The 144,179-nt window shown below is 45.9% G+C and overlaps 1 long non-coding RNA gene across 1 annotated transcript; it reads right to left on the reverse strand.

Annotated features, from left to right (window-relative positions):
* Window positions 1-8,288: 8,288 nt before the first annotated feature.
* On the reverse strand, window positions 8,289-90,666 carry LOC143818062 (uncharacterized). The gene is made up of 3 exons (XR_013224306.1): window positions 90,579-90,666; window positions 47,779-47,853; window positions 8,289-8,555 (listed from the first exon to the last, which is right to left on the reverse strand). It is a non-coding gene; the product is annotated as an uncharacterized LOC143818062 (long non-coding RNA).
* Between the last annotated feature and the right edge of the window lie 53,513 nt (window positions 90,667-144,179).

The raw sequence follows: 144,179 nt of genomic DNA on the forward strand, positions 1-144,179 counted from the left end.
CTATTCGGGCTGCGATCACCGAACAAATGAGCAAAACTCCTGTTTATTAGGTCAAATGATATTTTGTAATGGAACCACAGGGCAATGAAGAGCCAAGTCCTATGTCTAAAGGCGTATATAACTAAATACACCCATTCTTAGGGGAAACTTGAGAGCCTCAGACAAAGCCTCAGTGAAACGCACATTAGGTGCTTTTCCCCTAAAAATGGATATTACTACTTTTTATATGGCTGCATCTTGGGGTCTATTAACTGTTTAATATGACTATGTTTTACCCTTTAGCTGCTGAGTTAGCTATTATTCTATAGGCTTTACACTGTTTATATTCTTTGGGTTTCTGCATTTTTGCTGATTTCACCACTATTTCACATTTATTTATGATCATTATCACCCCTATGATATCTACATGGAATGACATATTGTCTGTTACTTTCCTATGGAGTTCTACCTAACTCGGTATCTTCATATTCTGCATTTTGCATAATTATTATGGCCATCTTTTTCTTGTATTTATTTTCCATGTCAGTGTTGCCTGATATTTTTAAGTATTGTGTCTTATTTAAGTTTTATTGGTATTTTCAATAAAGGATATTTTTTCTACTGGTTCTACAAAAAATTATCATTCTCTGCAGCACATCATCCTGTGTAAACAGGGCTCATGCTGCCGAGAACAAAAGCTGCCTCTGCAAAGTGAGTATTCTATTAATGATCATTTAGTGCCCCTGCGAAGTGCGGTATACCTGAAGAAATAGGCTACTTAGGTGCCCCAAATCAGCCAATGTGAGTGGACCTAAATTCTGTCCAAAAATTAGCCAGTTTTTGTAATGTTACAGTTTCTGTAATGTTACCCATCTTAATTGGCTTTAACTGTGAATGGCATATTGGGCTAGAACAAAGTAATTGCAAAATGTACATGTTGGGATCTTACATGAACTGGTTCACCTCTGGTTTTATCAAGGCTCATAGTCTAAATGTATGAAGGCCTGGGATCAGTGAGATTAATTGGCAAGCTCCTAGCTGGAATTATATTTTACTTTTGACTATCAGCACAGTGGGTTCTTGTACAAATTATTGAACTTGATGGAATTTTGTCTTTTTTTCTGTTTTTAACAGCTTGCTGCTGGGCATTTGTATCTTAGCTCATTAAGTACAGAACCGTCAACATGATTATAATTTAATTACGTGAATATAAATGTATATGTATTACATGATAGAAGGGTACAAAACTGATAGTGAGGATGACTGGAAAAAAGGATTCAGTGGTATAATAGTCATTTTAGTGTAGTGAATTATTTAGATATTATACTACATGTCAATAGATAGCTTTACTATACAGAGAAAAATATTGGGACACCTACATATTCCACCTCCAGGAGCTTTTCTGACCTCACATTCTACATCTACAGACATTAACTAGAACCGTATAAGTTTCTTCTCTTCCAGGAAGACTTTTTCTACAAGTCTTTGGTGGTGTCTATGGGACCTTCATCCAGACGAACATTTGGGAGGCTAGACTCCAATGTTAGGGAGAGGCTAGGCTCACATTCTCCGGTAGTGTTCATTCCAGAGTTGTCAGATGGAGTTCAGGTTCTTCCATTTCAAACTCCCTCAACCATGTCTGTATTGACCTTGTGCACTGGGAAGAGTCATGAAGACCAGAAAAGGGTCTTCTCCACAAAGATGAAATTTATAATAGTCCATTATGTTTTGCGCTGATGTATTAGAATTTCCCTTCCCTGAAAAACAAGCCCATAGCATTACCCTCCTCCATCAAACTGGACAGTAGACACAGTGTAGTCAGGTGTGTAATGTTCTCCTGACATTCACCAAATCCAGATTCATCCATAAGAGAAGTGCGGTCCGTCATTGCACAGAGCACGTCTCCTCCAGAGTCCAGTGGTGGCGTCATTACACCACTCCATCCGACGCTTGGCATTGTGCTTGGTGGTATAAGGCTTGAAGCAGCTGCTCGGCCACGAAGCTCCTGGCAGGGGGGGGGCACTGTTTGTGCTGATGTTGATGCCAGAAGAGGTTTGGATTCTGCAGTTATGGGGTCAGCAAACAATCAGTAACTTTTATGCAGTGTTACTGGGGCATATGTGATCTGACCAATGATTTCACAATCTTCCCACGTGAGGTGACCCTCATCCATTAACGAACTGCACTCCGGTAAAGTTCATACTATACACGACCTGCACTGAAGGATATATTCGCAGCGGAATTGCCGTATCTCTAGCCACTGAAAACATCTGAAGCATAGTTCGGAATAGCTGTAAAATCAGCTGAAACCAAAGTTTTCATAGTCAAATAAAGAATCTCCCACAGGCAGCTGTTAAGCAGGAAAACCAATATTGTAAGGATTTGCTAAGATTCTGCAGTTACTTAACACAGAAAGACAATTTCTTCAAGAAAATCCATCAAGTCAGCTTGAGCACTTCTCTGTTGAGCATTTGAATGAAGGGCTTATCAAAAGTGTGCCAGGAATGTATTGAGCAAGGTGAATGGGAATCTGTGCCAATAGCTTTTTTATGCATGTGTTTAAGGTGATGAAAGTCTTGAAGAAATGACTTACACTCAAAGTTGAAGAATAATCTATTTGAGGTCATTTTTTTAAAACATGTTCTTTCAATATTTCAGAGTCTATTCTAATTTTTTTTGTCTTGATCTCGAACTGTATTCAAATTGTCATATTTCAAGTCCGAAAGGAATTTGCCACTAATGTAAAGCTATCGGCAACTAGTTCGTAGCGGGGGATTTGTCTTCAAAAATTGAAATTATGTTCCATTCTTGGAGCTGGTTGACACCCATCTTGGGGTATCAGGTCTCTTTGTGATTACTAATTTGGTAGATTAATTCTTCCCATGAGAAGAGGAAATCAGATCAATCTAAAATGAACCTCGGTCCTAAAATAGGCTATTACAGGCCCATTGCAGCTACAAGAAAAGGTGGCCCCAAAATTTGGTTAACCCACAGATTTTAGGAAAACTGGTTTACAATCTAATGTGTTTGAGTGGCCAATCATCTAAAATGGTAGAAAATGTGTGCCAAAAGAAAGATAGGGAAGGTTGGTTTTAAACATGCCCAATCACTTTAATGTCAGGATAATCTGCAGATGTCAGCGGGACCAACCAATCATCTAATGTGTCTAACAGTTCCAACTATCTAATATGGTGGCAGATGTCGGGAAAAATAATAATCAGGAAGGTGGTTTTTAAAATACCTGATCCTTTTTACTAACAGATTTAAGCAGGGCCAGCCAACCATCTGATGTGTTTCGGGGACAACTATCTAATGTGTTGGCAAATATCTGGTAAAGAAATGTGTTGGTATGGTTGGTCTCTAACATCTTTCTGACTAACATTGTGTTTGAGGGGCCAGCCATTTAATGTGATAGCAGATGTCAGAAGAAAAAAGGTTGGGCAGGTGGTTTTCAACATGCCTGATCCTTTTGACTAACATCAGATTAACCCTCAGATTTCAGCATCTCTGGCAAAGCATCCAATGTGTTTTGCTGGTCTACCATTTAATGTAATAGCAAATATTAGAGAAAAGAAAGATCAGACAGGATTATTTTCAACATGCCTGATCCTCTTGTCTAACATTGGGTAAACTGGCAAATTTCAGGAGGACTAGACAACTGTCTTATGTGCTTGGTGGACAAAAATAAAAATGATACCTTGGAAAATGAAGATTGGCAGGTTGGTTCTCATCATGCCCAATCCTTTTCAGTGGAGATATGCTGCTACCAAAGGTATCTGGTGGTGACTTATCCCCTTGTCCATGTTGAAAATACTTTTTTGGCAAAGCCCACAAGAGTACTGGCAAAAAATGAAAACTACCCCAAAAGCTTATTGTATCTTCTATTTTTTAACCTGTTTATGTGCAATTATTAATTTCTCTTTTATGCGTAAACTTTGCTTTTGTATTGTCTATTGTGTGCTCAGCAGTAATATATATATATATATATATATATATATATATATATATATATATATATATATATATATATACATATACACTGATCAAAAAAATAAAAGGAACTCTTAAACAACAGAATATAGCTCCAAGTAAATCAAACTTCTGTGAAATCAAACTGTCCACTTAGGAAGCAACACTGTTTGACAATCAATTTCACATGCTGTTGTGCAAATGGAATAGACAACAGATGGAAATTATTGGCAATTATTAACACACACTCAATAAAGGAGTGGTTCTGTAGGTGGGGACCACAGACCACATCTCAGTACCAATGCTTTCTGGCTGATGTTTTGGTCACTTTTGAATGTTGATTATGCTTTCACACTCATGGTAGCATGAGAGGGACTCCACACAAGCAGCTCAGGTAGTGCAGCTCATCCAGGATGGCACATCAATTCGAGCTGTGGCAAGAAGGTTTGCTGTATCTGTCAGCGTAGTGTCCAAAGTCTGGAGGAGCTACCAGGAGACAGGCCAGTACCCCAACAGATGTGGAGGGTGCCATAGGAGGGCAACAACCCAGCAGCAGGACCACTACCTCAGCCTTTGTGCAAGGAGGAACAGGAGAAGCACTGCCAGAGCCCTGCAAAATGACCTCCAGCAGGCCTCAAATGTGCATGAGTCTGCACAAACTGTTAGAAACTGACTCCATGAGGATGGTTTGAGTGCCCGGCATCCACAGATGGGGTTGTGCTCACAGCCCAAAACACCGTGCAGGACACTTGGCATTTTCCACAGAACACCAGGATTGGCAAATTCACCACTGGCGCCCTGTGCTCTTCACAGATGAAAGCAGGTTCACACTGAGCACATGTGACAGACGTGACAGAGTCTGGAGATGCCGTGGAGAGCGATCTGCTGCCTGCAACATCCTTCAGTATGACCGGTTTGGCAGTGGGTCAGTAATGGTGTGGGGTGGCATTTCTTTGGAGGGCCGCACAGCCCTCCATGTGCTTGCCAGAGGTAGCCTGACTGCCATTAGGTACCGAGATGATATCAGACCTCTTGTGAGACCATATGCTGGTGGGGTTGGCCCTGGCTTCCTCCTAATGCAGGACAATGTCAGACCTCATGTGGCTGGAGTGTGTCAGCAGTTCCTGCAATATGAAGGCATTGAATCTATGGACTGGCCCGCCTATTCCCCAGGCCTGAATCCAATTGAACACATCTGGGACATCATGTCTCGCTCCATCCACCAACATTACATTGCACCACAAACTTCCAGGAGTTGGCGGATGCTTTAGTCCAGGTCTGGGAGGAGATCCCTCAGGAGACCATCCGTTGCCTCATCAGGGGCATACCCATGCATTGTAGGGAGGTCATACAGGCAAGTGGAGGCCACATACACTACTGAGCATCATTTCCTCGTCTTGAGGCATTTCCACTGAAGTTGGATCAGCCTGTAACTTCATTTTCCACTCTGATTTTGAGCTTCATCATTACAACTCTAGACCTCCGTGGGTTATTAGTTGTGATTTACATTGATAATTTTTAGATTTTATTGTTCTCTACACATTCCACTATGTAATGAATAAAGATTTACAACTGGAATATTTCATTCAGTGATATCTAGGATGTGCGATTTTAGTGTTCCCTTTATTTTTTTGAGCAGTGTATATATAACCCCTTCTCCTGTACAGTACAATGGAATTAATGGTGCTATATAAATAAATAATAATAATAATATTATATAACAAATGTCTTCCAAAACCACGGCTGGCTTTTGGAACAAATATTATGCTTACGTTCTATTTTCTTAGGCATTTTAATTGTTATCTTTGCGAGAATGAAAGTAGAGCATAAAGTAAATAGTCTTGGAGAAGTTTGAGTATCAGGTGTATCTAATTTATTCTTACTTTAGGCTTTTTTTGTTCTTTTAGATCAGACTTCTGCTGCCAGTGGCTCTCAAGCTGTTGTTGAAGTACAATTCTCAGCATGGGTGTTATAATTCCAGAGCAGCAGGAGTGGCATACAATACATTCATGCTTAATGTTTTGGCCATGCTAGCAAAATTGGAGAAAAAAAATTGTCATAAAAAAAGTCAAAGAACCAATGAATTTTTATATTGTACTGTGAAATACAATCCAGTTTTTGCCTGGATTCATTTGTATAAACTTTAGGCCCTAGAGATAATCTGGAGAAGCTTCACACAACCACTTATCGATTGGCTCCACAATCAGCTCCATATGGGTTTGTCTGCTCTTGGATCTTTCAGGACCATTGTCTAATACACTGAACCTATCAGGGCTATAATTTTTACCATTCCAGGTCAAAGTTGCCAATATTCCTGTGGATGTTTAAGCACCCTCCCAAACTTACACCATCCATACCCAGAATTGCCCCTATTCCTCTTGGTAATATCTTAGGTGAAGTTTTGGCTTTGCAGTACCGTGAAATCATGGACCTTTATCAAGCATGCCATCTATAAATGTTTAGAAAAATTGTTAGAAATGTGGTTAAAAACTTAAACTAGAGGTGGTGTAAGAGCCATTTTAATTCAGACATAGACTTTCCCTCCTAGGGGAGTCCTTCATCGGCTAACACATGTGCAGCAAAATGGAAATGACCTTTTAGAGGGTAGTGGCCTATATAAAATGTCATGATGAAATTTATTCAGCTCTACTATTTCAATATCAGACTTCTTAAACTATTTTCAGACCCCAGACCAGACCCTGTAAAAATATTCAGACTCCACAACATCTCAATTAATTTTAGACTCCTAACATGTCCGGATCCCAAGATCGTTTTCATTGAATCTGGACCTTTGTGTGCTGGTGTAGAGCCCCATCTCCACAGCTCACACAAAAAAATCTGGCAAGAAAATCCTCCATATGCCTCTTTAGTAAATCAGGGACCTATAGATGCACAAGTGGACCTCTTAGAGAACCCTTTTGAGACCCCATACAAAATGCATGCCATGTATATGACCTCTAGATGAAATACTTGAAAAGATGAGATAGAAGTCAACGCTCATCGCAACTTTTGATGGCAATTGTATCTGAGTCTCGTATCTTTGTGCAATTCAAAGCAGCTAGCGGGTACCAAAATTAACTTGTGCTCATCCCTGCCGAGAACGATAAGATCGTGGCTAAGGAATGAGATTTAACAATTCATAAAATATCGCTTCACTCCGTATTTTCCTCTAGGAGTAAAAAAAAAATAGTGCTGTGGGATTTTGTGAGAACTCGTCAGATTTTCTCAACTCTCTCTGAATCCTTTCTGTGTTTGATGTACCTCGGGGCCTTCTGAGTGCACTATTTTTCCATCACATACGAATCAATACCACCCGACACACTTGGGCTTTTAGTCTAAAATAGAATTCATTCAATACTGTTTTTATGCTTCCATAAACGTGATAGGAAGAAAATGATCTGACTAATCCTTTACTGGAAAATAAAAGTGGAAAGTCTCTTCTCTACAGGTGCCTCAGAGTTGAAACCATCGAAACGCATCAATAATATTAAAGGCTGATAGTAATCGTTACCAAGAACCTGTCTCTTCGGCGTTCATTGATGTCATCCAACACGTTTGATATTTTCTATTGCTATTGAAGGGGAACCAATTAAAGGTAATTGATGGCTTTATAACCCCCCCAGCGTACGTCAAACATAACAATAAACATATCAAGTAGGAATCAGCTAAAATGCCACTTAGATTGCAGAACTGTTCCAACAAGGGGATAGAAATTGGGATAATAAAGCTGCTTTCTTCCAAAAACAGCACCATTCTTGTGGCTGGATTTGGTATTGGAACATTTACTTGTGTTGAAATACCAAACATATCATTTGTGAACAAGTGTGGGGCTATTTTCTTATCTTAATCCAAGTTTTTTCCCTAAATATTTGTCCATTTATGGCGGATACAGTAATAATATCTCCGGACCGGATGATATATAAATATCCCGTTTCAAGGAAATGTCCCCTTTTGGAATTTTTTTTACTATAAACTCAGTTAGTATTAAATATAAAATTATTAAAAAAAAAAAAATCTCACTTTACTCACCCACCCTGGGTCCAAAAGTGAGTCTCCACCACTGCTCCTGGTGTTCATTGTTAGCTGCAACGTTGACGTGACATTGACAGCGCTGCAGATTGTTACTGAGCTCAGCAGCTCTGTTGATGTAGACAGCGTGAGTGTATCAAGGACACGGGTGAGTAAAGCACTTTTTTTTTTTTTACAATTTCCTGAAACAAAAGCCCCCCCCCCAAAAAAAAAAAAAAAAAACACAGTAGCCAATGTAAAAATTACAAGATTTCTGTTTTATATCTTTAATACAGATTGTTATATGCAGAAAAAAACTAATATGGCCAAAATATATAAAACATACTTTAAACACAAAAACCTGATTTAAGCAATAGGTCATTTTTTTTAATGATTGTTTCGCTTTAAAGACAGATAGAAAAAGCTAGAAAACACCGCAAACTGTAGGTTTGGAAATAATAGAGGTGCTTGGCTGGATCATTGGATGTGAACAAATGCCGCTTTCTGTAGTAGTGTCCACTGTGTTGCATTTGCAAACGAATCTATTACTAAAGTCAGGCCAATCCAAATATGAAGACATAAGCCACTATGTACTCGAGCTGAAATGATAATAAAAAACGAATAAAATATTAATACTGAAGCATGCATATTCACAATTTCAATATATTGTATTTCCATGTGTTTTTTTCCTGACTTCATATTATATTTGGTTCTCATTTATTGAGCGGTTATTTAAACCTTCTGAGGTTGTTGTTTTTTTTTCTCTCCCTGCAGCATTTATCCCTTATATTAAATGTTTTTTTTCCTGTTGTTGTTACTGTAATTGTCATGCATGATCCATTATCCTTTGTGACATTATCTCTACATGAAATAATTTGAATTTCAAAGTAATTTTGTACCAGTCAATCAATGTATAAAAGTATTTGCTTCAAATTACAATTTTCAGGCGTTTTGACAGATATTATTTTTTTTTTCCAAGATTTGATTGTCAGATTTTTATTCTTTATATACAACTATTCATGTACAACCAGCTAAGACACCCTAAAAATAGATGATTTCCCCTTATCAGTTTCCATTTGCGTTTGATAATTTATTATTATTTTTAGACATTTTGTACATATTTTTGAGTGATAGATTACATGGACTCCATTGCGGTTTCCTCTGAAGTTCTAAAACACTGCTTAACTCCAGCTTCATGGCATATTTAGAGACATAGACTTGAGCCATCGAAAATCTTCATCAATAAACACTTCCACTTTTTAGAGACCATATCCCTCCACACCAGCTCCCCACCTGGTCTCCTTCCCCCTGAATATGTGCATAAGTGCACAAGAAATTTACAGGAAGTACAGGTTTCAGGAATGTTTTGGAAGTACCATAATATTTGCCAACTATTCTGGAAGTTAGGAAAGTCCTCCCCTTTTTGGGAACTTAAGGTTAGCAGCCAGTTGACTGATGGCATAAAACCTAAGCAGGTTTCACTTATCTGGGTTTCATGGTCATTGTATGGCTGAGATGTCCCGATTGGACAAATGACTCCTGGCCTGAACTCAACCATCTCATTTATGCTTAGGGTATTGATTTCAGGTCAGTCCACCTGTGCCAGTCCAGTCTTTGCAAATCAGATGAGTAAATCCGGTCATAGAGATTGGTGTTGTGTATCCGCTTTTTGGGCTCCCCTGGTGGTTGCTGGTGGTACTGGTGACTTGTTTGCACTTTGCTTCTTCTGTTCACCTGCTTCCATCAGTGTTTGGGAGTTTCCTATTTAGCCTTGCTCTCCAGTCATTTCCTTGCCGGTCATCATTGTAACCAGAGCCTTCGGTTGCATGTTCCTGCTACTAGTCTGCTGATCAGCTAAGTGGACTTTGTCCTTTGTTTTGTACCTTTTGTCCAGTTTGCAGTTTTTGTGGTTCTCTGTGGCTGGAAGCTCTTGCGGGCTGGAATTGCCACTCCTGTGGCATGAGTTGACACAGGAGTCTTAAAGTAATTTCAGGATGGTTTTTGAAAGGGTTTTCAGTTGACCGTGAAGTCCTCTTTTGTATCCTTCTGCTATCTAGTAAGTGGACCTCTCTTTGCTAAATCTACTTTCATACTGTGTATGTCTTTTCCTCTTAATTCACCGTTATTACATGTGGGGGGCTGCTATCATCTTTTGGGGTATTTCCCTAGAGGTAAGCCAGGTCTGTTTCTTCCTCTACCAGGCGTAGTTAGTCCTCCGGCTGGCGCGTGGCATATAGGAAGCCGTAGGTATGCTCCCTGGCTACTGTTAGTTGTGTGGTAGATTTAGCTCACGGTCAACTCGAGTTTCCATCACCCGAGAGCTCGTTCGTTACTTATGTGTTTTTTACGTTCCCTTGCCATTGGGAACCATGACAGTATGACCGGCCCTCAAAGTGTTAATTGTTTGGGCTGAAGCAGGAGAAAAAGAAGTGTTTAAGGGAAATTTTTTTTTTTTTCTTTCCCTCAGAGTTTTGCTGCCTAGCCCTTAATTGCTGTCTAGCTGCTTCTTACCTCCTCTTAACCCTTGAATGGCTCTGACCTTAGCTGTTTAACATGGATGTCCAGAGTTTGGCTGCAGGTTTAAATAATCTTGCTACGAAGGTTCAAAATTTACAAGATTTTGTTATACATGCTCCTATTTCTGAACCTAAAATCCCTACACCAGAGGTGTTTTCCGGAGATAGATCTCGGTTTTTGAATTTCAAATATAATTGTAAATTATTCCTTTCTCTCAGACCTCACTCCTCAGGAGATCCTGTCCAGCAGGTTAAGATTGTAATCTCTTTGCTGCGAGGTGACCCTCAAAATTGGGCATTTTCATTGGCACCAGGGGATCCTGCGTTGCTCAATGTGGATGCGTTTTTCCTGGCTTTAGGGTTGCTTTATGAGGAACCTAATTTGGAGATTCAAGCTGAAAAAGCTTTGATAGCCCTATCTCAAGGGCAAGATGAAGCGGAGATATACTGCCAAAAATTTCGTAGGTGGTCTGTGCTTACTCAGTGGAATGAGTGCGCCTTAGCGGCAAATTTCAGAGAGGGCCTTTCTGATGCCGTTAAAGATGTTATGGTCGGGTTCCCTGCGCCTACAGGTCTGAATGAGTCCATGACAATGGCAATTCAGATTGATCGGCGTTTGCGGGAGCGCAAACCCGTGCACCATTTGGCGGTATCTTCTGAAGAGACGCCAGAGAAAATGCAATGTGACAGAGTTATGTCCAGAAGCGAGCGGCAGAATTATAGGCGTAAAAATGGGTTATGCTTCTATTGTGGTGATTCTGCTCATGTTATATCGGCATGCTCTAAGCGTACTAGGAAGGTTGACAAGTCCATTTCAATTGGCACTTTACAGTCCAAATTTATTTTGTCTGTAACCTTGATTTGTTCATTATCAGTTATTACCGTGGATGCCTATGTGGACTCGGGCGCCGCTCTGAGTCTTATGGACTGGTCCTTTGCCAGGCGCTGTGGGTTTGATTTAGAGCCTCTGGAAGTCCCTATACGTCTGAAGGGTATTGATTCTACACCTTTGGCTTGTAATAAACCACAGTTCTGGACGCAAGTGACTATGCGTATGACTCCAGACCATCAGGAGGTGATTCGCTTCCTTGTGTTGTACAATTTACATGATGTTTTGGTGCTTGGATTACCATGGTTACAGTCTCATAACCCAGTCCTTGACTGGAAGGCTATGTCTGTGTTAAGCTGGGGATGTCGGGGGGCTCATGGGGACACTCCTATGGTGTCCATTTCGTCATCTATTCCATCTGAGATTCCGGCATTTTTGTCTGATTATCGTGATATTTTTGAAGAGCCTAAGATTGGTTCACTCCCTCCTCACAGGGATTGTGATTGCGCCATAGATCTGATTCCTGGCAGTAAATTTCCAAAGGGTCGTTTGTTTAACCTATCTGTACCTGAACATGCTGCTATGCGCGAGTATATTAAGGAGTCCCTGGAAAAGGGACATATTCGTCCTTCTTCATCACCTTTAGGAGCCGGTTTTTTCTTTGTCTCTAAAAAGGATGGCTCTCTGAGGCCTTGTATTGATTATCGTCTCCTGAATAAAATTACAGTCAAATATCAGTATCCGTTGCCTTTGCTGACTGATTTGTTCGCTCGCATAAGGGGGGCTAAGTGGTTCTCTAAGATTGATCTTCGTGGGGCGTATAATTTGGTGCGAATTAAGCAGGGGGATGAGTGGAAGACCGCATTTAATACGCCTGAGGGCCATTTTGAGTATTTGGTAATGCCTTTCGGCCTTTCTAATGCACCTTCTGTCTTTCAGTCCTTAATGCATGATATTTTCCGGGAATATTTGGATAAATTTATGATTGTGTACTTGGATGATATTTTGATTTTTTCTGATGACTGGGAGTCTCATGTTCAGCAGGTCAGGAGGGTTTTTCAGGTTTTGCGGGAGAATTCTTTGTGTGTAAAGGGTTCAAAGTGTGTTTTTGGGGTTCAAAAAATTTCATTTTTGGGGTATATTTTTTCCCCTTCTTCTATTGAGATGGACCCTGTCAAGGTTCGGGCTATTTACGACTGGACGCAGCCTACTTCTCTGAAGAGTCTCCAGAAATTCTTGGGCTTTGCTAATTTTTATCGTCGATTTATAGCTGGTTTTTCTGGCGTTGCTAAACCTCTGACGGATTTGACTAAAAAGGGTGCTGATGTTGCCAATTGGTCCCCTGCTGCCGTGGAGGCCTTTCGGGAGCTTAAGCGCCGCTTTTTGTCTGCCCCTGTGTTGCACCAGCCTGATGTTTCTCTTCCCTTTCAGGTTGAGGTCGATGCTTCCGAGATCGGAGCGGGGGCGGTTTTGTCGCAGAAAAGTTCCGACTGCTCAGTGATGAGACCTTGTGCGTTCTTTTCGCGAAAATTTTCGGCCGCCGAGCGAAACTATGATGTTGGTAATCGGGAGCTTTTCTCCATGAAGTGGGCATTTGAGGAGTGGCGTCATTGGCTTGAGGGTGCCAGACATCAGGTGGTAGTTTTGACTGATCACAAGAATTTAATTTATTTGGAGTCTGCCAGGCGCCTGAATCCTAGACAGGCACGTTGGTCGTTGTTCTTTTCCCGGTTTAATTTTGTGGTCTCGTACTTACCGGGTTCTAGGAATGTGAAAGCAGATGCTCTTTCTAGGAGTTTTGAGCCTGACTCTCCTGGGAATTCTGAACCTGCTGGTGTCCTTAAGGATGGAGTGGTTTTGTCTGCTGTCTCTCCAGATTTGCGACGTGCTTTGCAAGAATTTCAGGCGGATAGACCTGATCGTTGTCCGTCTGGTAGACTGTTTGTTCCTGACGAGTGGACCACTAGAGTCATCTCGGAAGTTCATTCTTCTACTCTGGCAGGTCATCCGGGAATTTTTGGCACCAGAGATTTGGTGGCTAGATCCTTCTGGTGGCCTTCCCTGTCTCGAGATGTGCGTGTTTTTGTGCAGTCTTGCGATGTGTGTGCTCGGGCCAAGCCTTGTTGTTCTAGGGCTAGTGGGTTGTTGTTGCCCTTGCCTATTCCAAAGAGGCCTTGGACGCACATCTCTATGGACTTTATCTCGGATCTCCCTGTTTCTCAGAAGATGTCTGTCATCTGGGTGGTGTGTGACCGTTTTTCTAAAATGGTTCATTTGGTGCCATTGCCTAAGTTGCCTTCCTCATCTGAGTTGGTCCCTCTGTTTTTTCAAAATGTGGTTCGCTTGCATGGTATTCCGGAAAACATCGTTTCTGACAGGGGTACCCAGTTCGTGTCTAGATTTTGGCGGGCAGTCTGTGCCAGGTTGGGCATTGATTTGTCCTTTTCGTCTGCATTCCATCCTCAGACCAATGGCCAGACGGAGCGAACTAATCAAACTTTGGAGACTTATTTGAGGTGTTTTGTGTCTGCGGATCAGGATGATTGGGTTGCCTTTCTGCCGTTGGCGGAGTTTGCTCTTAATAATCGGGCTAGTTCTGCCACTTTGGTTTCTCCTTTCTTTTGCAATTCAGGGTTTCATCCGCGTTTTTCATCTGGTCAGGTTGAATCTTCGGATTGTCCTGGAGTGGATGCGGTGGTGGATCGGTTGCATCGGATTTGGGGACAAGTGGTGGATAATTTGGAATTGTCCCAGGAGAGGACTCAGCAGTTTGCTAACCGTCGTCGTCGTGTTGGTCCCCACCTTCGCGTTGGGGACTTGGTGTGGTTGTCTTCCCGTTTTGTCCCTATGAGAGTTTCTTCTCCCAAATTTAAGCCTCGGTTCATCGGTCCTTATAGGATTTTGGAGATTCTTAACCCTGTTTCCTTTCGTTTGGACCTCCCGGCATCTTTCGCTATCCATAATGTGTTCCATCGGTCGTTGTTGCGGAGATATGAGGTACCGGTGGTTCCTTCTACTGAACCTCCTGCTCCTGTGCTGGTGGAGGGTGAATTGGAGTACGTCGTGGAGAAGATCTTGGACTCCCGTATTTCCAGACGGAGACTTCAATATCTGGTTAAATGGAAAGGCTATGGTCAGGAAGATAATTCTTGGGTAACTGCCTCTGATGTTCATGCCTCGGATTTGGTTCGTGCCTTTCATAGGGCTCATCCAGATCGCCCTGGCGGTTCTTGTGAGGGTTCGGTGCCCCCTCCTTAAGGGGAGGGTACTGTTGTGTATCCGCTTTTTGGGCTCCCCTGGTGGTTGCTGGTGGTACTGGTGACTTGTTTGCACTTTGCTTCTTCTGTTCACCTGCTTCCATCAGTGTTTGGGAGTTTCCTATTTAGCCTTGCTCTCCAGTTATTTCCTTGCCGGTCATCATTGTAACCAGAGCCTTCGGTTGCATGTTCCTGCTACTAGTCTGCTGATCAGCTAAGTGGACTTTGTCCTTTGTTTTGTACCTTTTGTCCAGTTTGCAGTTTTTGTGGTTCTCTGTGGCTGGAAGCTCTTGCGGGCTGGAATTGCCACTCCTGTGGCATGAGTTGACACAGGAGTCTTAAAGTAATTTCAGGATGGTTTTTGAAAGGGTTTTCAGTTGACCGTGAAGTCCTCTTTTGTATCCTTCTGCTATCTAGTAAGTGGACCTCTCTTTGCTAAATCTACTTTCATACTGTGTATGTCTTTTCCTCTTAATTCACCGTTATTACATGTGGGGGGCTGCTATCATCTTTTGGGGTATTTCCCTAGAGGTAAGCCAGGTCTGTTTCTTCCTCTACCAGGCGTAGTTAGTCCTCCGGCTGGCGCGTGGCATATAGGAAGCCGTAGGTATGCTCCCTGGCTACTGTTAGTTGTGTGGTAGATTTAGCTCACGGTCAACTCGAGTTTCCATCACCCGAGAGCTCGTTCGTTACTTATGTGTTTTTTACGTTCCCTTGCCATTGGGAACCATGACAGATTGGGTAGTCAAGGGGTACTTGCCATAATACTAGGTGTAAACTGTATGTCTCATATACTGTATATATGAAGGGAAGGTTTTGGCAGTATCAGATTTGCTTACTATTCCGGCAGTCAGGAAAGTCCTCCAGGGGAGCTTAAGAAGGTTAGCACCTAGTTGACTGATGGCATAAATCTAAATCAAATTTTTTTTTTCTTCTTTTTGGATAAATCTAAGTAGGTTCCACACATTTGCGTTATGTTGCCCGTGTATAGACATGGGTCTCCTGACCCCAGCTCAACCACCTCATTTATGCAGCCAGGAAAGTCCTCCTCTTTCAGCCAGTTGACTGATGGCATAATGCCTATGCAGGTTTCACACATTCAATTTGCATGGTCAATATATGGGCTGGGATGTCCTGCCCGGACAAGGATCTCCTGACCCTGACTCAACCTCCATATTTATGTTTATAGTCTTGATTTCAGGGCAGCACACCTGTGGCCAGTCCAGCCTTTGCAAGTTAGGTGGGTGAAGCCGGTGTTAGAGATTGGATAGTCAAGGAGGACTTGCTATAGTACTACGCCTAAACTACATGCCTCATATACTGTACTGTGTGTATATATATATATACCGTATTTTACGCTTTGTAAGACGCTCTGGATTATAAGACGCACCCCAAATTTTGAGGAGAAAAATAGGAAAAAAATTTTTTTAATAAATTGGTGGGGCGTCTTATAATCCATGCATCTTATTACTTACCACTACCAGGGGTTGTGGCTGTGGTGGATCAGGGTCCCAGGGTCGTTGCTGGAGGCAGGAGTGGAGCATTGCTGCAGGCTGGGATGAGGGGGTCTGCAGGGGGCTTCTGTGCTGCAGGGGGGCTCCTGTGCTGCAGGCTGGGATGAGTAGTCTGCAGGGGGGCTCCTGTGCTGCAAGCTGGGATGAGGGGTCTGCAGGGGGCTCCTGTGTTGCAGGGCTGTGTCCGATGCTGCAGGGCTGTCTCCGGTGCTGCGGGGGGCTCTGGCGACATTTTGTGAAAGGCCAGAGCCCCCGGCAGTTCGTCCATGCATTCCTGTATGACTGACTCCAGGAAAATGGCCACCGGAATCTCGAGAGATGAGATCTCAGCGCTGAAATCTCATCTCCCGAGATTCCGGCGGCCATTTTCCCGGAGTCAGTCATACTGGAACTAACTCCGGGAAAATGGCCGCCGGAATCTCGAGAGATGAGATCTCAGCACTGAAATCTCATCTCCCGAGATTCCGGCGGCCATTTTCCTGGAATTAGTCATACTGGAACGCATGGACGAACTGCCGGGGGGCTCTGGTCTTTCACAAAATGTCGCCAGAGCCCCCCGCAGCACCGGAGCCTCCAGCATCACCCGGGGAAGCAGCGGACAACCCCAGCAGCGGCGGCGGACGACAGCGGCGGCGGGCGGTAGCGGCGGCGGACACCCCCCTGTAATGGTAAGCGGTATATCCGCTTTGTTAGACGCACCCACATTCCCCCCCCCCCAAATTTGGGGGAAATAAAGTGCGTCTTACAAAGCGTAAAATACGGTATATATATATATACACACACTAGTAAATCTTCTGCCAGGTAGTCCTCTGTATTCATGAGCTCTATGTAACCACACCCCCACCACTGATGGGCAGCTTTCTGCCTATCCACAGTGTACACAGAAATTAAATTAATTGATTGTATTTTTGTTGGGCCTCATGCCTTGGTGCTTGGGTGGGTGCAACTTAAAGACCCGAGTGCCGGCCAAGAATGCGCAGTTACAATATTGTCAACGAGAAACCAAGGATCGGGCATCAAAATAAATATTAGGATATCTTTATTGTGAACGCCATTGAGAAAAAAGCAGAGCAAATCCACAGACTACAAAAATTTATAAACACATCAACGTGCGCAAAATGACCAATCCAAGTCCCAAGTCATGGACAGAAAGGACAACCGACCCCATACTGACAATAAGAGCAGGAGGGCCCAGGAAAAATTCAATAATAGAAAAAAATACCCAATAAGTGCAAAAGACTCTGATATCAATGCAATAAAGGACGGAAAGAGAATTAGTAAAGCATTGCAGAAAATGGCCGGCAATACAGTGCCCTGAAAAAGTATTCACACCCCATGAACTTTTACACATTTATTCAAGTTACATCAACAAACGGAAATATTTTTTATTGGGAATTGATGTGATACCAACACAAAGTAACAAGTGTTTGTGAATAGTAAAGGAAATGATACACGGGTTCCTAAATAATGAAAAAATATAATCTCTAGTAACAGCAATATATGAGAAATAATATAACATGAAAGATAAAAGGAATAATTATTTTTTAAATATACATTAGTAATGGGAAGAGCTGGGATTTTATAGTATGTTGTGTTTTTTATGTATTCTTGGCATATTATTACGTCTCTGTGTATGTGGATAAAAAGAATGTATTCTGAAATTTTAAAAAACTGCACTAGAAGCCGCCATGAAGTTATGTGCCATTCCCCTGGACCCTAAACTGTCACCCATGATGCCCACATCTCAGTGTATAGGGCAGAGCATGGCCAGGAGCCGCTGCCTGGCAGGAGCCACCTGAGGGTTCCGTCACCTCTGACCTCTGGTCACCTGCACACGACCAACTGCCGTTTACTTTCAACTGTCGGCTGAAGTGATTGGACCGAGGTCTACAGGCGGGAAGAGATTACTGAGAATGGTGACTACTGGACGAAGAGAAGAGAGCGAGGAGAAGGGAGAGGAGAAGAGGAGCGAGGAGAAGAGGAGCGAGGAGAAGCAGAGCGAGGAGAAGGGGAGCGAGGAGAAGAGGAAGAGAGAAGAGGAGAGTGATGCCACTGATGGATTCAGGAAGAAGAGAAGAGAGGAGAAGAGAGAGATGAGGAAGAGAGAAGAGGTGAGTATTACCACTGCTGGTTTCAGGAAGAAGAGGAGAGAGGCCGAAGACAATGGATTGGAGGATGGAGAACCAACACCTGGATGCAGCAGAGACACCGGAACATCCAGCCCCTACGCCAGGATTGATATGATGACCAACTTTGCCTTCCATAAGGTCTTGGGTAGAGGCAGCTTTGGGAAAGTAAGCTTCATATTTTTTTTTATCAATCTATATTTGTCATTGTATCTCCATCTGTTATTTTCTGTAGATAGATATTCATTGACATCTTCTTCTATGGAATGGCTGACAAAATACACAGACGCTCCCATGACCCCATGATTATTTCACAAATTGGATCATCTCATCACCATAGTTAGGTTTAGTGCTGCTGTAAATGGGTATTCTGATTCATTGAAGAGCCGATCTCTGGGATTACATCTGTGGGGAGTTGGGGTGACAGTTTGTTTCCATGTACTGGTCCATATATGATGCTATCAGGATACAATATGTAACAACTCTGCTGGCATCACGGCATGGCCTCACATCTCTCACACTATCTTACCCACTGCTCCAGGCCATGATGTGGTTTCTGTTTTATGCCAGCTCCATGTTCTGTGTCTCTGCTCTCTGCATGCTTCATGGCTTTGTGTATAGGGGGGCGGCGCCTGAACTCTCTGGTTCTTATAGCAATCAGGTGCATCTGTCTAATCTGTTCCTGACCAATTACCAAGAGGCCTCCAGTATATAGTGCAGCTCCACCCAGTGTTCTGGGCCTGTGCAAAGTGTTTGCTCAGTTAGGGTCTAGCTGCTGAGTTTGCCAGGCCTTGCTCTATGTTACTCCCTCGCTAGAGGCTTTTCTCTGTATTTTTGCCTTGGTCTTGTTGTCCCCTCCAGGAGGCAGAATATCCTGGTCCCTGTATCTTTGTCCTTGTGTCTTGTTCCATTGCCTTGTCTGTACTTAGTCTTATCTCTGTCTCCTTGTCTGTGGCTTCCTTCCCTGCTGTGTCTTTCCTTGTGTTCTCAGTCTGCTTACACTCTGCACTCTTGCAGCTCTGCCTGCTCTGTACCTTTGTGGATTTTACCTCTGATCCGCACTCCTGCGGTTCTGCTCCGTTCTTCTCTGCTCCGCTCCTGTTGCTGTAAGAATCTCTTTCTGCAGCTCCCCTCCGCATTCCTTGCGGTTCTGCTCTGTTCATCTCTGCTCCGCTCCCGTTGCTGTAAGAATCTCTTTCTGCAGCTCCTCTCCGCATTCCTTGCGGTTCTGCTCCATTCTTCTCTGCTCCGCTCCCGTTGCTGTAAGAATCTCTTTCTGCAGCTCCTCTCCGCATTCCTTGCGGTTCTGCTCCGTTCATCTCTGTTCCGCTCCCGTTGCGGTAAGAATCTCTTGCTGCAGCTCTTCTCCACATTCCTTGTGGTTCTGCTCTGCTTTGCTTTTATTGCTCTTGCTGCTCTACCTGTTCCTTCATTCTCCCTTCCTTCTGGTTTATTTCCATACCTACATCTCCTGTGTGAACAGGTCCTACCTGTTCCTTCATATTTCATATCCTTTCCTGCACCACCTGTGTGAACAGGTCCCTACCTGTTCCTCCTAACTACATATCCGTTCCTGCACCTCTAGTGTGAACAGGTCCCTACCTGTTCCTTCTTACACAACAACCAGTCCTGTGTTCTCTGCCGTGCCTGCCAATCCAGTGTTCCTGCCAGTCCTACCGTTCCTGCCGTGCCTTCCAGTCCTGTGTTTCCTGCCATCCTAGCCAGTCCTGTGTTTCCTGCCGTCCCTGCCAGTCCTGTGTTCCTGCCAGCCCTGTGTTCTCTGCCGTGTCTCTGCCAGCCTTGTGTTCTCTGCCGTGTCTCTGCCAGCTCTGTGATCTCTGCTGTGTCTCTGCCAGCCCTGTCTCAGCCGTGCCAGCCTACTCGTCTGAGTTTCAGCCGTGCTCTTCTGCCAGTCCTGCCTGATGCCCGCACCAATCCTGGTATTCCTGTCTCCCAAGTGGGATCAGCAGCCACAGACAGACACCGCCCTGGAGTAGCACCTGGCAGCTGCCTGCTGCACAAGCCTGACCTCACCATCAGGGGCTCCAGTGAAAACCCAGGCAGCTGTCATAGTCACGCCCCTTCCAGGGTAGTCTGGTTTGTGGCACAGTGGGGCCACAAACCCCCCGAGATCACGCCTACCAGTCAGGGCGTGAGCGTGACAGCTGCCTGGGTTTTCACTGGAGCCCCTGATGGTGAAGTCAGGCTTGTGCAGCAGGCAGCTGCCAGGTGCTACTCCAGGGCGTTGTCTGGCTGTGGCTGCTGATCCCACTTGGGAGACAGGAAAACCAGGATTGGTGCAGGCATCAGGCAGGACTGGCAGAAGAGCACGGCTGAAACTCAGACGAGTAGGCTGGCACGGCTGAGACAGGGCTGGCAGAGACACAGCAGAGATCACAGGGCTGGCAGAGACACGGCAGAGAACACAAGGCTGGCAGAGACACGGCAGAGAACACAGGGCTGGCAGGAACACAGGACTGGCAGGGACGGCAGGAAACACAGGACTGGCTAGGACGGCAGGAAACACAGGACTGGAAGGCACGCCAGGAACGGTAGGACTGGCAGGAACACGGGATTGGCAGGAACACTGGATTGGCAGGCACGGCAGAGAACACAGGACTGGTTGATGTGGTGTAAGAAGGAACAGGTAGGGACCTGTTCACACAGGTGGTGCGGGAAAGGGTATGAAATATGAAGGAACAGGTAGGACCTGTTCACACAGGAGATGTAGGTATGGAAATAAACCAGAAGGAAGGGAGAATGAAGGAACAGGTAGAGCAGCAAGAGCAATAAAAGCAAAGCAGAGCAGAACCACAAGGAATGTGGAGAAGAGCTGCAGCAAGAGATTCTTACAGCAACGGGAGCAGAGCAGAGATGAACGGAGCAGAACCGCAAGGAATGCGGAGAGGAGCTGCAGAAAGAGATTCTTACAGCAACGGGAGCAGAGCAGAGAAGAATGGAGCAGAACCGCAAGGAATGCGGAGAGGAGCTGCAGAAAGAGATTCTTACAGCAACGGGAGCGGAGCAGAGATGAACGGAGCAGAATCGCAAGGAATGCGGAGGGGAGCTGCAGAAAGAGATTCTTACAGCAACAGGAGCGGAGCAGAGAAGAACGGAGCAGAACCACAGGAGTGCGGATCAGAGGTAAAAGCCACAAAGGTACAGAGCAGGCAGAGCTGCAAGAGTGCAGAGTGTAAGCAGACTGAGAACACAAGGAAAGACACAGCAGGGAAGGAAGCCACAGACAAGGAGACAGAGATAAGACTAAGTACAGACAAGGCAATGGAACAAGACACAAGGACAAAGACACAGGGACCAGGATATTCTGCCTCCTGGAGGGCGGACAACAAGACCAAGGCAAAAATACAGAGAAAAGCCTCTAGCGAGGGAGTAACATAGAGCAAGGCCTGGCAAACTCAGCAGCTAGACCCTAACTGAGCAAACACATTGCACAGGCCCAGAACACTGGGTGGAGCTGCACTATATACTGGAGGCCTCTTGGTAATTGGTCAGGAACAGATTAGACAGATGCACCTGATTGCTATAAGAACCAGAGAGTTCAGGCGCCGCCCCCCTATACACAAAGCCATGAAGCATGCAGAGAGCAGAGACACAGAACATGGAGCTGGCATAAAACAGAAACCACATCATGGCCTGGAGCAGTGGGTAAGATAGTGTGAGAGATGTGAGGCCATGCCGTGTTGCCAGCACAGTTGTTACACAATATATGCTTTGGCCTTTATGTTTTTAAATCAGCTGCACATTCATAGAAGACCAATACTGAACCCCAACCAGCTCCAAGTTCCATCGTGTTTGTCCTATTTATTCCCAGATGGTGATAATGGAATTATGGAAGGCCTCTCCATATAGCATTCATGGAGCAGACAATGCTTCAGGCTAATGGATAAGCATTGTTCTGCTATAAAGTCCAGGCAGACTCACAAACCTCTCAGGCCACCCGTTTCTTGTGCAGGAGATGAACCAGCTGTTTTCCACCTCCCATACACATTTTCCAACCATAGTCTATTCCTTTCTTCAGGTGGTCCTGACATCAGTCTCCAGCCGAAACATCTATATGGCTGTGAAGATGATCAAGAAAAAGGAGGTTAGTGAGAACATCATTATGAGAGAGCGGCGGATACTCCTGGCGGCCCGAGACTGCCCATTCCTAGGTCACCTGTATGCAGCACACCAGTCTCGGAAGCGCGCGTATTTCATCACGGAATATCTGTCCAGAGGCAGCCTCGAGGCTTTGATTGAGACATATGGCTCTCTGAACATCGACAAAGTAAGGTGAGAAAGAGGAAGATATACCAAAAAGTGAGTGGAGGGGTGGAAATAAAAGCTGAGGTTGGGATGGAGCTTGGAAAGGACTGGCAGGGAATGTGGCCCAGGCAGGAATGAGGTTCCAGCGATGACATTGATTCTACACTCTGTTCTCTCCATCAGATTCTACACAGCAGAGATTGTATGTGGCCTGCAGTTCCTCCACGGACACAACATCGTCCACCGGTAAGCAGAACTTTCCTCCTTCTCTCTGTCCCCTTTACGTGCTAGTAATATTGCCCCCAACTTCCCTGGGCTCCTGTCTCCCTATTCCACCTGATCTTGCAATGACCCATTTTCCATCTCCTGTATCACTCGGCAGTTTTCTTACTCTGATGTTTTTTTTAATTGCAGAGATATTAAGCCGGATAATATCATGTTGGATGCCAATGGCCACATCTGTATCATTGACCTTGGGCTTGCCCAAGATGGGGTCACCTCCTCCAATAACATCTCTGGAGTGACGGGCACTTTCCATTTCATGGCCCCAGAGGTGCTTAGCAAAAGAGGATATGGTACAGCAGTGGATTGGTGGAGCCTGGGGATTGTGGTGTCCGAGATGGCAACATGACACTCCCCATTTTACACCGGCTCTGTCAGCAAAATGGCTTACAGAGCTATTACCAAAGGAAAGCCTGAAATTCCATCTTGGCTTGATGCTGACATGCAAGTTGTTATCAAGAAGCTGCTGTGCAAAAAGCCTCAGAAGCGATTGGGTGTGTGCGGGAACATCCGAGGACATCCATTCTTTACCACCATTGGCTGGGAGGATCTGGAGGAAAGGAGAGCACAGCCGCCATTCATACCATTCAGGCCAGTTCTGGAGAAACATCTTATGCAGTGGCCAGAGGAAAAGAATGCCCTTAACCCCATGGCCGGCTTCAATTATGTGTCACCCAGCTGGGCCCGGTAAGATCATCCTTCTCGGAGGATAAATCCCATCAAATGTCCTTCTCAGCTTGTGGCCATTATCACCGTCCTTGTCTTCTCCCAGTGTTTCTACCAATGACTGTGTCTCTGTTATTCTTAGGTTGATGAGAAGATCTGGGCTGTGAAACCATCCAAGACCATCAGGTGAGTGGCCGCTGTACACACAGGACACCGATTATACCCATACATCATATCTGATGTTTCATAGGGGAATGGTTCATTATGATGACCATTCCTCTATGATAACAGAAGTGTAAGGATGTTGCTTTCCCTGCTCCTTATATGGAATCACTTAGTCAGACAGCTGGGTTGTTGGGGGGAAGACTTTCTGCCCTGGGCACAAGGGACCATGTGACTGCTGGAGACAGAGGAAGAGAGAGGGGTGTGGTCAGAAAAGAGCGGGAGAGCAGAGCATGTGAGACAGAGGGGACAGCGCTCCAGAGAGAGAGCAGGCTGCAGCGCCGCACTCCCCGAAAGAGTGCTCCCCGTGAGGGCACTGAGGCTGAGATACCAGCTGTAGTGAAGGCTGGATGTGAAAGTGTGGACTTGGAAGCCTCCGTAATCAGAGAAGACGTATCCCCTTACAGTGACCTGAGCGCGCAGCCCCGGTGACCGCAGTGACAAGCCAGGACCCCTGAGTGTGACAAGTAAACTGCTCAGTGTGTGTGTAGCATTGCTACTGCAGAAAGACTGCCAGGCTAATATACAGAGTCTGTGCAGCAGAGTGGCTGTGTTACTTCCTGCTTCCAGCTTCACTGGGAGAAAAGTCTGCAAAGACTTAACCCCGGAGTCTCCAGTTCCCACGAGACAGAGGAGAGACTTCAGGATCTCAAGCACTGCTGGTGACTGTACCCACTTGGAATAAGGACCCTCCAGTCAGGACCTCCCTGGACTGATAAGTTACAAAAACACTCATTAACCATTTCGATTCCGCTTAACTGTTTACTGTTTGCTTTATCTCTATTAACCCCCTGTTTACTCCCTGCGAGGAGAATCTTACTCCTGTTAATAAATTCCCCTCAACAGTTGGTCTGTCTGTTGTGGTGACAAACTCAACCCTGCACTCTATTACAGAAGATCCAGTAGATAGTTGTTGAAATGTCTTTCTTTTATGTCTTGAAGGATGAGCCCATGCCAACTGCCCAGAACTTTGTGCCTCCTGACCTGTACCTGATATCTCTGCTGCTGTTTGTCACCTCGGCTGCCCTAGAACATCATGTCTATCCATAACATCTTCATGTAGGACCACTGCCATTGTGTCGCTGCACCAGACAAACCTGGGCTGGTTCTTCACATCACTCCAGCCCGAAGATCTTCTGTGCCATCGGGAGCAGCCTGTGCTTACTGTCCATCTGGTGAGTTCAGGAATAATAGTCTAATATGGGCCATTGGGCCATTATCCCTGAACTCACCTCAGCACAGGCCAGGTAAGTATTTCACCCATAACCCATCACATCCACATCACCCACACTACATGATAGGTATAGGCCCACACTACATGATAGGTATAGGCCACACACATAGACATATAGCATGTAGTTAGAGATTTCGGCTTTTGATCCTGGGATTTAATCTGATCGCCATATTTGGGGTCAGGAAGGAATTTTTCCCCCTAATATGAGGACAATTGGCTCATTCCTCATGGGGGTTTTCGCCTTCCTCTGGATCTACACGGCCTTAAATAGGTTTAGTACAATATATTAATAAGTAGATTCCCACATAATTAGTCCAAAAAAGTAAAAAAAAAAAAAATCAGAAATAGTTTATTTTACACAAAACTAAAACATTCTAAATAACAATTAAGTAAAATATTTTTAAAAAAAGTCTCACTTCCACACTTTACAGATTAGGCTCGAGCCTTTGATCCTGGGATTTAATCTGATCGCCATATTTGGGGTCAGGAAGGAATTTTTCCTCCGTCACGAGAATAATTGGCCCATTTCTCACGTGGGGTTTTCGCCTTCCTCTGGATCAACACGGCCCATAGATAGGTTTAGAAATGAGAAAATATAAGTAGTTTCTTATGTTTATAACAAAAAAAAATAAAAAAATAAATATATAGAATTTCTTTTTGGGTTTAAAAAAAAAGTTAACATAAATATAAAAATAAATTAGTCCAAAAATATAAAATTTCTAAATAAAAAATTACACTTAGGCATGAAATATTAGCTATGAGCCCTTGATCCCGGGATTTATTCTGACCGCCATGTTTTATTTGGGGTCAGGAAGGAATTTTCCCCCCTGATATGAGGATAATTGGCCGATTCCTCACAGGGGGTTTTCGCCTTCCTCTGGATCAACCCGGCCAATAGATAGGTTTAGTAAAATAGAATACTGTATATACTCGAGTATAAGCCGAGATTTTCAGCCCAAATTTATACTCGAGTCACGGTCGGCGGCAGGGTCGGCGGGTGAGGGGGAGAGGGCGCTGAGGCATACTTACCTGCTTCCGGGGCTCCTGGCGCTGTCCCTGCAGTCCCACGGTCTGCGGGTGCCGCAGCTCTTCCCCTGTTCAGCGGTCACGTGGGACCGCTCATTAGAGAAATGAATATGGACTTCACTCCCATAGGGGTGGAGCCGCATATTCATTTCTCTAATGAGCAGTAACGGTGACCGCTGATAGAGGAAGAGGCTGCGGCACCGAAGACCAGCTGTCCGGGAGAAGGAGCGGGACGCCGGGAGCAGGTAAGTATTACATATTCACCTGTCCGCGTTCCACACGCCGGGCGCCGCTCCATCTTCCCGGCGTCTCTCCGCACTGACTGTGCAGGTCAGAGGGCGCGATGACGCATATAGTGTGCGCGCCGCCCTCTGCCTGATCAGTCAGTGCAGAGAGACGCCGGGACGGGACGCTGAGGAGCTGCAAGCAAGAGAGGTGAGTATGTCATTTTTTTTTTATTGCAGCAGCAGCAGCAGCAGCAATGGCACAGCTTTCTATGGTACATCTATGGGGCAATAATGAACGGTGCAGAGCACTATATGGCACAGCTATGGGGCAATAATGAACGGTGCAGAGCACTATATGGCACAGCTTTCTATGGTACAGTTATAGGGCAATAATGAACGGTGCACAGCACTATATGGCACAGCTTTCTATGGCACAGCTATGGGGCAATAATGAACGGTGCAGAGCACTATATGGCACAGCTATGGGGCAATAATGAACGGTGCAGAGCACTATATGGCACAGCTATGGGGCAATAATGAACGGTGCAGAGCACTATATGGCACAGCTTTCTATGGTACAGCTATGGGGCAATAATGAACGGTGCAGAGCACTATATGGCACAGCTATGGGGCAATAATGAACGGTGCAGAGCACTATATGGCACAGCTTTCTATGGTACAGCTATGGGGCAATAATGAACGGTGCAGAGCACTATATGGCACAGCTATGGGGCAATAATGAATGGTGCAGAGCACTATATGGCGCAGCTTTCTATGGTACAGCTATGGGGCAATAATGAACGGTGCAGAGCATCTATTTTTATTTTTTAAATTCACCGGTAGCTGCTGCATTTTCCACCCTAGGCTTATACTCGAGTCAATAAGTTTTCCCAGTTTTTTGTGGCAAAATTAGGGGGGTCGGCTTATACTCGGGTCGGCTTATACTCGAGTATATACGGTAAATAAGTAGTTTCTTATGTTTTTAATAAAAAAATATATAATTTATGTAAAATAATAATATAATATTTTTGATTTACAATAATTTATTTGACACAAATATAAATGTAAATTAGTCCAAAAATAGAAATTACTTTTATATTTTATATAATAAACATATATATAATAATAACAATATAATAATTTTAAATAATATATTTTTTTTAAATTAAACGTACATATACACATTAGCTATGAGCCCTTGATCCTGGGATTTATTCTGACCGCCATGTTTTATTTGGGGTCAGGAAAGAATTTTTCCCCCTGATATGAGGATAATTGGCCGGTTCCTTACAGGGGGTTTTCACCTTCCTCTGGATCAACCCGGCCCATATATAGGATTATTGTATTAGATTAAAAATTTACACATCTACATAATAATAAAATATATAATAATTTATAACCCCCGTCTATAAATAAAATTTATTTTTCCCCTACATTGTTGTTTTTATCCTTATTTCATCCGATGTCCATTTAGTGAATGTGGGTTTAGCCCCTGACTCTTATTCTCCAGCACTATGGACCTTGATGGGGTCGTCCAGTCTCATGTAAGGTTTCGCCATATGGGTCAGGGGTAAAGCCCCAATGTGCTGTGAATAAAGACCAAATTGATCCCTTCTACACAAACCTCCTGCAGTAAGTGAGTACCCAGCAGCAAATGCTGGAGGTCCCTACAGCATCTCCAAAGGAGAAATTAGGTACTACACATTGTCCTCTGTAATCACAGAAATCATGGAAGTGTTGGGTCCTCCAGAGCAGAGAATGCTGTTTATTGGTCGTCTGCATTCTGACTAATGGATGAGAATACAGAAGGGGTCCCTTCTGTTGCCTTAGATTCCCATAAATGACAGTTGCATATTGGGTTTTCTAAATTGGTCAAGAACTTTAAAAGTTCCTGTGAAACTTCAGCTGTAACTTCGTCCCGGCACTGACTGACAGCCGTCTCAGCAGTGCATCAGTACAGATACGACTGTCAGTCAGTGACAGGACGCGGATGCAGGGGCCGCCCACCATAGTCATCAGTAGGGCCCGGATCATGAGTACACTGCCCCGAATCTCTAGTTAGCTTTTTTTATTTGAATAAACTTTATAATCTGTACAGGCACACACGCGCAGGGTTTACCTGACACAGCCCCGGGTGGTGCGGCGGTGCGATCACCTTGTAACTCCTCCTCCTGATCCTCCTCATCGGTGCCAGCTACAGAAGAGGATTTATCTGTCCATGTGCAGAGCGACTGCACAGCACCGTGAGGAGGCAGAGTGTGGAAGTGAGCGGGTCTAATGCTGTAGGGGGACAACAAGGCAGCCGATCCTGAGGAGAGGGGACACAAGTAAAGCCCGCTCCTATCTGTGGATGCTGTTCACACATGAGCTTCCTTCCACTCCTTTAATGCCACTACCAGGCTAGCATTAGGGCAGTCTGTCATTCAGTGCCGAGGCATGGATACAGCCGCCGCTCTCTATACATAGTGGTGATTGAACTTGCGCCAAATAACGCCATATCAGCAGGTTAATAGTGTTATTCTACATGACAGTTTCCCTTTAACCCATGATGTAGTTTTGTCACTGGTCTCTTAGGGCTGTATGAAACCGACTCAGTAGCAGATGCCGGTTATGCTACAGAGCCAAAAACTGCCTGTAACTGAAGCAACCGGAGCTTGCTCCAATCGCTGAAAGTTTATCCATTTAAAGGCCTCTGTCAGTCACTGAATGGTGATTGCAGGGAGCCCACCTGGAGATACGTCATTTGCAACTGTATCAGCGTGCGCAGCAGGTCCAAAGCGGAGCAGCGCGATTACGTCATTGAGCCGCGACACACAGAGCATGAATTCTGGCGTGATGACATCACTACATTCGTCTGTTTGGGACCTGCCGCTGTCTGCTGCTCAACTGGTCGGGGTAAGTGTACGAGTAAATGATGTTTATTAGGGGAGGCTATCATGCATAGTGAGGGCTACTGTTGGGATCCGGTGACCTTGGAGCCGCATGAGACTTTCTCAGGAGTAGGTGGAACCTGTACTGACCGCAAACCCTAAACTGTCACCGCAAACTAGAAGTAGCCGTGGGGTGTACCTAACACATCCTAGACACCTCGACACAGCCGGAGGACTAAATACCCCTATAGATGGAAATGGGAATTCTATCTTGCCTCAGAGCAGAACCCCAAAGGATAGGCAGCCCCCCACAAATATTGACTGTGAGTATTAGAGGAAAGACACACGCAGGCAGAAATCAGGATTTAGCAAAAGAGGCCACACTAGCTAAATAGGAAAGGATAGGACAGAATACTAAGCGGTCAGTATTAAAACCCTAAAAAATATCCACAGCAGATAATACAAAAATTCCACCATCTAACTAAAGACATGGAATGTATATCTGCATCTCCTGAGAATCCAACTTGACTCAAATATCCAAACACAGTCTAAGCTGGACAAGAAAAAACATTCAATAGTACTGAATTGTAAAGCACACAGCATGTGTGCTGTAGAAACAAAACCAGACACTTATCTTTGCAGATTTGGCAGCAGGGCAGGAGGAACCAGACAGAGATGCAAAACCTCCAAGAACAATGGACAACTGGCAAGGGCTAATGAATCCTGCACACCTAAATATCCCAGTCAGAGCTGCATTCAGCAGGGACACCTGCCCAGGATTGCAACCCAGGGACAACTGCATTACTTCCAACAACCACCGGAGGGAACCCAAGAGCAGAATTCACAACAGGCTACTATCGGAGCTATCATAGAACGTGGGGGCTACTAAGGGGACAATGACAGTGTGGAGGCTACTGAGAGCATCATCATACAGTGTTGGGGCTACTGAGGGGACCGTGATACAGTGTTAGGGTTTTTAAGTTGGCCATGACACAGTGTAGAGGCTACTAAGGGGGTCATGATACTGTGTAGGGGTTACTAAGGAGCCCATGACACAGTGCGGGGCTACTAAGGGGGCAATGACATTGTGAGGGCTACTGAGGGGGTAATCATACAGTGTGGAGGCCACTGAGGGAGCCATGTCAGTGTGGGGGCTACTAACGGGGTCATGACTCTGTGTGGGGGCTACAAAGGGGGCAATATTACAGTTTTGGGGCTACTAAAGGGGCCATGATACAGAATGGGGGTTACTTAGGGGACCATGATACAGAGTAGGAGGTACTGAGGTTGTCATCATAGTGTGGGAGCTACTAGGGGATCATGACACAGTGTGAGGGCTACTCAGGGGCCATTACAGTATGAAAGCTACTAAAGGTCCATGATATAGTTTGGGGGCTACTAATGTTGCCATAAAACAATGTGGGGGCTACTGAGGGGGTTATTGTACAGTGTGAGGGCTACTGAGGGACCTTTATACAGTATGGGGACGTGTGTGATGGCCATCATACAGTTTGGGGGCTTCTAAGAGGTTAGCATTCCGTGTGGGGGCTACGATACAGTGCAGTGGTCATTATACTGTGTATAAGAGAGCATGATACTGTGTATAGAGGAGCTGTGTAGGGAAGGAGACTCGGGACATTATTTTCTGTAAAGTGGGCACTTATTGTTATAGGGGAACTCAGGTTACTGTGACTGCCAAAGGGGCACACAGGGCAATATTACTTTCTAGGGGGCAAAATATGGGCACTGTTTTCTAGGGCACTTGCACCCGGCATTACTATATTATAGAGGGGTGCTTTAGAATTTAGAGGGAACAGAGAACCGCACAGCAGGTGCAGTAATAGGGACACATACGGCAGCAGCGGCTCAGTACAGGGGTATCAGGTGCAGTAATAGGGACACATACGGCAGCAGCGGCTCAGTATTCGGGTGACAGTAAGATGAGGGGTTTGTGCAGGTGGGGGATAGATGGGGACAATGCTGAAAATGTGAGAAGTGAAATGTGTTTTTGTTGTAATCTCTGCAGCCGAGTCCTGGCTGGAAGAAGTCGTCATGTCGGTCTGGGCCAGATGGAAAAGACGGGAAAAGTGAACGATTCCATCAGAAAGAACGTCAGCGGTAAGTCATTATAACTGTGCTGTGATCTGTTATATGTTCTGTAGGGCTGGAATCTACCACTGACCATATGGCGGTAATATCAGTCTTGGTCTTTATATAAAGACTAGGTGAAGAGCCCGGCGTTGCCTGGGCATAGTAAATATCTGTGGTTAGTTATAGCACCTCACTTCTCTTATATTCCCATCACGCCTCTCATTTTCCCCCTCACACCTCTCGTTTTCCCCCTCACTCCTCTTATTTTCCTCCTCACTCCTCTCATTCCCCCCCTCACTCCTCTCATTCCCCCCTAACACTTGCCATTTCGACCTCACATCTGTCATTTTCAGATCACTCCACTATTTTCCCTCACTCCTCTCATTTTGCACTCACACCTTTTCATTTTCACCTCACACCCCTCATTTTCACCTCACAACTCTCATTTTCCCCTCAGTATATACATGTTTGTCATCTCCCTTATATATAGTATACACCTGTATGTCATCTCCTGTATATAGTATATACCTGTATGTCATCTCCCCTGTAAATAGTATATACCTGCTGTATGTCATCTCCTCCTGTATATTGTATATACCTATGTGTCATCTCCTGTATATAGTATATACCTGTATGTCATCTCTTCTGTATATACTATATACCTGTATGTCATCTCCTCCTATATATACTATATACCTGCATGTGATCTACTGTATATAGTATATACCTGTATGTCATCTCCTGTACATAGTATATACGTGTGTCATCTCCTCCTGTATATAGTATATACCTGTGTGTCATCTGCTCCTGTATATACTATATATCTGTGTGTCATCTCCTCCTGTATATAGTATATATGTGTGTCATCTCCCCTGTATATAGTATATACCTGTGTGTCATCTCCTCCTGTATATAGTATATACCTGTGTGTCATCTCCTCCTGTATATAGTATGTGTGTGTCATCTCCCCTGTATATAGTATATACCTGTATGTCATCTCCCCTGTAAATAGTATATACCTGCTGTATGTCATCTCCTCCTGTATATTGTATATACCTATGTGTCATCTCCTCCTGTATATAGTATATACCTGTATGTCATCTCTTCTGTATATACTATATACCTGTATGTCATCTCCTCCCATATATACTATATACCTGCATGTCATCTACTGTATATAGTATATACCTGTATGTCATCTCCTGTATATAGTATATACGTGTGTCATCTCCACCTGTATATAGTATATACCTGTGTGTCATCTGCTCATGTATATAGTATATACCTGTGTGTCATCTCCTGTATATAGTATATACATGTGTGTCATCTGCTCCTGCATATAGTATATATCTGTGTGTCATCTCCTCCTGTATATAGTATATATGTGTGTCATCTCCCCTGTATATAGTATATACCTGTGACTCATGTCCTCCTGTATATAGTATATACCTGTGTGTCATCTCCTCCTGTATATAGTATATACCATATGTCATCCCCTCCTGTATATAGTATATACCTGTGTGTCATCTCCCCTGTATATAGTATATATGTGTGTGTCATCTCCCCTGTATAATATAGTATATACCAGTGTGTCATCTCCTCCTGTATATAGTATATACCTGTGTGTCATCTCCCCTGTATATAGTATATACCTGTGTGTCATCTCCTCCTGTATATAGTATATACCGTATGTCATCTCCTCCTGTATATAGTATATACCTGTGTGTCATCTCCCTGTATATAGTATATATGTGTGTGTCATCTCCCCTGTATAATATAGTATATACCAGTGTGTCATCTCCTCCTGTATATAGTATATACCTGTGTGTCATCTCCCCTGTATATAGTATATACCTGTGTGTCATCTCCTCCTGTATATAGTATATACCGTATGTCATCTCCTCCTGTATATAGTATATACCTGTGTGTCATCTCCCCTGTACATAGTATATATCTGTATGTCATCTCCCCCTGTATTAGACCTCGTTCACACTTTATTTGCTCAGTATTTTTACCTCAGTATTTGTAAGCTAAATTGGCAGCTTGATAAATTCCCAGCCAACAGGAAGCCCTCCCCCGTGGCAGTATATATTAGCTCACACATACACATAATAGACAGGTCATGTGACTGACAGCTGCCATATTTCCTATATGGTACAGTTGTTGCTCTTGTAGTTTGCTTATTAATCATATTTTTATTTTTGAAGCATAATACCAGACTTGTGTGTGTTTTAGGGCGAGTTTCATGTGTCAAGTTGTGTGTGTTGAGTTGCATGTGGCGACATGCATGTAGCGACTTTTGTGAGATGAGTTTTGTGTGGCGACATGCGTGTAGCAACTTTTTGTGTGTCGAGTTGCATGTGACAGGTTAGTGTAGCAAGTTGTGTGCAGCAAGTTTTGCGCATGGCGAGTTTTGCGCATGGCGAGTTTTATGTGTGGTGCGTTTTGAGTATGTGCAAGTTTTGTGTGAGGCAACTTTTGCATGTGTTGCAACTTTTGTGCATGTGGCAATTTTTCCGTGTTTGCAAGTTTTGCGTGTGGCGAGTTTTCCATGAGGTGAGTTTTGCACGTGTGGCGAGATTTGCGTGAGCCTAGTTTTGCATGTGGCGAGTTTTGCAAGTGGCGAGTTTTGGGTGGCGACTTTTGTGTTTCGACTTTTATGTGGCGAGATTGGTGTATGTGTGGTGAAATGTGTGCTAAGGGTGATATATGTGTTCAAGCACGTGGTAGTGTGTGGTGCATTTTGTGTGTGTTCATATCCCCGTGTGTGGTGAGTATCCCATGTCGGGGCCCCACCTTAGCAACTGTACGGTATATACTCTTTGGCTCCATCGCTCTCACTCTTTAAGTCCCCCTTGTTCACATCTGGCAGCTGTCAATTCGCCTCCAACACTTTTCCTTTCACTTTTTCCCCATTATGTAGATAGGGGCAAAATTGTTTGGTGAATTGGAAAGCGCGGGGTTAAAATTTCGCCTCACAACATAGCCTATGACGCTCTCAGGGTCCAGACGTGCGACTGTGCAAAATTTTGTGGCTGTAGCTGCGACGGTGCAGATGCCAATCCCGGACATACACACACACATACACATACACATTCAGCTTTATATATATACTAGCTGAAGAGCCCGGCGTTGCCTGGGCATAGTAAATATCTATGGTTAGTTATAGCACCTCACTTCTCTTATTTTCCCATCACGCCTCTCATTTTCCCCCTCACATCTTTCATTTTCCCCCTCACATCTCTCATTTTCTCCCTCACACCTCTCATTTTCCCCCTCACTCCTCTTATTTTCCCCCTCACTCCTCTCATTCCCCCCTAACACTTGTCATTTCGACCTCACATCTGTCATTTTCCGATCACTCCACTATTTTCCCTCACTCCCCTCATTTTGCACTCACACCTTTTCATTTTCACCTCACACCTCTCATTTTCACCTCAGTATATACATGTTTGTCATCTCCCTTATATATAGTATACACCTGTATGTCATCTCCTGTATATAGTATATACCTGTATGTCATCTCCCCTGTATATAGTATATACCTGCTGTGTGTCATCTCCCCTGTATATAGTATATACCTGTATGTCATCTCCTCCTATATATAGTATATACCTGTATGTAATCTCCTCTTGTATATAGTATATACCTGTGTGTCATCTCACCTATATATAGTATATATCTGTGTGTCATATTCTCCTGTATATAGTATATACCTGTATGTCATCTCCTCCTATACATAGCATATACCTGTATGTCATCTCCTCCTGTATATACTATATACCTGTAGGTAATCTGCTCCTGTATATAGTATATACCTGTGTGTCATCTCCTCCTGTATATAGTATATACCTGTATGTCATCTCCTCCTGTATGTAGTATGTACCTGTATGTCATCTCTTCCTCTATATAGTATATACCTGTGTGTCATCTCTCCTGTATATAGTATATATCTGTGTGTCATCTCCTCCTGTATATAGTATATACCTGTGTGTCATCTCCCCTGTAAATAGTATATACCTGTGTGTCATCTCCTCCTGTATATAGTATATATCTGTATGTCATCTCCTCCTGTATTAGACCTCGTTCACATGTTATTTGGTCAGTATTTTTACCTCAGTATCTGTAAGCTAAATTGGCAGCCTGATAAATCCCCAGCCAGCAGTAAGCCCACCCCCTGGCAGTATATATTAGCTCACACATACACATAATAGACTGGTCATGTGACTGACAGCTGCCGGATTCCTATATGGTACATTTGTTGCTCTTGTAGTTTGTCTGCTTATTAATCAGGTTTTTATTTTTGAAGGATAATACCAGACTTGTGTGTGTTTTAGGGCAAGTTTCGTGTGTCAAGTTGTGTGTGTTGAGTTGCGTGTGGCGACATGCATGTAGCGACTTTTGTGAGATGAGTTTTGTGTGGCGACATGCGTGTAGCAACTTTTTGTGTGTCGAGTTGCATGTGACAGGTTAGTGTAGCAAGTTGTGTGCAGCAAGTTTTGCGCATGGCGAGTTTTGCGCGTGGCGAGTTTTATGTGTGGTGCCTTTTGAGTATGTGCAAGTTTTGTGTGAGACAACTTTTGCATGTGTTGCAACTTTTGTGCATGTGGCAATTTTTCCACGTGTGCAAATTTTGCGTGTGGCGAGTTTTCCATGAGGTGAGTTTTGCACGTGTGGCGAGTTTTGCATGTGGAGAGTTTTGCGCGTGGCGAGTTTTGAGCGGCGACTTTTGTGTTTCGACTTTTATGTGGCGAGGTTGGTGTATGTGTGGTGAAATGTGCGCTGAGGGTGGTATATGTGTTCGAGCACGTGGTAGTGTGTGGCGCATTTTGTGTGTGTGTTCATATCACCATGGTGGTGTGGTGATTATCCCATGTCGGGGCCCCACCTTAGCAACTGTACAGTATATACTCTTTGGTGCCATCGCTCTCATTCTTTAAGTCCCCCTTGTTCACATCTGGCAGCTGTTAATTTGCCTCCAACACTTTTCCTTTCATTTTTTCCCCATTATGTAGATAGGGGCAAAATTGTTTGGTGAATTGGAAAGCGTGGGGTTAAAATTTCACCTCACAACATAGCCTATGACGCTCTCGGGGTCCAGACGTGTGACTGTGCAAAATATTGTGGCTGTAGCTGCGACGGTTCAGATGCCAATCCCGGACATACACACATACACACATTCAGCTTTATATATTAGATTATATATGTATATAAAATCGAATAAGGAAATCTAACAAAATATCTCGCGTATCGGCTCTGCATATTCTCATAAAGGCTTCCCATAAGTCAATACCCACATTATCTCTACAGCACTTGAAAGCCAAGTACTACTTTTTGTAATAATCCCCAAACCATAAATTCCCCTTGATGCTCCATTAATAATGATCGAAGTAACCATAATAGGCTGTCATAAGGAATTTCAGTAATATATGACAAACAATTACTCATGGTTTTTGTCCTCCATTAACATATTGAGTCAGAGTTATTGTTGGCTCGTATTTCTGAAACATGTACATCTTTTCATGATTAACCCCATTGTAATCATATTAAGTGTCAGGTTTATAAACTGGGACAAATGCTTCATTTTCTGTTTAGATTTTATTTTAAAGCTGAAGCCTGTCAACCTGTCCGAATGGGTTGTTAGGAGCTGACAGATTGAAAGTCTCTCGGTGGATGAAATTGCATCTAATTAGAGAAGTTAAGCGGTGACAAATACATTTAAATTGTCAAGGAGTAGTGTTTTTCTTTTTTGCGTATGCAGCAAGATGCTTGTCAAGAATTTGTATTTTCAAGAGAAGGTTTGTTTAGTTCTGAAGTGGAAAACTGTGGGCCTTTACCGGAATTGAGAGTTAAACAAAAACATTTTCCGTATAATTTAAAAAAAAAAAAAAATCACGTATAAATTTTAATCTTGAGCCGTTTTATAGAGTAGAGATACTAAAAGGGAACCTGTCATATTGAAAATTCAAACTAATCTGGGGAGATTATGTTACAGAGCAGAAGGAGCTGAGCAGATTGATAAATAGTCTTGTGGTAAAAGAGTCAGCGGAACAAGTAATATACGCATTTAAAAAATTGATCATTCTAAGCTTTAGAGTCCAGTGGGTGGACTTTTTCTTGATAGGACCACCCACTGGACTCCCAGAATGAGCAATGAATTATATAGATACATTTCTAGCTCTACTGGATCTTTTCCCACTAAACAATATATCAATCTGCTCAGCTTCTCCTGCTCTGTAATTTGATAACTTTAACTTTTTTTTCAATCTGACATGTTTAATTAAAAAATAAGCGCTGATAAATTTAGTTGTGCAAATGCTATGGTTTTACCCCATATTTTACCCACCTACTTTAAAATCCACAGTATAAATTGACATCCAATGCAATTTGCAGCATAGGTCAATATACACTGCAGATTATCTTTGCACTGTGTGAATGAGATTATATGAAATCTCATCCACAAAACTACTACACTTTTTTCAAGAAATAGAACCACACCACTTGTCTGCAGTGTGCAAATACCCTTAAAATGAATTGGGCTGAGCTGCAATATCACACACTAAGGCCAGTTCACACCACCATATTTTCCTGACGAGTGCAATCCGACAAGACATCTGACCGAGCCTATCCTAGGAAAAAATAACTGCGTGTCTGAGTTTGATCTTATATTCGGACCACACTAGGCCATGCACGTCAATGAGTACATGAAAGTCATTGGACTGCACTCGGATGACATCTGAGTGCAGTCCGATTTCAGTGCACTGACAATGGAGAAGATGCAGAAATTTTGTTCTCCATCTTCTCCTCAGAGTGTACTATGGTTTTCTCATCTGAGAGAATTAGATCACAGTTCGCTCCCAGTGTTATTTGCATACCTGGACCAATTCTGTCGGATGAGAGAATCTACGGCTGTGTGACTGTAGCCTAAAAATAAGTCTAGTGTTGATGTTAGAAAAAAAAGGTGCCATGTTTTTGGAATTCTGGAAATCTCATGTGAGAAACCTTTTTTTGCCATGGCAAAAATGTACATTCCTGTAACCCTCCTCTAAGAGCGGATCCTAGAGGATTTATCCACACTAGAGGTTTGCACGGACTTACACTGAAATCAATGACCACCCTTTCTTTTGAATGATCATTTCCTTTACATTTTAGTAGCTGATCAATCAAGGGAGATCCTAAGAATTAGCCTATTTTTGAGGAACCATCATTGAAGGCATGGTAGTCCAAACAAGACAGTCTAATTATTTAGAATCTCAGACTCTTTTTTAACATTTTGCTTCTTTTGAAATACACTTTGTTATTCGCCTCTCCTGGAGAGCAAGTACAGCTATTTGCTTAATTCCCTTTTTCTCTGCTCTCAACTTTAGTCATGGCTTTGCTGGATCCATCTATTGTCCTCTTCTTCTCCACAGTTGGAGGTATGGGTTGATGGGGCAACCAACACCTGCCAATGATACCGCTAACAATACCTGGGGAAGCATGCCTGACATAGAATCAGAAGTCTATGCATTGCCTGCAGATTATGGTTCAAACATTTAGTTAGTTCCTTTGGGTTGTGATCTTGACTCCTGATTTTGGCCTGGCATTGTTTTTAGATATATCACTTCTGCTTTGCCCTTGGTGTGTCTCACCAACTACCTGTTGTTCTTACTCTCAAGCCCATCATACTTTTTAGTCATTAAATGGCTGTTGGCTGAACAATGTTTCAACTGATTGCTTGGCCTTCAGTCATCTCTGTATCTTCCATAAATAATAGACCTTGATCCTCCGAGTGCTCCTATATTCTTAATGTCCAGGAGAACAAAATGATCGTCAGTCCAAAATCAGACATGTTAGATCCTTAACTCCACCCAACAGTCAACTGTTGGCTGTACTCGTCGACATCGGTGGGTTGGGTTGACATCAGTCTGATATGTCTGGGGGCCCTTACTCCTTAGCCTTCGGCAATCTCCGGAGTGCATTTCTGTCTCATCCTCTGGTTTGTCGCCTTCTAAAACTCTCCTTGTGGTGACCTTGGACTCACTACGTCATCAGCACTACTCCCACCAACCACTGATTATTTGGGGGTCTATTTGGGAACCCTGACTTGGAAGGTTTATAGCTTCTAACCAGCTTTAAGATTGAAGAATGGGGAAGTTCCCTAGACTTTATATCCAGGACTAACCTGCACCAGCCAATTGTAGCTCAGATGCTCCCCATCTCCAGGAGAAACATAACACAAATAGTAAGTTAGGAACTAGAGAATTCATAAGTCTGAGACTGAATCTTTCCTCTCTTTCACACTCTCTATACTTTTTTTCTGTCCTTGATATTGATTTCCATTCATGTGTGTAGGAAAAATAACTTTTTTATGTGAACATATGAATTATCGTTATGAAAGCCAATAGATACAGTCCATTAAGAATCACACTGGAGCTTAGTGGTTAATGGACGTTCATTAAGATACAGTTGACAAGGAATATTTTAATATCTATCTATTCCTTATTCAGCGCATGACTCCAGCTATCACAGAGATTTATCACAGATGCTAATAAAATATATTGTACTCGTTAATTACTTAATAACGGTTATAGGCAGCACAAACTGGAAGTGACAGCACATAATTTGACCATAGTATTTCTTGCATGGTGGCGATCCTGATTGGGTTGTTTTTCCCTTATAAATTTATGTACGATATTATATTGCTGGAGCCAATTTTTTTCCCCAGTTCTAAATAGGAAATTCATTTTTACTGGTAAATGTGAATGTCTTTACCTGACAAGTTAAAGGGAACCTGTCAGAATCCCCAGCCTGGACTGCCACGAGTAGCACTCAGAGCCATATTCCTGCATTTTAAACATGCGTGTGATGTTCCAAGCACTTCAATATTACTGTTCATGATTTTCTAATTAGCCCAGACTAGTCCAGCGGGGCATCTATTTCCTCAGACTAGTCTAACCTCAGATGCTGTAATCATGCCCCCTCGATATAACTAACTTTTCTCTTACTGTCCCCATTACAGCTTTGAATTCAGTTTTCTACACTGAAGCTATGGTAGGTGACAGTGAAGAAGATGTCAATCATGCCTAGGGAACGTGGTTATGAGCCCAAACTAATTGGCGGGTATAGACACCCTGTTTCACTAGTTTTGGCTAATTAGAATATTACGATTGGTAATATAATAATTGTTTTCCCTATCTTATCAGCAGAGTTTTGGAAGATCACACACTTAATTATGATAGAGGAAGATGGACCTTAATGATACTCATTGTAGTTTAGTGTCTTGGAAGAAAATTGCATATTCCCTTTAAAAGGTCACTGTACTTTCAGACAAATAGATCTCATTTGATAGACAATGTGGTAACTAGACAATCTGCAAATCCCTTTATTAAAATATTATGTTGTCTTATTCTCTTAAAAATTTCACTAATGTGTTATATACTTCTGTGCAACTTACAATTCACTGCCTACTGTCAAGTGCAATCAATCTCGAGCAGTGTGGGGGCAGGGCTTTGTATTTTTATAGGAAGTGGGGGCAGGGTTTGCTTTCTACAGGAAGCGGATGTGGAATTTTTCTTCAGGAAGTGGATGTAGGTCTTTGTGTCTCTACAGGAAGTTAGAGTGGTTCTTTGCCTCTATATGAAGTGGGAGTGGATCCTTTTATCTATATAGGAAGTGGCTGAGTGTCTTTGTCTCTCTGCAGGAAGTGAGAGTAGGTCTTTGTCTCTCTGCAGGAAGTGAGAGTAGGTCTTTGTCTCTCTGCAGGAAGTGAGAGTAGGTCTTTGTCTCTACAGTAAGTGGGGATAGATATATATCTTACTGCAGGAAGGGTTGTCGGGTCTTTGTCTCACTACAGGAAGTGGAAGTAGGTCTTTACCTCTCTGTTAACAGAAAAACTCAAAAAAACACATACCACAAGATACAGCCTTCCCAAAACCCTGTCTGATGACAAATGCACATCTAGCAGGATGCAGCAGGCCTCCACTGATAAAGTCAAGGGGTGCAAACTACTGATAAAAACAGCCATCCCCACACCAGCCAGACATTGGAGGGGTTGGCTGCCTAGTAGAAAAAAATGCACATTGATATAGCTTGCATAGGACGCCAGTCACACAAGTAAGTGTGATGCAGAGTGTCTGGTTTGCAGCCTATTAATGAAGCCCTTGTATTAACAGGCAGGCTGCCCAGCACTATAGTATGCAGCACACAGGGATAGATGCCCCAATAAACCAAGCCAACAAAAAGAGGCCTGGCCACATCCTGCAAAAAAAAAAAGATATGTTAACAAGTGCAAAAAATTAATGCATATGATAAATACATTAAATGAAGTAATGGTTAATATTTTGGCCAAAATAGATAAGCTCGCAACCCACGTCACGTGTCCTCATTACTTGCGAATCCTACCACTAATATAAAAAACAGCTAACATAGAAAAAACTCAGAAAAACACATACCATAAGATACGGCCTTGCCAAAACCCTGTTTGATGACAAATGCACACCTAGCAGGATGCAGCAGGCCTCCACTGACAAAGTCAAAGGGCAGCACACTTTGTCTCTCTGCAGCAAGTGAAAGTGGGTCTTTGTCTCCTTACAGGAACTGGGAGTAGGTCTTTGTATCTCTACAGGAAGTTAGAGTAGGTCTTTGTCTCTATATAAGAAGTGGGAGAGTGTCTTATTCTAACTGCAGGAAGTGAGAGTGGGTCTTTCTCTCTCTGAATGAAGTGAGAGTGGTCCTTTGTCTCTCTGCAGGAAGTGAGTGTGAGTTTTTGTCTTTCTGCAGGAAGTGAGAGTGGGTCTTTGTCTCTACAATAAGTGGAGATAGATATTTATCTTACTGGGAAGTGTTGTCAGGTCTTTGTCTCTCTACAGGAAGTAGGAGTGGGCCTTTGTCTCACTTCAGGAAGTGGGAGTGGGCCTTTGTCTCTCTGCAGCAAGTGGGAGTGGGTGAGTGGGTCTTTGTCTCTCTACAGGAAGTAGGAGTGGGCCTTTGTCTCACTTCAGGAAGTGGGAGTGGGTCTTTGTCTCTTTACAGGAACTGGGAATGGGTCTTTGTTTCTGCAGAAAGTGAGAGTGGGTCTTTGTCTCTACAGTAAGTGGGGATGGATGTTTATCTTTCTGCAGGAAGTGTTGATGGGTTTTTGTCTCTCTACAGGAAGTGAGAGTGGGTCCTTGTATCTATATAGGAAGTGGGAGAGTGTCTTTGTTTCACTGCAGGAAGTGAGAGTGGGTCTACAGTAAGTGGGAGTGGGTCTTTTTCTCTACAGGAAGTGGCCTTTGTCTGTCTGCAGGAAGTGGGAGTGTGTTTTTGTCTCTCTGCAGGAAGTAGGAGTGGGCCTTTGTCTCTCTGCAGGATGTGGGAGTGGGTCTTTGTCTTTCTACAAGAACTGGGAATGGGTCTTTGTCTCTTTGCCGAGAGAGTGGGTCTTTGTCTCTGTTAGCACCTTGCCGGCTTCCAGGCATGTCAGTTCACTCACCCACACTGCAGTTTGTTCCTCTTCCTCTCATGCTCCACATGCTCCCAGCGGCACTTCCAGCCGGGTCCTCTGGCTACGTTCTAAGGGCTTAGGCATGTGCTCCTGCCCTCTTAAAGGGCCAGCATGTGCACTGGTTATTTCCTCCCCAGCCAATGGTTTTGAGGCATTATGCATATATTGCATCTTCTCCACTGATTAGGTGATTGAGCAACATTCCTGTTTCAATCTATGTTGTGTAGGGTCACATACCAGTGCAAATCCTGCCTGCTGTACTCCTAATACAAATCCTACCTGCTGTTCTCCAAGTACAATTCCAGCCTGCCGTACTCCAAGTACAAATCCCACTTGCTGCACTCAGAAGCAAATCCTGCTTGCTGCACTCAGAAGCTAATCCTGCTAGCTGCACTCAGAAGCTAATCCTGTTAGCTGCACTCAGATGCAAAACTCTGTCTCTGATACAAGCTCTGCCTGCTGCTCCATTCAGCCTGTCCTCTGGGTCCAGCTGCTGCATGACCATTGATCTGTCCTGGAGTGGCACCAGTGTTCATCAGGTGCCAAGTCTAACCACCATCAGAGGCGCTAATGAATAGTCAGGTGATCGCTTAGTCTTGCCCCTCCAGGCTCTATGTGGCCCGTGGCACAGTGGTTCCACAAACCACGATTGTGACAGTCTCTACAGTAAGGGGGGATGGATGTGTATCTTTCTGCAGGAAGTGTTGTCACATTTTTGATTCTCTACAGCAAGTAGGGGTGGGTCTTTGTCTTTGCAGGAAGTGGGAGTGGGTATTTGTATCTCTACGGGAAATAGGAGTGTGTCTTTGTTTATATGTAGGAAGTGGGAGTGGATCCTTTTCTGTCTACAGGAGGTTAGAATGGTTCTTTGTCTCTACAACAAGTGAGAGTAGGTCTTTGTCTCTACAGGAAGTGGGAGTGGGTCTTTGTCTCTCTGCACAAAGTGGGAGTGGGTCTTTGTATCTCTACAGAAAATTGGGGCGTGTCTTTGTTTCTCTGCAGGAAGTGGGAGTGGGTCTTTGTCTCTACAGGAAGTAGGAGTGGGCCTTTGTCTCTCTGCAGGAAGTGGGAGTGGGTCTTTGTTTCTCTACAGGAACTGGGAATGGGTCCTTGTCTCTCTGCAGAAAGTGAGAGTGGGTCTTTGTCTCTACAGTAAGTGGAGAAGTATGTTTATCTTTCCGCAGGAAGTGTCAGGTTTTTGCCTCTTTACAGGAAGTGAGAGTGGGTCTTTGTCTCTCCATATGAAGTGGGAGTGGGTCCTTGTATCTATATAGGAAGTGGGAGAGTGTCTTTGTCTCACTGCAGGAAGAGTGGGTCTTGTCTCTTTGCAGGAAGTAAGAGTGGGTCTTTGTTTCTCTGCAGGAAGTGTTGTCGGGCCTTTGTCTCACTGCAGGAGATGGGAGTGTGCCTTTGTCTCTCTACCAGAAGTAGGAGTGGGTCTTTGTCTCTCTACAGGAAGTAGGAGTGGGCCTTTGTCTCTCTGCAGGAAGTGGGAGTGAGCTTTTCTCTCTCTGCAGGAAGTCGGAGTGAGTCTTTGTCTCTCTACAGAAAATGGGAAGGGGTCTTTGTCTCTTCGCAGAAAGTGAAAGTGCGTCTTTTTTCTACAGTAAGTGGGGATGGATGTTTATCTTTCTGCAGGAAATGTCGTTTTTTTTTCTCTCTACGGGAAGTCAGAGTGGGTTTTTGTCTCTATATGAAGTGGGAGTGGGTCCTTGTATCTATATAGGAAGTGGGAGAATGTCTTTGTTTCTTCTATAAAGGAAGTGCTGTCAGGCCTTTGTCTCTCTGCAGGAAGTGAGAGTGGGGTTTTGTCTCTCTGTAGGACTCAGGTCCCTTCATCAGGCATAGACTAATAGAAATTCTGAAGAATCACATATTTATGCACAACACATAAATAATGCCATAGACAAGACGGGTGATGTGAGGACTCTCAATTCAAATATTTTTCTATCCACTGACTAACACAGTACCAAGATATATATATATATATATATATATATATATATATATATATATATATATATATATATATATATATATATATATTTATATATCTTTCCTGTAGACTTTATAGATTAAGTTATAGAGTTTTTAAATGAATATGATACAGATTATAATAAGCAATCTCTGATTTGGACAATCCCTTTTTAACAGAAGGTTCCTTTAACAATAGGCTGATCAATTGAAATCTGTATTAAACCCTGTTCAAAAATCTACATAAAAAAGTTCCATCTTGCTTACATCAAGCTTCCTATTCATTAGAAAGAGAATAAGCGCCACTAGTGCACAACTTGTGTTTTTAAGCTTATTTTTCAATGTGTGTAAAAAAAAAAAAGTCTCAGGGCAATTCTTTGGAGTGGGTATTTCCAAAAAACACTTGCTACACCTCATATTATAATCATAGATGTATAAAAAAAAATACTACAAAACAGTGTAAAAAAGGATGTTCCTAAAGAACTGCATGAAAACTAGGTCTTTTAGAGGTGCATCTTTGAGCCACAAAATGAGCATGTGTAAACCCACAGTCAAAAATGAAAATATAATCCACAGTCCTCTTATCTGCAGGGACACGTTCTGGCACACACGGCTTACCATGTAGCAGAATAAAATAAACTGTTAGTGATGCAAATATTTCGGCCCCTTGCAGACAGTAAATAATTTGTGGAAACCGCAGCTGACATTTTTTAATCAGAATAATCCTTATGGGAACGAGAGTGATTAAATGGAAGAGATCACATAAAAAGTCAGAAAAATACCACAGGTGAGCTGGGCCCTTTCATCGCATTCCAGCATTATCTTAATGGTAATTTTAGCTGGCGGTTTAATTAGTTCCAAGTCCTCCTTTTCATAAACTTTCCCCTTTTGTTTTTTTCTAACATAGATAAGAAACATATTGGTAATATGATGCAGGATTTTTCATGCTGTGAAAATATAGTAAAGATGATTATGTAAAAAAAAAAAATCAACTATAAGAGACCAAAGAAACTGCATAATAAAATCCAAGTTGTCACAAATGTATGGCCCCCAGTGTTGACCAATGCCCAATTGGCCCTTTTAAAGTGAAACTATCACCAGATTTTACAATACAAACTTTAAAACAGATCTCTCAGACTAGATGGTGCTGGTATACTTATTTTGAAAATCCATGCTAGAATGGCTGCATAAGCCTGATATTGAATTGATTCTTTTAGGAGTTCAGTTAGAAAGTGACAGAGCTCATGTGTCCGAGTGTATTTAGTCTGCACCCATCAAGCCTGAAAAACAGCTGCAGCTTGTACTGAGCAGTTTGAGATTTTAGCAGCAGAAAGGCAGAATGACTCTGAGTAGACAAGGAGGATAGGCCGGAAGATATTCTGCAGCAAGGAGGAGGATCACTGAGAATCACTCAAGGTCAACTGTGGATAAGAGCTTGTTTTTGTGTGGGACGAGTATTAGTTTTCAATGACATAACTCATTTTACCATTCTGTGTACTGGAAAACTTGGAAAAAAAACCCACAAATCCACAATAGTATTTTGGGGTTTGTTATACGTGTATTTTTTAAAAAAAATTATTTCTTTGTTTGAAAGGGTGAAAAAGGGGTTGATTTAAAAAAAATCTATGTTTTATTTTTTATTGTTTTATTTTGAATGGTGCGAATGGGGGTGATTTGAAGTTTTATATATTTTTTTATATTTTTAAAAACATTTTTTTTACTTTTTAACTTTTTACTTGCTTCAATAGTCTCCATGGAATACTAGAAGCTGCGATCATCCGATCACTAGTGCTACATAGAGCAGGGCTCATTTAATATAAGCGTCGACCAATGAGTGGCGCTCATAGGAATCTGGCAATGACAAACACAGGGGTCTCCTGCAGATCCCGGGTTGTCATGTCAACCCATCGGCGACCTGCAGTCATGTGACACGGGCGCCAATGGGCATGTTTAGTGACGCGCTTTCTGCGCATGCATGTTAAATGCCATTGTCAGAGATTGACAGAGGAATTTATCATGTTAACAGCCACGGGTGGATCGCGATTCCACCTGCAGCTGTTAGGGGCACATGACAGCTGATCAGATCACCTGTCATGTGCAGGAAAAGGTGCAGGCTCATTACCAAACAGGGAAAGGCGTCCAATGTCGGATCTATCCGTCATTGGATGTAAGGGGTTAATGGTTTCTGGAAAAATTGAAAATTTGTAAAATTCGACCACATATTATATGTACCCAATAGAATGGCAGTGTGACAACCTTCTTAATATTAAAGAATACCCCTCACTTGGCCCCAATAAAATAATTAAGCCTATACTCACCTCCAGTACCAGCGTAGTTCCCACAGTGTCAGCACTCGCTCTTCCAGGGGCACTCCCGCAATTGTTATGACACTTAGTCCCCGGTAGCCAATCACGCTGGCGTCACTGTCTCCACCTTCAGAAAAATCAAACATGAAGACTTGGAAGTCCGGGATCAGCTGCAGCCCGAACGTCCTCTTCATGAACGACATGTCCGAAGGTGGGGACAGTGACGCCAGCGCTAATTGGGTGCCAGAGTCACATGACACAACAACCGCACCAGAGACCCGGGGAGAACGAGTGCCAACACTGCACTAACTACATGAATACAGGAGGTGAGTATACGCTTTATTATTTTATTGGGGCCAAACCTTTTGCTTAAGAAGGGATTGTCCTAGTAGCGGACAACCACTTTAAAGTAACAATAATTTGTTTACTGTGAAGTTGTATATAGACATTCACTGAAGTTCTAAAGGTGACTGGAGTATAAGCCATGATGTAACAGCAGAATAGTGACGGCAGCTCTGGAGGTGACTGGAGGATAAGATATGATGTAACAGCAGAATAGTGAATGCAGCTCTGAAGGTGACTGGAGTATAAGACATAATGTAACAGCAGAATAGTGAATGCAACTCTGAAGGTGACTGGAGGATAAGATATGATGTAACAGCAGAATAGTGAGTGCAGCTCTGAAGGTGACTGGAGTCGGAGGTGTAGCTAGAGTTTTGGTTCAGAGGGTGGCAAAACTTCTGAGTGGGCCCCTAACCAGGTAATCTTGATTACAACTGGTTGATGCACCTAGTGAAGGAGAACCTCAGCAGATGACTGCAATGTTACTGAAGATAATCTCTATACAAAGACCAAAATGGATATTACCGCCATATGGTCAGTGGTAGATACCAGTCCTACAGAACATGTAAGAGATTACGGTACAGTTATACCGTAGATGGTGACTTACCGCTGATGGAATCGTTCATTTTTTCCGTTTTCCATCTGGCCCAGACCAACACAACTTCTCCCAGCCAGGACTCGTCTGCAGAGAATACAACAAAGACACATTTCACTTCTCATATTCCAGCCCCATCACCATCTATTTCCAACCTGCACAAACTCCTCATCCTACAGATACCCCAATACTGAGCCGCTGCTGCCGTATGTGTCCCTATTACTTCCCCTGATACCCCAATACTGAGCCGCTGCTGCCGTATGTAACCCTATTACTGCCCCTGATACCCCAATACTGAGCCGCTGCTGCCATATGTGTCCCTATTACTGCACCTGATACCCCAATACTGAGCCGCTGCTGCCGTATGTAACCCTATTACTGCCCCTGATACCCCAATACTGAGCCGCTGCTGCCATATGTGTCCCTATTACTGCACCTGATACCCCAATACTGAGCCGCTGCTGCCGTATGTGTCCCTATTACTGTCCCTGATACCCCAATACTGAGCCGCTGCTGCCGTATGTGTTCCTATTACTGCCCCTGATACCCCAATACTGAGCCGCTGCTGCCATATGTGTCCCTATTACTGCCCCTGATACCGCAATACTGAGCCGCTGCTGCCATATGTGTCCCTATTACTGCAACTGATACCCCAATATTGAGCCGCTGCTGCCATATATGTCCCTATTACTGCACCTGGTACCCCAAAACTGAGCTGCTGCTGCCGTATGTGTCCCTATTACTGCACCTGGTTCCCCAATACTGAGCCGCTGCTGCCATATGTGTCCCTATTACTGCCCCTGATACCCCAATACTGAGCCGCTGCTGCCGTATGTGTCCCTATTACTGTCCCTGATACCCCAATACTAAGCCGCTGCTGGTGTATGTGTCCCTATTACTGCCCCTGATACCCCAATACTGAGCCGCTGCTGCCGTATGTCCCTATTACTGCCCCTGATACCCCAATACTGAGCCGCTGCTGCCATATGTGTCCCTATTACTGCCACTGATACCCCAATACTGAGCCGCTGCTGCCATATGTGTCCCTATTACTGCAACTGATACCCCAATATTGAGCCGCTGCTGCCGTATATGTCCCTATTACTGCACCTGGTACCCCAAAACTGAGCTGCTGCTGCCATATGTGTCCCTATTATTGCACCTGGTACCCCAATACTGAGCCGCTGCTGCCGTATGTGTCCCTATTACTGCCCCTGATACCCCAATACTGAGCCGCTGCTGCCGTATGTGTCCGTATTACTGCACCTGATACCCTAATACTGAGCTGCTGCCGAATGTGACCCTATTACTGCCCCTGATACCCCAATACTGAGCCGCTGCTGCCGTACGTGTCCCTATTACTGCACCTGATACCCCAATACTGAGCCGCTGCTGCCGTATGTGTCCCTATTACTGCCCCTGATACCCCAATACTGAGCCGCTGCTGCCGTATGTGTCCCTATTACTGCACCTGATACCCCAATACTGAGCCGCTGCTGCCGTATGTGTCCCTATTACTGCCCCTGATACCCCAATACTGAGCCGCTGCTGCCGTATGTGTCCCTATTACTGCACCTGATACCCCAATACTGAGCAGCTGGTGCCGTTTGTGTCCCTATCACTGCCACTGATACCCCAATACTGAGCTGCTGCCGTATGTGTCCCTATTACTGCCCCTGATACGCCAATACTGAGCTATTGCTGCTGTATGTGTCCCTATTACTGCAACTGATACCCCAATGCTGCGCCGCTGCTGCTGTATGTGTCCCTATTACTGCACCTGATACCCCAATACTGAGCCGCTGCTGCCGTATGTGTCCCTATTACTGCACCTGATACCCCAATACTGAGCCTCTCCTGCCGTATGTGTCCCTATTACTGCACCTGATACCCCAATACTGATTCGCTGCTGGTGTATGTGTCCCTATTACTGCCCCTGATACCCCAATACTGATTCGCTGCTGCCGTATGTGTCCTTATTACTGCTCCTGATATCCCAATACTGAGACGCTGCTGCCGTATGTTTCCCTATTGCTGCCACTGATACCCCAATGCTGAGCCGCTGCTGCCGTATGTGTCCCTATTACTGCACCTGATACCCCAATACTGAGCCGCTGCTACCATATGTGTCCCTACTACTGCACCTGATACCCCAATACTGAGCCACTGCTGCCGTATGTGTCCCTATTACTGCTCCTGATACTCCAATACTGAGCCGCTGCTGCCGTATGTGTCCCTATTACTGCCCCTGATACCCCAATACTGAGCCGCTGCTGCACCCATAGCTCCCAACTGTCCCTCATTGTGCGGGACTGTCCCGGTTTTGAGCCTTTGCCCTGCTGTCCAGCACGGGACGCTCTGATTCCCGCAGACAGCAGGACCAACACGCCCCCTTGTGTTAAGCCATGCCCCGGGCCCTTACCCTTCCGTATGCTGCCTGCTTTCTGTGCACAGGACCTGTGATGAGGTCACAGGAGGGGAGGAGTCAGGGGTCACATGGTCCGGACCTCCGTGGATTGCAGGACTTGCCACATGGTGCTGCAGGATGAGGTAAGTAATGCTTTGTGTGGTGTCAGGAGGTGTACAGTGTGGATGTAGCAGAGCCATGTGTGTACGAGGTGTATGGAGCGGAGCCATGTGTGTATGAGGTGTATGGAGCAGAGCCGTGTGTGTGCGAGGTGTATGGAGCGGAGCTGTGTGTGTACGAGGTGTATGGAGCGGAGCTGTGTGTGTACGAGGTGTATGGAGCGGAGCCGTGTGTGTACGAGGTGTATGGAGCGGAGCTGTGTGTGTGCGAGGTGTATGGAGCGGAGCCGTGTGTGTATAAGGTGTATGGAGCGGAGCCGTGTGTGTATGAGGTGTATGGAGCGGAGCAGTGTGTGTATGAGGTGTATGGAGCGGAGCCGTGTGTGTACGAGGTGTACGGAGCTGAGCCGTGTGTGTATGAGGTGTATGGAGCGGAATCGTGTGTGTATGAGGTGTATGGAGCTAAATGTGTACGAGGTGTATGGAGCGGAGCTGAATGTGTACAAGGTGTACAGAGCAGAGCCGTGTGTATATGAGGTGTATGGAGCGGAGCCGTGTGTGTACGAGGTGTATGGAGCGGAGCCGTGTGTGTATGAGGTGTATGGAGCGGAGTCATGTGTGTATGAGGTGTATGGAGCTAAATGTGTACGAGGTGTATGGAGCGGAGCTGAATGTGTACGAGGTGTACGGAGTGGAGCTGAATGTGTACGAGGTGTACGGAGCAGAGCCGTGTGTGTACGAGTTGTATGGAGCGGAGCTGAATGTGTACGAGGTGTATGGAATGGAGCTGAATGTGTACGTGTTGTACGGAGCGGAGCCATGTGTGTATGAGGTGTACGGAGCAGAGCCATGTGTGTATGAGGTGTACAGAGCAGAGCCGTATGTGTATGATGTGTATGGAGCGGAGCTGAATGTGTACGAGGTGTATGGAGCAGAGCCGTGTGTGTATGAGGTGTATGGAGCGGAGCTGTGTGTGTATGAGGTGTACGGAGTGGAGCTAAATGTGTACAAGGTGTACGAGGTGTACGGAGCGGAGCCGCGTGTGTACAAGGTGTATGGAGCGGAGCGCGTGTGTACGGAGCGGAGCCGTGTGTGCAAAGTGTACGGAGTGCAGCCATGTGTGTAGGAGTAGCTATGTGTGGCCATTACACTGTGTTCCAAATTATTATGCAAATAATATTTCCTCATATTTTCTCTAAATTACATATCTGGATTGCAGTCATTGTTATTTTCCAGTCATCTACTATTCTAGTATAATTGCAATGTTTTGGAAAAAACTGCCTATGAAAACAGTATCTTTTTAAAAAAAATAAACACTCAAAATGCATGTTCCAAATTATTATGCACAGCAGAGTTTTCAACCTTTTTTTTTTATTTTGAACAAAAAAATGGTCAATTGTGAAGTTATAAGCATTATCAGCTTATTACAAAATGAAATCAAACAGTTTTCAAGTGAAAACTTTATTCTAGGTGATGTTACTTTTGCACATAGGACCCCTTGTTCGAAAGAAGCTTCTGAACTCTCTTGTCCATTGAATTTGTCAGTTTTTGGATGGTTTCTGCTTCAATTGTTTTGCATGTGGACAGAATACCCTCCCAGAGCTGTTGCTTAGATGTGAACTGCCTCCCGCCATCATAGACACTCCTTTTGATGATGCTCCAGAGGTTCTCAATGGGGTTGAGGTCAGGGGAAGATGGTGGCCACACCATAAGTTTGTCCTCTTTTATGCCCATAGCAGCCAGAGATGCACATGTGTTTTTTGCAGCATGAGACGGTGCATTATCATGCATGAAAATGATCTTGCTGCGGAAAGCACGGTTCTTCCTCTTGAACCATGGCAGGAAGTGTTGTTTTAGAAACTCCACATAGATTATGGAGTTCATCTTTACCCCTTCAGGGATCATAAAGGGGCCGACAATCTCTCTCCCCATGACTCCAGCCCAAAACATTACTCCACCTCCTCCTTGTTGGCGCCTTAGCCGTGTTTTCATGGGTTGTCCATCCTCCACTCCATCCATCTGGACCATCGAGCGTTGCACGGCACTCATCGGTGAACAAAACAGTTTGGAAGTCAGTCTTCATGTATCGTTTGGCCCACTGGAGCCGTTTCTGCTTGTTGCCGTGGATAGAGGTGGTCGACAGGATGGCTTATGCACAGCTGCAAACCACTGAAGGACCCTGCATCTTGTTGTTCTGGGGACGTTGGAGGCACCAGCAGCTTCAAAAACTTGTCTGCTGCTATGACAAGGCATTTTTGCAGCTGCTCTTTTAACCTTACGCAATTGCCTGTTGGAAAGAGTCCTCAGTTTTTGCTTATCAGCATGCACACGTGTGTGCTGGGAATCAGCTACATACTTCTTGATTGTGCGATGATCACGATGAAGTGTCTTGGCAATGTTGATTGTAGTCATGCCTTGACCTAAATACTCCACAATTTGTTGCTTCTCAGCAGCCGACACATCCTTTTTCTTTCCCATTTTGGCAAAAAATGTAGGCTGCTTAATAATGTGGAACAGCCTTCTTAAGTAGTTTTGCCTTTATTTGGACACACCTGCCAAACTAATTTGCACAGGTATCTGCAATTGCTTTCAGTGATATAAAGAGCCCTGACACACATCACCATCAATGAGTTTAAATGACAAACAAAAAAATTCTAACCTTATCACTAGGGTTGAGCGACTTTCATTTTTTTAAGATCGAGTAGGGTTTTGGGAAACCCGATTTTGTCCAGAGTCGAGTCGAGTGCAGTCGGCCGATTATCGCTAAAAGTCGGGGATCGACCGAAACACGAAACCCAATGCAAGTCAATGGGGAAGCATAGTCGGCAGTGAGTGGAGGCCAGGAAAACACCTACAGTGCCCATTTTAATGCCAAAAACATCCATTCTTGTTTCTGAAGCTTGCCAATCTTAATTAACTGTATAATAATAGTTGGGCATAGGGAATTGGGGGAAAGTTGTGGGGGGAGTAGGGCTGGCTCAAGTTTTTCGTGGGCCCAGGAAATGCGGACTACGTCACGGCGGTGTTGCAGGGAAAGGTAAGTATTTAAACGTTGCAAGTGCTGTGATCCTGAGCAAGCAGGGGGGGGCCCACTCGTTCGCATTGCCACTGGCACAGGGCCCCTCAAAGTACGGCGGTGTGTTTGCATGGCGGGGGCGCCTCCCACCAGCAGCGACACTTTTGCGTACTCTGAGGGGCCCTGTGCCAGTGACGTCGCCAACGAGTATGCCCCCCCACCTGATGAAGGAACCTGCACTTTCATCTGCACCTTCCTCTTTGTCCCTGTGTAAGGTGGTATAACATGCGGGAAGGGGAACCTTACTTTCAGCAGGGTCAGATTCTGGCTGTGTAGAGTACAAGGGGAATGTAGTGGTCTAGGTCAATGTACCAGCAGACTCATTTAGCAGTGGCTGGGCAATGGGCAGGATGAGGAGGAAACAGATATAGGGCCAAAGAATAAAGTAGGCTACATGCAGTTCAAAATTGGTAACAGGACTAAACAGGCGGCATTGCTTTGTTCAGTGGAGTAGCAAACCCAAGAGCAGCAGACACTGTTTCAAGGGCCTAACCACACTAGTAGGCCAAATGCAGTTTAATATCTGATAGTATAGGGCGAAAGCCAGAATGTGGAAGCTCAGCTTTGTTCAGTTGAGGACAACACCAGGGAGGGGCAGACACCTTTAGTAGGCTGGAAAAGCCTATTGCATTTTTTAAAATGGTAATTTGGAGCAGAAGGTTGAAGCTCAGCTTTATTTAGTTGAGGGCAACACCAGGGAGGGGCAGAAGCCGTTAGTAGGCCCTAACCACCATTTTTTTTTTTTAAACCACTTAATGAGAGCCGGAAGGTTGAAGCTCAGCTTTATTTAGTTGAGGACAACACCAGGCAGGGGCACACAGACAGACACCTTTAGTAGGCCGGAAAAGCCTATTGCATTTTTTAAAATGGTAATTTGGAGCAGAAGGTTGAAGCTCAGCTTTATTTAGTTGAGGGCAACACCAGGGAGGGGCAGAAGCCGTTAGTAGGCCCTAACCACCATTTTTTTTTTTTAAAACCACTTAATGAGAGCCGGAAGGTTGAAGCTCAGCTTTATTTAGTTGAGGACAACACCAGGCAGGGGCACACAGACAGACACCTTTAGTAGGCCGGAAAAGCCTATTGCATTTTTTAAAATGGTAATTTGGAGCAGAAGGTTGAAGCTCAGCTTTATTTAGTTGAGGGCAACACCAGGCAGGGGCACACAGACAGACACCTTTAGTAGGCCGGAAAAGCCTATTGCATTTTTTAAAATGGTAATTTGGAGCAGAAGGTTGAAGCTCAGCTTTATTTAGTTGAGGACAACACCAGGCAGGGGCACACAGACAGACACCTTTAGTAGGCCGGAAAAGCCTATTGCATTTTTTAAAATGGTAATTTGGAGCAGAAGGTTGAAGCTCAGCTTTATTTAGTTGAGGGCAACACCAGGGAGGGGCAGAAGCCGTTAGTAGGCCCTAACCACCATTTTTTTTTTTTAAAACCACTTAATGAGAGCCGGAAGGTTGAAGCTCAGCTTTATTTAGTTGAGGACAACACCAGGCAGGGGCACACAGACAGACACCTTTAGTAGGCCGGAAAAGTCTATTGCATTTTTTAAAATGGTAATTTGGAGCAGAAGGTTGAAGCTCAGCTTTATTTAGTTGAGGGCAACACCAGGGAGGGGCAGAAGCCGTTAGTAGGCCCTAACCACCATTTTTTTTTTTTAAAACCACTTAATGAGAGCCGGAAGGTTGAAGCTCAGCTTTATTTAGTTGAGGACAACACCAGGCAGGGGCACACAGACAGACACCTTTAGTAGGCCGGAAAAGCCTATTGCATTTTTTAAAATGGTAATTTGGAGCAGAAGGTTGAAGCTCAGCTTTATTTAGTTGAGGGCAACACCAGGCAGGGGCACACAGACAGACACCTTTAGTAGGCCGGAAAAGCCTATTGCATTTTTTAAAATGGTAATTTGGAGCAGAAGGTTGAAGCTCAGCTTTATTTAGTTGAGGGCAACACCAGGCAGGGGCACACAGACAGACACCTTTAGTAGGCCGGAAAAGCCTATTGCATTTTTTAAAATGGTAATTTGGAGCAGAAGGTTGAAGCTCAGCTTTATTTAGTTGAGGGCAACACCAGGGAGGGGCAGAAGCCGTTAGTAGGCCCTAACCACCATTTTTTTTTTTTAAAACCACTTAATGAGAGCCGGAAGGTTGAAGCTCAGCTTTATTTAGTTGAGGACAACACCAGGCAGGGGCACACAGACAGACACCTTTAGTAGGCCGGAAAAGCCTATTGCATTTTTTAAAATGGTAATTTGGAGCAGAAGGTTGAAGCTCAGCTTTATTTAGTTGAGGACAACACCAGGCAGGGGCACACAGACAGACACCTTTAGTAGGCCGGAAAAGCCTATTGCATTTTTTAAAATGGTAATTTGGAGCAGAAGGTTGAAGCTCAGCTTTATTTAGTTGAGGGCAACACCAGGCAGGGGCACACAGACAGACACCTTTAGTAGGCCGGAAAAGCCTATTGCATTTTTTAAAATGGTAATTTGGAGCAGAAGTTTGAAGCTCAGCTTTATTTAGTTGAGGACAACACCAGGCAGGGGCACACAGACAGACACCTTTAGTAGGCCGGAAAAGCCTATTGCATTTTTTAAAATGGTAATTTGGAGCAGAAGGTTGAAGCTCAGCTTTATTTAGTTGAGGGCAACACCAGGGAGGGGCAGAAGCCGTTAGTAGGCCCTAACCAAAGTTGAAGGCCAAATGCAGTTTAATTTCTGATACTATAGGCCGAAAGCCAGAAGGTGGAAGCTCCGATTTAGACAGTGGAGGACAATTTGAATTAGGGACTGCAGACAGACTTAGTAGGCTGTCCCCTGTGGACCATGCATCCACCACATCAACCCATTGCGCCGTAATGGACACGTAATCTTCCGTGGCCATGCCTACAGGTCCATGCGTCTGTTGTCAGGTGCACCTTTGTACTCACAGATTGCCAGAGTGCATGGACAATGCGGTCTTCTACATGCTGGTGGAGGGTTGGGATGGCTTTTCTCGCAAAAGAAGTGTCGACTGGTTAGCTTGTAGCGTGGTACAGCGTAGTCCATCATGGCCTTATTAATAGTAAATAAAATATATAACTAGGCTCTATGAACTTTTAAATAGGTTCCAGGGGTACACGGGCAGCATTGGTGTGGTCAGTGGAGGAGTATTGCAAGTAGGGGCTGCAGACAGGCTATCAAAGGCCTAAAATAACAAACAGTAGGCAGTCATGGCAGTTTTACATCGGTTACATGGATACACAGGCAGGCACTCCAGGCAGCATTGTGGTCAGTGGAGGAGTATTGCAAGTAGGGGCCGCAGACAGGCTATCAAAGGCCTAAAATAACAAACAGTAGGCAGTCATGGCAGTTTTACATCGGTTACATGGATACACAGGCAGGCACTCCAGGCAGCATTGTGGTCAGTGGAGGAGTATTGCAAGTAGGGGCCGCAGACAGGCTATCAAAGGCCTAAAATAACAAACAATAGGCTCATGGCAGTTTTACAGCGGTTACATGGATACACGGGCAGGCAGCTTGGTGGTCAGTGGAGGAGTATTTAAAGTAGGGACCGCAGACAGGCTATCAAAGGCCTAAAATAACAAACAATAGGCTCATGGCAGTTTTACAGCGGTTACATGGATACACGGGCAGGCAGCTTGGTGGTCAGTGGAGGAGTATTTAAAGTAGGGACCGCAGACAGGCTATCAAAGGCCTAAAATAACAAACAATAGGCTTATGGCAGTTTTACAGCGGTTACATGGATACACGGGCAGGCAGCTGGTGATGAGTGGAGGAGTATTTAAAGTAGGGACCGCAGACAGGCTATCAAAGGCCTAAAATAACAAACAATAGGCTTATGGCAGTTTTACAGCGGTTACATGGATACACGGGCAGGCAGCTGGTGATGAGTGGAGGAGTATTTAAAGTAGGGACCGCAGACAGGCTATCAAAGGCCTAAAATAAGAAAATGGGCTGGCTGTAGGCACTTTATAATTGGTTCCAGGGGTACACGGGCAGCAGTGGTCTGGCCAGTGGAGGACTAGTGGAAGGAGGGACCGCAGACAGGCTTCAAAGGCCTAACATAAAAAAACGGGCTGGCTGTAGGCACTTTATAATTGGTTCCAGGGGTACACGGGCAGCAGTGGTCTGGTCAGTGGAGGACTAGTGGAAGGAGGGACCGCAGACAGGCTTCAAAGGCCTAACATAAAAAAACGGGCTGGCTGTAGGCACTTTATAATTGGTTCCAGGGGTACACGGGCAGCAGTGGTCTGGTCAGTGGAGGACTAGTGGAAGGAGGGACCGCAGACAGGCTTCAAAGGCCTAACATAAAAAAACGGGCTGGCTGTAGGCACTTTATAATTGGTTCCAGGGGTACACGGGCAGCAGTGGTCTGGTCAGTGGAGGACTAGTGGAAGGAGGGACCGCAGACAGGCTTCAAAGGCCTAACATAAAAAAATGGGCTGGCTGTAGGCACTTTATAATTGGTTCCAGGGGTACACGGGCAGCAGTGGTCTGGTCAGTGGAGGACTAGTGGAAGGAGGGACCGCAGACAGGCTTCAAAGGCCTAACATAAAAAAATGGGCTGGCTGTAGGCACTTTATAATTGGTTCCAGGGGTACACGGGCAGCAGTGGTCTGGTCAGTGGAGGACTAGTGGAAGGAGGGACCGCAGACAGGCTTCAAAGGCCTAACATAAAAAAATGGGCTGGCGGTAGGCACTTTATTATTGGTTCCAGGGGTACACGGGCAGCAGTGGTCTGGTCAGTGGAGGCCTAGTGGAAGGAGGGACCGCAGACAGGCTTCAAAGGCCTAAAATAACAAACAATAGGCTTATGGCAGTTTTACAGCGGTTACATGGATACACGGGCAGGCAGCTGGTGATGAGTGGAAGAGTATTTAAAGTAGGGACCGCAGACAGGCTTTCAAAGGCCTAAAATAACAAACAATAGGCTCATGGCAGTTTTACAGCGGTTACATGGATACACGGGCAGGCAGCTTGGTGGTCAGTGGAGGAGTATTTAAAGTAGGGACCGCAGACAGGCTATCAAAGGCCTAAAATAACAAACAATAGGCTTATGGCAGTTTTACAGCGGTTACATGGATACACGGGCAGGCAGCTTGGTGGTGAGTGGAGGAGTATTTAAAGTAGGGACCGCAGACAGGCTATCAAAGGCCTAAAATAACAAACAATAGGCTCATGGCAGTTTTACAGCGGTTACATGGATACACGGGCAGGCAGCTTGGTGGTGAGTGGAGGAGTATTTAAAGTAGGGACCGCAGACAGGCTATCAAAGGCCTAAAATAACAAACAATAGGCTCATGGCAGTTTTACAGCGGTTACATGGATACACGGGCAGGCAGCTGGTGATGAGTGGAGGAGTATTTAAAGTAGGGACCGCAGACAGGCTATCAAAGGCCTAAAATAACAAACAATAGGCTTATGGCAGTTTTACAGCGGTTACATGGATACACGGGCAGGCAGCTTGGTGGTGAGTGGAGGAGTATTTAAAGTAGGGACCGCAGACAGGCTATCAAAGGCCTAAAATAACAAACAATAGGCTCATGGCAGTTTTACAGCGGTTACATGGATACACGGGCAGGCAGCTTGGTGGTGAGTGGAGGAGTATTTAAAGTAGGGACCGCAGACAGGCTATCAAAGGCCTAAAATAACAAACAATAGGCTCATGGCAGTTTTACAGCGGTTACATGGATACACGGGCAGGCAGCTGGTGATGAGTGGAGGAGTATTTAAAGTAGGGACCGCAGACAGGCTATCAAAGGCCTAAAATAACAAACAATAGGCTTATGGCAGTTTTACAGCGGTTACATGGATACACGGGCAGGCAGCTGGTGATGAGTGGAGGAGTATTTAAAGTAGGGACCGCAGACAGGCTATCAAAGGCCTAAAATAAGAAAATGGGCTGGCTGTAGGCACTTTATAATTGGTTCCAGGGGTACACGGGCAGCAGTGGTCTGGCCAGTGGAGGACTAGTGGAAGGAGGGACCGCAGACAGGCTTCAAAGGCCTAACATAAAAAAACGGGCTGGCTGTAGGCACTTTATAATTGGTTCCAGGGGTACACGGGCAGCAGTGGTCTGGTCAGTGGAGGACTAGTGGAAGGAGGGACCGCAGACAGGCTTCAAAGGCCTAACATAAAAAAACGGGCTGGCTGTAGGCACTTTATAATTGGTTCCAGGGGTACACGGGCAGCAGTGGTCTGGTCAGTGGAGGACTAGTGGAAGGAGGGACCGCAGACAGGCTTCAAAGGCCTAACATAAAAAAACGGGCTGGCTGTAGGCACTTTATAATTGGTTCCAGGGGTACACGGGCAGCAGTGGTCTGGTCAGTGGAGGACTAGTGGAAGGAGGGACCGCAGACAGGCTTCAAAGGCCTAACATAAAAAAATGGGCTGGCTGTAGGCACTTTATAATTGGTTCCAGGGGTACACGGGCAGCAGTGGTCTGGTCAGTGGAGGACTAGTGGAAGGAGGGACCGCAGACAGGCTTCAAAGGCCTAACATAAAAAAATGGGCTGGCTGTAGGCACTTTATAATTGGTTCCAGGGGTACACGGGCAGCAGTGGTCTGGTCAGTGGAGGACTAGTGGAAGGAGGGACCGCAGACAGGCTTCAAAGGCCTAACATAAAAAAATGGGCTGGCGGTAGGCACTTTATTATTGGTTCCAGGGGTACACGGGCAGCAGTGGTCTGGTCAGTGGAGGCCTAGTGGAAGGAGGGACCGCAGACAGGCTTCAAAGGCCTAAAATAACAAACAATAGGCTTATGGCAGTTTTACAGCGGTTACATGGATACACGGGCAGGCAGCTGGTGATGAGTGGAAGAGTATTTAAAGTAGGGACCGCAGACAGGCTTTCAAAGGCCTAAAATAACAAACAATAGGCTCATGGCAGTTTTACAGCGGTTACATGGATACACGGGCAGGCAGCTTGGTGGTCAGTGGAGGAGTATTTAAAGTAGGGACCGCAGACAGGCTATCAAAGGCCTAAAATAACAAACAATAGGCTTATGGCAGTTTTACAGCGGTTACATGGATACACGGGCAGGCAGCTTGGTGGTGAGTAGAGGAGTATTTAAAGTAGGGACCGCAGACAGGCTATCAAAGGCCTAAAATAACAAACAATAGGCTCATGGCAGTTTTACAGCGGTTACATGGATACACGGGCAGGCAGCTTGGTGGTGAGTGGAGGAGTATTTAAAGTAGGGACCGCAGACAGGCTATCAAAGGCCTAAAATAACAAACAATAGGCTCATGGCAGTTTTACAGCGGTTACATGGATACACGGGCAGGCAGCTGGTGATGAGTGGAGGAGTATTTAAAGTAGGGACCGCAGACAGGCTATCAAAGGCCTAAAATAACAAACAATAGGCTTATGGCAGTTTTACAGCGGTTACATGGATACACGGGCAGGCAGCTTGGTGGTCAGTGGAGGAGTATTTAAAGTAGGGACCGCAGACAGGCTATCAAAGGCCTAAAATAACAAACAATAGGCTCATGGCAGTTTTACATCGGTTACATGGATACACAGGCAGCTTGGTGGTGAGTGGAGGAGTATTTAAAGTAGGGACCGCAGACAGGCTATCAAAGGCCTAAAATAACAAACAATAGGCTTATGGCAGTTTTACAGCGGTTACATGGATACACGGGCAGGCAGCTTGGTGGTCAGTGGAGGAGTATTTAAAGTAGGGACCGCAGACAGGCTATCAAAGGCCTAAAATAACAAACAATAGGCTCATGGCAGTTTTACAGCGGTTACATGGATACACGGGCAGGCAGCTTGGTGGTGAGTGGAGGAGTATTTAAAGTAGGGACCGCAGACAGGCTATCAAAGGCCTAAAATAACAAACAATAGGCTCATGGCAGCTTTACAGCGGTTACATGGATACACGGGCAGGCAGCTTGGTGGTCAGTGGAGGAGTATTTAAAGTAGGGACCGCAGACAGGCTATCAAAGGCCTAAAATAACAAACAATAGGCTCATGGCAGTTTTACAGCGGTTACATGGATACACGGGCAGGCAGCTTGGTGGTGAGTGGAGGAGTATTTAAAGTAGGGACCGCAGACAGGCTATCAAAGGCCTAAAATAACAAACAATAGGCTCATGGCAGCTTTACAGCGGTTACATGGATACACAGGCAGCTTGGTGGTGAGTGGAGGAGTATTTAAAGTAGGGACCGCAGACAGGCTATCAAAGGCCTAAAATAACAAACAATAGGCTCATGGCAGCTTTACAGCGGTTACATGGATACACAGGCAGCTTGGTGGTGAGTGGAGGAGTAGTGCAAGGAGTGTCTGTCCCAGTACTCCCAAAATATAAATAGATGTTAATGTCTCGCAAAACAACCAAAACAAAAAAAAAGGTGGCATACTTAGGTACAGGGGTGGGCTCATCTACTGAGTTTCTGACATAGTAATTTGGCAGTAACTATTTAATGGTGCCAATATAGGACACAGACACAGACTACTTTAAGTTGCATCATAGATGTCTACAAATTTGTATTGTCAGTGCCAGACATTGAATGATGTCAGCGAATAGACTAAAGATTGGTGGAGCTGTGCGACATAATTTTGCACGTGGTAGAGCACATTTTGAGCTGGGGTAGGGGGGAACTCTCTTGAGGCCGGCGGGACCGCCCCAGGGCCCCTCATGTTACAACGGTGTGTCTGACGTTGGGTGCGCACCACCACCGCCAGAGACACTACATTGTACTATGAGGGACCCAGTAGCAATGCCGTCAACCAAAAGCGAGCACACCCACCTCTTCAGACAAACAGCAGTCTCACGGGTGCTTGCGCCAAGTCGCGATACCACGGCCCCGTGTGGGGAGTTTTGCCATTTAGGGAGGTGTAAACATGTCGTATGCTGTACAATCAGCTGCAGCAAATTAGACATTAGAAAAGTAATTCACAGGCAAGAGCTTTTCATAGGAAAGCTAGGTGTCGGCCGGGCAAGGTGGGGCAAAAGATTTCGAAATCCAGTTGTGGTTCATTTTAATGAATGTTAGATCGTCAACATTTTGGGTAGCCAGACGAGTCCTTTTTTCGGTTAATATTGAACCTGCAGCACTGAATACTCTTTCTGATAGGACACTTGCTGCCGGGCAAGCAAGCTCCTGCAATGCATATTCTGCCAATTCTGGCCCGGTGTCTAATTTGGAGGCCCAGTAATCAAATGGGAATGACGGTTGAGGGAGAACATCGATAAGGGATGAAAAATAGTTAGTAACCATACTGGACAAATGTTGTCTCCTGTCACTTTCAATTGATGCAGCAGTACCTGTCCTGTCTGCGGTCATAGCAAAATCACTCCACAACCTGGTCAGAAAACCCCTCTGTCCAACGCCACTTCTGATGTGTGCACCCCTAACACTCCTAGTCTGCTGCCCCCTGGAGCTCGTGTGAGAACGATCACGTGCGCTGTGTGCTGGGAATGCCTGAAGCAAACGGTCAACAAGAGTTGATTGTTTGGTTGCTAATATTAGTTCCAAGTTCTCATGTGGCATAATATTTTGCAATTTGCCTTTATAGCGTGGATCAAGGAGGCAGGCCAACCAGTAATCGTCATCGTTCATCATTTTCGTAATGCGTGTGTCCCTTTTTAGGATACGTAAGGCATAATCCGCCATGTGGGCCAAAGTTCCAGTTGTCAAATCTCCGGTTGTGATTGGTTGAGGGGCAGTTGCAGGCAAATCTACGTCACTTGTGTCCCTCAAAAAACCAGAACCCGGCCGTGACACGCAACCAATTTCCTGTGCCCCCGGGAAAGGTTCGGCATTAAAAATATACTCATCCCCATCATCCTCCTCGTCCTCCACCTCCTCTTCGCCCGCTACCTCGTCCTGTACACTGCCCTGACCAGACAATGGCTGACTGTCATCAAGGCTTTCCTCTTCCTCTGGTGCAGACGCCTGCTCCTTTATGTGCGTCAAACTTTGCATCAGCAGACGCATTAGGGGGATGCTCATGCTTATTACGGCGTTGTCTGCACTAACCATCCGTGTGCATTCCTCAAAACACTGAAGGACTTGACACATGTCTTGTATCTTAGACCACTGCACACCTGACAACTCCATGTCTGCCATCCTACTGCCTGCCCGTGTATCCTCCCACAAATAAATAACAGCACGCCTCTGTTCGCACAGTCTCTGAAGCATGTGCAGTGTTGAGTTCCACCTTGTTGCAACGTCTATGATTAGGCGATGCTGGGGAAGGTTCAAAGACCGCTGATAGGTCTGCATACGGCTGGCGTGTACAGGCGAACGTCGGATATGTGAGCAAAGTGCACGCACTTTGAGGAGCAGGTCGGAGAACCCAGGATAAGTTTTCAATAAGCACTGCACCACCAGGTTTAAGGTGTGAGCCAGGCAAGGAATGTGTTTCAGTTGGGAAAGGGAGATGGCAGCCATGAAATTCCTTCCGTTATCACTCACTACCTTGCCTGCCTCAAGATCTACTGTGCCCAGCCACGACTGCGTTTCTTGTTGCAAGAACTCGGACAGAACTTCCGCGGTGTGTCTGTTGTCGCCCAAGCACTTCATAGCCAATACAGCCTGCTGACGCTTGGCAGTAGCTGGCCCATAATGGGACAACTGGTGTGCAACAGTGTCATCTGCCGATGGAGTGGTTGGCAGACTGCGTTCTGTGGAAGAGCTGTAGCTTCTGCAGGAGGACGAGGAGGAGGAGGAGGAGGGGGTGCGAACGCCTACAGCCAACTGTTTCCTAGACCGTGGGCTAGGCACAACTGTCCCTAAATTGATGTCGCCTGTGGACCCTGCATCCACCACATTCACCCAGTGTGCCGTGATGGACACATAACGTCCCTGGCCATGCCTACTGGTCCATGCATCTGTAGTCAGGTGCACCTTTGTACTCACAGATTGCCTGAGTGCATGGACGATGCGCTGTTTAACATGCTGGTGCAGGGCTGGGATGGCTTTTCTGGAAAAAAAGTGTCGACTGGGTAGCTCGTATCGTGGTTCAGCGTACTCCATCAGGGCTTTGAAAGCTTCGCTTTCAACTAACCGGTAGGGCATCATCTCTAACGAGATTAGTCTAGCTATGTGGGCGTTAAAACACTGTGTACGCGGATGCGAGGATAAGTACTTCCTTTTTCTAACCAGAGTCTCATGTAGGGTGAGCTGGACTGGAGAGCTGGAGATCGTGGAACTTTCGGGTGTGCCGGTGTACATGGCAGACTGAGAGACGGTTGGAGACGGTATTGTTTCCGCCGGTGCCCTAGATGCAATATTTCCTCCTACAAAACTGGTGATTCCCTGACCCTGACTGCTTTTGGCTGGCAAAGAAACCTGCACAGATACTGCCGGTGGTGCGGAAAATGGTGGCCTTACAGTGACGGAAGGGATGTTGCGTTGCTGACTAGCTTCATTGGCCGAGGGTGCTACAACCTTGAGGGACGTTTGGTAGTTAGTCCAGGCTTGAAAATGCATGGTGGTTAAGTGTCTATGCATGCAACTAGTATTTAGACTTTTCAGATTCTGACCTCTGCTTAAGCTAGTTGAACATTTTTGACAGATGACTTTGCGCTGATCAGTTGGATGTTGTTTAAAAAAATGCCAGACTGCACTCTTCCTAGACTCGGATCCCTTTTCAGGGATTGCAGACTGAGCTTTAACCGGATGGCAACGCTGTGCTCCAACAGGTTTTGGCTTTGACACGCGTTTTGGGCCAGATACGGGCCCGGCAGATGGAACCTGTTGCGATGTTGATGCCTGCTGCGGCCCCTCCTCCACCTCCGCTTCTGAACTACTGCCGCCTGCACCCTGTTCCCCCAATGGCTGCCAATCGGGGTCAATAACTGGGTCATCTATTACCTCCTCTTCGAGCTCGTGTGCAACTTCGTCTGTGTCACTGTGTCGGTCGGTGGTATAGCGTTCGTGGCGGGGCAACATAGTCTCATCAGGGTCTGATTGTGGATCTGTACCCTGAGAGGGCAATGTGGTGGTCTGAGTCAAAGGAGCAGCATAGTACTCTGGCTGTGGCTGTGCATCAGTGCACTCCATGTCAGAATATACTTGTAATGGGCATGGCCTGTTAAATGTTTCACTTTCTAAGCCAGGGACGGTATGTGTAAAGAGCTCCATGGAGTGACCCGTTGTGTCGCCTGCTGCATCCTTCTCTCTTGTTGTAGTTTTTGCTGAGGAGGACAAGGAAGCGACTTGTCCCTGACCGTGAACATCCACAAGCGACGCGCTGCTTTTACATTTACCAGTTTCGGAAGAGGAGGCAAAAGAGCTAGAGGCTGAGTCTGCAATGTAAGCCAAAACTTGCTGTTGCTGCTCCGCCTTTAAAAGCGGTTTTCCTACTCCCAGAAAAGAGAGCGTTCGAGGCCTTGTGTAGCCTGACGACGAAACTGGCTCCACAGCTCCAGACTTAGGTGGAATATTTTTATCCCCACGACCACCTGATGCTCCACTACCACTACCATCATTACCAGCTGACAATGAACGCCCACGACGACCTCTTGCACCAGACTTCCTCATTGTTTTAAAATCTTAACCAAAGTAACTTTATTTGTTGCTGTCAAACAACTTACACGGTGAGCTATAACTTCAGTATGATTTCAATATCCCTTAACAGGTTGGTGAGACCACAAGGAAAATCAGGCACAATGTTACACACTCTGTTTTCTGTGGCACAAAATCACAGAGATGACACACACGCAGGACTGTCACTCAAGCACTAATGTCAATATTAATCTCCCACCTAATTTATTTTTTTTTTTTTCTCAGGGAGACTTTAGAAACCAAATAATATTAAAAAAAAAAAAAAAAAAAAAGGCTTTCTATGGCCCACAATTAGAGAGAGAGAGGTGGCACACCCAGGAGTCAAGACTGGCGCACAAGCTGAAAGGGCAATATTACTCTCCCACTGTTTTTTGTATGTTTTTTTTTTTTTTTTCAGGGAGACTTTAGAAACCAAATAATATTAAAAAAACCAAAAAAAAAATAGCCTTTCTATGGCCCACTGAATGAGAGAGAGAGGTGGCACACCCAGGAGTCAAGACTGGCACACAAGCTGAAAGGGCAATATTACTCTCCCACTGTTTTTTTATGTATTTTTTGTTTTTTAAGGGAGACTTTAGAAACCCAATAATATTTAAAAAAATAAATAAATAGGCTTTCTATGGCCCACTGAATGAAAGGGAGAGAGGTGGCACACCCAGGAGTCAAGACTGGCACACAAGCTGAAAGGGCAATATTACTCTCCCACTGTTTTTTTATGTATTTTTTGTTTTTTAAGGGAGACTTTAGAAACCCAATAATATTTAAAAAAAAAAAAAAATAGGCTTTCTATGGCCCACTGAATGAAAGGGAGAGAGGTGGCACACCCAGGAGTCAAGACTGGCACACAAGCTGAAAGGGCAATATTACTCTCCCACTGTTTTTTTATGTATTTTTTGTTTTTTAAGGGAGACTTTAGAAACCCAATAATATTTAAAAAAATAAATAAATAGGCTTTCTATGGCCCACTGAATGAGAGGGAGAGAGGTGGCACACCCAGGAGTCAAGCCTGGCACACAAGCTGAAAGGGCAATATTACTCTCCCACTGTTTTTTTATGTATTTTTTGTTTTTTAAGGGAGACTTTAGAAACCCAATAATATTTAAAAAAAAAAAAAAATAGGCTTTCTATGGCCCACTGAATGAGAGGGAGAGAGGTGGCACACCCAGGAGTCAAGCCTGGCACACAAGCTGAAAGGGCAATATTACTCTCCCACTGTTTTTTTATGTATTTTTTGTTTTTTAAGGGAGACTTTAGAAACCCAATAATATTTAAAAAAATAAATAAATAGGCTTTCTATGGCCCACTGAATGAAAGGGAGAGAGGTGGCACACCCAGGAGTCAAGACTGGCACACAAGCTGAAAGGGCAATATTACTCTCCCACTGTTTTTTTATGTTTTTTTTTTTTTTTCAGGGAGACTTTAGAAACCAAATAATATTAAAAAAACCAAAAAAAAAATAGCCTTTCTATGGCCCACTGAATGAGAGAGAGAGGTGGCACACCCAGGAGTCAAGACTGGCACACAAGCTGAAAGGGCAATATTACTCTCCCACTGTTTTTTTATGTATTTTTTGTTTTTTAAGGGAGACTTTAGAAACCCAATAATATTTAAAAAAATAAATAAATAGGCTTTCTATGGCCCACTGAATGAGAGGGAGAGAGGTGGCACACCCAGGAGTCAAGACTGGCACACAAGCTGAAAGGGCAATATTACTCTCCCACTGTTTTTTTATGTTTTTTTTTTTTTTCAGGGAGACTTTAGAAACCAAATAATAAGAAAAAAAATAAATAAATAAATAGGCTTTCTATAGCCCACTGAATGAGAGCTAGCACACACAGCAGTGGCACACAAGCCCTGACTGAGGCCAATATTTTTCTCCCACTGATTGATGTAGTGTTTTTGTGTTGAGGTAGATTTTAGAACACAAATCAAGGAAAAAAAAAAAAAAATGCTTTCTATGGCCCACTGAATGAGAGAGAGGTGGCACACCCAGGAGTCAAGACTGGCACACAAGCTGAAAGGGCAATATTACTCTCCCACTGTTTTTTTATGTATTTTTTGTTTTTTAAGGGAGACTTTAGAAACCCAATAATATTTAAAAAAAAAAATAAATAGGCTTTCTATGGCCCACTGAATGAGAGGGAGAGAGGTGGCACACCCAGGAGTCAAGCCTGGCACACAAGCTGAAAGGGCAATATTACTCTCCCACTGTTTTTTTATGTATTTTTTGTTTTTTAAGGGAGACTTTAGAAACCCAATAATATTTAAAAAAAAAAAAAAATAGGCTTTCTATGGCCCACTGAATGAGAGGGAGAGAGGTGGCACACCCAGGAGTCAAGACTGGCACACAAGCTGAAAGGGCAATATTACTCTCCCACTGTTTTTTTATGTTTTTTTTTTTTTTTTCAGGGAGACTTTAGAAACCAAATAATATTAAAAAAAACAAAAAAAAAAATAGCCTTTCTATGGCCCACTGAATGAGAGAGAGAGGTGGCACACCCAGGAGTCAAGACTGGCACACAAGCTGAAAGGGCAATATTACTCTCCCACTGTTTTTTTAGGTATTTTTTTTTTTTTCAGGGAGACTTTAGAAACCAAATAATATTAAAAAAAAAAAAAAAAAAAATAGGCTTTCTATAGCCCACTGAATGAGAGATAGCACACACAGCAGTGGCACACAAGCCCTGACTGAGGCCAATATTTTTCTCCCACTGATTGATGTAGTGTTTTTGTGTTGAGGTAGAATTTAGAACACAAATCACGGAAAAAATAAATAGGCTTTCTATGGCCCACTCAGTGAGAGATGGCACACACAGGGATGGCACTGTAGCAGAAATGCCAATCTTAATCTCCCACAAAAAAAAAAAAAAAAAAACAGGGACTGTCCTACAATTACTATCTCCCTGCAGTAATCTAAGCCAGGTATGGCAGGCAGCAATAGGAGTGGACTGATGCACAAATTAAATAAAAAGTGTGGACAAACAAAAAAGATAGCTGTGCAGAAAGGAAGGAACAAGAGGATATGTGCTTTGAAAAAAGCAGTTGGTTTCCACAGTGGCGTACACACAGCAATACAGCTATCACGGAGCCTTCTAGGGCAGCCCAATGAGCTACAGCGCTGAGGGGAAAAAAAAAAAAAAATAGCTTCCACAGTCCCTGCACACCGAAGGTGGTGTTGGACAGTGGAAATCGCTGCAGCACAAGCGGTTTGGTGGTTAGTGGACCCTGCCTAACGCTCTCCCTGCTTCTGACAAAGCGGCAGCAACCTGTCCCTAAGCTCAGATCAGCAGCAGTAAGATGGCGGTCGGCGGGAACGCCCCTTTATAGCCCCTGTGACGCCGCAGACAGCAAGCCAATCACTGCAATGCCCTTCTCTAAGATGGTGGGGACCAGGATCTATGTCATCACGCTGCCCACACTCTGCGTTCACCTTCATTGGCTGAGAAATGGCGCTTTTCGCGTCATTGAAACGCGACTTTGGCGCGAAAGTCGCGTACCGCATGGCCGACAAGCACAGGGGTCGGATCGGGTTTCATGAGACGCCGACTTAGCCAAAAGTCGGCGACTTTTGAAAATGATCGACCCGTTTCGCTCAACCCTACTTATCACTCCTAAACTCTATGTGCATAATAATTTGGAACACAGTGTAAATGGTACGAAGTATCATGTGCGGTCATTATACAGAATGGAGCATCATGTGCGGTCATTATACAGTATTGAGCATCATGTGGGTTGATTATACAGTATGGAGCATCATGTGCAGTCATTACAGTATGGAGCATCATGTGGGGTCATTATACAGTATGGAGCATCATGTGGGGTCATTATACAGTATGGCGCATCATGTGGGGCCATTATACAGTATGGAGCATCATGTGCAGCCAATATACAGTATGGAGCATCATGTGCAGTCATTATACAGTATGGAGCATCATGTGCAGTCATTACACAGTATAGAGCATCATGTGCAGCCAGTATACAGTATGGAGCATCATGTGCAGTCATTATACAGTATGGAGCATAATATGCAGTCATTATATATACAGTATGGAGCATCATGTGGGGTCATTATACAGTATGGAGCATCATGTGGGGTCATTATACAGTATGGAGCATCATGTGCGGTCATTATACAGTATGGAGAATCATGTGGGGCCATTATATAGTATGGAGCATCATGTGCAGTCATTATACAGTATTGAGCATAATGTGGGGTCATTATACAGTATGCAGCATCATGTGCGGTCATTATACAGTATGGAGCACTGTGTGGCCATTATACAGTATGGAGCATCATGTGTGGTCATTATACAGTATGGAGAATCATGTGGGGCCATTATATAGTATGGAGCATCATGTGCAGTCATTATACAGTATTGAGCATAATGTGGGGTCATTATACAGTATGCAGCATCATGTGCGGTCATTATACAGTATGGAGCACTGTGTGGCCATTATACAGTATGGAGCATCATGTGCAGCCAATATACAGTATGGAGCATCATGTGCAGTCATTATACAGTATGGAGCATCATGTGCAGTCATTATACAGTATGGAGCATCATGTGTGGTCATTATACAGTATGGAACATCATGTGCGGTCATTATACAGTATGGAGCATCATGTGTGGCCATTATACAGTATGGAGCATCATGTGTGGTCATCATACAGTATGGAGCATCATGTGTGGCCATTATACAGTATGGAGCACTGTGTGGCCATTTTTTTTGTTTATAATTATTGTATATGAAACAGTGTGATCAGCAGTGCTAAATGGGTGTGGTTGGGACGTGGATATGGATGTGACTAATTATGAATGGGTGTGGTCAGAGGCGTGGCCTAAAATTTGCCCCTTTGTCCCTCTTTCCCATCTTCAAAAGTTGGGAGGTATGCTGCACCTGATACCCCAATACTGAGCCACTGCTGCCGTATGTGTCCCTATTGCTGCCACTGATACCCCAATGCTGAGCCGCTGCTGCCATATGTGTCCCTATTACTGCACCTGCTGTGTGGTTCTCTGTGCCTTCTAAATTCTAAAGTACCCCTCTATAATATAGTAATGCCAGGTGCAAGTGCCCTAAAAAACAGTGCCCATATTTTGCCCCTTAGAAAGTAAGAGTATATGAACACGTTGTGGATTTGCCTGCGGATCCGCAGCGGATTTGGCCCTGCGGCTCCGCAGCAGTTTTCCATGCATTGTACAGTACCATGTAAACCTATGAAAAACCAAATCCGCAGTGCACATGCCGCAGAAAATTCCGTGCAGAAATGCAGCAGTTTATTTTCCGCAGTATGTCAATTTTTTGTGCGGATTCCGCAGCGTTTTACGCCTGCTCCTCAATAGGAATCCGCAGGTGTAAAAACACAGGTAAAATCCACACAAAAAAGGCTGCAAACCCAGGGTAAATCTGCGGGTAATCCACAAGTAAAGCACAGTGCGTTTTACCTGTACAGTATAATGCACTACCCATAGGCCTGTATAGTATAATACATTTCCCATAGGCCTGTATAGTATAATGCACTCCCCATAGGCCTGTTCAGTATAATGCACTCCCCTTAGGCAGTCAGTACAGTATAATGCACCCCCATAGGCCTGTATAGTATAATAATAATAATAATTTTTATTTATATAGCGCCAACATATTCCGCAGCACTTTACAATTAAGCGGGGACATGTACAGACAATAAATTCAGTATAAGTTAAGACAATTTAAAAATTTAAACAGTGACATTAGGGGTGAGGTCCCTGCTCGCAAGCTTACAATCTACAAGGAAGTAGGGGGGACACAATAGGTGAAAAGTGCTCGTTATTTCTGGTCTGGAAATTATAATAAATAGGGATTTTCATATAAAAGCTGCATGATCCGGTCATCAGCCCGTGTGTTTAAGTGCAATAGTCAAGTATCAAGTGCAGTTATCATGTGCATGGAGGGTGTGGAGACAGATGAATAGTAGGGTGCAGATTCAGAGTAATATTTGGAAGGAGGGAACAGGGCAAAGTTAGTTTACTGAGTAGTTTATGTGGTAGGCTTGTTTGAAGAGATGGGTTTTTAAAGCGCGCTTGAATAGGTCGGGGCTAGGTATCAGTCTGATCGTCTGTTGAAGTGCATTCCAGAGAGCTGGCGCAGCACGAGAGAAGTCTTGGAGATGGAGGTGCGAGGTTCGGATTACGGGGGGATGTTAGTCTTAGGTCATTTGTAGAACGGAGGTCACGTGTAGGGCAATAGACAGAGATGAGAGAGGAGATATAAGGCGGTGCAGAACTGTGGAGGGCTTTGTGGGTGAGAGAGATGAGTTTGTACTGGACCCTGTAGCGAATGGGTAGCCAGTGTAATGACTGGCACAAGATGGAGGCATCGGTGAAGCGGCTGGACAGAAATATGACTCTGGCTGCCGCATTCAAGATGGATTGGAGAGGAGAAAGTTTGGAAAGAGGGAGACTGATCAGAAGAAAGTTTCAGTAGTCCAGACGAGAATGAATAAGAGCGACAGTAAGAGTCTTAGCAGTTTCAAATGTGAGAAAAGGTCGGATTCTGGAGATGTTTTTAAGATGCAGGTGACAGGAGTGAGTGAGTGATCGGATATAGGGAGTAAAGGAAAGTTCGGTGTCGAATATGACCCCAAGACAGCGGGCTTGCTGTTTGGGAGTTATGGTTGAACCTTCCAGGGTAATTTCGATGTTGGGTAGAGTCAGGTTCGTAGAAGGGAGAAACACAAGTAGTTCAGTTTTGGAGAGATTTAGTTTCAGATAGAGGGAGGACATGATGTTAGAGACAGCAGACAGACAATCCTTGGTATTTTGAATTAGAGTGGGGGTGAAGTCAGGGGAAGAAGTGTATAATTGGGTGTCGTCAGCATAGAGATGGTACTGGAACCCAAATCTGCTGATTGTTTGTCCAATAGGGGCAGTGTATAGAGAGAAAAGGAGGGGGCCCAGGACTGAGCTCTGCGGAACCCCGATAGTAAGGGGACGAGGAGAGGAAGAGGAGCCAGCAAAAGATACAGTGAAGGAGCGGTCAGAGAGGTAGGAGGAGAACCAGGAGAGGGCTGTGTCCTTGAGACCTATGGAGCGGAGCATAGTGAGAAGGAGCTGGTGATCCACAGTATCAAATGCAGCAGATAGATCCAGGAGAATCAGCAGAGAGCAATGACCTTTGAATTTAGCAGTTATTAGATCATTAGAGACTTTAGTGAGGGCAGTTTCAGTGGAGTGTAAAGAGCGGAAACCAGATTGAAAGGGGTCAAGAAGAGAGTTATCCGAGAGATAGCAGATTAGACGGGAGTGGACCAAGCGTTCCAGGAGTTTAGAGATGAAGGAAAGGTTAGAGACAGGTCTGTAGTTAGCCATGCAGTTCTGGTCCAGGGATGGCTTTTTAAGTAAAGGGGTAATGATGGCATGTTTAAATGAGGAGGGAAAGATACCTGAAGAAAGAGAGAGGTTAAATATTTTAGTCAGGTGAGTGGTGACCACTGGTGAGAGAGACTGCAGGAGAGGTGAAGGAATGGGGTCACTATTGCAGGTTGTAGGCCGAGCAGAAGTGAGGAGCTTGGAAACTTCTTCTTCTGAAACAGGCTCAAAGATGTCTAATGAGTTTCAGGTGCGGCAGGGAAGGGGATCCAGGCACTGAGGAGATTGGGCTGAGATATCCTGATGCATGTGGTTAATTTTTTCTAGGAAGTGGCCAGATCCTCACCACTGAGGTTCGTGATGGGGGCCTGTTATGATACCAGTGGCTTAGGATCACAAATCTAACCAGCTAAGTCAGAGATTATAGGACAAGCTCTGGGGATGTGGTAACTGGACTGACCGCAAACCTGATTCTAACCAAACACACTAAAGGTAGCCGTGGAACGTTTTCTGAAATCCTAGACGTCTCTTCACGGCCTGAGAAACTGACTACCCCTAAAGAGAAAGTATAGACCTCACTTGCCTCAGAGAAATACCCCAAAGATATAGAAGCCCCCCACAAATAATAACGGTGAGTTAAGAGGAAAAGACAAACGCAGAGATGAAACAGGTTAAGCAAATGAGGCCCGCTAATGCTAGATAGCAGAAAATTAGCAAGGGATCTGTGCGGTCAGTAAAAAACCCTATGCAAAAATATCCATGCAGAGAATGCGAGAACCCCCACACCAACTAACGATGTGGGGGGAGCAACTCGGCACCCCAGAGCACCAGCAAGCAGGGAAATCACATATTAGCAAGCTGGACCAAACACATCATATACTAGGACACATCTTGAACACAGATGAGCAAAAATAAGCAAACAAAACTTAGCTTCTCTTGGAGAGACTGATAACGGATGTAGACAGGAGCAATCAGAATAGCACTGAATACAATGACAGCAGGCAACCACTGAGAGTCCAGGTGAACTAAATAGGAACCAGCTAACAGATAACGAGACAGCTGATCCAACCTCAGACCTGCAGAATGACAAAAGAGCCACCAGAGGGAGCCCAAAGACAACACTCACACAGTACCACTTGTGACCACAAGAGGGAGCCCAAAAACAGAGTTCACAACAGTACCACCCCCTTGAGGAGGGGTCACCGAACCCTCATCAAAACCCCCAGGGCGATCAGGATGAGCCACATGGAAGGCATGAACCAAATCAACCGCATGAACATCAGAGGCGACAACCCAGGAATTATCCTCCTGACCATAGCCCTTCCACTTAACCAAATACTGAAGCCTCCGTCTCGAAATACGAGAATCCAAGATCTTCTCCACCACGTACTCCAATTCGCCCTCAACCAGCACCGGGGCAGGGAGCTCAACAGAAGGAACCACAGGCACCACATACCTCCGCAACAAAGACCTATGGAACACGTTATGAATGGCAAACGACGCTGGGAGGTCCAAACGAAATGACACCGGGTTAAGGATTTCCAAAATCTTATAAGGACCGATGAAGCGAGGCTTGAATTTAGGAGAGGAAACCTTCATAGGAACATACCGAGAAGACAGCCATACCAAATCCCCAACAACTCCCGATTACCAACATCATAATTCCGCTCGGCAGGCGAAAACTTTCTTGAAAGGAAAGCACAAGGCTTCATCACAGAGCAATCAGAGCTTCTCTGCGACAAAACAGCCCCTGCTCCAATCTCAGAAGCATCAACCTCGACCTGAAAAGGAAGAGAGACATCAGGCTGACACAAAACTGGAGCCGAAGAAAACCGGCACTTCAGCTCCCGAAAGGCTTCCACGGCCGCAGGAGACCAATTAGTCACATCAGAACCCTTCTTGGTCAAATCCGTCAAGGGTTTAACCACGCCAGAAAAATTAGCAATGAAGCGACGGTAAAAATTAGCAAAACCCAAGAACTTCTGAAGACTCTTAACAGATGTAGGCTGAGTCCAGTCATGAATAGCCTGGACCTTGACTGGGTCCATCTCAATAGTAGAAGGAGAAAAAATAAAACCCAAAAAGGAAACCTTCTGTACTCCGAAGAGACATTTTGAGCCCTTCACAAATAAGGCATTAGCACGCAGGACCTGAAATACCATCCTGACCTGCTTCACATGGGACTCCCAGTCCTCAGAAAAGACCAAAATGTCATCCAGATACACAATCATAAATTTATCCAGATATTCTCGGAAGATGTCATGCATGAAGGACTGGAACACAGAAGGAGCATTAGAGAGTCCAAAAGGCATCACCAAGTACTCAAAATGGCCTTTGGGCGTATTAAATGCTGTTTTCCATTCATCCCCCTGCTTAATACGCACAAGGTTATACGCACCACGAAGATCTATCTTGGTGAACCAACTGGACCCCTTAATCCAAGCAAACAGGTCAGATAATAATGGCAAAGGATACTGAAATTTGACCGTGATTTTATTTAGAAGACGATAATCTATACAAGGTCTCAGAGAACCATCCTTCTTGGCCACAAAAAAGAATCCTGCACCAAGAGGGGAGGAGGACGGGCGAATATGTCCCTTCTCTAAAGACTCCTTTATATAACTCCGCATTGCGGCATGTTCTGGTACAGACAAATTAAAAAGTCGTCCCTTAGGGAACTTACTACCAGGAATCAAATTTATAGCACAATCACAATCCCTGTGAGGAGGCAGGGCACCGGATCTGGGCTCATCAAATACATCCTGGTAGTCCGACAAAAACTCAGGGACCTCAGAAGGAGTGGAAGAAGCAATTGACACCAAAGGAGCATCGCCATGAATCCCCTGGCAACCCCAACTTGAATCAGACATAGCTTTCCAATCCAGAACTGGATTATGGGCCTGCAGCCATGGCAGACCCAAAACGACCACATCATGCAGATTATGCAGCACAAGAAAGCGAATCACCTCCTGATGTACAGGAGTCATGCACATGGTCACTTGAGTCCAATACTGAGGCTTATTCTCAGCCAATGGTGTAGCATCAATACCCCTCAGTGGAATAGGGAATTCCAAAGGCTCCAGGACAAAACCACAGCGCCTGGCAAACGACAAATCCATCAGGTTCAGGGCAGCACCTGAATCCACAAAAGCCATAACCGTGTAGGATGACAAAGAACAAATTAAAGTAACAGACAAAATGAATTTAGGCTGTATAGTACCAACGGTGACAGATTTAGCAATTTTTTTTACGCGCTTAGAGCATGCTGAGATAACATGAGTTGAATCACCACAGTAAAAGCACAACCCATTTTGACGTCTATGATTTTGCCGCTCAATTCTGGTCAGAATTCGGTCACATTGCATAGACTCAGGTCTCTGTTCAGAAAACACCGCCAGATGGTGCGCAGACTTGCGCTCCCGCAAACGCCGATCAATCTGAATGGCCAAAGCCATTGAGTCACTCAGACTTGCAGGCGTGGGGAACCCCACCATAACATTCTTAATGGCTTCAGAAAGACCTTCTCTGAAATTTGCAGCCAGGGCACACTCATTCCATTGAGTAAGTGCAGTGCCCCAGAGTCCTGGTCGTTGCAGTACTGTGGCTCCGCCGCTAAGGGGGGCTATGGTACGTCTGATGGCACTGAAGGAGTTCATCTGACCAGGTATCACAGACACCAATACATTTCACAGTCTGGCCTCCAGGGGGAGCTAAGGGTACTATTCATTAGGCCACTCCTCTCAGTCTGGTAAAACTGGGGGTTAGGCAGGAAGTGAGAGAGAACGCTGACTGGGTTGGAACCAGGCAACACCTTGTGGCAGAGGGTGTTGTAGGGGAAGATTCGGTAGGGTCCCTGTCAGGGGTGGGATCCTGACAGAGGCCTGGCAATCAGAGAGAAAGCTACGGGACCGCGCCTGCACTTCATAGCGGCGGTGCCCTAAGAAAGGACAAGAAGCGAGATTTATTGTGCTGAGTGAGAAACGAGATCAACGCAACAGGGAGAAATACCAGTAGGAGTCGTGCTGTTAGACCGAGGCAACATCCTACTGAGGCGTAAATAACCGGTGGCCGGAACGCCGAGGAAGTACAGAGCTCTAGGCATTACTTCAAACCAACGGCAGGACAGAGAGCTATAGGCTGGCTGTCTCACCTACATCACCTACGCAGACATAGGGGGCAACCTTTGGAGAGGGGCGACTCTAGGGTCCCGGAAGAGCCTTCCCGTCATACGGGTGCGTCCTACCATAAGATCTGGGGGACGAGAATAAGAAGAACATCAGAATTGAGTTGTTGTGAGGGAACTTCAGAAACAGACACAACAGTTGTGGGGACTATCCCGTAAGCACAGCAGGGGAGGACCACAACACACAAGCGCTAGAAGGAAGGCACAGATTTCCACCTGCAACAGGAACTCTGGAGGTGCCATCGGACCGGCCGGACTTGGGCAGCCCGGTTAACCGTATTCCGGACTGAGGACCCAGAAGCCTTCAGTAAAGAGGTAAAGAGACTGCAACCTTGTGTCCTCGTTATTAACTGCGACCGGCACTACACCGCACCACCACCACCATCCACATCTATTACTGTACGCCCCTCAGCAGGGTCACGGACCGGGTCAAGCCACCGTGACAACCGCAGAGCAGAGACTCGGAAGCCCGGTACCGGTTACCCCTCGGCCCTGCGGCAGTGGGGGCGCTACAACTTGGCGTCACGAACAGGATCTACTTAAGCCTGAAGAATCAGGTCATGTGTGCCTTGGAACTGTGATTTATTATACTTGGACTGTGACTTATTGCAAAGACTGTGCTGTGCCCCTTGCAGCCAAAATCCGCCGCCATTATAGCGCTGAGGAGAGCGCAGGAGAAGAAGAAGGGCGTGGAGTGGGCGTAGACAAGCTGGAGAGCGCGAACAACAATGGCCGCCCAGTCTAAATATTTCTGCACCGTGAGGACGTGTCCGTCAGCAGCCGAGATCCGCCTCCTGATTCTCAATGGTGGGCGGAGGCAGAGAAAACGAAACCGCCCACGAAGGAGAGAGCGGGAAAAGGACCAGGAAGAAGAAGTCAGCGACATGGAGGACGCGATGGCCAGCCGCCCGGAGCCGGAGCGTGGGGTCAGAGCCGAGGGCTCCCCCAGCTACCCGGAGAGGCACCGCAGCCAGACCTCCACAGTTGACGGTGACCTCCTGCAGATTGGAGCGGACGAGCTGATCCACCAACTCCTGCAGACGCAGCTGAGCACTGAGGCCGGGTGGAAGAAGACCTTCATCGGGAGCCTCACCAGACGTCTGTCGGCAGCCTCGTCTGGTCCGGAGCAGGAAAGAAGTTCCAGCGCTCCAAAGCCAGAAAGCAAGGCCCTGCCAGAAAGCGAAATGCTGCAAACGGAGATGACAACGCCGCAGCGCAAGGCCCTGCAACCAGCGCTCCAGATCCCAGCGGAGACAGAGCAGATCGGCACCGGAGGGACCGCATCTGAAGCAGGTATGAAGAATGACCCTGCCCCGCCAGCAGAGGACCTGCTGATAGGCCCCGTCGCGGCACCCCCGCTCCCTGGGACCTATAGACTCCGGCGCCTTACACCCTGGGATCGGGCCACGGGTATAGAGCACTTCTTAAAGGCCCCGATCTGGCCGATCACCTTGCCGGGCGAGGTCTATGCGGAGCTACGGCCGCCAGAGCGAGAGTAAACCTCGATGCCATGGATATGTAAATAGTTAACTGTTTGTTTCCCTGCTTTTGCTGCTAAAACCCGTCTAGGGTTACTCTTAAAGGGATCCCTTTGTTGACCCGGGATCCCTATTGTTTTTGTATATTTTCTACTTTTTGCACCAGTTATCAAGAACTGCTGAATCATGAACAATGCATGATACAAACTCCTTGTATATAGTTTGCACCTTCTTAAAGGTGCTCTCTACTGGTTTTATATAAAAGACGGACTCTTTGCGAAGATACGGTTCTTGGAACTTGCACTGGAGTCCTTGCTGCATACGGACTTGCAGCTTGAGAAGTTGCACTACCTCATAGAGACTTGGTCCCCTCTTAAAGGGGATGTTCACATCTTGCACTTATATACAGTGTTGCCTTAAGAAGGTTAGATGGCAATAATGTCTTGAAAGAAAAAGTAATGATGCTAATATGAAGAAGTTATATGTATGAAGAAGTTATATGTAGCCAACTAGTTGATTGTAAGAAATGTTTGCTAATGTGTTAGAGAATGAGGACAGAAAGTGAACCCGTACGGGGTTAGTTAGTGAGTCCTCCTAGGAGCCATACAGAGATGGCTGAGTGATCTTAAACTGAAAGAAAAATGATATGTTCTATACTGTGTATAGTAGTGGAAGGACAGTAGGCCCGGGCGGAAAGGGGCGGTCCTGTAACAGAAAGGAGAGGCAGTAGGCCTGGAGCGGTTAGGACAGGCGGTCCTGCAGACTTAAAGTAGGAGAATGTAAAAATGTTCAGTAACCTTATAATGTGATTATAAGAAGGTCTTTAGTGGATTCAGCAGGTACGTCCTTAAAGTCAAAGTTGGATTAGTGTTCAAAATTTTGCACTTAGTAGAATACCCGGTTGGGTAAGAAAAGTTATTTATAGTAAAGTTATTTAAAAGTATTTAACCATGTTTGTAACGTTCAAGTGTCCTCACCTCCCATAAAGGGAAGCTCTGTTAAAAAGTTTACTTGTACTTGCATTTTCAAAATTGTATGTCTTTTTGCTGACATGTATTGTTGTTTTCTTCCCAGTCCAGGAGTACTGGATTTAACCGGGGGGGAGTGCAGTGCCCCAGAGTCCTGGTCATTGCAGTACTGTGGCTCCGCCGCTAAGGGGGGCTATGGTACGTCTGATGGCACTGAAGGAGTTCATCTGACCAGGTATCACAGACACCAATACATTTCACAGTCTGGCCTCCAGGGGGAGCTAAGGGTACTATTCATTAGGCCACTCCTCTCAGTCTGGTAAAACTGGGGGTTAGGCAGGAAGTGAGAGAGAACGCTGACTGGGTTGGAACCAGGCAACACCTTGTGGCAGAGGGTTTTGTAGGGGAAGATTCGGTAGGGTCCCTGTCAGGGGTGGGATCCTGACAGAGGCCTGGCAATCAGAGAGAAAGCTACGGGACCACGCCTGCACTTCATAGCGGCGGTGCCCTAAGAAAGGACAAGAAGCGAGATTTATTGTGCTGAGTGAGAAACGAGATCAACGCAACAGGGAGAAATACCAGTAGGAGTCGTGCTGTTAGACCGAGGCAACATCCTACTGAGGCGTAAATAACCGGTGGCCGGAACGCCGAGGAAGTACAGAGCTCTAGGCATTACTTCAAACCAACGGCAGGACAGAGAGCTATAGGCTGGCTGTCTGACCTACATCACCTACGCAGACATAGGGGGCAACCTTTGGAGAGGGGCGACTCTAGGGTCCCGGAAGAGCTCCGAGCCTTCCCATCATACGGGTGCATCCTACCATAAGATCTGGGGGACGAGAATAAGAAGAACATCAGAATTGAGTTGTTGTGAGGGAACACGAGGAACAGACACAACAGTTGTGGGGACTATCCCGTAAGCACAGCAGGGGAGGACCACAACACACAAGCGCTAGAAGGAAGGCACAGATTTCCACCTGCAACGGGAACTCTGGAGGTGCCATCGGACCGGCCGGACTTGCGCAGCCCGGTTAACCGTATTCCGGACTGAGGACCCAGAAGCCTTCAGTAAAGAGGTAAGGAGACTGCAACCTTGTGTCCTCGTTATTAACTGCGACCGGCACTACACCGCACCACTACCACCATCCACATCTATTACTGTACGCCCCTCAGCAGGGTCACGGACCGGGTCTAGCCACTGTGACAACCCCAGAGCAGAGACTCGGAGGCCCGGTACCGGGTACCCCTCGGCCCTGCGGCAGTGGGGGCGCTACATAAGCACCGACCATTTCCGAAATTTTTGACAATACACCTCAGCTTCATCCTGGCCCTGAGAGAGAGCCAGCAAGGCCTTTTCTGCCTGGTTCTCAAGATTAGGTTCCTTATAAAGCAATCCAAGCGCCAGAAAAAACGCATCCACATTCAGCAATGCAGGATCTCCCGGCGCCAGGGAGAAAGCCCAATCTTGGGGGTCGCCACGTAACAGGGAGATAACAATTCTAACTTGCTGAGCGGAATCACCAGAGGAACGAGGTCTCAAAGAAATAAATAATTTACAATTATTCTTAAAATTCAGAAACCTAGATCTATCTCCAGAAAACAACTCAGGAATAGGTACTTTTGGCTCAGACATAGGACTGTGAACAACAAAATCCTGAATGCTTTGCACCCTTGCAGCAAGATGATCCACACTAGAAGTCAGACTCTGAATATCCATGTCTGCAGCTGAACTCAAAGCCACCCAGAGATTAAGGGGATGAGAGAAGCTGGACAGACTGCAGCAAAGGGAGAGGAAAAAAAAAAAAATTGTACTCAGGACTTCTCTATCTTCTCTTCTCTTATCCCACTTCTGCGATGCATTAAACACTTTTCAGGCCTGCTGTACTGTTATGATCCCAGTGGCTTAGGATCACAAATCTAACCAGCTAAGTCAGAGATTATAGGACAAGCTCTGGGGATGTGGTAACTGGACTGACCGCAAACCTGATTCTAACCAAACACACTAAAGGTAGCCGTGGAACGTTTCCTGAAATCCTAGATGTCTCTTCACGGCCTGAGAAACTGACTACCCCTAAAGAGAAAGTAAAGACCTCACTTGCCTCAGAGAAATACCCCAAAGATATAGAAGCCCCCCACAAATAATAACGGTGAGTTAAGAGGAAAAGACAAACGCAGAGATGAAACAGGTTAAGCAAATGAGGCCCGCTAACGCTAGATAGCAGAAAATTAGCAAGGGATCTGTGCGGTCAGTAAAAAACCCTATGCAAAAATATCCACGCAGAGAATGCGAGAACCCCCACACCAACTAACGATGTGGGGGGAGCAACTCAGCACCCCAGAGCACCAGCAAGCAGGGAAATCACATATTAGCAAGCTGGACCAAACACATCATATACTAGGACACATCTTGAACACAGATGAGCAAAAATAAGCAAACAAAACTTAGCTTCTCTTGGAGTGACTGATAACGGATGTAGACAGGAGCAATCAGAATAGCACTGAATACAACGACAGCAGGCAACCACTGAGAGTCCAGGTGAACTAAATAGGAACCAGCTAACAGATAACGAGACAGCTGATCCAACCTCAGACCTGCAGAATGACAAAAGAGCCACCAGAGGGAGCCCAAAGACAACACTCACACAGTACCACTTGTGACCACAAGAGGGAGCCCAAAAACAGAGTTCACAACAGGGGCCTGTACTTTAGGTTTCAGCAGGGAGTTTAAGGTTTCAAAAAGTCGTTTTGGGTTGTTGGATAGTGAGGTGATGAGGGTGGTGAAGTAGGATTGTTTGGCCAGAGAAAGGGCAGAGTTATAGGTTTTGAGCATGAACTTAAAGTGGAAGAAGTCTTCTGCTAAGAGAGATTTTCTCCACTGCCGCTCTGCACATCTTGAGCAACGCTGAAGAAAGTGTGTTTGCACAGTGTGCCAGGGCTGCCATTGTCTGTGTCGGGTCTTTCTGCGTGTAGAAGGTGCTGCTTCATCCAGGGCATTCTTCAGTGTAATATTGAAGTGTGACAATGCTAAGTCTGGACAGGAGAGGGAGGAGATGGGGGCTAAGGATGTGTGGAGGTTGTCTGTTATGATCCGGTGGTAGGATCACCAAACTGACCTGATAGGTAAACCAGAATATTAGGACGAGCTCTGGGGATGTGGAAACTATACTGACCGCAACACTGAACCTATCCAAAACACACTAAAGGCAGCCGTGGAGCATTACCTAAAAACCTAGACGCCTCGTCACAGCCTGAGGAACTAACTACCCCTAGAGAGAAAGCCAAGCCTGAGAAATGACCCCAAAGTTTAGACAGCCCCCACAAATAATAACGGTGAGTTAAGGGGAAAATACAAACGTAGTAATGAAAAACAGGTTTAAGCAAATGAGGCCCGCTAATGCTAAATAGACTGAAGATAGCAAGGGATCTGTGCGGTCAGTACAAAAACTATCAAAAACTATCCACGCAGAAAATACAAGAACCCCCACACCGACTCACGATGTGAGGGGCGCACTCTGCACCCCAGAACTTCCAGCAAGCAAAAAATCACATATAATCAAGCTGGACTGAACTCATCATATAATGAAACATATTTTCAAGAGAAAAATGAGCAAACATGAACTAGCAAGACTTAGCTTCTCCGGATGGAGACAGGTCACAAGGAAGTCCAGAGAGATCAGAACCAGTACTGAATACAACGACAGCAGGCAACAAACAAAGGTGCAGGTGGAGTTAAATAGGAACCAGCATAGCAGGAAATGAGGCAGCTGAGCCCATCTCCAGACCCGCAGTATCGCTAAAGGCCACCAGAGGGAGCCCAGACGGAATTCACAACAGTTGTCCATAAGCTGCTGGGTATTAATGGTACGTGTATTCCGATAAGTGTGGTAAGTGGGGGTGTCCTGGGTGAGGACAGAATTCTTGACGGAGAAGGAAAGAAGGTTGTGATCCGAGAGTGGGAGAGTGGAGTTAGTAAAGTCGTGCAGCGATCCGGGATGGGAGAATGTTATGACCCCAGTGGACAGGGTCTCAGAGGAACGTGTAAGTCTGCGAGATTCAAAAATCCAGCTCATAGGGCTGTGGTAACTGGGTTGACCAAATAGCTACTCCTAACGCCAACACTAGAAGTAGCCGGGGATCATGCCTACGGTGATCGCTAGATGACTCGCGCCAGCCGGAGAATCTAACTACCCCTAGGAGAAGAAAACAAAGACCTCTCTTGCCTCCAGAGAAAGGGACCCCAAAGCAAGATACAAGCCCCCCACAAATAATAACGGTGAGGTAAGAGGAAATGACAAACACAGAAATGAACCAGGTTCAGCAAAGAGAGGCCAGCTTACTAATAGCAGAATATAGCAAGATAACTTATCTGGTCAACAAAAACCCTATAAAAATCCACGCTGGAGATTCAAGAACCCCCGAACCGTCTAACGGTCCGGGGGGAGAACACCAGCCCCCTAGAGCTTCCAGCAAAGGTCAGGATACAGATTGGAACAAGCTGGACAAAAATACCAAACAAAACAAAAGCAAAAAGCAAGGAAGCAGACTTAGCTTGAAATACAGGAACCAGGATCATAGGACAAGAGCACAACAGATTAGCTCTGATTTCAACGATGCCAGGCATTGAACTGAAGGTCCAGGGAGCTTATATAGCAACGCCCCTGAACTAACGGCCCAGGTGAGGATATAGGAAAAGACAGAAGCTCCAGAGTCAAATCACTAATGACCACTAGAGGGAGCAAAAAGCAAAATCACAACAGTACCCCCCCCTTAGTGAGGGGTCACCGAACCCTCACCACGACCACCAGGGCGATCAGGACGAGCGGCGTGAAAGGCACGAACTAAATCGGCCGCATGAACATCAGAGGCGACCACCCAGGAATTATCTTCCTGACCATAGCCCTTCCACTTGACCAGGTACTGAAGCCTCCGCCTGGAGAGACGAGAATCCAAGATCTTCTCCACCACGTACTCCAACTCGCCCTCAACCAACACCGGAGCAGGAGGCTCAGCAGAAGGAACCACAGGCACAACGTACCGCCGCAACAAGGACCTATGAAACACGTTGTGGATAGCAAACGACACAGGAAGATCCAGGCGAAAGGATACAGGATTAAGGATTTCCAATATCTTGTAAGGACCAATAAAACGAGGTTTAAATTTGGGAGAGGAAACCTTCATAGGAACAAAGCGGGAAGAAAGCCACACCAAATCCCCAACACGTAGTCGGGGACCCACACCGCGGCGGCGGTTGGCAAAGCGCTGAGCCCTCTCCTGTGACAACTTCAAGTTGTCCACCACAAGATTCCAGATCCGCTGCAACCTATCCACCACAGAATCCACCCCAGGGCAGTCAGAAGGTTCCACATGACCCGAAGAAAAACGAGGGTGGAAACCAGAGTTGCAGAAAAACGGCGAAACCAAGGTGGCGGAACTAGCCCGATTATTAAGGGCAAACTCAGCCAATGGCAAGAAGGTCACCCAATCGTCCTGATCAGCAGAGACAAAACACCTCAAATAAGCCTCCAAAGTCTGATTAGTTCGCTCCGTCTGTCCATTAGTCTGAGGATGGAAAGCAGACGAAAACGACAAGTCAATGCCCATCCTACTACAAAAGGATCGCCAGAATCTGGAAACGAACTGGGATCCTCTGTCTGACACAATATTCTCAGGGATGCCGTGCAAACGAACCACGTTCTGGAAAAACACAGGAACCAGATCGGAAGAGGAAGGCAGCTTAGGCAAAGGAACCAAATGGACCATCTTGGAGAAGCGATCACATATCACCCAGATAACAGACATGCCTTGAGACACCGGAAGATCAGAAATGAAATCCATGGAGATATGTGTCCAAGGTCTCTTAGGGACAGGCAAGGGCAAGAGCAACCCGCTGGCACGAGAACAGCAAGGCTTAGCTCGAGCACAAGTCCCACAGGACTGTACAAATGACCGCACATCCCTAGACAAGGAAGGCCACCAAAAGGATCTGGCCACCAGATCTCTGGTGCCATAAATTCCTGGGTGACCTGCCAACACCGAGGAATGAACCTCGGAAATGACTCTGCTGGTCCACTTATCAGGCACAAACAGTCTGTCAGGTGGACAAGAATCAGGCCTATCAGCCTGAAATCTCTGCAACACACGTCGCAGATCTGGAGAAATAGCTGACAAGATAATACCATCCATAAGAATACCAACAGGTTCAGCGACTCCAGGAGCATCAGGCACAAAGCTCCTGGAAAGAGCATCGGCCTTCACATTTTTTGAACCTGGTAAATACGAGACAACAAAGTCAAAACGGGAGAAAAACAATGACCAGCGGGCCTGTCTAGGATTCAGACGTTTAGCAGACTCGAGATACATCAGATTTTTGTGATCAGTCAAGACCACCACACGATGCTTAGCACCCTCGAGCCAATGACGCCACTCCTCAAATGCCCATTTCATGGCCAACAACTCCCGATTGCCCACATCATAATTTCGCTCCGCAAGCGAAAACTTCCTAGAGAAAAAAGCGCAAGGTCTCATAACAGAGCAACCAGGGCCTCTCTGCGACAAAACGGCCCCTGCTCCAATCTCTGAAGCATCCACCTCAACCTGAAAGGGAAGCGAGACATCAGGCTGGCACAAAACAGGCGCCGAAGTAAACCGACGTTTCAACTCCTGGAAAGCCTCCACGGCAGCAGGAGCCCAATTAACCACATCGGAGCCCTTCTTGGTCATATCCGTCAAAGGTTTCACAATGCTAGAAAAGTTAGCGATAAAATGACGGTAGAAGTTAGCGAAACCCAAGAACTTCTGAAGACTCTTAACTGACGAGGGCTGAGTCCAATCAAGAATAGCTCGGACCTTGACTGGGTCCATCTCCACAGCAGAAGGGGAAAAAATGAACCCCAAAAAGGGAACCTTCTGTACACCAAAAAGACACTTTGAGCCCTTGACAAACAAAGAATTTTCACGCAAAATTTTAAAGACCATCCTGACCTGCTCCACATGCGAGTCCCAATTATCAGAAAAAAACAGAATATCATCCAGATAAACGATCAAAAATTTATCCAGATAGTTCCGGAAAATGTCATGCATAAAGGACTGAAAAACTGAAGGGGCATTAGAGAGCCCAAAAGGCATCACCAAGTACTCAAAATGACCTTCGGGCGTATTGAATGCGGTTTTCCATTCATCCCCTTGCTTAATGCGCACAAGGTTGTATGCACCACGAAGGTCTATCTTGGTAAACCACTTGGCACCTTTAATCCGGGCAAACAAGTCAGACAACAGCGGCAAAGGATACTGAATTTTGACAGTGATCTTATTTAAAAGCCGATAGTCAATACAAGGCCTCAAAGATCTGTCCTTTTTAGCCACAAAAAAGAATCCCGCACCAAGAGGGGAAGAAGACGGACGGATGTGTCCTTTCTCCAGAGACTCCTTGATATATGAACGCATCGCGGTATGTTCAGGTATCGACAGATTAAACAGTCTTCCCTTAGGAAATTTACTGCCTGGAATCAAATCTATTGCACAGTCACATTCCCTATGAGGAGGCAATGCACTGGACCTGGACTCGCTAAAGACATCCTGATAATCAGACAAATACTCCGGAACTTCCGAAGGCGTAGAAGAAGCAATAGACACAGGCAGGGAATCCTCATGAATACCATGACAGCCCCAACTAGACACTGACATAGCCTTCCAGTCAAGGACTGGATTATGGGTCTGTAACCATGGCAGCCCCAAAACAACCAAATCATGCATTTTATGTAGAACGAGAAAACGTATCACCTCGCGGTGTTCAGGAGTCATGCACATGGTAACCTGTGTCCAATACTGCGGTTTATTTTCTGCTAATGGCGTAGCATCAATACCCCTAAGAGGGATAGGATTTTCTAATGGTTCAAGAATAAAACCACAGCGCTTAGCAAATGAGAGATCCATAAGACTCAGGGCAGCACCTGAATCTACAAACGCCATGACAGGATAAGATGACAGTGAGCAAATCAAAGTTACAGACAGAATAAACTTAGGATGCAAATTACCAACGGTGACAGGACTAACAACCTTAGATATACGTTTAGAGCATGCTGAGATAACATGTGTAGAATCACCACAGTAGTAGCACAAGCCATTCCGGCGTCTATGAATTTTCCTCTCATTTCTAGTCAGGATTCTATCACATTGCATCAAATCAGGTGTCCGTTCAGACAACAACATGAGGGAATTTGCGGTTTTGCGCTCCCGCAACCGCCGGTCAATTTGAATAGCCAGGGACATGGTATCATTCAGACCTGTGGGAATGGGAAAACCCACCATAACATTCTTAATGGCCTCAGAAAGGCCATTTCTAAAATTAGCGGCCAGTGCACACTCGTTCCAATGTGTCAGCACGGACCATTTCCGAAATTTTTGGCAATATACCTCAGCCTCGTCCTGGCCCTGAGACATAGCCAGCAAGGCTTTCTCTGCCTGAATCTCAAGATTGGGTTCCTCATAAAGTAAACCGAGCGCCAGAAAAAACGCATCAATATCAGCCAATGCCGGATCTCCTGGCGCCAACGAAAAAGCCCAATCTTGAGGGTCACCCCGTAAGAATGAAATAACAATTTTTACTTGTTGAGCAGAGTCTCCAGACGAACAAGGTTTCAGGGACAAAAACAATTTACAATTATTCCTGAAATTCCTAAACTTAAATCGGTCTCCTGAAAACAGTTCAGGAATCGGAATCTTGGGTTCAGACCTAGGATTTCTGGTAACATAATCTTGTATACCCTGCACACGAGCGGCAAGCTGGTCCACACTTGTAATCAAGGTCTGGACATTCATGTCTGCAGCAAGCTTAAGCCACTCTGAGGTAAAGGGGAAAAGAAAAAAAAAAAAAAAAATGAGAGAGGGAAAAAAAAACTCAAAATTTTCTTTCTTATAATCCCACTTCTGCAATGCATTAAACATTTAATACTGGCCTGGCATACTGTTATGACCCCAGTGGACAGGGTCTCAGAGGAACGTGTAAGTCTGCGAGATTCAAAAATCCAGCTCATAGGGCTGTGGTAACTGGGTTGACCAAATAGCTACTCCTAACGCCAACACTAGAAGTAGCCGGGGATCATGCCTACGGTGATCGCTAGATGACTCGCGCCAGCCGGAGAATCTAACTACCCCTAGGAGAAGAAAACAAAGACCTCTCTTGCCTCCAGAGAAAGGGACCCCAAAGCAAGATACAAGCCCCCCACAAATAATAACGGTGAGGTAAGAGGAAATGACAAACACAGAAATGAACCAGGTTCAGCAAAGAGAGGCCAGCTTACTAATAGCAGAATATAGCAAGATAACTTATCTGGTCAACAAAAACCCTATAAAAATCCACGCTGGAGATTCAAGAACCCCCGAACCGTCTAACGGTCCGGGGGGAGAACACCAGCCCCCTAGAGCTTCCAGCAAAGGTCAGGATACAGATTGGAACAAGCTGGACAAAAATACCTAACAAAACAAAAGCAAAAAGCAAGGAAGCAGACTTAGCTTGAAATACAGGAACCAGGATCATAGGACAAGAGCACAACAGATTAGCTCTGATTTCAACGATGCCAGGCATTGAACTGAAGGTCCAGGGAGCTTATATAGCAACGCCCCTGAACTAACGGCCCAGGTGAGGATATAGGAAAAGACAGAAGCTCCAGAGTCAAATCACTAATGACCACTAGAGGGAGCAAAAAGCAAAATCACAACAGGAGAAAACCAGGTCCAGAATATTCCCATCCTCATGCGTAGGAGAATTAGTAAACTGTGAGAGGTTGAATGAAGAAGTTAGAGAGAGAAGATGAGAGGCAGATTGGGAGAAGGGATCATTGATGGGGATGTTAAAGTCTCCCATGATGAGGGTGGGGATGTCACAGGATAGAAAGTGAGTAAGCCAGGTGGCAAAGTGGTCTAGAAACAGGCGGGAGGAGCCGGGAGGGTGATAAACAACTGCCACCCGCAAGAAGGGCTTAAAGAGTCTGACGGCGTGGACTTCAAAGGAAGGAAATGTAAGTGAGGAAACCGGGGGGATGACCTGGAAAGCACATTGTGATGAAAGGAGCAAACCAACACCCCCACCCTGTCTGTTCTCAGGTCTGGGGGTATGTGAAAATTTCAGCCCACCAAACGAGAGAGCAGCAGCGGCGGTGGTGTCTGAATGCTGGATCCAGGTTTCTGTAATAGCCAGGAGGTTAAGGGAATTGGAGAGGAAAAGATCGTGAATGTAAGTTAGTTTGTTACACACAGACCGTGCATTCCAGAGTGCACATTGGAAAGCTATAGGAGAAGGCATGCAATGAATGTTAATGAGATTAGCATGGTTTCTATATGTAGCTGGAGGAGAGTAATGTATGCTGGTAGAGGGGGGGCCAGGGTTTGGGGAAATGTCACCTGCAACTAGTAGAAGGAGAAAAAACAGAAAGAGCAGGTGGTGGGATGATTTGTATGAGCATTTTGAGTGCTGCATGGCGGTAGTGGCTGGCTTGGAGTGGGTAAGACATGTCAGTAGAGCCTCAGAGTTATACATGGGAGAGGGGAGAAGGGAGGGGTGGATATAGAGAGAGTGCCCAGAATGTGTTAAAGGGCGGGCGAGTTGTGAGAAAGCAGAAGTAAAAACAAATAAGAAGCAGATTGATATGATCAATGCAGAATGTAGTATGACTGACCAGGAAGCATGTTTGTTAGAATAACTTATGCACCTTACCTGTCTCCTGCCCAACTGCCATTGTATAACTGCCATGCACTTTATACCGTTGCACTTAATATCTGTTGCACACGCGAACCCGCACGCGTCCTATCCCAGCCAGACTAAGGGTACCGTCACACAGTGCCATTTTCATCGCTACGACGGCACGATTCGTGACGTTCTAGCGATATCGTTACGATATCGTTGTGTCTGACACGCTACTGCGATCCGGATCCCCGCTGAGAATCGTACGTCGTAGCAGATCGTTTGAAACTTTCTTTCGTCGTCTAGTGTCCCGCTGTGGCGGCATGATTGCATCGTGTGACACAGGTTGTATACGATTTGCGCACAGTAACCAACGGCTTCTACATCGCAAATACGTCATGAAATTATCGCTCCAGCGCCGTGTATTGCAACGTGTGACCGCAGTCTACGACGCTGGAGCGATAATCATACGACGCTGCAACGTCACGAATCGTGCCGTCGTAGTGATGAAAATGGCACTGTGTGACGGTACCCTAAATATATATGAAAGGAAATGACTGCTAGCTTCAGAAACCAAATGGCCACAATCAGCAATTAACCAATTAGCATAAGGCCCTAGCAGGCGTTACTATGCAGGGTAACCAACCAATGCTGAACAAGGCCATAAAACAGTGGGAAAGAGGAAGAAAGAAAAAAATATAGCTTTGAACACTTTAAATCAGAAAACAAAAACAGAGGGGAAAAAACAACAACATATATATATATATATATATATATATATATATATATATATATATATATATATATATATATATATATATATACTGTATATATGTATATATAAAAAGCAACACAGGAGTGATGGATTAAAATACCCTGAGCAAAGCTTGCTAGATATGCTTGATAGATTGCTAGATACATTCCCCATAGGCCTGTATAGTATAATACATTCCCCATAGGCCTGTATAGTATAATGCACTCGGACCCATAGTCCTGTTCAGCATAATGCACCCCCATAGGCAGCCAGTACAGTTTAATGCTCCCCTATTAGGCAGCCAGTACTATATAATGCACCCCCATTAGGCAGCCTGTATAGTATAATGCACCCCCATTAGGCAGTCTGTATAGTTTAATGCACCCCCATTAAGCAGCCAGTACAATCTAATGCACCACCATTAGGCAGTCTGTATAGTATAATGCACCCCCATTAGGCAGCCAGTACAGTGTAATGCACCCCATTAGGCAGTCTGTATAGAATAATGCACTCCCATTAGGCAGTAAAGCACCTCCATTAGGCAGCCTGTATAGTATAATGCACCCCCATTTGGCTGCCTGTATAGTATAATGCACCCCCATTAGGCAGCCAGTAAGGTATAATGCACCCCCATTAGGCAGCCAGTAAAATATAATGCACCTCATTAGGCAGTCTGTGCAGTATAATGCGCCCCCATTAGGCTTAGGCAGTCAGTATAATGCACCCCCATTAGGCAGCCAGTACAGTATAATGCACCCCCATTAGGCAGCCTGTATAGTATAATGCACCCCCATTAGGCAGCCAGAACCGTATAATGCACCCGATTAAAAAAAAATACTCACTTTTCTTTCTCCTTGTTCACGTGGTGCTCTGAGCCCGCTCATCTCCTGACAGCGGGCGTCGGGTACTGACATCATCGCTACCCCATGTCAGTGTCGGCGTCGGTGAAGTCAGATGCTGACAGGGGGATGATTGGAACGCTCCCTCTCTCATCAAGCTGACCCTGCGATGACAGGCGTGGGGCCCACTGTTGGCACAGGGCTCCCCACCTCCTCCATGGGACCCCATAGCGACTGGGCGGCAGAGCAGGGAGATTGTGTCTCCCTGCTATGCTGCAGAATGTAACTGTATTGGCGCGCTGTGCATGCCAATATAGTTACATAGTGTAGCTCCGGGTGGACCCTTCTCAGAGCACGGGGCTCTTGGTCACAGCCCCCTCTGCTCCCTGTAGCTGCATTACTGACTGGAATACAAGACATGATGTAACAGCAGAATAGTGACTGCAGTTCTGAAGGCGATTGGAGTAAAAGAAATGATGTAACAGAAGAATAGTGACTGCAGCTCTGAAGGTGACTGGAGTACATGATGTAACAATAGAATAGTGAGCACAGCTCTGAAGCTGACTGAAGTAAAAGATATAACAGCAGAATAGAGAGTGCAGCTCTGAAGGTGACTGGAGTATAAGACATGATGTAGCAGCAGAATAGTGACCGCAGTTCTAAAGGTGACTGGAGCATAAGACATGATGTAACAGCAGAATAGTGAGTGCAAATCTGAATGTGCCTGGAGTATAATACATGATGTAACAGGAGAATAGTGACTGGAGTACAAGACATGATGTAACAGCAGAATAGTGAGTGCAGCTCTGAAGGTGACTGAAGTAAAGGATATGATATAATAGCAGAATAGAGAGTGCAGCTCTGGAGGCGACTGGAGGACAGGTGCCCACAATCAGTCACACCCTGCTAGGAGCAGCACCTGTCTTGTGAGCTCCAGCACTTCCAGCAGGAGGCCCAGAGTCTGCCTCTCTTCTCCCCATGGAGAGGCAGGCTTCCTGGGAGGCCGGCATGGCTTCCCAGGCTTCTGTTCCCCGGTCTGTGCCGGCGGGGGACAGAGAGCAGCAGCAGCAACCGGCCCAAGAGGGACTGAGGAGGTCAGGAAGGGTGAAGAAAACCTTACCCACCTACTCCAACCCTGAGACGGCTCATCGTCCGCCCAGAGAGGGAGACAGGGGCACCCCAGGCCCCAGGAAGGAGAGCCCAGGAACATCCTGGGGGGAGAGGAGCTCCGGCGAGTCCACGAGTACCTTCTCCTCCCGAGTGGTCGCCATGCTACGTGAGTATGAGGACGCCGGCAAAGCACTGACCGGGCTGAAGGAGAAGCTGCAGGAGGCACGGATCCTGAACACCCGAGCCTCTAGCAAGGAGAAACCCGTGACCTCCCAGAGGTTCAGAGCCCTCAGAGATGAGGTGGCCCGGTTAGTGCTCCTCCAGGAGGGGATTGAGAAAAGCGCAGGTCCCTTCCTGGAGAGGTTTAAGAACCAGCGGCGGTTCTCAGAAATGAAGGGGTTAAATACCTCAGGAGAGCCGCCAGCCAGCGTCCTAAGCGACGAGGAGGAGGAGGACGACGATGTGGCTGTAACTGGAGTCCTACAAGCTGGAACCAGCCGGGAGAGTGAGTCGCAGAGCCGACAACAGAGAAGCGGCCTCCCGGCACGGCAGAGGACTCCGACAGCACAGGCTGGAGTGTCAGCGGAGGAAGAGGAGGAGGGCGGTCTGCTACAGGAGATCCGACAGCTGGAGTCTCCAGTGAACCTGGACCGCTTCTCCTTTGGTGAGGACGAGCCAGCAGAGGAAATCCAGAAGAGGAAGAAGAAAACGAAGGAGACCGCACGGGAGGTGGTGAGTTACAGATATGTACTGATGGATGATGTTACACCTACCACCTCCTGTGTAAACCCCACCAAACCTAAAGGCACGGGCTCTGCAGTGGGTCCGGGGCATAGGCAAGGTGGGGAGAGGAGGAGGACGTCCGGCGGTGCTGCCGTCTGTGCGGGGAACAGTGCAGGGGGCGAGGCTGTGGAGGTACTCACGGCGCCGGACATAGGGGACCCCGAGGAGTTTCCCTCCCTGCCCTCTGCGGCTAAGCCGGTTATCACCGGGGCTGAGGGGGGCGAGGGGGATGTCCACGCCGTTGCGAAAGGGGGACGGTGTGGGCAGACTCCATCCCTGCTCGCTACGGCTGAGCCGGCCGACGCCGGGGCTGTGGGGGGCAGGTCCGAGAAACTTGGTGCGGCAAAAGGGGGGCGCACTGTTGTGACAGGGGCGCAGTGCGCCTCAACAGAGAAGAGGCACGCGGCTGCAATAGGGGAGCAGCGAGTCCAAAAAGGAAAAAAAAAGCAGGAAACATCATCTGCAGGGAACACTGGGTGCCCTGCTGCGACTGGAGGACAGATTGCTCCAGCACCCAAATGTGACACCGGGACCCCGAAGTCTGTGGGTGCGGGGCAGGCGGCGCCCCCCAACAAGCAGCAGGCCCAGAATAATAAAATACAAACTGCTGCAGTAGGGGGGCAAGGCGCTCCAGAGACACAACAGAGAGCCAGCACCAATCAAGGGAAAACAGGTGTGGTGCTGCACCCCTCCCCCGGTCCAGCAGGTGTGAATGCAAAGAAGCCAGACACAAGTGAGGAGAAAATGGATGTTACTGTGGAAGGTGCAGAGAACAGTTTTACAAATAGTGGTGTGAATACTGGAAAAAAAGTGACGGGAAGTGGTGGCAATGGTAAGAAGAATGAAAGCAGCTGTGCAGGAAATGATGGGAGTAGTAGTGGAGTGAATGATGGGAGTAGTGGTGGAGTGAATGGTGGGAATAGTGGTGGAATGAATGATGGGAGCAGTGGTGGAGTAAATGATGGGAGTAGTGATGTTGCAAATGATGGGAATAGTGGTGGTGGTGGAGTGAATGAGGAGAACATTACTGGTGTTGGTGGAGGGGAAGCAGGTAGTAGTCCCGCTGCCTCCCCAGCGGTGGCGGGGTCTTCAGCCCCAAGCTATTCAGGAGCTGTCACTGCTGGGGGTAGTAGTGTGCCCTTGTCTGGTGACCCTGAGGAAGGTGACTTGCAACAGCGCTTCCTGGACGCCCTGAGGAGAGGGGAGAGTTCTATCAATGTAGAGGGGAGGGAGGTTGATCTGTCTTTCTGGATAGAGAGACACGGTCTTTCCGCCTTCCGAGATAGAGGGGCAGAGACTGTCTGGTCTCTGCCGACACCGGGGCAGAGGAGTAACCGTAGGAACGTGGCCCGTCTCCAGTGGGTAAGCAAGGATGCCTGTCCTGATCGGTCAAAGGTTGCTGAGCTCCTGCTGGGGATGGGCTTCGTGGCATATGACATCTTTGCCTTGATCCATCCCTATGGGACCTCCTACTTCGATGTCAGCTTCGTGAGGCCGGAGGGCCTTGAGCTTTTCTGGTCTCGCCATGAGCTGGCTCGGGGTCGCCCCGAATGGCAGGGTTTCCTCGCTGAAGCAATATCCCGCCAGAACTCGGTCAGGAAGGTGACCGTTTTGACCAGTAACGAGTCACTTTCCTGTGTCGACATCTCCACCTGGGTTGGACGATATGGCGACATCATCGGTATTCCCGAGAAAACCCTCGATGAGCATGGTATCTGGTCAGGAGCCTGGACCTTCATGGTGAAATTGAAGGTTTCAGGAAACACCGTTACCCATATCCCTTCCTCAACATTTTTGGGGAGGGACAGGATCTTGATTTTCTACCGGGGGCAGCCTAAGGTCTGTCACAGGTGCGGCAGCCCCACACACTTCAGTGCGCAGTGTACCACCCAGAAATGCGCACTGTGTGGGGACCTCGGCCATCTCGCTGCTACCTGTGGCAGAATTAGGTGTAACCTGTGTGGTGACCTCGGTCACCCGTTCAGTCGCTGTCCGCGTTCCTTTGCCAATGCGGTCCTGAAAGCGGCGAGTGCGGGACAGGCGAAAGCCGGGACTAATCTCGCCGGTGAAGGGACCAACAGAGGCGGAGGAGGCAGGGAACCGGTGAGGAGCAGGCTGCCGCCATCCAATATCAGGCGGCAGCAGCAGCGCCGTGGGAACAGGGGGCAGGGAGTAATGACCCTAACCTCTGACCCGGGTGCTTCACTTGCAGCTGAGGATCCTAAAGACGGCGAATTGAGCGAGGAAGTCAAGAGACTTGAAAGGGAGGAGCAAAAGGACGCCATGTCTGCCCAGGAACCTTCATCCGGTGACAGTCTGGATGAGGGAGATGGGGAGTGGTCACAGCAAAAGAAAAAGGGTAACAGGAAAACAACTAAGGAAAAGAGGGGGTCCGGGCCTCGAGCCTCCTCCTTGGAGTGCGACCCCTCTGACTCCGTAGCCCTGATCCAGGTGCCATTGGAAGGTCCAGCCGCCCCCCCTCTGGTGGATCTCTCTAACCGGTTCCGGGCCCTCCAGGACTCCCCTCCAGAGGGGGGCGATGGGGACCCGGGGCCGGAGGTTGCGGACAAGGTTGTTGGGGCTCAGGAGGTCGCTGGGTCTTCTTCTCAGGGGGCAAATACAAAGCCTTCTGGGGGGGGACTACCTCAGGACCACCAGACAAGGGCCAGAGTGTATGTAAGGAGAGAATGGATGAGTCTGTTTGTCTTAAGCGCACTAAAACTCATCATTGTCAGAGGAAGAGGGTGAAACTGTTGGGGGTGGGAAGAAAAAGGCTATCTAATTCAATCAATCATGATGGCGGCACCCACCCCATTGACGCTGGCAACCATTAATGTTGCCAGCATAAAGTCAGATGTGGCAAGGTACACGGCCTTTCATTTTCTCGGCCAACTTGACGCCGACATTTTGTTTTTGCAGGAGACCAGGTTGACCGACCTATCAACCATGCATAAAGCAAGGCGGGAGTGGAGGCACGGGCCCTCCTACTGGTCTCTTGCGGCCGAGCCGTATAGTGGGGTGGCGGTCCTTTTTAAGACCGCAGCAGTTGAATGCAGACGATTGATCGAGTTAGAAATGGGGAGATGCTTGATCCTAGATGTCTCCATTGGGGGACAGGAGCTTCGGCTCATTAACATCTACGGTCCCCAGTCCAAGTGGGACCGCAAGTGTCTCTTCATGAAGATCAAACCTTTCTTATTTTCGAGTCGGCAGGTGGTCTTTGGAGGGGATTTCAACAACGTCACGAGACCCTGTGATAGAGGAGGTTCCGGAGACCGGCTGGCTTACGATTGCGTCGCGCTAAATAGGATAGTAAGTGAGGCACGCCTGGTGGATGTCCACATCCGGCACAACACAGGCCACGCGGGGTTCACTTTTTTTAGAGGTAGTCAGTGCAGGTCTAGGTTAGACAGGTTTTATTTGAAGGAGGATGCCGTCTCCTCGCCGTTGTCGGTTGTGGAGGTGGAGTTCTCCGATCACTGTTTGATTATGTTTTCTCTGAGCGTTACAGAGACTCCTCGGATGGGAAGAGGTTATTGGAAGCTGAATTCGTCACTCCTTGAGGAAGAAGCTGTAAGACGGTCCTTTGAGGAATTTCTTCAGAGCCAGGTACCGCTGCTGGGCCTAAGTAACACTAAGTCTGAGTGGTGGGAGATGTTCAAACATCGGGTGGCGAGATTCTTCCGGCAACTCTCGAACCTCAGAAGCCTGAACAGGGATCGCCTGTATCAGAGCCTGAGGAGGAAACTCGAGCAACTTGTCTCGACTGGGGGTAGCCGCGAGGCGATCTCCAGTGTGAAATCCTTGCTAAAGAGGTGTCAGTACGATAGGCACGCATCTTTGGTTTTTGAGAGGGATTACGGGAAGTACTACTCGTCCGACCCCTACAGAAGCTGCAAGATGTCAGTGAATAGTAAGATAGTGACTGGGCTGATGGACAGTACAGGATCCCTGAGAAGGTCCAGATCAGGGATCTTGGAGGTCATCAGTTCATACTACTCGCACCTCTTGGGAAGGAAGGAACTGGATCGTGACAGGATGTCGGCTTTCCTGGCTGAAGCTGTTCCTGAGCCAGGGGCTGACCTCTCGCTGGGCGGTTTGGCAGAAGCGATCAAAGAAGAGGAAGTGAGACTGGCGATCGATGGGCTCCGGCCCAAAAAATCGCCAGGTCCGGATGGCTTAACATCCGAGTTCTTTAAGACCTTTAGGGACTCCTTGGTCCCCCTCTTGACTCAGGTGTTTAATGAGTGTCTCTCCTCGGGCACTCTGCCGAGATCATTAAGGAGGTCGGCTTTGATCATTTTGTCAAAGGGTAAGGACCCGTCACGCATTGAGAATTGGCGTCCCATATCACTTCTCAATGTGGACAGGAAGGTTTTGGCTAAGATACTCTTCAATAGGCTGGTGAAGTTTGCACCGCGGCTCCTTTCGGAGGCCCAGCACTGTTGCGTTCCTGGCCGTAGCACTTTCAGTGCTGTTCTGGGTGTCCGAGAGGCCGTGGAGCAGGGCAGGGCAGGCCTTTGGAAGGGGTTCTTGCTGACCCTGGATCAGGCAAAAGCCTTTGATCGGGTCGACCACGAGTACCTCTGGTCCACTCTTTTGAGGTATGGTCTGCCTGGAGGGTTTGTGGACTGGCTTAAGACCTTGTACGCAGGGGCTGAGACTTTCCCTCTGGTAAACGGGTGGATTGGACAACCTTTCGGGGTGGGATCTGGTGTCCGCCAGGGCTGCCCTCTTAGTCCTTTGCTTTACGCGTTTGCGATCGATCCCTTCCTCAGAAGGGTTGATTGTGGACCGTTGGCGGGGGTGAGGATGGGCGGGTTGGCGCCAGAGGCTATCCTGAGGGTAGTGGCCTACGCGGACGACGTTACTGTCTTTGTTTCTTCGCAAGAGGAGGCGATGGTGGTGATGTCAGAAGTGGAGAGCTACTCGGAGGCATCCGGGTCCAAGGTCAACCAAGACAAGTGTGAGAGTCTCTGGCTGGGAGGCGGGGATCCCACGTTTGATCTTCCGGACACCCTCCCCGAACCCCAAGAACATGCCAAAGTCCTAGGCATCGAATTTGGCCAGGGTGATTACCCCACGAAAAACTGGGAAGGTAGAATCAAGGGTGTCGCCCAAAAAGTGGACCAATGGAAGGGTTGGTCTTTGACCCTGAGGGAAAGGGTTGACCTGTGCAAAGCTTTCCTGCTCCCCTTGTTAATGTACCTGGGCAGCGTCTGTGTCTTGCCGGAGCCCCTTTGGACACGGGTCTACAGTCTGTTCTTCCAGATGTTATGGGGGAATAGACTAAACCTAGTCAAACGGGAGGTCACTTATCGCACGAGGAGACTAGGGGGGTTGAATATGGTAAACCCCGTGGTGTTTCTAGTGAACACCTTTTTGAAAGTTAACGTGGCAAACCTCTGGAAAGAGAGGGCTCCTCCGTGGGTATTCTCCTGCAAAGGATGGTTTCAGCCTTTCTTCCAGGAATGGGAGACAGGGGGAAGATTGAAGGATCTTCGCACACCGCACGGGCATCTCCCGGCTTATGTTACCCCGGTTCTGAAAATGATGCGCCGGTGGGGTCTGGGAATGTGGGAAGTGAGGTCCCTCCCGAGGAAACTCCTCGACATGCGGGTCTTGCTTTCGCATTTTCAGAGACCATTGGTCCTCAGGGACTGCCCGAGTCGGGATCTAGAGGTTGGGTTAAGTTTGCTAAATTCTAGTAGGATCCCCAAGAAGTATTGGGACTTGACTTGGCGCTGCTTCCAAGGTAAGTTGTATGTGAGGGACAATTTGAAGCACAGGAGCTCCGTGGACAGGAATTGTCCCCGTGAGGCTTGTGCTACCATGCTGGAAAGCATGGAGCACTTCCTGCTTCATTGTCCCTTTAATACAGAGGTGTACAACAGGCTGGGTGCTTCCATTGGTTGGCCGCGGCTGGCCACTCTGTCCTATGCCGAGTGGGCCTATGGAGCGTTCAGAGACCTCGGGAGAAGGGACCGAGCCACTTTATTCTTAGTCAGCGCAGTGGTCAGGTACTTCACGTGGAACGCACGTGTTTTAGTTACGACGCAGAGTAAAATCCTCCGTGTAGATGAAGTTTGTAGCAGCATCCTAGGTGCCCTGGTGAAGGTGCGTTCTCTGGAGTGCGAAAGACTGGGTGCCCGGAGGGCGGCCCATCTCTGGAGGGGTTTCTCCTTCGGGGTGCCTTAGTCCGTTAGCGCTCCTATATCCTGGTGGCGGGCTGATATCTTTACATCCTAGATTTTTGTTTTGTATCTCTGTTCCCTGAATAGAAGGTTTGCAGGCATCGAACTTGAGCCTTGGGTGGTGAGTATGTAGGTTGTGTTCTGTGATGTTGGTTTTTGTATATATTGTATATAGTGTATTGTATATATTGTATATAGTGTGTATAATAGAGGGTCTTAGTTAGGTTGGGTGGGGGGATTGGGGGGTTCAACGGCGGTGATAAGAGACTGATCTGGCCTGGCCCAGGCCCCGCCTGGGGAAAAACTTTGGGGCCTGATCCTAGCTCGGATAATTCCTGAACTTTGTGGCCAGAGCTAGATCAGGGGTGGCGGGATAGTTAGGGTAGGTGTGTGTATATATATTAAAAAAAAAAAATAATAATAATAATAATAATAAAAAAAAAAATTTTGTACACTGTATTGTATTTAGGTTTGTTGTGAATGTGGTGGTGTAAGGGGGGGGGCTGTAAGGTAAGGCAGTGGGACCAGTAGGGTTTTGTTGTGTTTGCGGTGTTGTATAGTGTTCGGTTTAGTATAATGTGTTTATAGTGTATATATTGTATATAATATTGTATATAGGACGGTGTGAATGTAGTTGGGGTTGTATATAGTAGTATGAATGAAGCTGGGCCGGGGGTCTTATATGATTTTATACTATTTATTATGTAAAATTGTTACAGGGGTATTCATGTAATTATGAGTATTTTGTTTGTTGTCTTTTAGCTTTGCTTTATTTTTATTGGAATTTTTGTTTCTCGGTCCTGATTTGTAGGTCATGAACTTTCTCCATTTTGGTTCCATTTCTGGTTTATTTCTTTGTGATTTTTGTCGTTTGTTGTCGTCTGATTGGAGCTTTGTTCTTATGTTTTGTTCTGTTGTGTTTTATTTGTAATGTATCTTGGTTATTGTCATGTAAAGTATTTTTATTTTATTTAATAAAAGACCTGGAGTATAAGACATGATGTAGCAGTAGAATAGTGACCACAGTTCTAAAGGTGACTGGAGCATAAGACATGATGTAACAGCAGAATAGTGAGTGCAAATCTGAATGTGCCTGGAGTATAATACATGATGTAACAGGAGAATAGTGACTGGAGTACAAGACATGATGTAACAGCAGAATAGTGAGTGCAGCTCTGAAGGTGACTGAAGTAAAGGATATGATATAATAGCAGAATAGAGAGTGCAGCTCTGGAGGTGACTGGAGGACAGGTGCCCACAATCAGTCACACCCTGCTAGGAGCAGCACCTGTCTTGTGAGCTCCAGCACTTCCAGCAGGAGGCCCAGAGTCTGCCTCTCTTCTCCCCAGGGAGAGGCAGGCTTCCTGGGAGGCCGGCATGGCTTCCCAGGCTTCTGTTCCCCGGTCTGTGCTGGCGGGGGACAGAGAGCAGCAGCAGCAGCAACCGGCCCAAGAGGGACTGAGGAGGTCAGGACGGGTGAAGAAAACCTTACCCACCTACTCCAACCGTGAGACCGCTCATCGTCCGCCCAGAGAGGGCGACAGGGGCACCCCAGGCCCCAGGAAGGAGAGCCCAGGAACATCCTGGGGGGAGAGGAGCTCCAGCGAGTCCACGAGTACCTTCTCCTCCCGAGTGGTCGCCATGCTACGTGAGTATGAGGACGCCGGCAAAGCACTGACCGGGCTGAAGGAGAAGCTGCAGGAGGCACGGGTCCTGAACACCCGAGCCTCTAGCAAGGAGAAACCCGTGACCTCCCAGAGGTTAAGAGCCCTCAGAGATGAGGTGGCCCGGTTAGTGCTCCTCCGGGAGGGGATTGAGAAAAGCGCAGGTCCCTTCCTGGAGAGGTTTAAGAACCAGCGGCGGTTCTCAGAAATGAAGGGGTTAAATACCTCAGGAAAGCCGCCAGCCGGCGTCCTAAGCGACGAGGAGGAGGAGGAGGACGACGACGTGGCTGTGACTGGAGTCCTACAAGCTGGAACCAGCCGGGAGAGTGAGTCGCAGAGCCAACAACAGGGAAGCGGCCTCCCGGCACGGCAGAGGACTCCGACAGCACAGGCTGCAGTGTCAGCAGAGGAAGAGGAGGAGGGCGGTCTGCTACAGGAGATCCGACAGCTGGAGTCTCCAGTGAACCTGGACCGCTTTTCCTTTGGTGAGGACGAGCCAGCAGAGGAAACCAAGAAGAGGAAGAAGAAAACGAAGGAGACCGCACGGGAGGTGGTGAGTTACAGATATGTACTGATGGATGATGTTACACCTACCACCTCCTGTGTAAACCCCACCAAACCTAAAGGCACGGGCTCTGCAGTGGGTCCGGGGCATAGGCAAGGTGGGGAGAGGAGGAGGACGTCCGGCGGTACTGCCGTCTGTGCGGGGAACAGTGCAGGGGGCGAGGCTGTGGAGGTACTCACGGCGCCGGACATAGGGGACCCCGAGGAGTTTCCCTCCCTGCCCTCTGCGGCTAAGCCGGTTATCACCGGGGCTGAGGGGGGCGAGGGGGATGTCCACGCCGTTGCGAAAGGGGGACGGTGTGGGCAGACTCCATCCCTGCTCGCTACGGCTGAGCCGGCCGACGCCGGGGCTGTGGGGGGCAGGTCCGAGAAACTTGGTGCGGCAAAAGGGGGGCGCACTGTTGTGACAGGGGCGCAGTGCACCTCAACAGAGAAGAGGCACGCGGCTGCAATAGGGGAGCAGCGAGTCCAAAAAGGAAAAAAAAAGCAGGAAACATCATCTGCAGGGAACACTGGGTGCCCTGCTGCGACTGGAGGACAGATTGCTCCAGCACCCAAATGTGACACCGGGACCCCGAAGTCTGTGGGTGCGGGGCAGGCGGTGCCCCCCAACAAGCAGCAGGCCCAGAATAATAAAATACAAACTGCTGCAGTAGGGGGGCAAGGCGCTCCAGAGACACAACAGAGAGCCAGCACCAATCAAGGGAAAACAGGTGTGGTGCTGCACCCCTCCCCCGGTCCAGCAGGTGTGAGTGCAAAGAAGCCAGACACAAGTGAGGAGAAAATGGATGTTACTGTGGAAGGTGCAGAGAACAGTTTTACAAATAGTGGTGTGAATACTGGAAAAAAAGTGACGGGAAGTGGTGGCAATGGTAAGAAGAATGAAAGCAGCTGTGCAGGAAATGATGGGAGTAGTAGTGGAATGAATGATGGGAGTAGTGGTGGAGTGAATGGTGGGAATAGTGGTGGAATGAATGATGGGAGCAGTGGTGGAGTAAATGATGGGAGTAGTGATGTTGCAAATGATGGGAATAGTGGTGGTGGTGGAGTGAATGAGGAGAACATTACTGGTGTTGGTGGAGGGGAAGCAGGTAGTGGTCCCGCTGCCTCCCCAGCGGTGGCGGGGTCTTCAGCCCCAAGCTATTCAGGAGCTGTCACTGCTGGGGGTAGTAGTGTGCCCTTGTCTGGTGACCCTGAGGAAGGTGACTTGCAACAGTGCTTCCTGGACGCCCTGAGGAGAGGGGAGAGTTCTATCAATGTAGAGGGGAGGGAGGTTGATCTGTCTTTCTGGATAGAGAGACACGGTCTTTCCGCCTTCCGAGATAGAGGGGCAGAGACTGTCTGGTCTCTGCCGACACCGGGGCAGAGGAGTAACCGTAGGAACGTGGCCCGTCTCCAGTGGGTAAGCAAGGATGCCTGTCCTGATCGGTCAAAGGTTGCTGAGCTCCTGCTGGGGATGGGCTTCGTGGCATATGACATCTTTGCCTTGATCCATCCCTATGGGACCTCCTACTTCGATGTCAGCTTCGTGAGGCCGGAGGGCCTTGAGCTTTTCTGGTCTCGCCATGAGCTGGCTCGGGGTCGCCCCGAATGGCAGGGTTTCCTCGCTGAAGCAATATCCCGCCAGAACTCGGTCAGGAAGGTGACCGTTTTGGCCAGTAACGAGTCACTTTCCTGTGTCGACATCTCCACCTGGGTTGGACGATATGGCGACATCATCGGTATTCCCGAGAAGACCCTCGATGAGCATGGTATCTGGTCAGGAGCCTGGACCTTCATGGTGAAATTGAAGGTTTCAGGAAACACCGTTACCCATATCCCTTCCTCAACATTTTTGGGGAGGGACAGGATCTTGATTTTCTACCGGGGGCAGCCTAAGGTCTGTCACAGGTGCGGCAGCCCCACACACTTCAGTGCGCAGTGTACCACCCAGAAATGCGCACTGTGTGGGGACCTCGGCCATCTCGCTGCTACCTGTGGCAGGATTAGGTGTAACCTGTGTGGTGACCTCGGTCACCCGTTCAGTCGCTGTCCGCGTTCCTTTGCCAATGCGGTCCTGAAAGCGGCGAGTGCGGGACAGGCGAAAGCCGGGACTAATCTCGCCGGTGAAGGGACCAACAGAGGCGGAGGAGGCAGGGAACCGGTGAGGAGCAGGCTGCCGCCATCCAATATCAGGCGGCAGCAGCAGCGCCGTGGGAACAGGGGGCAGGGAGTAATGACCCTAAACTCTGACCCGGGTGCTTCACTTGCAGCTGAGGATCCTAAAGACGGCGAATTGAGCGAGGAAGTCAAGAGACTTGAAAGGGAGGAGCAAAAGGACGCCATGTCTGCCCAGGAACCTTCATCCGGTGACAGTCTGGATGAGGGAGATGGGGAGTGGTCACAGCAAAAGAAAAAGGGTAACAGGAAAACAACTAAGGAAAAGAGGGGGTCCGGGCCTCGAGCCTCCTCCTTGGAGTGCGACCCCTCTGACTCCGTGGCCCTGATCCAGGTGCCATTGGAAGGTCCAGCCGCCCCCCCTCTGGTGGATCTCTCTAACCGGTTCCGGGCCCTCCAGGACTCCCCTCCAGAGGGGGGCGATGGGGACCCGGGGCCGGAGGTTGCGGACAAGGTTGTTGGGGCTCAGGAGGTCGCTGGGTCTTCTTCTCAGGGGGCAAATACAAAGCCTTCTGGGGGGGGGACTACCTCAGGACCACCAGACAAGGGCCAGAGTGTATGTAAGGAGAGAATGGATGAGTTTGTTTGTCTTAAGCGCACTAAAAACTCATCATTGTCAGAGGAAGAGGGTGAAACTGTTGGGGGTGGGAAGAAAAAGGCTATCTAATTCAATCAATCATGATGGTGGCACCCACCCTATTGACGCTGGCAACCATTAATGTTGCCAGCATAAAGTCAGATGTGGCAAGGTACACGGCCTTTCATTTTCTCGGCCAACTTGACGCCGACATTTTGTTTTTGCAGGAGACCAGGTTGACCGACCTATCAACCATGCATAAAGCAAGGCGGGAGTGGAGGCACGGGCCCTCCTACTGGTCTCTTGCGGCCGAGCCGTATAGTGGGGTGGCGGTCCTTTTTAAGACCGCAGCGGTTGAATGCAGACGATTGATCGAGTTAGAAATGGGGAGATGCTTGATCCTAGATGTCTCCATTGGGGGACAGGAGCTTCGGCTCATTAACATCTACGGTCCCCAGTCCAAGTGGGACCGCAAGTGTCTCTTCATGAAGATCAAACCTTTCTTATTTTCGAGTCGGCAGGTGGTCTTTGGAGGGGATTTCAACAACGTCACGAGACCCTGTGATAGAGGAGGTTCCGGAGACCGGCTGGCTTACGATTGCGTCGCGCTAAATAGGATAGTAAGTGAGGCACGCCTGGTGGATGTCCACATCCGGCACAACACAGGCCACGCGGGGTTCACTTTTTTTAGAGGTAGTCAGTGCAGGTCTAGGTTAGACAGGTTTTATTTGAAGGAGGATGCCGTCTCCTCGCCGTTGTCGGTTGTGGAGGTGGAGTTCTCCGATCACTGTTTGATTATGTTTTCTCTGAGCGTTACAGAGACTCCTCGGATGGGAAGAGGTTATTGGAAGCTGAATTCGTCACTCCTTGAGGAAGAAGCTGTAAGACGGTCCTTTGAGGAATTTCTTCAGAGCCAGGTACCGCTGCTGGGCCTAAGTAACACTAAGTCTGAGTGGTGGGAGATGTTCAAACATCGGGTGGCGAGATTCTTCCGGCAACTCTCGAACCTCAGAAGCCTGAACAGGGATCGCCTGTATCAGAGCCTGAGGAGGAAACTCGAGCAACTTGTCTCGACTGGGGGTAGCCGCGAGGCGATCTCCAGTGTGAAATCCTTGCTAAAGAGGTGTCAGTACGATAGGCACGCATCTTTGGTTTTTGAGAGGGATTACGGGAAGTACTACTCGTCCGACCCCTACAGAAGCTGCAAGATGTCAGTGAATAGTAAGATAGTGACTGGGCTGATGGACAGTACGGGATCCCTGAGAAGGTCCAGATCAGGGATCTTGGAGGTCGTCAGTTCATACTACTCGCACCTCTTGGGAAGGAAGGAACTGGATCGTGACAGGATGTCGGCTTTCCTGGCTGAAGCTGTTCCTGAGCCAGGGGCTGACCTCTCGCTGGGCGGTTTGGCAGAAGCGATCAAAGAAGAGGAAGTGAGACTGGCGATCGATGGGCTCCGGCCCAAAAAATCGCCAGGTCCGGATGGCTTAACATCCGAGTTCTTTAAGACCTTTAGGGACTCCTTGGTCCCCCTCTTGACTCAGGTGTTTAATGAGTGTCTCTCCTCGGGCACTCTGCCGAGATCATTAAGGAGGTCGGCTTTGATCATTTTGTCAAAGGGTAAGGACCCGTCACGCATTGAGAATTGGCGTCCCATATCACTTCTCAATGTGGACAGGAAGGTTTTGGCTAAGATACTCTTCAATAGGCTGGTGAAGTTTGCACCGCGGCTCCTTTCGGAGGCCCAGCACTGTTGCGTTCCTGGCCGTAGCACTTTCAGTGCTGTTCTGGGTGTCCGAGAGGCCGTGGAGCGGGGCAGGGCAGGCCTTTGGAAGGGGTTCTTGCTGACCCTGGATCAGGCAAAAGCCTTTGATCGGGTCGACCACGAGTACCTCTGGTCCACTCTTTTGAGGTATGGTCTGCCTGGAGGGTTTGTGGACTGGCTTAAGACCTTGTACGCAGGGGCTGAGACTTTCCCTCTGGTAAACGGGTGGATTGGACAACCTTTCGGGGTGGGATCTGGTGTCCGCCAGGGCTGCCCTCTTAGTCCTTTGCTTTACGCGTTTGCGATCGATCCCTTCCTCAGAGGGGTTGATTGTGGACCGTTGGCGGGGGTGAGGATGGGCGGGTTGGCGCCAGAGGCTATCCTGAGGGTAGTGGCCTACGCGGACGACGTTACTGTCTTTGTTTCTTCGCAAGAGGAGGCGATGGTGGTGATGTCAGAAGTGGAGAGCTACTCGGAGGCATCCGGGTCCAGGGTCAACCAAGACAAGTGTGAGAGTCTCTGGCTGGGAGGCGGGGATCCCACGTTTGATCTTCCGGACACCCTCCCCGAACCCCAAGAACATGCCAAAGTCCTAGGCATCGAATTTGGCCAGGGTAATTACCCCACGAAAAACTGGGAAGGCAGAATCAAGGGTGTCGCCCAAAAAGTGGACCAATGGAAGGGTTGGTCTTTGACCCTGAGGGAAAGGGTTGACCTGTGCAAAGCTTTCCTGCTCCCCTTGTTAATCTACCTGGGCAGCGTCTGTGTCTTGCCGGAGCCCCTTTGGACACGGGTCTACAGTCTGTTCTTCCAGATGTTATGGGGGAATAGACTAAACCTAGTCAAACAGGAGGTCACTTATCGCACGAGGAGACTAGGGGGGTTGAATATGGTAAACCCCGTGGTGTTTCTAGTGAACACCTTTTTGAAAGTTAACGTGGCAAACCTCTGGAAAGAGAGGGCTCCTCCGTGGGTATTCTCCTGCAAAGGATGGTTTCAGCCTTTCTTCCAGGAATGGGAGACAGGGGGAAGATTGAAGGATCTTCGCACACCGCACGGGCATCTCCCGGCTTATGTTACCCCGGTTCTGAAAATGATGCGCCGGTGGGGTCTGGGAATGTGGGAAGTGAGGTCCCTCCCGAGGAAACTCCTCGACATGCGGGTCTTGCTTTCGCATTTTCAGAGACCATTGGTCCTCAGGGACTGCCCGAGTCGGGATCTAGAGGTTGGGTTAAGTTTGCTAAATTCTAGTAGGATCCCCAAGAAGTATTGGGACTTGACTTGGCGCTGCTTCCAAGGTAAGTTGTATGTGAGGGACAATTTGAAGCACAGGAGCTCCGTGGACAGGAATTGTCCCCGTGAGGATTGCGCTACCATGCTGGAAAGCATGGAGCACTTCCTGCTTCATTGTCCCTTTAATACAGAGGTGTACAACAGGCTGGGTGCTTCCATTGGTTGGCCGCGGCTGGCCACTCTGTCCTATGCCGAGTGGGCCTATGGAGCGTTCAGAGACCTCGGGAGAAGGGACCGAGCCACTTTATTCTTAGTCAGCGCAGTGGTCAGGTACTTCACGTGGAACGCACGTGTTTTAGTTACGACGCAGAGTAAAATCCTCCGTGTAGATGAAGTTTGTAGCAGCATCCTAGGTGCCCTGGTGAAGGTGCGTTCTCTGGAGTGCGAAAGACTGGGTGCCCGGAGGGCGGCCCATCTCTGGAGGGGTTTCTCCTTCGGGGTGCCTTAGTCCGTTAGCGCTCCTATATCCTGGTGGCGGGCTGATGTCTTTACACCCTAGATTTTTGTTTTGTATCTCTGTTCCCTGAATAGAAGGTTTGCAGGCATCGAACTTGAGCCTTGGGTGGTGAGTATGTAGGTTGTGTTCTGTGATGTTGGTTTTTGTATATATTGTATATAGTGTATTGTATATATTGTATATAGTGTGTATAATAGAGGGTCTTAGTTAGGTTGGGTGGGGGGATTGGGGGGTTCAACGGCGGTGATAAGAGACTGATCTGGCCTGGCCCAGGCCCCGCCTGGGGAAAAAATTTGGGGCCTGATCCTAGCTCGGATAATTCCTGAACTTTGTGGCCAGAGCTGGATCAGGGGTGGCGGGATAGTTAGGGTAGGTGTGTGTATATATATTAAAAAAGAAAAAAAAATAAATAAATAATAATAATAAAAAAAAAAATTTTGTACACTGTATTGTATTTAGGTTTGTTGTGGGGTGAATGTGGTGGTGTAAGGGGGGGGGGCTGTAAGGTAAGGCAGTGGGACCAGTAGGGTTTTGTTGTGTTTGCGGTGTTGTATAGTGTTCGGTTTAGTATAATGTGTTTATAGTGTATATATTGTATATAATATTGTATATAGGACGGTGTGAATGTAGTTGGGGTTGTATATAGTAGTATGAATGAAGCTGGGCCGGGGGTCTTATATGATTTTATACTATTTATTATGTAAAATTGTTACAGGGGTATTCATGTAATTATGAGTATTTTGTTTGTTGTCTTTTAGCTTTGCTTTATTTTTATTGGAATTTTTGTTTCTCGGTCCTGATTTGTAGGTCATGAACTTTCTCCATTTTGGTTCCATTTCTGGTTTATTTCTTTGTGATTTTTGTCGTTTGTTGTCGTCTGATTGGAGCTTTGTTCTTATGTTTTGTTCTGTTGTGTTTTATTTGTAATGTATCTTGGTTATTGTCATGTAAAGTATTTTTATTTAATTTAATAAAAGACCTGGAGTATAACACATGATGTAACAGCAGAATAGTGAGTGCAAATCTGAAGGTGACTGGAGTATAACACATGATGTAACAGCAGAATAGTGACTACAGCTCTGAAGGTGACTTCAGACATGGCATGATAGTGTGGCGCCCCAGGGTCCTGGTCGTCACAGTGGCATTGCTTTTCTCTCGGGGAGAGTGATGCTACGTTTGGAGGCAAGGAAGGATAACTGCATCCAGCTACCACAAGCATGCAACATATTCACACTCCAGGCCACCAGGGGGAGCTCTTGATCCTATTTACTAGGTGACTCCCCATATATATATAACTGGTAGTCTGTAGGGAAAGTTAGTTCCAGACATCCGTCTGAGGAGGACAGAGGGTCCACGGAGCTGTGCATACCCTATGTGCTGCAGCTCCCAGAAGAAGATGTTTCAGAAAGCAGAATACGTTGCAGTGAGCGTGCAGGAAAGCAAAGCACAGGAGAGGATACCAGAAGGGGACCAGCCCCGAGCAGGCTGCTTCCTTCTGAGGCGCAGATAACCGGTAGCCGGTACACCGAGGTAGTAAGGACTTCTACGCCTTACTTCAGAGAGTGGCAGGACAGCTAATTGCACGTTACCTGTCCGCACCTACACCCAGAAGGCACAGTGGCACCCCTCAGAGGCCGGGGCATGCTAGAGTCCCTATAAACCGCCTCAAGCCACCAGTCATACGGGTTTTGTCCTATCCGACTACGGGGGACAGAGAGAGAACATCTGTGAGGACCTTATTTGAAGCTTATGCAGTAAGGCACTACACCACTACAGCGCAAGGGAAGGCTATTGATTTCCACCTGGACAAGGGGACTCTGGAATTGCCTCCAAACCGGCCAGACTCTACCTGCCCTGTGACCTGGTGCCCTGGACTGTGGCTGCTGAAACCAACAGTAAACAAGGTAAAGAGACTGCAATCCTGTGTCCTCGTTCTTCTCTGCGCCTCTCACCATTCTTCCATCTACATACTGGGAAGACCTGGGGATATACTTAACCTGTGGGAAGGTATACCATCTAGCTGCCATAACATCACCCCAGCGGACCCCTTAAAGCAGCGTCGGTCACCCTGACCGAATACCACAGGTGGCGTCAGGAACAATCCATTTAAAGACCTTTCCCTTTTATACGGACGTCCCAGGGCCACGGACCGGGTCAGCCACTGTGACATCCCCCTGTGAACCGCAGGACCCGGTACCGAGTAACCCCCTTGCCCTGATGGGGCGCTCCAATGTAACAGCAGAATAGTGACTACAGCTCTGAAGGTGACTGGAGTATAAGAAATGATGTAACAGCAGACTAGTCAGTGCAGCTCTGTGACTGAAGTATAATACATGATGTAACAGGAGAATAGTGACTGGAGTACAAGACATGATGTAACAGCAGTATAGTGAGTGCAGCTCTGAAGGTGACTGAAGTAAAAGACATGATATAACAGCAGAATAGAGAGTGAAGCTCTAAAGGTGACTGGAGTATAACACATGATGTAATAGCAGAATAGTGACTGCAGATCTGAAGGTGACTGGAGTATAAGACATGATGAAACAGCAGAATAGTGACTACAGCTCTGAAGGTGACTGGAATATAAGACATTTTATGGCAAATAGTTATACTTTGCTTTGATTATTATTTTGGACAATTACCGGTAAATCTCCCTATATATCTCATCCGAAACTAGCTCTCCTTAGAAGGGACTACCACAACATTATATGGTGCCGAAAACCGGGATGGTTAACTGGACCTCTCTGTGACCCAACTACATGGACCTTTCCATAAATCACTGAAAATAAAAACCCGCGGTGAGTAGCCCTTTGTGTTACAAAGTTTCAGTGCTTTCTGGTGGTCCAAGACGGGTACGTAGTGGTCCTACAAGACCATTCTTATCAAACCTCTGCCATTGTTTGGATTTTGTGTGTATGATTGAATTTATAGAGTTGTAAGATAATTTGTTGTCTATTATATGCTTCAATGTGTCTTCAGATGTATAACTAACAACTTATGAATGAAATTGGATGAAGTGACAAGTATAATATTTCATGAGTTGAAGGATTGTTGTAAGTTGTCTTCATTGTGTTTATGACTGGCATGTCTGGAATGATATTGCTGTAAACTATGAGGGTTTTTGGATGTTTGACGGAATGATTTTTTGAGTGACCAATAAGGGCCCTGTGCCAGTGACTACAGTGTGGATTGAGTGACTGACTTATTGTGAACTAGTTCTGATGAATCATTGTCCTTGGTGTCTGTGCTGCGTGATCTCAAGACAGGAAATCTCATGGTAGGAGGATGTTGACGGGAACTTGCTGTCTGAGCAGTTACAACGTGCCATGGATGCTCTGATCTCGGTAACTCTCCTCTTTTGTGCTAGATGTTCTGTTTGAATCAGAGGAGGTGAATAAAGGTTTTGCAGAAAAAGAACGTATTACCCCATGATGACGTTATTTTGACCAGTGAAAGTAACTGCAATAACTATTGGTAGTATAGTTTTTGGATTGTTATTTGGTTGTGTGTCAAAGTTGCTTGGGTACAAAGGGCTGGTTACCTGATGTTGATATTTCCTAAAAATTCTTCTCTTGCGAAAACACTGACTGGTTCTGGGAGTTAAAATTCTTCTCTTGCGGGCAATTGAGAATGCTGGGAGAAGACTAGAGTCTTCTGCGGTTAAGACTATGAGCCCATTCAGGTCTGTCATGTCATGAGCACTGGCAACTGCAAGAAAATAAGAAACCTCAGAGGTACCACCCTTGTCCCTGCATGTAATATAGTGGAAAGAATAAGATCGGAGAAGTGTATCTGCAACTGGGAAAAATTACTGGAAGATAGATAAGAGCAGACTTGAGCTGGCAAGGATGAGGTTAGAAGTAGTCATAGCGTCTCTCAATGAGTGAAGGTAAATCAGAGAAAAGAGACATAGAATTGTGTATGTAATCTATGGTAGTATGAATACGCAGAGACCCCTGTAGTCTCAGTACTTGATGTAAAACGTGCATCCTTTTTGACACCCATGCCTTAAGCAGGAATGATAGGCTGAGACTGCAGATATGGTGGCCAACAAAATCCTCTGTGAGGTTAATTACTGTGTCCTGTGGGTCCCCACGCCCATGGATGCCTAAGGTGCCTCTGCTCCCCATGAGGACCACGAGTCATGTACACTTTCTACCTCCTGGGATAGAAAATAACCAGCTGGTACATGATCGACGAAAGGCATAGCCAATAGCAATGCATTAACCCTGCCCTTCAGTGAGATCATCACTCTTGTTTCCCAGGTCCCGGACCCCTAACATTTAGAATGCGTCTCCAGGGTGTTGTGAGAGCAGGATTTATATTTTATCTATCTTGACTTCATTTTAGTTTCTTTCTACATGTATTTCTTTGTTTCCAAGATGGAGTCCATGATCAGGGGCAGTCTCGGACTGGCCCACAGGGTAACAGGGGAATCCTCCGGTGGGCCCATGTGCAGACCTGGGCCCCCAACCTCACTGTATGGGCAGTACTTGGCATAATTCACTTGATTCCCTCTGTAAAGGAAAAAACAGCATCTCATCATTCATTAACCACGCTACCCAGTTTATTATTATATAGAGATATAGGTACATTTATGACAAGGTTAGTGTAATATTTGTATGCAGGTGAAAAGTGGGCTCCCCAAAGGCAATGTTACTGGTGGGCCCTTGGCTCCCCAGTCCGACACTGGATAAGAGGTCTCTGGAATGCCTTTGTGTAACTGACTTAGAAAAAAAACGTAGGAAAGTGAGAGAAACAAACTTAGAGGCCAGTAGGACGCCCTAGACCACATGCTTGGTGCTAACAGTGTTAACTTAGCCAATTAGAAGTATGGATGCTAATGCCAGCATATAGTTAGAGATAAGATGAGCCAATGATATTGTTACTATCCATGAATACTTATAACCATTAAACCTCCTCACCAAGGTGTGTAATAGAGAGATCTTCTTTAATTCGTAATGTATTAGAGTGGCTCTTCCGTGCACATATTTGAATTATACAATTTAATTTGGAGCAGACACAACGTCTCAGAATGTCCCCCATTATGTGATGACAGTGTTGAGGAGACATATCGGGCCAGGTGGAATGATGTAGTCTCAGTCATTTTATAATCACCCCTTACTTTCCATTGCTGCAATGTTTCATGAATGGTTTTAGATCTACAGTCCAGAGTAGACCGCAGTATGTACTAGTTGCCCAGAGTGGCATAATATGCAATGGGTTGATCTGAAGGAAAGAGCCCAGGGTGCTGAACTGGAAAGCATGTGAAAGAAAGAGTTAATTAGGACCCCCTACAGCCAGAAAGGAAAGAGGGAGAGGGGGCAGTAACCGCCAAGATAGAAACAGAGACTGCAGCAAAGTAGAATGTTGGTCTTGTGGGCAAAACGGACATTTTTCCTCCAAATATTCTACAAAATCAACAGCTACTATCCTGAACCCCCCTAGCAAACGGGCCACCCAAATGTCTCCCTGTGCCCCGTTGTCACCCCCCAGGGACCCACACTCACTGCCTGCATTTTCCTGGGGATGGACAAGCTGTTTCATTTATGATAGACACTGGAGCAGCCCATGCGGTATTAATGTAAGAACTCATCTCAGAAGACATTCTGTCCCCCGAATATGTATGTTGTGAAGGGGTAGAGGGACGACCTACTAAATTACAAGTGACTCAGCCCCTCCGACTGAATTTGCTTGATTCAATTTCAATTGTGACCCAGGTTTGTGACAGACATGTTGCAGAAATTTGGAGCCTGCCTGGAATTCACTCTAAATGGCCCCAAGATGACTGCCCCCATAAAGGAAAGCCCCCTGTGTAGTCTCCTGTCCTTGACATTTAAGACAGACTTGGACAGTACATGCTCTGATACCCATTCCCTAGCTATTTGGTTTGAGAATATACCCAGCCAGCTGTGAGCACACCACAGACTTTTTTTTGGGACAACTGCCCATTGCCCGGTGACAGTAAAACTTAAATGTGTTCAACCCCCTGTATAAAGCAAGACCCTATAAGTGCTGTCCAGAATGCGGTAATACATGATGAAGTCTGAGAGCTACAGACAGGAGGTCTTATTGTCTCTTTAATCTCCCCATTTAACAGCTCCCATATAACTAGCAAATGCTGTAATGTTCTAAATCCAGATACACGACTATCAGTGGATTTAGAAAAGGGAGGAGAATATCAGGATGGGGAAGAGGGAGGACTGAGAGCAAAACCTGCCCCTGTAAACCAGCAGATGAAGAACCTAAGTCTGACACTGGCACATGAACATGGCTCTCAGGCAATGATGGAAGCAAAAACATAGTTCTTGTTAGATATCAGTGATGTCCTCTCGCTAACCTCTCTGCTGAGTATTTTGTGGATGGTTCCAGAGCTTGGATCAATGATCAAGTGTAAGGGGTGTACCAGGACTGTCTTGTACCTCTCCCCTTTTTTAAGTCAATGCAATGCATATATTATCATGTTCCAGTATGCTACTATATGTATGTTTTCTATTGTACATGAAAGGAAAGCGCAGTACGTAAGATAGTCCACTAGATGGGGACACATTAGTATACAGAGTAGAGTATATAGTTAATCTACGAGGGGCCTGCTGTGGGTAAGAAAGGGAATTCCCTGTTTTCTAGTCAGTGGAACCTGGGAGCTGAGACAAACCAGGAGGGCCAGAGAACCCAAGCAGTCCCGTAGGGCCCTAGAGCCCGGGGCAACACAGTGGGCCCCCAACATTTGAAGTGTGAAGCCCAGCTGTCCAGGGTCTGCGAGACAAAAGTGCAGCAGAGGCAGCAGCAGTGAAAAGAAGCAGTGAAAGCGGTAGTGAGAGCAAGAGCTACTGCAGGATTCACAGCAGGACGGTATGCAGGTCGCTCTGAAAATGTGTCAGCTTACTACTTGGGCAGATGTTCTCATGTCTGGTTGCGAAATGGAGAAGGGAACGCCTAAAGGTAGTCAAGCTGGAAAGGGAGGACGCTGTGATACTGTGCAGGATGGGACGTCCAGGGAACACACTGAAGGATGCAGGGAAAAGCACAGGGAAAGAGAAGGAAATATGCTGTGTGGAACCTAATGTTGATGCTGCAAAAGACATGGATGTGCTGAGAGAAGAAACCAGTAAAGTTATCTGTTTTAAATTGAACGTGAACTTTGTCTCTATTTGTGCAACAACACCAGCAGCAGAACTTCAGCCGCTCAGATGGGACCCTGACGGTGCAGAAGATGTAGCTGAAGGTACGCTAAAATGGGGACATTGTGTGCATGTGGCGGGAGGCCAGGATGCATGTAAACAAATAGTCTCAGCCACGACTACGGCCGTGGCCCTCCCTCACACAAGGACGGTTCATCGCTGGGTTTGCAGTAGCACACAATGGTAAGGCAGTAATACAAGAACCACTCTCCTCCAACTGCTCTGCACCAGATGCTGGGCTGAAGGCACTCACTGCAGCATATAATCTGGGAAAAGTTAAAGAGATTCATGTATTTTTGGACTTGAGATATGTTTCAAAGGGTCACAGATGACGTTGGCGCCATTTGGCCAAGCCGTAATTTTCTGGACTCTGCTGGCAAACCTATGAGGCGGTATAGAGCATCTACTTATAGCACTCACCCTTCTATGAAGCGAAGCTATCTGCGCACACATGGGAACAAACTGCCCTTGCCGTAGGGATTGCCTTGGCAGACCTGGTGGCTAAGGAAGCAGCACAACTACTTCTGACAGGTATACTGGCCATAGCAAATGCGGCTACCCCAGGGGACTCGGTAACCAAAAGTGCAGGAAGCCTCCTTTTGACAGAGGAGACTGTCACCTCACCAGCTGCAAAATACTACAGGTCTTCCAGACCCAGGTCCCCCACACGGACAGAGTTCATGGGTCTAAGCGGGTGCCGTATGGTCATTGTCAAGGGTATGGCAGGTGAACAACCGGATTTGCCTTCAACACTGCCTGTTCCCTATGATGGCTGCCCTAGCACATATCCCTGAAGCACAACTCAAAGGGTGTGATATGTGAAGTGGTGCTAGAAAACTAGTGAGCCCCAGGGTTACCAAATGAGGCTATAAAGTATGTCTCATTTGTGCAAAATATAACCCCTGTAGACCTATTCGAGTCCCATAGAAATGCACACCAAAACCAGATACAAACCTAAGTTTTGTACTTATGACATGTCCTAGTATGCATTGTTCTCTTGCCAAGATGATCTGAAGCTTGGGCCATGATGAAAGCTTATAAATAAATTGATTTGTGAAGTAGTTTGTAGATATGGGGTGCCCAAACTATATAGAATGACAGAGGCACACACCTTACTGGAGAATTGATGAAACAAATCATGGTCACTCTGGAAATAGAACAGGCTTTCTATGTTCCCTAGACTCACAGTGGTGGGAAGGTCGAACGCCTTAATGGTACTCTGAAATAAAAATCCAGAAGGGCATAGAAGAAACACACTGGCTCTGGGTAGATTGCTTGCTATTGCATTCAGTGAGGACCGTCCCGAGGGGTAGAGAGAAGCTGTCCTAAGACAAGGTTGTATTTCCCGCCACAGCTGCAGATCTCTTACAGATCACTCACTGAATATGTCTTGGAGTTGCAAAAACATCTGACTGTTACTCATAACCGTGTTCTTTCCTCCATCCCGGACCCCAACTGTATAAGCGGCACATACACACTGGCACCAGGAGACTGAGTCGTGGTTAAGAGACATGAGGAGACCACTGGTACCAATATACAGAGAGCCATTTCAACTGCTACTAACCACTGCTACTTCTGTCAAGCTCCAGGGCAAAGACTTTTGGATCCATGCCAGCCACTGAAAAAGGTTGTGAATCCCAGCAGCAGCAAAGATGATGACCCTGCCCCTCTGGACTAAGCTGATGACAATTGCATCCCTTGCCCTAACTCTCAATGAGGTACTAAAGGAGGACTAGGTAAGGTGTGAGAGCACAGCTATAATTTGTGATGATAGATATTTTCAGGATATAACCATGGATATTTGGACAATATTGAGTTGCAGTTTATAGATTCTCCCCTGACATGTGAACAACTTGACCCATTTGATTACCCTTTTGAGTCTGATATGCCAAAGGAATGAGGTAGGTTTTCAAAATTATCAAACTTAGTTATGCCAAACTTCTGATGTGTTGTGCAACAGATATAGACTTATTTGTGTGCAGGAGGAGTTTACACTTTTCTCACAGTAGATGGCGATGTTGTTACTGTTATATGCTTAGTTGAATGTAATGCATATACTTGTTGTACTTTGGTTTCACTTTTCTCTCTAGTAAAAGATGGGAGTTTCCTTCTTAATCAAAATCACATAATTCAAGACATAATTGAAACATTTGAATTGAAAGATCCAAAACCAGTAAAGTCTCCAATGGAAATCAACTATCTGAAGGAAATAAATAGTGAACAGAATCTGTTACTGAATAATGAGCAATACAGAAAGGCAATGGGAAAATTGTTATATCTTGCGACTGTTACAAGGCCAGACATTGCAGCAGCAGTAGGAATTTTGAGCAGGAAGATGTCAAAGCTAAAAAAATGGATTGGAATGCAGTGAAGAGAGCAATCTGTATTTGAAAGGGACTAACAGTGTTAAACTGAAACTACCTGTAAGTGAGAAATGCATTGTAACTGGATATGTTGATACAGACTGGGCTGGAGATCCAATTGACAGGTAACCTTCCAGTGGCTATCTTTTCTTGCTCTCAGGTGGACCAATTAGCTGGACTAGTAAGAAACAATCTATAGTAATCTTGTCGTCGACAGAAGCAGAATATGTCGCCGCAGCACATGCCAGTCAAGAAGTTCTATGGTTAAGACAACTGCTAACAGACTTAGGACAACAACAATTGGGACCAACAAAGATTTATGAGGACATTCAAGGATGTCTAGTTCTTGCTCAGATGGAAAGAGTTGATCCAAGAACTAAACACATTGATGTAAAGTTTCACTTCTTGAGAGATCACCAGGAACAAGGATTCCTAAATTTAGAGAACTGCCCAACTGAAGTTATGACGGCAGATATTTTCACAAAGGCATTGAATGCTGAAAGACATCAGAGACCAATGAAGAAATTAGGCTTAACTGAATAAGTCCTTACTGTTGAGAAAGGGTGTTGGCAGATATGCAACAGATACAGGCTTTTTTGTGTGCAGGAGGAGTTCACACTTTTCAGACAGTAGATGGCGATGTTGTTACTGTTATATGCTTAGTTGAATGTAAGGCATATACTTTTTGAACTTTGGTTTCACTTTCTCTCTGGTATAAAGGTCTTTTAGACTTCCTCTTATGCTGTATTAAGAAGCTGATGCATGTACCTCATGTTCTGTGTAGATAAAAGTTGAATTACCCCATATAATCTACTCTCACAAGTTTCTTCTGCGACCAAACTATGCAACACGATGCAAGAACTTTTGACTTCTATATGTTATCTTGGGAGCCCCACTGACATTGTACCCTGTATACTACCTAAGGATTTATATCTAGTATGTGGTCACCAGGACTAAAAATGGCTTCTCCCAGGTGCAGAAGGAACCTACACCTTAGCACACCTTACTCTGCTACCTTCATACTTCTGTATGGTGACCTAGACATAAATGTTATCCCCAAACATTCCCTATATAAATGAGCTGCAGACAATCGCCCTGAATGGTAGACCTCATATAGCAGAAATGGAGACAGCGAATAAGAGTATATTCATGTACCCTTTCATTACATAAATGTTGGTATTACTAGTGTAGGTAACCTCTAGAACTGGTATATTTGTTATGATGAGATTTACAAACAAGGTATTTGTCGGTGAACGGGATTCGTCCCCTCCAGGCTCTCATAGCATGGGGAAGTAGCTGATGGATAAATTGTCTGTAATAATAAAAAGGGAGGAATTGTTATGGTAAATAGTTATACTTTGCTTTGATTATTATTTTGGACAATGAAATCTCCCTATATATCTCAACCGAAATTAGCTCTCCTTGGAAGGGGATACCACAACAGACATAATGTAACAGCAAAATAGTGACTGCAGCTCTGGAGATGAATGGAGTATAAGGCCGGTTTCACACGTCCATTTATTTCCAGTACTGGAAAAAATAAAAACCAGTACCGGAGATATCCGTGTGTGCAATACGTGCGTCAACCTGTTATATTTATTTTGTTTTGTTTTTTATTTGCTTTTTACTATGGGGTCCTATGAGCTTGGATGTAAAATGAACACTGATTATGTATTTAAGGAAACACTCCTCATTCCAAGTTTTTGTTATCTTAATATATTACAATCCTCATATTATATAGCACTCTGCACTTACAATCACTTATTTTACCTTTCTGCCCAGTTAATTCTCTTTTCCATTAAGTCTATGACATCACGTGATTAAACAAAGACTAGCTGAATCCTTTTAAGCTCTATGCAGAAACAGGAGGTCAATTTTCTCTGTATGAGTCATGAGTTACTGCAAAAGTTCCTGGAGGGGGGGGAGCAGCTGGGTCAGAAGTTGAAGAGGATGATGATTCATGCAGGAATAAGTGTAGCACCGGCGCCTCCACGCTTTCTCCCACCCCCGGCTGGGACGCCAACTCGCTCACCCTCGCAGCCCTGTCCCGCACTTCCTCCTCCTACTGCTGCTGCCCGGGGTCTGCGCATGACATTCAGTTTCCCAAGCATTGTGCTTAGAGTGCTCGCTCTTGCCTTCTTACACCGACCCAAAGTGTCCCCAGCCAGTGGCTGGAGACACTTATTATTTAAGGCAACTTCACCTGTGGGGAAGTTCTTGAGTAACGTGTATCCTCTGTTTGTTACATGCTTGCTAGTTCTCAGGTTCCTGGTTCTACTGTAGCTTGTCTTCCAGTACCTGCCTGTACCAGCCGTGCTCACCGTACTTGCCTGCACCTGCCGTGCTTGCCTATATACCAGCCCTACCAGCCTGCATCTGCTATGCTCACCTGTATACTAGCCTGCATCTGCTATGCTCACCTGTATACCAGTCATAGAAACCTGTACCTGCCTTCCTCACCAGTATATCAGCTGTATGATCCTGCAGCATCCAGTGCTGGCCTGTATATCAGCCTTACCCACCAGCACCGGCGGTTCCTATGTTCCTGCCATGCCTGCCTGTACCAGCTGTACTCTCCTTATGGGTCGTTCCAGCTTCCTGCAGCTTGGGGGTCATCTGCCGTACATTCATGGTCTGCCCTGGAGTAGCACCTGATGTCCATCTGGAGAAAGTCTGACCCCACCATCATGGGAACATGAAGAGTTAGGTGCTCACCTAGGCACCACCCTCCAGGCTCTTCTCGGACCACAGCACTGTGGTTCCACCACTCCCATTACAAAGAGACTTCCTGTTTCTGTATAGAGCAGAGAAACCAGAACAATTAGCTGGGATGAAGGTAACATGAGCATTTGTAATTACACAGTGCTGTATAATGTGATGATTGCAATGTATTTAGAGGAAAAAAACTTTGATGGGAAGAGGATGAGGAATGCTTCTTTAAGTGCAGTTATCATGTTTGCATTTTGCTATGCAGACAAATATTGGCACTTACATATAATGAGATATTTCGGTTGATGAGAAGCAAAAACAAACAAAGCAAACACCGTAATAAAAGTTAAAAGCATTTTCTTGATTGCTATAATTTCAGCTTTTAGACATTTTGGATATGTTGGTGTGGAAAGAAAAGTGAGGGTCCCATAGCAAAATCACCCCCCCCCCCCTTATTACTGTTTTGTAACCTCAACACGTGATTCCTTCCAAAAAGAAAAAACTGGTGTTGCCAAGCGGCACCCACAATTGCAGCAGAAGAATAGGCTGGTGAGGGCTACGCTGTGGAGTCGGTCTCTTGTCACAAAGATCGCAATGTTGCAATAAATAAGTGCAAATCTATTTGGACAAATGACTTAACGAGACGGTGACGCTCCTGATGCATTTTAGCTCCAAAATAGCTGATCACCCGCGCTGTGCCAGGATAGAATCGGTCACTCACTGGCGACATGACTGCAATTTGGGTTTTTTTTTTGTGCAAATCATATGTTGCATGCAACTTGCTGCCAAATTTCATCATTAATAGTTGCTCATTGTCAAACTGTAGAAAAATCACACATATTAATTTGATCTCATAAGAATTTCTCAAAATTCGGTTCCAATTACGATCGGCGGCGAATATTGTTTTTTCAATATTTGCTGAACACAGACGGATGTCATTGGAGTCAATGGGTGTAGAAATGAACACATATGTTTGGAACTGATCATCAAACATAAATTCGGCACTAATAGCATACCAATATGGTACGAATATGGCAAATTCAGATTCAACGACCGATTCCGAACATATTCGCTCAATTCTACTCATGAGTTATATGCAAAATGTTATCCTACAACTAAAGTCGCCATGTACATCTAGGCTTAATCTAATATATAAAGCTGAATGTGTGTGTGTGTGTATGTATGTATGTATGTATGTATGTCCGGGATTGGCATCTGAACCGTAGCAGCTACAGCCACAAAATTTTGCACAGTCACACGTCTGGACCCCGAGAGCGTCATAGGCTATGTTGTGAGGTGAAATTTTAACCCCGCGCTTTCCAATTCACCAAACAATTTTGCCCCTATCTACATAATGGGGAAAAAGTGAAAGGAAAAGTGTTGGAGGCGTCGCAGCTACAGGCACAAAATTTTGCACAGTCACACGTCTGGACCCTGAGAGCGTCAAAGCTATATTGTGAGGTGAAATTTTAACCCCGCGCTTTCCAAGTCACCAAACAATTTTGCCCCTATCTACATAATGGGGAAAAAATGAAAGGAAAAGTGTTGGAGGCAAATTAACAGCTGCCAGATGTGAACAAGGGGGACTTAAAGAATGACAGCGATGGCACCAAAGAGTATATACTGTACAGTTGCTAAGGTGGGGCCCCAACATGGGATAATCACACCACCACGGGGATATGAACACACACACAAAATGCGCCACACACTACCACGTGCTCGAACACATATACCACCCTCAGTGCACATTTCACCACACATACACCAACCTCGCCACATAAAAGTAGAAACACAAAAGTCGCCGCTCAAAACTCGCCACGCGCAAAACTCTCCACATGCAAAACTCGCCACACGTGCAAAACTCGCCACACGCAAAACTTGCACACGCAGAAAAATTGCCACACGCAGAAAAATTGCCACATGCACAAAAGTTGCAACACATGCAAAAGTTGCCTCACACAAAACTTGCACATACTCAAAAGGCACCACACATAAAACTCGCCACGCGCAAAACTCGCCATGCGCAAAACTTGCTGCACACAACTTGCTACACTAACCTGTCACATGCAACTCGACACACAAAAAGTTGCTACACGCATGTCGCCACACAAAACTCATCTCACAAAAGTCCCTACATGCATGTCGCCACACGCAACTCAACACACACAACTTGACACACGAAACTCGCCCTAAAACACACACAAGTCTGGTATCCTTCAAAAATAAAAATCTGATTAATAAGCAGACAAACTACAAGAGCAACAAATGTACCATATAGGAATCCGGCAGCTGTCAGTCACATGACCAGTCTATTATGTGTATGTGTGAGCTAATATATACTGCCAGGGGGTGGGCTTACTGTTGGCTGGGGATTTATCAGGCTGCCATTTTAGCTTACAAATACTGAGGTAAAAATACTGACCAAATAACGTGTGAACGAGGGCTAATACAGGAGGAGATGGCATACAGCTATATACTATATACAGGAGATGACACACAGGTATATACTATTTACAGGGGAGATGACACACAGGTATATACTATATACAGGAGGAGATGACACACAGATATATACTATATACAGGAGAGATGACACACAGGTATATACTATATAGAGGAGGAGATGACATACAGGTACATACTACATACAGGAGGAGATGACACACAGGTATATACTATATACAGGAGCAGATTACCTACAGGTATATAGTATATACAGGAGGAGATGACACAGGTATATGCTATGTATAGGAGGAGATGACATACAGGTATATACTATATACAGGAGATGACACACAGATATATACTATATATAGGTGAGATGACACACAGGTATATACTATATACAGGAGATTACATACAGGTATATCTAATATATAAAGCTGAATGTGTGTATGTATGTATGTGTGTATGTCCGGGATTGGCATCTGTACCGTCGCAGCTACAGCCACAAAATTTTGCACAGTCACACGTCTGGACCCCGAGAGCGTCATAGGCTATGTTGTGAGGTGAAATTTTAACCCCGCGCGTTCCAATTCACCAAACAATTTTGCTCCTATCTACATAATGGGGAAAAAGTGAAGGGAAAAGTGTTGGAGGAAAATTGACAGCTGCCAGATGTGAACAATGAGGACTTAAAGAATGAGAGCGATGGCGACAAAGAGTATATACCGTACAGTTGCTAAGGTGGGGCCCCGACATGGGATACTCACCACACACGGGGATATGAACACAAACACAAAATGCGCCACACACTACCACGTGCTTGAACACATATACCACCCTCAGCACACATTTCACCACACACACACACCAACCTCGCCACATAACAGTCGAAACACAAAAGTCACCACTCAAAACTCGCTACATGCAAAACTCGCCATATGCAAAACTAGGCTCACGCAAAACTCGCCACACGTGCAAAACTCACCTCATGGAAAACTCACCTCATGCAAAACTTGCACACACAGAAAAATTGCCACATGTACAAAAGTTGCACCACATGCAAAAGTTGCCTCACACAAAACTTGCACATACTCAAAATGCACCACACATAAAACTCGCCACGCGCAAAACTCGCCATGCACAAATCTTGCTGCACACAACTTGCTACACTAACCTGTCACATGCAACTCAACACACAAAATGTTGCTACACGCATGTCGCCACACAAAACTCATCTCACAAAAGTCGCTACATGCATGTCGCCACACGCAACTCAACACACACAACTTGACACATAAAACTCGCCCTAAAACACACACAAGTCTGGTATTGTCCTTCAAAAATAAAAATCTGATTAATAAGCAAACTACAAGAGCAACAAATGTACCATATAGGAAATACGGCAGCTGTCAGTCACATGACCTGTCTATTATGTGTATGTGTGAGCTAATATATACTGCCAGGGGGGAGGGCTTCCTGTTGGCTGGGGATTTATCAGGCTGCCAATAGCAACCAATCACAGCTCAGCTTCTATTTTGCTACAGTTAATTAACCTGAGCTCTGATTGGTTAATATAGGCAACAAAGACATTCTCAGTATAACAAAGCTAATATATGTTGTGAAATGCTTCTATTTGCTTAGTTTTTGCCTTTTAATAATTACATTTCTATCTATTTGTTTTGTGGTTTTTGTGTGCAGAATAAATTTTTGTTAACACATTCTATTTTGCTAACAGCAGTCATTAACCCGGGCGAAGCCGGGTAGTACAGCTAGTTCTACATAAAAAGTGAATTTCAAACTTTTCATTAATGACTTTTGCACAATGATAACTTTTCCTTACTCTTACTGATCCTGAGTTACATCCTGTATTATACTCCAGAGCTGCACTCACTATTCTGCTGGTGTAGTCACTGTGTACATACATTACATTACTGATCCTGAGTTACATTCTGTGTTATACCCCAGAGCTGCACTCACTATTCTGCTGGTGCAGTCACTGTGCACATACATTACATTACTGATCCTGAGTTACATCCTGTGTCATACTCCAGAGCTGCACTCACTATTCTGCTGGTGCAGTAACTGTGTACATACATTACATTACTGAACATGTACTGATCCTGAGTTACATCCTGTATTATACTACAGAGCTGCACTCACTATACTGCTGGTGCAGTCACTGTGTACATACATTACATTACTGATCCTGAGTTACATCCTATATTATACCTCAGAACTGCACTCACTATTCTGCTGGTGCAGTCACTGTGTACATACATTACATTACTGATCCTGAGTTACATCCTATATTATACCTCAGAACTGCACTCACTATTCTGCTGGTGCAGTCACTGTGTACATACATTGCATTACTGATCCTGAGTTACATCCCGTCTTATACCCCAGAGCTGCACTCACTATTCTGCTGGTGCAGTCACTGTGCACATACATTACATTACTGATCCTGAGTTACATCCTGTATTATACTCCAGAGCTGCACTCACTATTCTGCTGGTGCAGTCACTGTGTACATACATTGCATTACTGATCCTGAGTTACATCCCGTCTTATACCCCAGAGCTGCACTCACTATTCTGCTGGTGCAGTCACTGTGCACATACATTACATTACTGATCCTGAATTGTATCCTGTATTATACTCCAGAGCTGCACTCACTATTCTGCTGGTGCAGTCACTGTTTATATGCATTACATTACGTATCCTGTATGGAAAGGTTGAACTTAATGGACCTTTATTCAACCTACATAACTATGTAATATTTTACTCTAGAGCTGCACTCACTATTTTTCTAGTGGAACCATTATGTACATACTACATAAAACATTACATTACATATAGTACAGTATTTTGATTGCAAATTGTAGCCTATATTTTATTCCAGAGCTGAATTTATAATTCTGCATGTTTGAAAGCAGAAATCTCCCAGCAACCTTTTCTTATTATGTGTCTACATGGAAGACTTGCATTCTAGAAAATAAAATACAACATAAAAACATAGAGTCCACTCATTGTAGTCCGTTCACAATTCTTTCATTAGTAAGGGTAGCCATACAAAGAGATTCCTTTTGGATTTGCTGTTATCTGATCTCTGGGATTCCCGATTCTCCTGTGATTGCTCTGCCAAGACATTTTGCAGTATAGTAACTTGCAATACGCTAAATCCAAGATTACATGGCAGGGAATGATGGTCATCCATGGAATGCATGAGGGACTGTGTACGCTAAAGCTGGTAAATCAGTCCTCACAAATCAGAAGGTCCCAAGCTCAGACTTCTGGATGTCGGTATGCCCCATGGACAGAGGTCACCTACATTGATCTTTTACTGAATGGCAGTAGGAAGCAGATGGAGAAGATCGGTGCCCTATTGCAGAAAAGTGGTCTAACATTACCTAAAATTCCAGAATTAAATGGCAGCCATTTTTTTCCATTTAGGGGTAACTTTTCGACCCATTCCCACCGTATAACACATGCTTGGTGATAATATTGCTTTATTTACTGCAAAATTTACTAGCTTGAAAAATGATTTCAGAAGCTCGTCTCCATCATTGTACTTTTTTAACCTTGGCATGTCAGCTAAATGGAAAGAATTTTTTTTTCTGTTAAATACATGAGAATTTATTGTCGTGAAGAGGCATCGAGGACAATTGTGAAAATGATTGTCTTTCTTATCTCAAAAACAAACTGACTTTAAAGTGTACAGCCTGTGCCATAACTCTGCATGACAAGCTCCGAGCCTATTCATCAAATACTGCTACGGTAAAAGTTTTCAGCAGCGATGATATCTGCACAGAACAATGCATCAGAGGTGCTCTTTCGGGAGGGGGGATGTTTACTTTGTTTGCAGAAGGTTGTCAGTTACCGGAGAGTGAATTATCACAGTTATCAATGCAATGTCTACTGCTCGGAGGCGAGGCGAGGTTCATGAACTGGTCAACTAGTTTAGCGCATTGTTGTGTCGCTATATAGATCCTTTTTAAAAAAAAATTGTATCTGCTATGCAAGTATTCCTTTGTGTTTTGTGCTGTGTTCATGGAAGGTTGTTTTATAGTTCTCGAAAACGTCACCATTTGCGTGCACCATTTTAGTGATTATCGGGAATCACAGCATGGCAGTGGCAGACACAGACAGAAGAGGGCCCCTGTGTAGGAACATTACATACGTGGGCCCTTAATTTAATAACCCATCATAACATACATTTCCATTTGCTTTGGCAGTAGAAGTGTGCCCCCTTACCTCCTGGACACATGTGCAGCTGCACCGTTTCCACCAATGGTCATTTGCATAATTTGAAGTTTGTGGACCTCAAAGAAAAACCTCCAATAGGGCCCTCAACTAACACAGGTGTTTAATAGTAATATTACTTTCATATGGGCCAAAGAGACCTTTGGGGACCTCCTAGTCTACAGGGCCCGGGAGTGTTTGCCAACCTTGTACCTATTAGTCACACCAATGACAATGGTAGGTCCACCCCTGCAGTACAGTCTTACTTTAAAGCTGCACATATACTCTCATTCTCCCTCTGGTGTGAGTGGCATCCATGTATCACAACTATTAATCAATGACATCACCAGGTGAAAGGTCCTGGAGTTGATCTAGTGAGGCTTCTCTTATTACAGTGGCTACATAAATAGATGGGTAAAGGGTCAAAATGTAGATAAAAGAACATGTTTGATACAACATTTTTACCAAATATTGAGTTTTTAAATACATGCTTATTGGCACAAAGGTTCTGGTTATGTTCACTCTCTTTTTAAGTGAGATGCAAAATCAACCTCCCCATCCCACCTTTAAACTTCATATTTCAACATAGATACAGTGCCTTGCGAAAGTATTCAGCTCCCTGGAACTTTTCAACCTTTTCCCACATACTGTATCATGCTTCAAACATAAAGATAACAAATCTAAATTTTTGGTGAAGAATCAACAACAAGTGGAACACAATTGTGAAGTTGAACAAAATTTATTGGTTACTTAAAATTTTTGTGGAAATTCAAAAACTGAAAAGTGGGGCATGCAATATTATTCGGCCCCTTTACTTTCAGTGCAGCAAACTCACTCCAGAAGTTCATTGTGGATTTCTGAATGATCCAATGTTGTCCTAAATGCCTAATGATGATAAATATAATCCACCTGTGTGTAATCAAGTCTCCGTATAATGCACCTGCTCTGTGATAGTCTCAGGGTTCGGTTTGAAGCACAGAGAGCATTATGAAGACCAAGGAACACAACAGGCAGGTCCGTGATACTGTTGTGGAGAAGTTTAATGCCGGATTTGAATACAAAATTATTTCCAAAACTTTAAACATCCCAAGGAGCACTGTGCAAGTGATCATATTGAAATGGAAGGAGTATCATACCACTGTAAATCTACCAAGACCCGGCCGTCCCTCTAAACTTTCATCTCAAATAAGGAGAAGACTGATCAGAGATGCAGCCAAGAGGCCCATGATCACTCTGGATGAACTGCAGAGATCCACAGCTGAGGTGGGACAGTCTGTCCATAGGACATCAATCAGTCATACACTGCACAAATCTGGCCTTTATGGAAGAGTGGCAAGAAGAAAGCCATTTCTCAAAGATATCCATAAAAAGTGTTGTTTAAAGTTTGCAACAAGCCACCTTGGAGACACACCAAACATGTGGAAGAAGGTGCTCTGGTCAGATGAAACCAAAATCAAACTTTTTGGCAACACAGCTCGTCACACTGAACACACCATCCCCACTGTCAAACATGGTGGTGGCAGCATCATGGTTTGGGCCTGCTTTTTTTCAGCAGAGACAGGGAAGATGGTTAAAATTGATGGGAAGATGGATGGAGCCAAATACAGGACCATTCTTTAAGAAAACCTTTTTGAGTCTGCAAAAGACCTGAGACTGGGACGGAGATTCGTCTTCCAACAACAATGATCCCAAACATAAATCTACAATGGAATGGTTCTGTCAGGACTCTGAACATTTTTTACCTTTTGTGCATTACTGCCCTTTTTCAAGATGGCTTCTTTGGTCTCATGTGCACTGTGTCTTCCTGCTATAAAACTCCACCCCAGCCTTCAGTCTGTGCTAGAGTATTCTGCCTTGCATCCAGGTCCTGACCTCTGATTACTCCCTGGCTATACACCTGCTCCTGTGAACCTGTGTGGTGATCCTGCTACTCTGCTCTGAGTTCCTGCTGCATACACAAGTTTCCAGTAATCCGCTGTTCGTGTTTACTTCCATCTGCATTTGCTGGACATGCAAGCTGTTTCTGCTTTGCAATAACCTGAGACTATTAACCAGGCCTCCCTGGTTGAGCTAAGATATGATTTGAACTGCCTAATAAGCATATCTATCTGTGCCTGGACTAAGACAAGGATTTATTCGTGTCAAGTATCCTCAAGAATAACTGTGCTTCATAGACTTTCTGCTTGATTGCATTTTCCTCTGAAATTTCCTATAGACTGCTAAGCTGCGTTTATTATTTGCACCAAGTGTTGTGGACTTGAGTTTCTCTCTGCACCTGTTTGAATCACCGTGTGATAATATAGACTTTACCACTGTAAAACTGTCCTGTAGTTGTCTTGTTCCACGCAAAGAGTCTCCTGAGTTATCCCCTATAATTATTACAAGATACTCTAGCCTTAAAAAAAAAACGGAGACTGCTGGAACAATGACTGCAGAAAGCAAATTATAGCAGGTGTTTTCCATAATTAGATCACTGCAGAAAGATGTGGAAGGTCTGCAAAAGAAGTTTGGAAGCTTTGAACACAATCAACAAGTGTTTGGACAAACTTTGCAGGACTTAAGCAACCGCATTGCAGCCCAGGAAAACAAACTTGCTGGCATAGAGTCCCAGTATGGATGGCTTTTCAGGACATAATCACGCAAATAGCTGCACAAGAGACTTTACCCTCTGGGCAACCGCCACCAGCTGGCCCACCTAAGTTGCCCCCATTCAGATTTAATGGTGATCGTGACAAATTTCGTGGCTTTGTGAATCAATGTATGCAGGGCCGGCTCCAGGTTTTTGAGGGCCCCAGGCGAAAGAGTCTCAGTGGGCCCCCCTCTTAAACACAAACCATGCTTCATGATGCTCAGATACAGCAGAGAAATATACCACAGCCCACGTAGCATATAACACAGCCCACGTAGCATATAACACAGCCCACGTAGCATGTAGCACAGCCCACGTAGCATATAGCACAGCCCACGTAGCATATAGCACAGCCCACGTAGCATATAGCACAGCCCACGTAGCATATAGCACAGCCCACGTAGCGTATAGCACAGCCCACGCAGTGTATAACATAGCCAACGTAGTATATAGCACAACCCACGCTGTGTATAACACAGCCCACGTAGTATATAGCACAGCCACGTAGTATATAACACAGGCAGCCCACGTAGTATATAGCACAGGTACCCCATGTAGTTTTTAGCACAGGCAGCCCACGTAGTATATAGCACAGGCAGCCCACGTAGTATATAGCACAGGCAGCCCACGTAGTATATAGCACTGGCAGCCCACGTAGTATATAGCACAGGCAGCCCACATAGTATATAGCACAGGCAGCCCACATAGTATATAGCACAGGCAGCCCACGTAGTATATAGCACAGGCAGCCCACGTAGTATATAGCACTGGCAGCCCACGTATATAGCACAGGCAGCCCACATAGTATATAGCACAGGCAGCCCACGTAGTATATAGCACAGGCAGCCCACGTAGTATATAGCACAGGCAGCCCACGTAGTATATAGCACAGGCAGCCCACATAGTATATAGCAGAGGCAGCCCACATAGTATATAGCAGAGGCAGCCCAGCTCACCCACCACCACGCCATCGCCGTCGCCCCCAACCATTGTGGACACAGGATCTGCGCACATGCACTGACGAATGCTGCTCGTCTTCTGCTGCTCGCTGCGCTGGAACTCGACAGTGGAACCGGGTCCCGGACCATGTCGCGACGTGATCTGTGTGTCAGCGGCAGCGCTGCTCTTCTTAGTGACGAGCTCCTCACTCTCACCCGGAAGTGACGACCGCCAGCCCGGAAGTGACTCTTCTATCCCCATAGACGGTGATTGGTGAGTATTCCTGCTGCAGTGAGTCCCAGTCAGTGAGTCCCGCCTCCTGCTGCCGGGAATCATATATCCGCTCCAGCTCCACCTCCGAGTCCTGGCTGCAATCACACACAGCACACTAACACAGGGAGGGAGGGCTGGACTCGGGAATGATGTAGTCCGGCTTCGGGGGCCCCCCAGGAGCGCATGATGCACTTCGCATCAGTGTCGGCAATGCCGGCATAATAAGTGTCTTACCGTTATGGGCCCCCCAGTCTCGCCAGGGCCCCGGCATTTGCCCGGGTGCGCCGGGTGCTGACGCCGGCCCTGAATGTATGCTATATTTTGATGTGCATGCTGACCGTTTTCCTACTGATAGATCCAAAGTATTGTGTGTAATAATGCTACTGACCTCACGAGCGCTCGCCTGGGCGAATCCGATGATTGAGTCTCGTGACCCACGGTAAAATGACTTGGATGATTTCTTGGCCGCTATGGCATTAATGTTTGATGACCCTAATCCCTGTGCAACCGCTGAATCTGCTTTGTTGTCTTTACGCCAGGCTAAACGTTCTGTTATTGAGTATGCCACTGAATTCAGGAGATTGGCGGTAGATACCAATTGGGACAGTTATGCACAATTGCCTATTTTTAAAAGGGGTCTGTCTAGTATTGTAAAAGATGAACTAGCCCGCTCTGAGTCACCACAAGAGCTAGAGACATTTATACAGCATTGTGTGCGCATAGACATTCGCCTTACTGAGCGTAGGCAGGAGAAATTTGCTGCATATATATTTCTAACTTTTCCCTTCCTTCCAAAGAGCCTGCAGGTAAAACCTCTCGGGAGGTGGAGGAGGTGCCCATGGAAATTGATTCCGTTCAGAGGCGCGAGATCAATGAGCGCCGGGAGCATTGCCTTCGTGAAAGTCTATGTTTCTACTGCGCCCAGTCTGACCACTTCTTGATCAATTTTCCTAAGTGTCCAAGACGGCCTAACAAGGTGCTAGCAGCAATAGGGGAGTATGACAACTGTGATGATGAATCTGACATCTCTGAATGTAGCCTGCTTTTAAACGCTGTATTCCATTCACTTTCTATGACTTCACCCCCCAAGGAGCTGAAGGAAAGGAACTCTCACTGTTCTCTCCCTATTAAGATCCTGTGTTCAGGACAGTGGATTTCCAGTTAAGCTATGATTGACTCTGGTGCTGGTTGCAATTTCATGGATATCGCATTTGCCAAGGAGCATGGTATTAAAATACAGCAAAGAGCCTCTCCAATTACCATGAAAACAGTGGATGGGTCACCTTTAATCTCTGGGCCTGTGGATCAGGAGACCGTACCCCTTGAAATTTTGTCGGAGCCTAAGCATCAGGAGCAACTTTCTTTCTTGCTAATTTCTTCTCATTTTCCTGTGATTTTAGGCATTCCTTGGTTGCGTTCTCAGAACCCAATTATCAACTGGGAGACCAAGGAGATTATCTTCCCAACAAGGAGCAACTCAGCGTTAACAGAAGCTGTCCCTGAGTCCACGGCTACGGAACCACATGTACAGGTATTTTCTTTACCTCCAGCATATAAAGAGTTCTCTGACATCTGTGACAAGAAGAATGCAGATCAGCTTCCTCCACACAGGCATTATGACTGTCCCATTGAGCTGCTTCCCGGGGCAGCCATTCCTTTTGGTAACGTATACCCTTTGGCGGCACCTGAGCTTCAAGCCTTAAAGGAGTATATTGATGAAAATCTGGCCAAAGGTGTTGTGAATTCCGTTCTCGAACTCCCTCCTGTGGTCATGAATGGTACTTCAGCGAGTTCTGTCCGTGGACTCCCTCTGGTGGCTGTGAGTGGAACTGCTGGTTCTGAGGTTGCTTCCTCAGCTGCCCTCGTTTGCGGCTAGGCTGGCTTTTCTATTTAACTCCACTCAGATCGTTACTTCATGCCAGCTGTCAATGTATCGGTACTGGTTCAGATCTCTCTCGGATCTTTCTGAGGACCTGTCTACTCCAGCAGAAGCTAAGTCCCTGCTAGTTCATTTGTTGTTCATTGTGTACTGAATATATTTATTAGTACTTGCTTAGTTCTAGTCCAGCTTGCTAACATGATATTGCCTTGCTAGCTGGAAGCTCTGGGGTGCAGAGTGGCACCTCCGCACCGTGAGTCGGTGCGGGGGTCTTTTTGCACACTCTGCGTGGCTTTTTGTAGTTTTTTGTGCTGACCGCATAGATCCCTTTCCTATCCTCAGTCTATTTAGTAAGTCTGGCCTCCTTTGCCTTTGTTTCATTCCTGTGTTTGAGATCCCACTCCCCAGAGCTTGTCCTGTCGTCTAGTTTAACCATCAGGTCATTCCAGGTGCTCCTAACCACCAGGTCATAACACAAAGGCTTCATACGTCCTTCTTCCTCACCAGCAGGGGCACCTATCTTTTTTGTAAAGAAGAAGGATGGGACCCTGAGATCCTGTGTTGACTATCGAAAACTCAATAAGGTAACCGTATGAAACCATTACCTTTGCCTCTGATTCCCGAATTACTGGAAAGAGTCCGCCATGCTAAGGTGATCTCTAAACTGGATCTTCGTGGGGCTTATAATTTGGTGCGTATTTGTCCAGGGGATGAGTGGAAGACAGGATTCAGATGCCGGTATGGACACTTTGAATCTCTTGTGATGCCCTTCGGGCTTTGTAACGCCCCTGCAACATTTCAACACTTTGCTAATGACATTTTCAGAGATTTGTTGGACCAGTTTGTAGTGATCTATTTGGACAATATACTAATCTTTTCTGACTTTCTACAGGAACATGAAGAACATGTCAAAACTGTTTTAAGATGTCTGAAAGAGAACCATCTGTATATTAAGCCAGAGAAATGCGAGTTCCATCGTTCTGAGATACAGTTCTTAGGTTATATCATCTCTCCCCAGGGACTGAACATGGAATCTGGTAAGATTCAGGCTATCCTTGACTGGCCGGTACCCAAGAACGTTAAGGAGGGCCAACATTTTATTGATTTTGCAAATTTCTACAGACGCTTCATTCAAAATTTTTCTGATATTGTCCGCCCCATTACTTCCTTGACAAAGAAGGAAAAGCCCTTTAAGTGGTCATCACCGACTCAAGAAGCTTTTGATCGGCTTAAGATCTGTTTCACATCAGCAACGCTGTTGACACACCCAGATCCAACACTTCCTTTCATTGTGGAGGTGGACGCTTCTGATAATGCTTTGGGGGCTATTCTCTCCCAAAGAACTGGAGAGAAGGGTCTGCTACATCCTTGTGCTTTCTTTTCCCGTAGACTAACCTCAGCAGAGAAGAATTACAATGTGGGAGACAAGGAATTGCTGGCTATTATTGCGGCTTTCAAAGAATGGAGGCATCATCTGCAAAGAGCTGCACAACAGATCATAGTGCTAACTGACCATCGCAATCTAGAGTTCCTTAGATCCGCTAGATGTCTTTCTCCTCGTCAGGCTCGTTGGAACTTATTTTTAAATCAATTTAACTTTGTTATCTCGTACCGTCCAGGTTCTCGTAATGGGAAGGCTGATGCTTTATCCCGAATCCATGCTGCGGATTCCGTACCTGGAGCCCCGTCCAAGACCATTCTATCTGATGCCAATTTCATCGGAGTTATCCACGATCAGGACTTGTGGAAGGAGTGCAGGCAGGCCTATGAAGGTGATGTATTTCTGGCCAACCCACCTGTGGATATTAATCTTGTCTCTAAGGGTGGCATGTGGTTCAGAGATCGACGTATCTACGTCCCGGAGGTCGTCCGTCTGCAGACCCTCAAGTTGGTACATGACTCCAAGTTGGCTGGTCACAGGGGGGTACAGAAGACACAAGAGTTCCTGAGCCGATTCTTCTGGTGGCCAACTTGCCTGAAGGATACTAAGGACTATGTTCTCTCTTGCGAGGTATGTGCCCATTACAAGACTCCTCATGTGGCACCTACGTTGCGGCCTGTGATTGGTCGCGTGCCGCTCATGTGACCGCGACCAATCACAAGCCGCGACGTCATCGAGGGTCCTAAACTCCTCATTCTTAGGAACGGAGGCTGCCGGTTACAATCGGTAAGGTCCAGGGGCCGCCGGACGGGTGAGTATATCCATATTTTTTATTTTAATTCTTTATTTTTTACATGAATATGGATCCCAGGGCCTGAAGGAGAGTCTCCTCTCCTCCAGACCCTGGGAACCATACACTGGGAACTTCCAATTCCGATTTCCGATACCACAAAAATATCCGAACTCGGTACCGGAATTCCGATACCGCAAGTATCGGCTGATACCCGATACTTGTGGTATCGGAATGCTCAACACTAGCAACCCCCACTTATAAGTCCCTCCCTCGAGGAATTTGGACATTGCTTCATAAAGGTGTAGTGTTTTTAGCACTGATTTAATTTTATTTTTATTTTTAACCTTTTAGCAAAAAATGAAGTCATTCCTCTATCTACAGAACTGCTGTCAATCCAATAGGAAATGAATGGAACAGAGGCCGCACATTTGCACTTTCACTCAATGCAGTGGGCCAAACTTTGGGTCACAATTGTGTCTTAATGATCAGCAAGATATTTCCACTGTTGTCAATAGGGAATACCGTGATTTTTTGGCACCTTCATACCCCTCATTTTTTCTACTTACCTCCTCTCTGATAGTCTCCGAGTCGCATACAATTTTGTATTTTTATTGCCTCTAGGTATGACGTTGCTGATGTTATCGGTGAAAGGTCCTGAAAACACACCTTTTACATTGCCTGCAGAGATAAAGGGTCCCTCAATACAGGGCAGAAAAGAAGAGAAACAGTTTTTTTGCAAGGTCTTTACTAATCATGGAGTTTTTAATATACGTTCTGCTGCAAAAATGATTATTAATCGATTTATTCTACAGAAAGAGAAATGGCAAAACCGGTAATCAATATTCAACATAAATACCCTCACATATACCTCTTGCAACCTGTTTCACAAAATAACCCATCCATCACGATAAAAAAATTAACGTTATTCGTCTTACATGGGTAAATGGTTAATGGGTAAATATTTATGAAGTCCCTCCCCTGAGGACCCATGTTGGAATTTTTTTTTAAATTACTTTTCCCAATATTGGGTGTATGTTATTGATATGATCTGTCTGAATAGCATACAGTACAATATGGGGCACATCAGTGCCATGTTTTTACTAAAATTTACAACAATTTCTAAATTAGCTTGCCTAAACTTGGCCCTTCCACCTTCTTCTTACATGCCACCAACTTATTCTAAAGCGTCAAGGACTGCGCAATAGGGGCAAAAAGTCACAATTTTTTGAACAAGGGTGGCTGGTGCAAAATATATATTCTACTTTTTTTAAAAATAAATTGCCTAAGATCCCTTCATTAATGTGTGCATGCATTGGGCTCAGATATTATGACTCAGTGATTTTGTCTCCAAGTTATAGATAATATCATGAGGTTTTATTCTCTTTTTAAGTATGACAACCACACCTCGAATTGAGGGCTGAGAGGGGAAATCAGTGTTAAAACATGATGTTGTGAGATTATACAGCCGAGCAGTTTTGCGATAATTTACTGCAGAATTAGCATAACTTATAATAGAAATCTCTGCCAGCAAATAAGCCTCTAATACCAGTGTTTCCCAAGATTTCACTATCGTAGCGGAAGTATGGAGTGTGCGATTTGCTGAAGCTGCAGCTTTGTTTTGTCTGGTACAATATGTCTCCTCTCTGTGATTTATATTCTGCGGTAGCTGCTTCACTTCACTTTGCATGTCTAAACCTTCATCAGTTTGCATTTTGCTTTGCACACAGACAATGGTGCATTACCCACTGTAGATTGCTACTCTAATTATGAATGAACTTTTATGGAAATGTTCACATCGGGAAACTTGCTGGAGCCGTTGTGAAATTAATTTTATTTTTTTTTTCAGTTTTTTTTGTGTATGGAAAAATTAATTTAAAGGAATATCTATTAGAGATGAGGAACGCGATTTCAGCAAATTTGCCAAAATCGTCCAAGAAATTGGATTTGCATAAAATGTATTTGAAATGAACCGAATGATCTCCGAATACCATAAAAAAAATGTTTATGCTCTGAGGTCTCCTGAGCCCTGACCCCCTCAAAGCATTAAAACTAGATGACTAGTATGGGGTTGGAAACAATAAAAAGTTCATTCTCAGCTAGCCCCTCACTTGTCCATGTATCTGCAGGTTCCTAATAGCCCTCATTGGCTGCCTAGGTTCCCCCACTCCAAGGACTGTCTCATTTTCACTCTTCGCCCAGCAAATTCATCAAAAATTGCAACATATAATTGTCATAAATTAAGATAGAAATGTACTCTAGCCTCGACTGGAGAACATTTGTGGCAGTGACCAACGACCGTTGAAAGATGCCTCAAATGCATTGAAATTATGACAAGGAGTTAATTGAAAGGGGCAGCGGTTGAGCATGCACGCTGAAAAGACTCCATAGGAGTGATGGAAGCAGCTGAAACTTGTTTAGCATTTATATGGCAGCATTATTGAGCCCAGAGTGGGAGTATTATAAGGTGGTATTTAGAGATGAGTTAAATTATTCTGAACTTGAAGACCCTGATCCGGCGTTCACATCAGACAGTAGTCTACTGCCACCAAATAGAAGCACCTCAAACCGCCTCCTACTTGCTGGAATTTCCCGTGCCTCTCTTACTACACCATGTTCCAAATTGTTATGCAAATTATATTTTTCTCAGATTTTCCTAAATGGTCGGTGCAAATGACAGTCAGTCTAATAAAAGTAATCACCCGTTAGAGTATACATCGAATTTTATTGAAGAAACCTCCCAATGATAACAGTATAATCTCCAAAATGAATAAAAACTCAAAATGCACTGTTCCAAATTATTAAGCACAGTAGAATTTCTAAACATTTGATATGTTTTAAAGAACTGAAAATGCTCATTTGTGGAATTTGCAGCATTAGGAGGTCAAAAATCTATTTAACTCCAAAACATCCTAGCAGGCCAAGTTAAATGTTAACATAGGAACCCTTCTTTGATATCACCTTCACAGTTCTTGCATCCATTGAACTTGTGAGTTTTTGGAGAGTTTCTGCTTGTATTTCTTTGCATGAAGTCAGAATAGCCTCCCAGAACTGCTGTTTTGATTTGAACTGCCTCCCACCCTCATAGATCTTTTGCTTGATGATACTTCAAAGGTTCTCTATAGGGTTGAGGTCAGGGGAAGATGGTGGCCACACCATGATTTTATCTCCTTTTATGCCCATAGCAGCCAATAACTCAGAGGCATTGCACTATTTGATGCTTTTCGGCAGCAGAGAGATCCTTTTTCTTTCCCATGTTACTTGAAACCTGTGGCCTGCTTAATAATGTGGAACATCATTTTTAAGTAGTTTTCCTTTAATTAGAATCACCTGGAAAACTAATTATCACACGTGTTTAAGATTGATTTCAGTGAACCATTGAGCCCTGAGACACAATACCATCCACGAGTTTATTTGAAAAACAAAACAATTAAATCTTTATGACACTTAAATCCAATTAGCATAATAATTTGGAACATGGTGTAGTTAGTGGGCCCTGTGTGCTGTCACGACTACAAATCAGAAAAAGTTCCAAAAAATCAGGCGGGTATGAGGAGATTTATAGGGCCCCCTTTTGGTGACCATGACCTATGGACCAGATTCCACATAATCGATTCGCTCATCTCTACTGGTATTATTTTAGCTCTGTGAGGGAGCATAAGGCGGTGGCATTAAATTAGTATTTTCATGCCATATGGTAGTATTTGAGTACTGGGTTCCCAGTGGGTTTGCGTTTCCTCCCACGACCCACTTAACTATGATAAGGCAGAGGTTAACTGGAGTGGCAGGAAAGCATGCACACTGTTAGGCTGCCGTCACACTAGCAGTATTTGGTCAGTATTTAACATCAGTATTTGTAAGCCAAAACCAGGAGTGGGTGATAAATACAGAAGTGGTGCATATGTTTCTATTATACTTTTCCTCTAATTGTTCCACTCCTGGTTTTGGCTTACAGATACTGATGTAAAATACTGACCAAATCCTGATAGTGTGACGGCAGCCTGACTGTATGCAACCTCTCTGGGAGTGTTGATACCAGCTGGGCATTACTTAAAATATGTATATCAGCATATGTTATGCACAGGATGGCCATACTATTTAGGAGTTATGATGTGGTTTTATTTGAGCATTGCCGGTGGTATTATTTTGGATCTGTAAAGAAGTATAAATAAGCATGAGATGACGCCATAATATCAATATAGTATATCGGCATTATATTGGCCGATATATATATTTCAGTCTCTGGGACACCTCAAACATGCAATAAGAAGGGATCAAAATGTTGTATCTACTCGAAAAAATCACTCTCCATGCAAACAATATGCAAATAGAAAAGGATTAACCAGCTCATCCCAACTAGGCATCCCAGGAGAAATGGATCTGCAAGGAAACACTAGTAGAAATGAAAAAAGGAAATAATCCAGCTTCCAAGCTTGCAAAAATTTATTGGATTAAAAAATATTCACGGATTCCATCATGAGTGTAGACACATCTATGTGATTCGAACATCTATTGCGTTCTTTAACAAAGCATTGTTAAAGAACGCAATGGATGTTTGAAATGCGTAGCTGTGTCTACACTCATGAAGGAATCTATGAATATTATTTAATGCAAAAAATATGCCCCTACACAGATCCATCAACCAAAATATGAAAAATGTTACGTGTCTCTCAAAATGGCGACACAACTAAATATTTTTTCAGAATGGCTGAATTTGCTATGCATGTTTGGTATCCCAGTAATCGTACTGACCTGGAGAATACTATTTTGAAGTTATTTTTATAACCTAATAAAGGTCATAAAAACAACACCAAAAAAACCAGAGTGTAATAGGGTTTGTGTGTATTTTTTATTTGCTACACTTGGATATTTTTTTTCTTCCTCTTTTCCAGTATGGTAAAATGGATTGTGTAATTCAAAAATACAACTAGTCCTGAAAAAAACAAGACCTCACATGGCTATATTGACAGAAAAGTGCAAAAGTGATGGCTCTAAGAAAGAGGAGAAAAAAAAAGAAAACGAAAAATCAACACTAGCTGTAGGTCTGAATTTCTGCAGGATATACATTAGAAGTATTAGCAACTTCCGTGTATTAACACCATTTATTGTAGACTGTATGTTCTATATACTAGAATCCAAGGGAAGCATTATCTGTTGTGTGACATTACTTTCAGATAGAGAATTCTTCAGCAACTATGGAAAAAAAAAAGACAGAACCAAAAAATACTTTCCATCTGTCAGATAAGTTGCAATAGAGATGGGATAATGGTTTCTAACATCCAATAATTGTCAATCTTCTGTCTTTATCTAGTATCCGAGTTGCCAAAATGTATTTTTTTGCAGTATAATCTTTCTGGGGCATCAAACTGTCAAGATGTCCGTGTTGGCTTGTAAATGACACTGTGAAGGCTAAAACAAAGTATTCCTACCTCCCAAACTTGGAGCGGAAACAACATTGCGACCTGGAGTCAGTCACCAGCCCCTATATGATTGTACAGTTTTATGTTCCAATAATTTTTTTGTTGTAGTTTATTAATTTTCTGTAAATGTATTTTTTTTTTAAATAGAAATAGCTAAAAAGACAACTATTTCCTGTTTAGGCAGCCGTTATGATATATTTTTTTGAAGAGGTTGTTGGACACATTCTTTGTAAAACTTGTATAGTATTATAGAGGAAGTTAAATAAAAATCATATCCATTTTTAGAGCACCCTGTACCTATCAATATTTGAAGACCAAAACTGGGACATCTAAGGCTAGGTTCACATTAGCGTTTCTGTGCGCAGCATATCATCTGCATGCGCTAACACTTGCCAAAATGCATGCAAACGCATGTTTACGCAGCATTTTTATCCGCATCAGCTTACGCATGTTCGCAAAAAACCGCTGCGTGTGCATGCGCTTGTATGCGTTTTTGCATGTGTTTGCGTCGTTTATGTGCATGCATTCAATAGGACAATGCTGTTCCTGGAGAATTTCCTTGACACAAGACACACACAATGCGTGTGCTTCATGGGATTTCTATATATAGACACACTGCACAGATGAAATCCTCATCTTTTGATGGTGTATTCAGCTGCAAGATGGCTCTTAGCGTGGAGAGCTTCAATATGAATCTAGATTTGTCATTGAAATTGGCTGTTGCTTCTGCTGTGGCTTGTGAAGAAGAAAGAAGAAGGGAAATATGGAGAAGATGTCGTCGTTGCTATTGGCAACACCCCATTGTTGAAGTCCGAGAGAGACATGGAGCCTACCTCTCATTGTACACCGAGCTTCGTGAAAACCCACAAACGTTTTTGAGTACACGAGATTGTCAGAACAGAGCTTTGAAGAATTGCTGCTACGTGTCCGAGGATCGATCACCAGTAGTGTTGAGCGATACCGTCCGATACTTGAAAGTATCGGTATCGGAAAGTATCGGCCGATACCGGCAAAGTATCGGATCTAATCCGATACCGATACCCGATACCAATACAAGTCAATGGGACTCAAGTATCGGACGGTATCCCTGATGGTTCCCAGGGTCTGAAGGAGAGGAAACTCTCCTTCAGGCCCTGGGAACCATATTACTGTGTAAAATAAAGAATTAAAATAAAAAATATTGCTATACTCACCTCTCCGACGCAGCCTGGACCTCACCGAGGGAACCGGCAGCGTTCTTTGCTTAAAATGCGCGCGTTTACTTCCTTCCGCGATGTCACGGCTTGTGATTGGTCGTGTGCCGCCCATGTGGCCGCGACGCGACCAATCACAGCAAGCCGTGATGTAATTTTCAGGTCCTCAATGCCTAATTCTAGGCATTCAGGATTTTAAAATTACGATCCGGCTTGTGATTGGTCGCGTCGCGGTCACATGGGCGACGCGACCAATCACAAGCCGTGACGTCACGGGAGGCAGGAAACGCGCGCATTTTAAAATTACGTCACGGCTTGTGATTGGTTGCGTGCCACCCATGTGACCGCGACACGACCAATCACAGCAAGCCGTGACGTAATTTCAGGTCCTGAATGCAGAATTAGGCATACAGGACCTGAAATTACATCACGGCTTGCTGTGATTGGTCGCGTCGCGGTCACATGGGCGGCACGCAACCAATCACAAGCCGTGACGTAATTTTAAAATGCGCGCGTTTCCTGCCTCCCGTGACGTCACAGCTTGTGATTGGTCGCATCGCCCATGTGACCGCGACGCGACCAATCACAAGCCGGATCGTAATTTTAAAATCCTGAATGCCTAGAATTAGGCATTGAGGACCTGAAAATTACGTCACGGCTTGCTGTGATTGGTTGCGTCACGGCCACATGGGCGGCACGCGACCAATCACAAGCCGTGACGTCACGGAAGGAAGTAAACGCGCGCATTTTAAGCAAAGAACACTGCCGGTTCCCTCGGTGAGGTCCAGGCTGCGTCTGAGAGGTGAGTATAGCAATATTTTTTATTTTAATTCTTTATTTTACACATTAAAGGGGTTGTCCACTACTTTCAATTAACCCCCCTATGTATCCCCCCGGGGCCCCTGATGATTTGTGTAAATACCTTCTTTAGCCGTTTTCGCCTGTGAGCGGCGCTATGCTGGTGCCTGAGTCCGGGTCACGTGACCCCCAGGCTTCAGCCGCCGCTCATTTCCGCCGACGTCACGTCAATTTCCAGACTCTGGAAATTGACGTGACGTCAGTAGCAGGCGTGTCCCCAGGCTCCACAGACAGCAGTCACTCAAAGAGTGACTGGGCTGTGGGCGGGGCTGAGGCTGCCTGCGGGGCCGTGCTGGGGGCGGGCGGGGCTAGGCAGGGATGTGCGGGCGGGCGCCGGTGCTGTGCGGTCCCGGTCCCCGGCGCTGTGCGGTCCCGATGCTGTGCGGTCCCAGGTGCCGGTGCTGTGCGGTCCCAGTCCCCGGCGATGTGCAGTTGCCGGCGCTTTGCGGTCCCGAGCGCCGGTGCTATGCGGTCCCGGTCCCCGGCGCTGTGCGGTCCCGGGCGCCGGTGCTGTGCGGTCCCGGGCGCCGGTGCTGTGAGGTCCCGGGCCCCGGCGCTGTGCGGTCCCGGGCGCCGGTGCTGTGCGGTCCCGGGCCCCGGCGCTGTGCGGTCCCGGGCGCCGGTGCTGTGCGGTCCCGGTCCCCGGCGATGTGCGGTCGCCGGCGCTTTGCGGTCCCGGTCCCCGGCGCTGTGCGGACCGGTATGTGCTGGGGGGTGGTGTGTGTGTGTGTGTCTGTCTCTGTGTGCAGGCATCGTCCGATGGGACAACAAGTCCCATCGGGCTCTGCCTGCTACAGTGGCAGTGAGTGACACATTAGCCAATGATGGGACAGTAGTAGTCCCATCATCCGGCTAATGTGTTGAATGTAAAAAAAAAATAAAAAATACATACATACATACATACAACACACGACATGCGACGACACTCGCCATGCGACAACATGCACCATGCGACGACATGCGCCATGCAACTACATGCACCATGCAACGACACTCACCATGCGGCAACATGCGCCATGCGACGGCATGCGACATGTACCATGCAATGACATGCGCCATGCGACGACATGGGACGACATGCGCCATGCGATGACATGCGCCATGCGACAACATGCGACATGCGCCATGCGACAACATGTGACGACATGCGCCATGCAACTACATGCACCATGCGG

This window comes from Ranitomeya variabilis, chromosome 1, assembly GCF_051348905.1.
Source record: "Ranitomeya variabilis isolate aRanVar5 chromosome 1, aRanVar5.hap1, whole genome shotgun sequence".
NCBI lineage: Eukaryota > Metazoa > Chordata > Amphibia > Anura > Dendrobatidae > Ranitomeya > Ranitomeya variabilis.